Consider the following 140,931-nt stretch of genomic DNA (forward strand, 5'->3'; position numbering starts at 1 on the left):
AAGTAAGGGGAAATTTTTAAAATAGTCCAATGTTGAACTTGGGATATTGTAATAGACTACGGAAATTCATCAGGCATCTAGCCAATCAACTGACATGGAACACTCATAAGGTGTTTAAATCCTTAATTCAGACAGATAATAAGAATGAGAATGATGATTAAAAAACAATGATAAGCAGAGAATAATAATAGTGTACTTTCTCAGGGCACAGAGGATGTGCCTGGCTTTGTTTAAGCAGATTATAGAAACAGAGGGATTGTTAAACCTTCCCCAAACAGTTACTTCTCACTTCAAACAATGAGTAATGGAATCTCTGGATAACACGAGGAGACTCAGCAAAGGACATCAGTCCCAGGCACCGTGGCTCTGTATGGTTGCATGGGTAAGTTTGGACAATGAAACTGAAATCAAATGATGTAGATGCTTCTGTGCAATCTTTTTGATCATACGCTTTACTTGCTTTTCAGCCCTTCCTGTCAGAGCATCTTCAGAACCAGATGAAAGACACATGTTTAGGACACAAAGTTGACCTTCCTCCCTAGGCTCAAAGTAACTTGGTGGAGAAGAGTCTTCTTTCTAACCATAATGGTCAACTTACCTGTTTTTTGGATTTTTCCCTAAAAGAAAAATAAACTATTGTTTCATTTATTCTCTTTTTAAATGTCTTTGTTAAAATAAGTTTGCCTCTTATTAACATAACAAGTATCCTAGTCTTTCAAACAATCCTATTATAATTATTATTACCCCTTCTAGAAAGGAGACTGAAGCACAATGGTTTACACAAAGTAGAAGGATTAGACCTGAGATCCAACTTCAGGTGTTTTGGTATAAAAAAAATCTGTGTTCATCACTTCTTCTACTGATCATTGAACTCAATTACAGCTCTGAGATGCTGCGTGGTTGTGGTGATTGTGGCGCTCCTACTTGGAGCCCACACTACGTTTGTTGTTAGGATTCAAATATACCTGAGCTGAGTTTGGGAACAAGGAGCCCTTAATGAATCAGAGACTTGTTGAATGGGAATGGAGAAGATGGCTTAAAATGTGTTTCTCTACCTGGATCCATTGTCTGACCTCCAGGAAACGGCTGCAGCAGAAACCAAGTAACTGACCTGATAAATGAGACTTTGAAATGTAAGGGCATGATTTTACACCTGTTTTCAAAAGTGCAAGGTGAAGAACACTTTCCAAGCAGGCCCTTCTGATGCCAGAGTTCGAACCACAGTTCTACTTCCATGGCTTTTATATTTTGTATCATTTATGGCACTTAATGAGAACTATTTTGTGTTATAGTTTTTATGAATCTTCCCATCTCACCCATTCACTTATTTGTATATTTGAAATTTATCAAATACCTATTTACTATTCTGGGGAACCTATTTTTTACCATCACAGAAATAATAAAATAATAAACTTCAAGTAAATTAAGCATCAAGATCATACTCTGATTACACTTTTTTACCTCCATTTTATGTACTTTTTCTTTAGTGCCCAAACCATTGCTTATTAAGTGTTACATGTATTGGTTTGGTAGGCCTATTGAGGCCTGATTGTGTAATAAGTAAGTGCAGAAATTCAGAAATCATGAAGTAGTGAAGTGCTTCATAATACATGAGGAACCCCCACTAGTAATGACTTAATAACAGAAGTATAGTTGAGAAGGGAGGGATATAAAAGGTTCTTGGTGGGAGCGATGGCACCTGAGTGTCTCAGTTGGGCATCAGACTCTTAATTTTGTCCCAGGCCTTGATCTCAGGTCATGGGATTAAGCACCACCTCAGGCTCTGCGTTCACTGGGGTGTCTGATTGAGATTGTCTCTCTCCCTCTGCCCCTCTTCAGCTCTCTCTCTCTCTCTCTCTCTCTAAAATAAATAAATATTTTTAAAATGTCTTAGGGATAGAGTCTTCGCAGTACTGAGCAGAAAGAGACCGTTTCAAAGCTCTCAAAGATATAAAAGCAAAGCAATCAAGATGTTAGTTGTTTAAATGACATAATTTTCTATTAGTATGTGAGAACTAGAAAGAAATTCTAAGTAATCTAAGATTAGGAGATTTGGACCAACTAATAAAACATAAAAATAGGAAAAAAAAACATAAAGACGATACTAAGAATCTCTTAACATAAGTTTTGTTTCAAATAGGCTATAAAAGCTATACTTGTCTAACTTAACAAGTGTGCTTGAAATTTGCCTCTGAAATTTTCTCTCATTTTAGAGCTATCGCTTTGGCACACGCTGAAGCTGTGTGGACGATTACAGAAGATGGAAAGAGCTAAATGTAAAGAGAAGTTTGAATCCTTGGTGGAGCTTTGGGGGAAATTAACCAGACACCCTTCTGGGTGGAGATAGTCCAGCTCAGTAGTTTTGTGTTTAAGCTCAAGAAAAGATTTCTAGTAACTGCTTTGTGCTGGGATATTTTTAGAATGCAGGGATGAGTCATGCACTTTTCGAAAACCTGAACTTTCTTCTCAATGCACAGATTGCCACCCTTACATCTATTAGGATTTCCCTCTTACCTGAGAAAATGTGAGCAAGGACAATGAGAGCAGCAGAAACTAAGAAAAAAATTCTCATGGCACCAGACATCAGTAGAGAGAGGATAAAGGAGGTATAGTTGCTTGAATCCAGCACTTTTATCAAGGGAAGTTGATTAAAACAAGTTCTACAGCTCCGAAAGGGTTGGAAATCAACTTCAGTTTGAAATGTCCATTAAAAAGAAGCTATTTTTCATGCTCCTCTGAGTAACCTGTGGGCTGCTGGATCAGGAGTTACCTCAATGATGTCTACCAGAGAGTAAGGCAGACAGCTAATCCTCCTGCCTGGATTCCTACATTCTATGTCTCTGCCTAGACATCTATTCCCTGAAACCCCATCTCAGGTGCCTGCACTTCCAGAAGATCTATAACCCCCACTCCTTTTCTTCTTTAAGAAGTTACTTGCAACTTGGTCTAAGATTATCTTGGCAGTTACTAATGGGTACCTGTTATAATTGCTTTTCAAAAATTTTGGTATGTGAAGAATTTTTATCCATCCATTTTGACTATCTACTCAACAGAAAAACCAATTCTCCTTCCATCCTTTTCTCTCCACTGATTCCTCGAAACAGTGCTTTGCAGCAGTAGCCATTCAAAATATCTGGGTTCTTAGACTTAATTGATAGCTGTCTAATTAGGGAAACACATGAATAGTCAAACAATTAATTCAGAAATCTTAGTACATTTGTAAATATTATTATTAAGGATAATGGTATTATGACAAAATATGACCATACCTCTTATGTTATGGGAATAGCTTTCATTCAACAATATATTCATGATTGTTAGGTCCTCTTGTTGGATAGATCCTTTAATTATAATATAGTGTCCCTCTACATCTCTCACTACAGTCTTCGGGATAAACTTTAGTTTCTCTGATATAAGGATGGCTACCCCTGTTTTCTTTTGAGGACCATTCGAATGGTCCATGGTTCTCCAAACTTTTATTTTCAGGCTGTAGGTGTCCTTTTGTCCAAAATGAGTCTCTTGGAGACAGCAAATAGAGGGGTCTTGCTTTTTTATCCAGTCTGAAACCTTGCGCCTTTTGATGGGTTCATTAAGCCCATTCACGTTCACAGTAACTATTGAAAGATATGGATTTAGTGTCATCATGATACCTGTTCAGTCCCTGTGTTTGTGGATTGTTCCCTTGGACATCCTCTTTCTTTTACAGGGTCCCCCTTAATATTTCTGGCAGAGCCGGCTTGGTGGTCACATATTCTTTCAGTTTCTGCCAGTCTTGGAAGCTCTTTATCTCTCTTTCTATTGTGAATGAGAGCCTTGCTGGATAAAGTATTCTGGGCTGCAGGTTCTTCTCATTTAGGACCCTGAGTATATCCTGCTGGCGCTTTCTCGCCTGCCAGGTCTCTGTGGCGAGGTCTGCTCTTGTCCTAATGCTACTCCCCATAAAAGTTAGTGATTTCTTGCCTCTTGCTGCTTTAAGGATCTTCTCTTTATCTTTGAAATTTGCAAGCCTCACTATTAAATGTTGAGGTGTTGACGATTTTTATTGATTTTAGGGGGGATCTCTCTATCTCCTGGATCTGAATGCCTGTTTCCCTTCCCAAGTTAGGGAAGTTCTCAGCTCTGATTTGTTCAAATACAGTTTCTGGACCTCTGTCCCTTTCGGCACCCTCGGGAACCCCAATTAAGCATAGACTTTTCCTTTTGAGGCTGTCATTTATTCCCTTAACCTATCCTGATGGTCTTTTATTTATTTATTTTTTTTTACTTTTTAAAAATTTTACTTATTTATTTATTTATGATAGTCACAGAGGGAGAGAGAGGGGCAGAGACATAGGCAGAGGGAGAAGCAGGCTCCATGCACCGGGAGCCCGATGTTGGATTTGATCCCGGGTCTCCAGGATCGCGCCCTGGGCCAAAGGCAGGCGCCAAACCACTGCGCCACCCAGGGATCCCCCTCATGGTCTTTTAATTGTCTTTCTCTTTTTTCCTCAGTTTCTATCCTTCCCATCAACCTGTCTTCTATGTCACTCGCTCATTATTCTACCTCATTAACTCTCGTCGTTAGGACCTCCAGTTTGGAGTGCATCGAATTGTAATCCAAATTTTGTCACTTTGTGGGAGAGAGGACTGTTTCTGATTCTTTGTTTGGAGGTGAGTTTTTCCTTCTAGTCAGTTTGCTCAGTGCAGAGTGGCCAACAGCATGTGGTACTGAAAAAAGGAGAAAAAAAAAAAGAAGAAGAAAGAATAAAAAAGGGGGTAGGGAAACAACAGAAACAAACAGAAAAATAAAAAGAAGGGGGAGTACCCTTGATTCCATATACTGTAAATCCCTCGACTTCCCCTGGAACTTTCCAGTGCTGCTTGGTCAATAACTTGCTTTTTCTCTGACGTTCTAGCTGGTCTTCTGGGGGAGGGGTCTGCTGTGCTGATTCTCAGGTGTGTGCACCTGGGGGAGCTGCCGAGCCCTCAGCCAGGTGTACAGTTCAGTGGGATTCTTTATGCTGTGAGGCCCCTGCTCAGGCCCAGGTACAGGGTGACACCAGGAAGGACAACCACAGTGGCGGCGGGCAGTTGTCCAGCCCTAGAGTCACCTGCCACACTCACTACCCCAGCTCCCAGTGCACAGGGGTCTGGGTGCTCTGGGTTTGGGGCGCGATCTGCACAGGTCAGGGCTCAGCCGCAGTAGTGACCTGGCTGTCCTGTGTCCTCCTGGCCTCAGCCTGTGCCGGGGGGCGCCGGATCATGGGCTGTGTCCCCCAGTGTCCTGGACTATGGGTCTGCCACACTATGGATGGACTTAAAGTCTCACAAGGTAGCATTAAAAAAATCAGAGTAAATTTTGTGTGAAGTTAACTTATCGTTTGTTATGATAAAACTCGTAAGCCATTATATAGGTTAAAAAAAAACCTCAAAATATAGAAAGAGTAAAATGTCAGGGGAGGGCAAACCTCTGGTGGGCTGCAGCCAAAAACGAGCCCCCTGGTGGGAGCTGGGGCAGGCTCCCGTGGTGGTCTGGGTGCTGCTTAAGGGTCAAAGCCAGTTGTTCTGGAGGCAGGTGGTGGCTCTGGTACTTTGGGGACCCCGACTGCAGGCGCCGGGGCCTACTCCTCCGGGGTGGCTGCGGGTGCAGGTGGCTCCTCCAGGACGGAGCAGTGAACTAGAGCAGTGACCACTATCTGCAGGGGCGTCACCTCCCCAGCGGGCACCTCAGCGCGGGCCAAGCCCTCAGCCCCAGCAGCCAGGACGGCCTCGATCCCCTCAGGCCATGACAGGGCAGCAGGCCCCACTGTCGGAGCTGGGGCATGCTCCTGAGCTCATTCAGGGTGTATTCCTTGGGCCAAACTGTAGCTCCAAGAAGACAAAGTATCATCACCGGGAAGGACTGTCCATGTTCCTCCCAAGTCAAGGCCACTCTTCCCATGGTTCAACGTGTGTGAGGGCAAGAGCCCAGAGAGGTGTCCCCAGCCTGCAGCCTGTGGGGTGGTGTGTGAGCCCACCCCCTGCTCCCGGCCAAGCTGCACGGAGGCTGGATCCGCGGGCCCCGCTGTCCCCAGCTCGGCCACCCCCAGGCCTCCTCACCCCCAGCCTCTGGCTCTGCTGCATGGAGGCCTCTGAATTGTTGGAGGTAATGCCGGGCACAGAGTTCCACGTCTGAGCCTGGCTTGTGCTACCTCATGAATTCAAGAATCATCCTCAGGGAGCAAAATTCTGGGAGCTGACAAAAGTTGTCCCGATAATAATCCAGCCATATTTCCAGCATGCAGGAGATGGCCCTGGGGAGCACAGGCGGGCACAGGCGTCAGAAGACAGGGCACCCTCACTCACAAGTGTCCCAGGGAAGCCCTGCAGGACCCGGGGCCCCGGCCTCCTGCGCAGGGTGTCGGGGGCCGGTCCTGCTCCTCGTCCCCCTGCCACCTGGTGGTACTGCCTGCCACAGGCCTGCTCCCCGAGGAGGGGCTGGCACACAGCCTCTGCGGGGAGCCCACGCCCAGCGGAGTGACCATCATCATCTCTCCTGGGGAAGCAGGGCTCCCTCCTGAGCCTGTTCCCTGTACACCTGCCCCTTGAATCTACCGGCAGACGTCCGGGGCGGGGGGCGTTTGACCTGTCATTGCCCTCACTGCACACACTGTCCCTCCCGGAAGGTCCAAGCCAGGAGGGCTCGGGCTCTGTGTCCTGCCAGGCCTTGCCAGGAGCTGCCCAGGACTGCCACCTTCCCTCCTGTGGCTCTGGGCTGCCTCCTTCACAAGGGGCCCCCGGGGTGGCTTCCACTGACTCTAATCTCCCATCTCCACTGGGGCAGGGGCCACCTGGTCTGGGAACCCTCTCGGCCCTCCTGAGCACCTGCTGTGCCCCTGGGTCCAGGTGTCACCAGATTGGGGAGTGCGACGCTCCCCACCCCCTCTGCTCTGGGTCCCAGGTGTGGGGCAGAGAGAGGGTTGGGGGGACATGGAGAAGGTCTCGTTAGGGGTCCCAGTGCCTCCCACCAAGCCCACACCCCATCCAAGGCTCTCCCTTGCTCTTTTCTTGAAGGGCCCTTAGACTTTTACCCTCCCACGGGAATTGCAGATGTGTAGGGTGAGGGTGCAGCTTCCCCCTGCCCCACAGCCCCCTCGCTGTGCTCCTGGAGAGGGAAGGCCCTCCTGCAGGAGCCAGAGTCGCTCACAGTTTCCAGCACTATAGGACCGTGACGTTGTCACCACATGCAGCTACGATGCACCCATAACTAGAGGAGGGTGGGGCATCCCATGAATCGTTCTGTGGACATGACCTCTCATCATGTGGGCTGTCACCCTCTGACCCCGACTAGGCCAGAGTCCCGGGGGCCGTCAGCTCTGTGTGTGGGGGCACGGGCAGCTCCCAGAGAAGCGCCCCCACCTGCTGGGGCCTCCTGAAGGCTTGAGCATGAAAGGGCTCCGGCCAGGCCCATGGCCCATATCCACGTGGGCCCAGGGTGTCACGGGGCCCAGCCCCTGCACTCACCTTGAGCCTGCACTGGCCTCTGTTAGCTGCGCAGGGCACCTCCCTGCTCCTGGAGGCTGTGGGGCAGATGATCACTTCCTTCCGCTCGTGCCCCATGTCCCGGGTGGAGCTCTGTGGAGACAGTGCCAGCAGCCAGGCAGGAGGCCTCAGTGCCGGTTTGCCCCCTCGGCTGGGCGCCACCCCCTGCTGCCTCCACCCAGACACACCAGAGCCCAAGCGGCACCTACCTCCCCTGGGGAGAGCAAAGGGATGCGGCTGCAGGGCCTCAGGGTAACTCCAGGGCAGGTAAGTGGACCTCAGGAGCCCTGTTTCCCCCCCTGCCCACCGTGACATCAGGGTGACCCTGAAGGAATCCCCGGGGAACCTGCTGTCCTGCAGCATCCCAAGCCTGGCCCGACCCCCCCCCCCCATCCCTGGTTCCCTGAAACTGAAGAGGAGGGGATGGGGCTCCCAGGATGGCTGGCACAGGGGGCCTAGCCTGGCCTGCGCTGTGTTACCTGACGGCGCCTCCTGATAACATCCCTGAGGCATTGGTATCTATGCAGGAGCCAAAGCCTACAGCATTGGAACAAGCGGCCCCCCCGGGGTTCCTGGGAGCCAGAGCCCCCAGAGGTGGGAAGGCAGCAAGAGAACATCCTCCAGGAGCGGATGTCTCCAGCCAAGTGAGCCTGAGCTGGGGCTGCACTGGATGCGGGTGCCTGGTTACGGGGGTTCCAAGTTCCATTGGGCTCTGTGACACGGAAGTGTCCTCACTTCCTGGGAACCCCTCCCTGACCCCCTCCTGGAGGAAGCTGCAGGGTCGGCGCTCGGGGAGACCGACGCCCCCCCCTCCCTGCAGGCGATGGCCTGTGCACACAGGGACACAACCGCACCCCGGTCCACAGGCCTCAGGGAAGGACTGTGTGCAGCAGGGCCCCAGCCTGGACACACGCCTGGGTTCAGACACGACTCTCCATTCTTCCCTGGTTTGACCCCGGAGAAGCCGTTGTCCCCGTTGGGGATATTCTGCGTCTTGTCTGTGGGACAGGGAGTGTCCTCACGGGTGCTTCACCCTGACGTCCTCAGGCCATTGTGGCCTCATATATATGACGTTAGAGGCAGGTGTTCCATGGACATACCTCCACCCACATGCCCTTCTTTGGTGTGTACATGGGTCCAGGTCCACGACGTCCTGTGTGCACACACCTGGGCAGCGGTACCGTCATTCTGGAGGCCCAGAAGATGACAGTCCCCCTTGGGGCAGGGATGGGCAACTGCTTCCCAGGATCCTAGGCTCCTGAATCCAAGGCAAACCCTACAGAAGGTGTCGGGTCTTGGCCTAGAAGGTGTGAGGCCGTCCTCATCCTGAACCCCTGCCTGCCGTGTGTTACGGGCCCTTCCCTCGTTTCCACTGGGTGAGCTGTGGACAGCGGTGCACCCAGTGGGTAGCCCTGACCTGGGATCTTAGCCTGGAACGTGCTGGAATGCCTCCCGCCTGGGCTGTCGATGCCCACCTCCACCCCGGTCATCTCCAGGTCTGTAGCCAGTTCTATCCACACAACCTTTTCCCAGCCCCTCGGGAAGGGAGGGGCAGCCTCCCCCCCCCCCACGGAGGACACAGAGCTGGCTTCATGCCCCCTTCTGCCTCCTTCCCAGGCTGTGCTCCTGGCGAGGCAGTGGCCCTGCTGGGGTCTTCACCTCCTCCCCTCAGTGGCCCCCGGAGCCCCAGCTGCTGCATTTGTTAAAGCCCCACAGTTGGTCACAGCCTCACCTGCGGAGCTCAGGACCCAGAGGTAGCACCAGGCTCTCTTTCTAGGGAGCAATTGCTCTTCTCATTCCTGATGATGTTCCGATTTGGTCCATCTTCCCCCCTGGAGCATGAGCTTCGAGAGGGAGGATCGGGCCTGCTGATCAGCTCCGGCACTATCTGTGCTCAGGGGCTGAAGGAGCAGGTGGGAAGACCCATCCCTCCACGGGTCAGCTCAGCAGTGGGAGCCTTATTGATGTGGGGCATTTTTAAATACTTGTGCTTTTCTTTTTCTAAAGGAAACTCTGTGCCCGATGGGGGACTCAAGCATCCACTGGTCATTTTAAAACTAGTGGACTGATAACTATTTCAGTTAATTTGGTGTCCACATTTGTAGGTCCATCCCAATGGAGTAGGTGGGAAGACCTTTTCCTCCATGGGCCAGCTGAGTGGTGGGAGCCTTATTGATGTGGGGCATTTTAAAATACCTGTTCTTTTATGTTTTTTAAAGGAAACTCTAGGCCCATTGTGGGACTCGAACTCAAGACCCCGAGATAAATAGCCACACGCCCTTCAGACTGAGCCAGGCAGGCGTCCACTGCTCATTTTAAAACTAGTAGACTGATAACTCTTTCAGTTAATTTGGTGTCCACATTTGTAGGTCTATCCCAATGTTATTTGCTCTAAATTGAGCAGAATCGTGATAACGTAAAAAAAAAAAAAAATCAGGAGACATGAGGCCTGAGGTAAAACCCACAGTAAAATCTACCAATATAGGACTGTTTGTAGGAACTGTGGTATTCACCAAACTACACAGGCACTTACATCTCTGGTCACAGAGACACACACACATGCCCACGCTCAGAGTGACTGAAATGGTCTCATGAGGACGTTCATTAGCATCCTCGCAGCTCCCTGCATGATTGCTGCTCCCAGCTCCCACGGGAGTTTCTGCAGTACGCTCCACCCACACCTAAGGAAGTCCACGCTCTTGGCCTCATGCTGTCCAGGGAGGTCACCACAGGGCATCATACAAGGAGCCCTTGGAGCAGCAGGGGCGACGTCGGCCACCAGAGCCATTTCGTAAGCTTCCAAGAGGCTTTGACACTGTGCAGGTGCCCAGGGAGGGAGGTCTGCACCTCCATGGCTTGGGCTGCAGTGTGAGCATTTCCTAGGGCCCTAAGGGGACAGCGGGTAATTGCAGAGTATCTGGGGACCTCGAATTCCCCCCCTGGGGACGCTACTTTGGAAACTGCTGGACCCTGGGCTCTGAGCTCAGGTGAAAGATTTGGAGGAAGCTCAGGCAATGGTATTACGTTCTCGAGGCTTTCCAGGAAATTTTCTTCCAGAATGTATATGCAGCTCAGTCAAGGCTTTGGACAATAACGATGCAATGACTGGCAGGGTGACACTGGTTGTGGGCACACCAGAGGGTGCCCTCACATGGACGTATATTTGAGCAATTATTGATGCCAGGTCAGTGGATTTGGTCTTGCCCCTTGCAGTCATCCTAAACCTCCACATTTCTAAAGGAAATATTCATTCACAGAAATAACACTTCTTTTTATAAGAGCATTGATGTGACTATGGTCAGACAATGTAATATCTCATTTAATATGAGTAGAAAAGATGCATTTAGGGAAGGCAAGTATCTCCTTGTCCTTCCGGTTTCCATCAAACTCATGGAGTCATGTTTGGAAGGATTAAAGTTAAAATAGATCGCTGTTCTTGCCGAACTTGTTAAGAGAAAATGATGAGTTATCAGATGAGTGTTAATTTTGCTTCTGGAAAAAAATAAAAAGATGTACTAATGTGCCGCATCATTTCTCTTTCGGGGTAATCCACAGACACATCCAAGTAACAAACAACTTGTCTTCTTCTTTCAATTTGTGTTCGATATGAGTTGTTTGCTCCAACATGTGGAAATACATTGAAGCAAAAAGTGATGGGTTAGGAAAATATCTGGAAAACCATTTGTCTTTCCAATTAAACAAAATTATTTAACTTGTGTGTATGTGTGTGTGTGTGTGTCTCTGTGTGTGTTTTACTGTGAGTGTTTCCCAGGAAGGAAGGTCTGCATGGAAGAAGGTCGGAGGCAGAAGGTCTACGTCTGGACTCCTGTTGTGATTCTGAGTCTGGGGTTGTGGATTTGCTCCCGAATGGGACCCTCTGTGCCCTGTGACCCTGGGTCAGGTGTTCAAAACTGCAGCTATTTCAGAAAACCGTTCTTTTCCTCACCCTTCGATTCATGAGATACACATCCAAGAAGACTGACTCCACACAGATTATCCAAATTAAATGATATCTATGTTGACACGCATGTTCACTATCTCATGTGCTATTTAGAAGAGTCCAGAAGAGGCTGGTTGTTTCCTAGTCTCCTGGAACACTTCCTTTCACAGAACTGAAGCTTCAGTGCAGCTCGTGTGTGCTGACTGTGTCACAGCGATGGGGAAGGCTATGGGCCATGGGGCAAGCGCTCAGGAGGACAAAGGATCAGGCTCTGGGCCAGGCCATGTGCAGACATGTTCATGACCAGGTTAATGGAGACTTTTGTGGTATTTGTCCAAACTGGGGCTCCTGTACTTTCTCTTCTGCTGCACATGAAGTTATTCACCAGGAAGTAGCAGCCTTGCAGGCAGGACTTTCTAGGAGAGATAGGAGTCAACATGCCTGTGCCAATGTCATTTTTGATGGGTTTATTCACAGGCTAAGTCATTTGAAAACACAAGACAGTTACGTTTAAAAACTACCATGTACTGGGCCAAGACAGTCCTGCCTTAGTAGTTTCTGTGAAATCAGGTGCACAGCGGCAGGAAAATCATCTCATCTCCTGTTATGTGAAAGTGAATATGTGCATTGTGAGGAATGAGAAATTTCTAGGTGTATGATGGAGAGATAATGGAGGAGAGATGGATTACAGGGAGGCTCTTCAGTGATAGATGGGCACAACAGCCGATCAAGAAATAGATAGGGGGTAACATTGTTCTTGAGAGCTATTCCTCAGCCCTCTACCCTGCTTGGAAGGTCCTGGCCAGGGGTGAAGCATGAGGACCCATTACTAGCAGGGCAATGTTATCAGAAACTTCCTGGCACTCACGGGGTCACAATCTTATCTCCTCTTTTCCAAACCAATACTGACCTCCCAGTAGGGCCTCCAGGCTTCCAATGAAAGCCATGGTTTCCACAGGTGCAGGGGCTGCAAAGGGGATGAGCACGGACTGCGGAGCATTGGAAGCACAGCACAGGAAGGGGTTTTCACCTTTCCTCAGCAGGCAGAGTCCAGCTGTGGCAACATTAGAGTTGCAAGGTGGGAATACCACGTCCCCAGGCCTTCTGTCAATATTCATCGTGCCTCTGCAGCTCTAGCAAATGCACACCCTGCAGCCCAAAGTGTGGAGCTGCACACCTGCCAGCCTGAGCAACTGCACAAAGTGGGGTCCTCCTGGAAGCCTAGGAAAAACTTGGCCTGGCCAGCGTCCCCCTCTGGTGGTCTGAGCTCACCATGCAAGGCTCCTTCCTGTGACCTCCCCTATGGAATGGAAACAGGTTGGTGCACTTGCTCAGGTGTGTGTTGCTCCATAACCTATGCCAGTTTGTCCAGATAACTCTGTCTTCCTCCATATCTGGATGAGAGTGGATTTTCCATTGGGAAGATAGATTTGGTCTGGTTTGCTTTGGTTTGGTGTTTTGATGTTAGGGATGCAAAAGACACATGAGGTGACTAGAGGGGAGAGCACCGGCCTGCTCAGGACTTCTTCTGCTAGCCTTTCTCCCTGATCTCCCTGGGCACATGGACGGAATCACCTCCAATGCACATGAAGTGCCAGTTCTGCTGGAGAGCCCAGCATTAGGCCCTTTTCTCAAGCAGCCTGCCCCCTCACCCCAGTGCCCTATATACCTGCAGGTCCAAGAATCCTTAGGCTACTTCACTAGCTCCAATCCCGACATCCCCTGTGGGGTTAGGCCTTCCCCCCAATGGACATCCAGGATCTTCATAGGCTTCCAGAAAGTAGGGATTATTTCTATTTCTGCACGCATCCCTTGAGTGCCCAGGAAGCTGCATTTTCCTCAGAAGCCATGAGATAGCAATAGGGCAGCGTTCATGGGATGAGACCCAGGCCTGAGGCTCCAGGGATCAGACTCTGACCCGGGTAACATAATGATTGCATGAATTGGAGTTACTTAGAGCTTGGGGGCGTGAGAAGGTTCCCATACCGTAGCTTCTCTTCTGCCTTCTGACTTTTAAAAGCCCAGTGTGCACATCGAGGAGCTCCTCTACCCTCCATGTGCACAGAGAGAGGGAACACCCTCAAACAGGAGCTCTGGAGTAAGGAGAGAGCAGTCATTTGTTTTTCCTAAAAAGGAAATCCTCTCGACACAACTATGGATGTGCTTTGGTTTGGTTTTGTTTCGGTTGGTTTGGATTCCCTGGGATTCATTTGGTTTGGTATCACATGGTGTTGTACTGTTTTGTTTCCATTGGCCCCCTTCAGAGATATGCCTGAGAATGAGGGACAGAGAGAGAAAGAGAGACAGTCTGAGGGAAGTACCCAGTCCTGGATCTCATGCTATTTAGACCATTACATGCCCACTAGTCAAACTTTGCCTTCTTAGGAAATCATCTGGAGGGTGATGAATCTCCATACTCAGGCCTCTGAAAGGAGGCATCATGATCCGACATTGAAGTGGGTTTCATGATATATAAAGAGTGAAACCATCAACTCATCCCATTACAGACCACGTGAGACCGAGGCCCCATGTGGTGCACATGGCACCCACACTGGATGCACAGGGATCGATGTTGCCTGTGTAGTACTTCACGCAGAATACTGGGTGTGCAGGAGACCCTCAAAGTCCACGTAACCCCTGAACCTATCAAGCTGCTGTCTCCTCTCAAGTAATTATGGCTGGAGGAAATAATATAACTATGGAGAGGTTCAGAAATGCTGAGCAATAAAAACCCCACAAAATGAGATCAAAAGAGAGACATGCACGCTATTCATAGGGGCTAATATTTACGAAGGGAAAAACACTACACATAATTATAAATTAACAGTAAAGAATAAACGAACTGCCTGGGTTAAATATCGACAATCACAGTTACCGCAAAGCTACCACCACGGAGTCAAGAAAAACTCATCTCAGGAGAAAACACAGTGTCCAGAAAACACAGTGCCCAGAAAACACAGTGTCCATTTGGAAAGTCCAGAGCAGGTGCTTGATGCTGAAAACCCAAATGCAGACACGTGTACGCCAATGAGAGCTTAAAGTCTGAGTTTCTATTTCCATTGGAGTGACAAGTGCTCATTCGAAATTCCATCCATTTTTTTAATAAATTAATTTTTATTGGTGTTCAATTTACCAACATACAGAATAACACCCAGTGCTCATCCCGTCAAGTGTCCCCCTGAGTGCCCGTCACCCATTAATCCCCACCCCCCGCCCTCCTCCCCTCCCACCACCCCCAGTTCGTTTCCCAGAGTCAGGAGTCTTTATGTTCTGTCTCCCTTCCTGATATTTCCCACACATTTCTTCTCCCTTCCTTTATATTCCCTTTCACTATTATTTATATTCCCCAAATGAATGAGAACATACACTGTTTGTCCTTCTCCCATTGACTTACTTCACTCAGCATAATACCCTCCAGTTCCATCCAGGTTGAAGCATATGGTGGGTATTTGTCGTTTCTAATTGCTGAGGAATATTCCATTGTATACATAGACCACAGCTTCTTTATCCATCATCTTTCGATGGACACCGAGGCTCCTTCCACAGTTTGGCTATTGTGGACATTGCTGCTAGAAACATCGGGGTGCAGGTGTCCCGGCGTTTCATTGCATCTGAATCTTTGGGGTAAATCCCCAACAGTGCAATTGCTGGGTCGTAGGGCAGGTCTATTTTTAACTCTTTGAGGAACCTCCACACAGTTTTCCAGAGTGGCTGCACCAGTTCACATTCCCACCAAGAGTGCAGGAGGGATCCCTTTTCTCCGCATCCTCTCCAACATTTGTTGTTTCCTGCCTTGTTAATTTTCCCCATTCTCACTGGTGTGAGGTGGTATCTCACTGTGGTTTTGATTTGTACTTCCCTGATGGCAAGTGATGCGGAGCATTTTCTCATGTGCATGTTGGCCATGTCCATCCATTTTTTGGAGAATCTATTTGCAGAAGAGAAAATTGACATTCCCCAGGGAAGAGTAGCCTTTGCCACAGCACACGGATTTCCCTAAAGAAAAGTGCATTGTGTGTCTTTGGGGTTCGGTGTCTGTGCACGGCCCCAGGAGCATGAGAGGCAGTACGCTGTGGACCCGGGAATTTCCATACAATGGAGCTGAGCAAGCGCTGATTCCCCACATGAGTCCAGGTGGGGCCACATCCTCAGGTCTGCAGTCACCCCGTCAGGGTGCAGTGGGGTGGAGGACAAGGGTCTGAGGCCAGGAGCTGGCTCATTCACTCTCACTGTCTTCTGAGGATGAAGACACCTGTAGGTCACCGTGGAGGACACTCCAGAGGCCAGACACAGGCTCTGTCTGACAGGTGGGGGCAGGAGTGCCCTGAGCAGGGCCTGGCTTCTCGGGAGGAAGGAATGAGGGAGCTGCTAGGAACAGGGAGCTCCAGCAGCTTCATTACAATCTGGTGAAGACCATTCTCAGGGGCTGAGTGGGGCCCGCACAGAGGGCGGCCGTGGGGGATCCGTGCAGGGCTGCAGCATCTCCAGGTGAGGTGTGGCAGGTCTGGGCTGGGGGCCCTTGCTAGGCTGGAGGGCAAGTGTCTTCCTGGTCTGGGCAGCCCCAGCTGTGCATCCACCAACACGTCTGCTTCCTGGAGGACACAGACTCCCCAATATCCTAACAGGGGCTCCCTGGATGCTCCTGGGGGTGTGCTGGTTGGGGCTGCACCATGCTTTCTTTTCGGTGTCCTTGGACCAGTCTAGAGGCATCTTGGCACATTTCTTGCACGGAGTCTGGAAGGGCATTTGAGCATTCTCCTCCAATGCATTGCTGACAGCGGGACGGGTGTTCTCCTCAGGATACTTGGGTGGTGCCTGGGTGTGTCCCAGCCCATGGCCCTTGGAGCCAGCTTGGGGACCGTCGATGGAGACTCTTCAGGGCCTCTTGGCTCTCTGCTGCACAACCAGCCTATCAGCCCTGACACAGGGTTGGCGAGCCTGCTGAGGGCTGTCAGCGATTGGCATTTCCTGGACACCAGGTGGTCCACTAGGTGGGCTGCGGCTAACTTTAGGGCTTCTGAGACGAGATGTGGAATGGGACCGGACATTCACAACTCGGTTGTCAGTATGTGGTTCCATCAGCAGGGCAGGCTCAGGGAAAGAAGGCCTCCTGGTGGTGTAGACGGGCATCAGCATGTGTGGGAAAAGAGAACACACGGGACTCCATGAGTTTGGCCTCGGCACCAAGGCAAAATGAACACTCAGGAAAGAAAGAAAGAAACCAATAAACGCCCAAGACCTTAGGAACCACCCCCTCCCCCGGAACAGGGAAAGAAAGAGAAGGGATCTGTTGACTTAGGAGTAGGGAATGTGGCTGCAGGGCTGGTCTGGAACAAAGGCATGACAGGATGCTGCTGCTGCACTTGTGACATGGGGAGGACACGCAAAGGTCCTGCCTCACAGCGATGCTTCCTCCATTGGACCAGCTCTTCCATCCGCTCTGCTCATGAGGCGAAAGGACTCCTGCTGCTAGAGAGTCACGGTGTCAGCTTCTGAGAGGGGATGGGCAGGGGGTAACCTGTCATGAAGGACAGAGGCCTGTTGTCTGAGGTTGGTATGTGCTCCAGGAGTGCCCGCCAATGACCTTCACACGACAACCAGCCACTGTTCACACACATACCAGGCATAAGGCAACATCATGGGCACCAAGGGAAAACTGCGTGCAAATCCACGCTACTCAATTGCCACTGGTCAGAGAGGAAGTGGAGCCCTGTCTCCCCCAGGAGGCCCATGGAGCCCAGGGAGTCCCCAAGGGCACCGCCCGGGAAGCAGCGCACACTCACCCTCACATAGTCACAAGATTCCGTGTCTTCCTTCCAGGTGCGCTTCTGCCCGTCCCGGGGTCTCCTGGGGAACCTGTGGAGCAAGGCCTTCCTCTGCTCGGCTTCTTGCCTGCACGAGAAATCAAAGCATGGAAAGGAGAAGGAACTCCATTCCCTGACTTCCAGCAAGACACCTGCTCGGGGCTTGGGCCAACCTGGTCCTTTCTGTCCTCAGCCACTCTACGCCCACCTCTGCCCCTCATCCTAACTATAGGGAGCTGACACATCATCCAGGCAGTTTCTTACATGCAGAGTCTGAAAGGGTCTGCCTTGGCATGTGCCAAGCTCCATACATTCCCTGGTGCAGGGACACTTGTCCAGCCACAAACCCCACACCGAATCAGCAGGGACAGCTCCATCACCCAAATGTGGACCCTGTTAGCCTGGGAGCTCCTCAGCCTGCCTCACCCAGCCTGGCTCTGCCCGCAGCTGCCCTGCACACTGTGCATGGACACGGACTCGGGGTCTGTCATATCAGCCCTGGCGTTCGGGTCACAAGCCCCATTCCTCACCTTCATCTCCCTGCCTTCTCCCTCTCAGCCTGGTTCAATAGCCCAGCTGGGTGCCGCTGGTCCCGCTGGCTCCATGGGCCTCCTGGGGGAGACAGGGCTCCACTTCCTCTCTGACCAGTGGCAGTTGAGTAGCGTGGTCTTTGAACCCTTTTTTCCCTTGATGCCCATGATGTTGCCTTATGCCTTGTATGTGTGAGAACAGTGGCTGGTTGGCATGTGAAAGTCATTGGCGGGCACTCCTGGAGTACATACCAACCTCAGAGAAGATCAGGTGTGTCCTTCTTGACACATCATCCTACACTGGCCATCCCCACCAGGAGCTGCCGCTGTGAGTCTCCAGCAGCAGGACTGTATCGCCTCCAGAGTAGAGCGGATGGAAGAGCTGGTCCAAGGGAGGAAGCATAGATGTGGGGCCGGACCTTCGATGTCAACAGTGCGTCAACAGCATCCTGTCATGCATTTGTTCCAGACCAGCCAGATTCCCTACTCTTAGGACAACAGTTGCCATTTCTGTCTTTCCCTCATCTGGGGAGTTTCTGGAGGTCTTGGGAATTAGTTGATCTCTTTCTTGCACAAATGTTCATTTTGCTTTGGTGCCGAGGCCAAACTCATGGTGTCCTGTGTCTTTTCTTTTCCCACAGCGTCCACACATGCCGATGCCTGTCTACACCACCAGGAGGCCTTCTATCCCTGAGCCTGCCCTGCTGATGCAGCCACGTACTGAGACCCCTGACAGGAGACTCCAGTCTCATTCCACATCTCCTCCCAGAAGCCCTAAAGTTAGCCTCAGGCCACCTGGTGGTCTTCCTGGTGCCCAGGAAGTGCCAACCGCTGACCCCCCTCAGCCGGCTCGCCAACCCTGTGTCAGGGCTCATAGCCTGGTTGTGTAGCAGAGAGCCGAGAGGCCCTGCATAGTCTCCCTCGAAGGTCCCCAGGCTGGCTCCAAGGGCCATGGGCTGGGACACACCCAGGCACCACCCAAGTGTCCTGAGGAGAACACCCATCCCGCTGTCAGCAACACATTGGCAGACAATTCCCAAATGCACCTCCAGACTCCAGGCAAGAAATGTGCCCAGATGGCCCTAGATAGGTCCCTGACCCCCAAAAGAAAGCATAATGGAGGCCCTCCCAGCACACCTACGGGATCATCGAGGAAGCCCCTGTGTGGATTTGGGGAGTCTTGTCCTCCAGGAAGCAGAAGTGCCCGTGGATGCACAGCCATGCCCCCACAGACCAGGAAGACACCTCCCCTCCAGCCAATTTTTCCCTAAATATAGTCAGTTTATAAAGGGAAGAAAATATGCCACTATCTACAGTCATTGGGTAAAATAGATATGGTAGACTTTTATATTCCTACAATTAGGATAAGTTATTTTTGCTTCAACCATATCTATTCGGAGGGGTTTGTACTTTGTGGTTGTTCAAAAAATTTAGTTGTGACGGAAATGATATTGAAAAGATTGATAAAAATCCATTTTGACTCAGAGAGTTTAAAACTACCATATATTTGTGTACGATAAAATGTATTGGCACTCAAAATAACTTGTCTGGGAGAAAAATGGTGGTTGCCCACAAAATCAATCTCTAGTGCAATCATTTTTTTTTTTACTATTATGATTTATTGAAAGCATAGTGTCCCAACTTCAATACCTACAGCAACTTAGATTCTTAGAAACTTATAAGAGAAATTCAGCTAAACTTAAAGGAAACAACCCAACTCTACTTATCACTAAATGCTTGCTCTGATAAGGGACATTGGAATGACCTAATGCAATTTAGTATCAAGCAGGACAATTACACTATGGAGTGTGTGTGAGTGAGTGTGTGTGTGTGTGTGTGTGTGTGTGTGTGTTGTGTATAGAAATACATGTTTTCTTTCAATGCTATGTTATCATAAGTATCTAGTCTCATGATGCTAAGAAATTATTTTAAGGAATAAATATTGTTTCTGGAAATGCCTTTGTGTTCACAGTTCATATCTTTGGTACTTTTAAAGCTGATGATATAGAATTCCATTGTGTTTTTTTCCTTTTTTAAGTCTGGGTATTATCTACCATGTGAGTGTTCTGTCTTTAGAGATTCCTATTCTCGTCCACCGGGAGACTGTGGTTACTTAAGAGAAAAAAATTTACTTCCTTCCTCTCTATATATCCGGAGCCTGTCACCATGGCTGGTTTATAGCAGCAGTTCACTTACCTATTAACCAAGGCATTGATTCACACTTCCGTGTTATTTTTTATCTTAATTTTGGTTCTTTTTCATTGGTGGCATGACAATTACATTCTTTAAGTATAATCCAATCTTATCTTTCAAAGTGTTTTTAGTGTTAGGATGACTACTGTTATTCTTCACTAAATCAAGAAAAGTCAGACACAGTGTTTATATTTTAACAGATGAGAGAACTATAATTCTAATTCAGGTAAAGAAGGGTGTAGGTCATGCATTCAGGCTTCTGATGGACCCGGGTCACATACGGACCTGGGAAACCAGCCTGTGGTGGAGACCAGGAGTGTTTGTGGGCAGTTACCAAATCAAAGTCCTGCATCAGTCTCAAAGTAACTCTATCCAAGGTTCCTCATCCATGTTATGGAACAGGAAGGTGAGCCAAGATGTGAAGCCTGCTGTGCTAGTGATCAGAGTAAACGGATGATTGGATTTGTTAAATTGTAAAATTCTAAATGGTGGCAAGAACAGGTCTAGGGGAATTCCTGAGCCAGAGCGCAGTAGCAGATGGAACTTGTGCCCAAGTCTTCTCAGCCTCCAATACTGCGTGTGTTTATGTGGGGGGATCATGTGGTAGGGACAAGCATCCACCGTGGAGTTGGGAATGAAATGGACAAAACGTTGTCAAACTGACATGAGGGAAATCCAGTGGCGTATCTAAAATCCCAGGAGACAAAGGTTCAGGAGAAGCCAGCGACTGAACGGGCTAAGTGTGTAGTCAGTCATTTTTCAAGTTTTCACTTGGATAGTTTGGAGAACAAACCATGTACATGTTTATGAATCCCACTGGAAGATGAACTCGAAAACTGGGGACGACATTTTTTTTATTGTTCTATATGATAAAAGAACAATGTGTGACAGAGATCATCAGTGAAGGGGTGAAGGCCATGAAACCCTCACGAGGATCCTGAGACCCATGTCACATAAGAGTCATGGATGAACACCCATAACTATTAAACAGCAGGGACCAGGCTCTCAACAGGAGATATTATTCTGATGCCCTGAACACCAGAATAGGTTATGAGCTAAAAAGAGGATAATGTAATTTACTGGAACGATAACTCTAAGTACCGACCACGACCACAAAAACGCTGAGCATATAAACCCTGGACAGGTCTGGAAACAAAACAGCTCTGGGAATCCAGAGAGGAGTATGTAATGAACGTCCTTGTGAAACAGAACAGTGGAATAAATCGAGGACACACAGTTTTAGTCAAGAATGACTTCATTCTGGAGTTCAATGTCAGGGGGAGATGGGCTGATCATTTGAGCCGGGGCCAACCCCTTTCCAGGTAAAGGAGGGGTATCTACCGTGGCTACTCCATCAGGATTGGGTGGCATGGGGTAGGGATGACTCCCTCAAGGCAAACTAAATCACCAGAATAGAAGGATTGAGACCTGTACATGCCAGGAAATAAAAATGAAATGACAACCATTAAAATATCATTATTCCTAACGACTGGCACAGTCTTTCTCTAAAGCTTGGAAAGTATCAAAGTCCCCATCAAAAACAAAACAAAAAAGCAACAGCCATTACTTTGCTAATTCTTGGCATTATTTGGTCGCTCTGGAAATCTGCATTCAGATGATAAATCATATTAAATTGCAAAACACAGACAAGAATCTCCTAGAAGCAATCAGAGAAAAATAATTGAAGAAGACTTTTTGTAAGGAGATATGTACCACTGGTCTCACAGGAGGCAACGAGACGGAGTCAAGACAAATGCCCAGGGATCAGTATTTTGCAGAAAGCATTTTTTTGATCAAAAGCAGTAAAGGACTTGCAGATTCAGCTCATGAGTGTTAAGAGCTTGGAAGTTTGTCACCCACATCCTTGTAACAAGAAAAAAAAAAGGTCAAACTAAGACTCAGTATCTCTCCTTACCCATCCAAGAACCGGGATGACAAAGGACAGTGGCACCCTGAATTCTGGAAAGACCGGCACATCCAGGGTCTGCTTCTGTGGGACAGAAGCTGCAGTGCGTCCACTGCTGGAACACGCAGGTGCAATTCAGCGTTCTGACCGAAGGAACGCAGAGGATTCCAGGCCTGCGCAGGCTCCCAACGCGTGGCTCCCTGCTCACCTCCGTGCTCCCACGTGGAGGTCAGTCTGCGAGGGAGCATCTTCACACTCAGCAAACACCCCGGGAGCCCCAGATGCAGATTGCTGGACCTTCCCACCCCCTCACTCCGGAACTCCACGCTGCACCCTAACATCAGTTAGCCCCCGTTCCTCCGATGGTAGCTTGGAACGTGCCCCCGCAGAGAGCCGGGGGCCTGGGGGCTCCTATCCTTCTCGTCTCCTCTTCAAAGGACCGCCGAGCCGAGTTGTCTGTGGTCCATGGCTGGGAAAGGCCATCCCCCACGTGTACCACTCACCTTTCTAGTCGTTTATGGTGGTCCCTTTACCAGGATTACCTGTAATCGGAAGTTCTGCTCTAGTATATTTCTTAATGTGAGAATCTTCTAAATATCAAGGTTTAAGGATATTTAAAATTTTTTTCCTTAAAAATTTTTTTTTGTCCTTTATCAATGGATCTTTGAGTCTTTTTTTCCCCAAAATTCATTGGGATATTTTGTCTTTTTTTTTTTTTTTTTTAATTCTTTGGGATGGTACTGACATAAGACACTGTGTAAGTTCAAGGTGTGTGGTGGGGTGATTCGATCCACATCATCTGTGCTCTCTATTCACCCTTCCCTCTCCGTGGCTCCCCACAACCACGGATCCTTTTCCTGTCTCCATATTTTTACTTTTTCCAGAATGCCATAGAAGTGGAATCATAAAGCATGTAGGCTTTTCAGATGGGCTTCGTTCACTTAGTGATGTGCATTTAACATTCTTCATGTCTTCTCATGGCTTCGGAGCCCATTTCTCTTCAGTGATGGGTCATATCCCATTGTGCAGTTGGACCACAGCTTATTTATCCATTTACCTCCTGATTGGCATGTTGGTTATTTGTAGATTTTGGCGATTGTGAATAAAGCTGCTATAAACATCTTCGTGCAGGTTTTTGCATTGACAGCTTTTCATTCATTTCGCTAAATACTAATGAGCATGATTGTTGGATCATATTGTAAAAGGATGTTTAGTTTTCTCCTCAACCTTCATAGAATCCTCTTTTTAAAGTTCTTGTGGAAGCATGATATGATTTTCTGGGGTTTTTTTTTTTTTGAGGTTTCAGGGAGCATGTGTATTCACAATTCAGTTAAATAAATATGGCTTGTGGAAAGGGGTTGGAAGGCCAGGGAGGGGTGTCTGCATTGCAGCCGCACCCCTGGGGTCAGAGTTCCGGAGTTTCCAGCATTTAGGGGAAATTCTCAGAGGCAGACACCCCTTCCAAGTCCTAACCCCTTCTATGAACTACTGCAAATGTGGCCTGAAGAAACAGTACACCCCGCCTTCCAGGAATAACCCAACGTTTAGCCTCTTGATTGGGTGTCGCATACAGTTGATCATCTGTCTGGGCTGTGTTCTCGATACACAGTGAGTTGTATCACCAGCACGGGTCTTGCACAGATCTGCAGGCAGCCAGGCTGCTGAGAAACAGAACACAGACTTTGAGTCAAATGCCCTAGGTTTTTAGCGTATCTCAGCCACCTTGTATCTCTATGATTTCATGCAAATTACTTGCCATTGGCAATTAGCTTCTTCATCTGTAAAATGGGGATCATGGTAACATAAGTCTCAAAGCAAAGAGTAGATGGGCTCCCAGACGAGGTGCTGCCCTCATGCGCAGCATACGGACCACTCAGGCCCGGTTTGTCAGCATCCATCCCGATCATGCTACCTCTGTGGCCGCACCAGTGCAGGGCTGGGAATACCTGGCCGGCTCCACAAGTGGGACAGTGGGGAGGATCTGAGGTCTCATGACATCACAGTCATAATTTTTTTTTCCTTTTCTTCAACTGTATCTCAGAATTGCTTGAGTTTAAATGAGTATGATGCTGCTACTAAGTGGGAAGAATTATCTTAATAAATCTTTGCTTTCCCTCATGCTGTATCTCTGTAAACCAACTGTTGTCACTCTTATTAACCAGACATAATGACAATTTTTTAATAGTTTTTTAATAGTTAGCCTTGCTCTAGGCTAAAGTAATGCAGCTTTTGCCTCTTAATCCAACCAAAACTGCAGACAATTCAAAACAGACATCCAAAGTAACATGTTTTCGTTTTTAATAATTTTCAATGCTCAACGATTATCGATACTTATGTACTTAAGTTCTCAGGTCGGATAGTGTTGCGGCCATGTACTGAGACCAGAGATTTGACGAAAATAAGAAATTTTACTTGAATGTTGTTAAAATAATTGGTAAGCCAACTTTCTGCCAGTTGCCATTACTATTTTTTGATGCAGCACTTTTAGCTTGTGAGCTTGAGGTGTGTAGTAAAATACTAGATTGCATGTAACATGATATGGGGCACACGTTCATTTATGCTGAGAGGAGCAGCCCATAGCACTTCTGTTGCTATTGCTCAGACAGAACAGTGAGGGAAGGAGGAAAGCCAACAACTGTGAGATGTAGGTGCCTTATTTCCAAGAAAGTGTGCGTGTGGGTGTTAAAGGAGCCATCAGCATCTGCAGCCCCTTTGTCTCCTCCTCTAACCACACGAATCAGGCAGATAAGGCATTAACTTCGATTTCCCTTCTAAAATCCGCTGCAGGAGGCACCTTCAGTAGGCGAAGCATCTGCCTTTGGCTCAGGTCATGATCTCAGGGTCCTGGGATCGGCCCCCACATTGGGCTCCCTGCTCAGCAAGGACTCTACTTCTCCCTCTCCCTCTGCTGTTCCTCGTGCTTTCTCTGTCTCTGAAATAAATAAATAAAATATTTAAAATTTAAGTCCACTACAGGATATGAAGAGCGCAGCTACTCATGTTCTAAGTTCCTTTAGATGAGTGACGGTGGAAGGGGTCTTCCAGAGAAATGTCGGTTTGAGAATTAGATGTACCACCCCTGGGGACATCACAGGCTGGCCACGAACACCATGCTGCTTATTTGGGGAAAGATTTCAACCACTTGAAATCCAGAGGTCAATTAAAATTCAGACTGTTAATATGATTTTAATACTATCAAGATGATCAGGCTTTATTTGTTGCTGTGTCACCGATTGTAGAAGATGGCAGGATATGAGTTACCGGCCACATGGAGAGCCGAGCTGCCCTGCACAGCACATAGGACACGTTACATACACATATAAACATAGACCTGCTTCTCAGCTTACTTTAACTTAAATGCAATCCACCTGGACATGATGTGGTTTTTTGATGTTTGTGAATTTAATGTTTTTGCATTTTTGATTGAGCATTTACAAAATTCATGTTATAGAGAAAGATGATAAAAGGGTTCCAAGCTCAGATTATGTCCAATATGACAGCTCATTTAGTCAATTGATTCCATATTTAGTCATAGGTCTCAAAAAAGTAAATACAACTAAACCTAGAGGTAATAACATTTTGTTTTCTATTACTCATAGTATGCCATTCCTTTCAATTAATTAAAAAAAAAAAACACCAAGACAGAGCTTACTGTGTGAAGTAAGGATGAGATGTTGTATGTGCATATGCACCTGCACATATGTGTGACTAGGGGGACACACAGGTGAATGGCTTACAGGGTTCAGGGAGTTCTGGAAGTCCAACTCATGGTGAGAGAATAAGATTCATATATAAGCAAATACTTGTTAGAAACAACTATATGCAGGAATTAGTTAGACTATAGTGGGAAAAAAATTAAGATTTGTGCACTTAAGGAGCTTCTAGGATAGTGAGGGAGGTAGACAAGATCCAGGTAAATGTGCTCATGATATTATAACTTCAAGTCTTTTATTTTTTTATTTTTTATTTTATTTAATTTTTATAAGATGTTTTAAAATTTATTTATTCATAGAGACAGAGAGAGAGAGAGAGAGAGAGAGAGAGAGGCAGAGACACAGGAAGAGGGAGAAGCAGGGTCCATGAAGGGAGCCTGACGTGGGACTCGATCCGGGGTCTCCAGGATCACGCCCTGGGCTGCAGGCGGTGCTAAATTACTGCGCCACCGGGGCTGCCGTCTTGAAGTCTAATAAATTCTAAGGACACATAGAATACAGCTGTAAGAGGTCATCACAGTGGGGGTAAATGAAGGCAAAGGGACTTGTGTGCCAATCAGGAAAGAATTTTTTTTAAGTAGGCCCCATGTACAGCGTGGAGCCCAAAGTGGGACTTGAACTCACTACCCTGAGATCTAGACCTGAGCTGAGATCTAGAGTTAGTTAACTAGATCTAGTCTTCAGTTATCTAGATCTTAACTGACTGAGACACTAAGGTGCTCCCAGGAAAGATCTTTCTGTGGACAAAGCATTTAAGCTGAGCCCCCAGGAGGGAGTAGGTGAAGGAAACGCTGTGTTCAAGGAATGGGAGGAGAAATGTCTTGGCAGACGCAAGGGCCAAGGGCCTTCAGCAGTGGGGGCATGAGCCAGTGAAGACAGTAGAGGCATGGCACCCACAGAGCGGTTGTGGGGAATCGATATGGCAGGCCTTTGAGGATGCTTAAGACACATGCTGCCCGTCACTCTCTCCCTTTGACTCTGGACGCCGTGTGACCTTGCTGTGGTTGATGGAACCCTCTTTGGGAAGACCTGAGCTGCCATGTAGGAAATGTGACTGTGCTCTGAGGTTGCCGAGGTCACCTTTGAGAGGCCATCGTGCTCCCCAGTTAACAACCCCAGACAAGTGCCCCACACTAGACAGGTGTTGAACGTCACCCCCAGCTGCTGGGCCTCCCTACAGCCAGGTGTTCTCTCCTCTCTGGTCCTCAAATTTCTGCTCTGCATTGCATATACTCACTCTCTAATGTTTTGTCCCACCTTCCCAACCTCTGAAAGATTTCTACCCAAATTAGAGAGCTGCTAAGAAGCTTGCATGTGTAATTAAGATCCTAATCACAAAAGAAAATTTTTCTTAGTTCCAGAAGGCTTCAGCAGTAAAGTTTCAAAACATTTAAGAAAGGAACAATAACAATCTCATGCAAGTTTTCCAGAAAACAGAAAGGGAGAACATTTTTCTGACTCATTATATGTAATCAGGATAATTTTGAAACCCAAATCTGACAAAATCTTTATAAGAAATCAAAATTGCAAGTGAATCCCTCTGATAGACACAGATTCAGAAATCCCAAACAAAGCATTAACAAACCCACTCAATAAATACAGAAAAATAATCTTAGATTCCGACAAATTGAGTTTATCCCAGGAATGCAAGTTTACTTGTCCATTTGAAAACCAATAATGTAACACGGTACAGCTACTTTGGGAAAGAAAATAATCGAGAAACGGTTGAAATGGGTATTTGTTATTGCCGCTTCTCATGACCATTAGCCTGGAAGGCCTAAGCTGTTAAAATAAGACAAAAATGAGACATAAAATTCTAAGACTGAAAGGAAGAAAGAAAATAATGCCCCACCCCCTGCAAATACGTGAAATTTATATGGGGAAACTCTGAAGAATCTACAATTAAACAATTACTTGTTAACTCATTGGTTCAAAAAGTGAACTAGATACGAGCTTGATGCACAGAAGGCTATTCTTTTGAATATAGCAGAAAACAGGAAAAAGAAAATATACTTAATTTAAAAAAGAGTCTTAGAACTCTTCATTTAAAAAACATAGAATTTATTCCTGGACTTAAAGATGGTATAATGTTGTGAAAATTACTAGTGTAACACGTTGTCATCAGTGGGTTAGAGAGGAATCAATACCTGGCAAACTCGATAGATTTTGGTGCCCTTTTGCGATGGCATTTAATGCCGTCTCATTACTACAGACCAACCAACCAACAAACTCTTAGACGAAGCAGGAATACTTAGCGTCATAGAAATTATCTTAAATTAACAGGCAGATCCATACCTGAGGTGACCTGAGACAACCGTTCCCCGAATTGTCGTTCCTTTGTATGCTAGTCTTGTACGTCGTTTCCTTACACAAAGGAGGTTACACGATCAATGCTTTGAGGAAAGTCAGACATTTCTTGGTGATACACAGTTTATTGTGTTTTAAAGACTTCAGGAAGTCCATCACGGAATACATCAGACCATCTTGTTTAAATCAGCCTTTTTCAAACTAATGGACCATAGGTTCCATTTTCCTCAACCGCTTATTAGAATTCCATTAATTATATTCTGCAGAACATGCTTTGGGAAATACTGGGCCAGATACATACTCTTTGGTGCTTCAGTGAGGAACGAAGTTCTGTCGAATTTCAAATAAATAAACTAAAAAATAAAAATGAATAAAAATCACTTTTTAGAATTCTAAGGTAAAATTAAAGGTTTCATTTTTAATAGTTTTTAATAAAGGTTTAATAAAGATTTAATTTTTAACCTTTTAAATAAGGTTTTGAATAAAAAAAAATTTATTTTAAAATAGAATAACACTAACAAAGTACGTAAAAGACCTCTACACAGAAAGCGATAAATCATAGCAAGAAAAATTGTAGGACTGAATCGAATGTAGTGAGAGAGAATGTCACGTTAATGGGCTGAAAGATTAGATGTGATCTAATATCCAATATATTCACTGGCTCCCTGTGGTACATTAGTGGTCACAGCAGGGTGCTTTTGCAGGGATTTAGAGAATTTGGCCTTAGGTCGGGAGCACCCAAGATTGTTTTTTTTTTAATTAGGAAACAATAAGGCAATAATGTGGGGTGTGACATACAAATGTCCCCACACCCCAGGAGCTTAAGAAGCAGCAGGAAGGGTCCCGCTGGGCCCGCTTAGAGGCCTGCGCCCTTGCTCCACTCTAGCACTGTCTGCGGGGCAGAGAGTTGGAGCAGGAGGAGCTGGGATGGTGCTGCAGACGGGACATCCGCAGGCGGTGGCAGTGAGCCCGCGACAGGCTCCCTCCAAGGACCCCGTGGCCGTCCCACGATGCTGGTCTCTTGGGAAGATGCTGGACCGGGACTTTCTCTGGGCTCCGTCCCACCTAGGTTCAACCAGGGACTCCGGTGCTTGGCCGCCGCTGAGACGAGCTCAGCTTTACCTTGTCTAAGACGATCCGCCTTGGGAAATCCCTGCGAGGATGGCAGAGGATGATGAGTATAAAGCATTGGACACTTATTTACTCCACTTCTGCGTGTGTTCTCCTGCTGTAGCTCACCGCCCTCGTGGCTCCTCGCTGACTTGGGAGCTGATATGTTGGCGTTTGACGGGAGGACAGACCGAACGTGGGCAGGAAGCGCAGGCCGTGCTTCCCCGATCGTGCACACGCTTCTTCCCTCCAATGGCAAAGGGTGACGTTTGCAACAAGAAACACATCCCCTCCTCGGTACTGGCCACTGTCCTTCACGTTAGTTTAAGAGTGATTTAGAAGTATGTCCAGGGTCTTATCCTTGCACGAAAAGTGGTTTTCAAACTAAGAATTACTCGATGTTTCAGGGAATAAAGAGGCGTTTTTTGTTGTTGTTGTTGTTCTTTTTGCTTTGTTGTTATTTTTGTTTTTGTTGTTGTTGTGTGTCTTTTACCTCTTCGTCTGATAATAAAGGCAAAGATGGGTTGAGAGGGATTTTTTTCAGACTTTTTTTATATAAATTTTTTTTTTATTGGTGTTCAATTTGCCAACATATAGAATAACACCCAGTTCTCATGCCATCAAGTGCCCCCATCAGTGCCCGTCACCCATTCACCCCCACCCCCTGCCCACCTCCCCTTCCACCACCCCTAGTTCATTTTCCAGAGTTAGGAGCCTCTCATGTTCTGTCTCCATCCCTGATATTTTCCACTCATTTTCTCTCCTTTCCCCTTTATTCCCTTCCACGATTTTTTTTTATGTTCCCCAAATGAATGAGACCACATGCTGTTTGTCCTCTGACTTATTTCACTAAGCATAATACGCTCCAGGTACATTCACATCCAGGCAAACGGTGGGTATTTGTCGTTTCTAATGGCTGAGGAATATCCCAGTGTATACATAGACCACAGCTTCTCTAACCATCATCTGTCGATGGACACCGAGGCTCCTTCCACAGTGTGGCTATTGTGGACATTGCTGCTAGAAACATCGGGGTGCAGCTGTCCAGGCATTTCACTGCATCTTTATCTTGGGACAAATCCCCAGCAGTGCAATTGCTGGGTCATAGGGCAGGTCTATTTTTAACTCTTTGAGGAACCTCCACACAGTTTTCCAGAGTGGCTGCACCAGTTCACATTCCCACCAACAGTGTAAGAGGGTTCCCATTTCTCCGCATCCTCTCCAACATTTGTGGTTTCCTGCCTTGTGAATTTTCCCCATTCTCACTGGTGTGAGGTGGGATCTCATTGTGGTTTTGATTTTTATTTCCCTGATGGCCAGTGATGCAGAGCATTTTCTCATGTGCATGTTGGCCATGTCCATGTCTTCCTCTGTGAGATTTCTCTTCATGTCTTTTGCCCATTTCATGATGGATTGTTTGTTTCTTAATGTTGAGTTTACTAAGTCCTTTATAGATCTTGGATACTAGCCCTTTATCTGATGTGTCATTTGCAAATATCTTCTCCCATTCTGCAGGTTGTCTTTTAGTTAAGTTGACTCTATCCTTTGCTGTGCAGAAGCCTCTTATCTTGATGAAGTCCCAATAGTTCATTTTTCCTTTTGTTTCTCTTGCCTTCGTGGGTGTATCTTGCAAAAATTTGCTGTGGCCAAGTTCGAAAAGGGTGTTGCCTGTGTTCTCCTCTAGGATTTTGATGGAATCTTGTCTCACATTGAGATCTTTCATCCATTTTGAGTTCATCTTTGAGTATGGTGCAAGAGAGTGGATGTCCAATTTTCCCAGCACCATTCATTGAAGACACTGTCTTTTTTCCAGTAGATAGTCTTTCCTCCTTTGTCGAATATTAGTTTACCATAAATTTGAGGGTCCACTTCTGGATTCTCTATTGTGTTCAGACTTTTGGTAAAACTAGAATCTGCATTCAAAGCTTTCATATTTGTATCTTTACCTAAATTCACTAGAAATGGGTTCCTTCTGCAAACACTTGCTTCTCCTATTATATAAAGAAAGGGAGGTGTAGCAGCCTCGAGAGAAATGCCACTGTTAACTCATCACCAAGGAAGAGGACCTTTATCACATAAGCAAAATAAAAGCCCCAGAATGGTCTAGAACAAATCTATGCACAGAGGAAAATAAATTCTTAAATGGGAAGTCAGGAAAGTTTGGGGGAACACTCATGGATGGGTCTTTTCTCCCCTCTTTTTTATAACCTTTATCAAATGGGAGACAAAGCACCTTTGGAGGTCCCTAATTTTATCCCGGTGTCTATCAACCAGCACATTTGAGGAGGTAGGAGAAGAATAACTACCTTGTTGTCCATGTTAAACATTGCATCAATGGAGGGGGGGAGATTTTTTAATATGGCAAAATATAAACAACACCAAATAGACCATTTTATCCAATTCTAGCTGTCCGAGTTTCCATGGTAGGGATAGACCATGTTTTGTTTATCCATTCACCTGTGGGCGGACACTTGAGGTGCTTCCACCTTCTTGTGAATGGCACACGGTTACTTTTAAATGTTGCTCGACAGTCGAAGTCCCGACAAACTAAGGGATTGAAAACAATGTATTATATTAATTTGATTAAAATCTGAAAAAGAGGGCAGCCCGGGTGGCTCAGCAGTTAGCTCTGCCTTCAGCCCAGGGCCTGATCCTGGACACCCGGGATTGAGTCCCACGTGGGGCTCCCTGCATGGAGCCTGCTTCTCCCTCTGCCTGTGTCTCTGTCTCTCTCTGTCTCTCTCTCTCTCTCTCTGTCTCCCATGAATAAATAAATAAAATCTTAAAGAAAAAAAATGAGAAAGAGACAGACCCTGTGATGCACGTGAGACCTTGGCCCCCAGTCTACCGCTTAGGAACATGCTCCTCTTGCTGGATGCGGGGCACAACCTGGGGTTCTCCACTGGCTCACCCAGGAATCACCTCTCATCCCCGTCGGGAGCACCCTGCTTCCTCCAAGCACATTTCCTTTGATCTCACAGTGACAGCACTAGGCACTATTTGGATTCTCTTTCATTTCCCCGGCACTTCTGGGAACTGTTGTGTCCAGGGGCTCATGTCTACACATGGAGACGTGGAGAGATAAGTGGCTGGTTTGGGGCTTGGATGGATGGGAGGCCTCCTTCTCTCTCTGTTTCCCGGGCCAAAAGCCCATTCAGATTGTGCTTCCTCCAGGATCTCCTCCTGATCCCAGCCCGTGACCCCCCAAGAAGTGTGGCTCTCACCTCTCCTGCCCGTGGGCAAGACACCTTTAAGCTCTTTCAAGGAGAAACCGTCTTTCATCCACGTTTAAACCCGACTTGGAAAAAAGGAGACATGTGTATTGCAAACAAAGGACATCAAAACATACACGTTTCTACTCAGAAAAAGCAAGTGCATGGAAGGGTGACAGATTGCCGATTGCCCTCTGACCCACCGCGGCATTTAGCAAAAAGCCTTTCACACACACACAATGATAAAAATCGGGTAAATTAAGATGTTGAATGAGACAGTAACTACATACACACAGGTCCCATCTCTGTGTCTAACCCGAAGGATTGATGCGTTACACAGTGCTCAGGCTAGGTCAAGCATCCCAAAAGTCACCCAGACGAGGTGAAATTCTGTGCCCTAGGATGGTCTGCATCCTGCTTGTATGTAAAGAGAGTGCATTTGAGTTCCCAGAGAGGTCAAGCTTGCCTTTCTATGTTCCTGTGGACCACCAGAAAGGGAATCCGTGTAAGGTTACGGTGGGCAACACTGGATTTAAGGAGGTGTGCCCTGTGGGCGGGACCATCCTGTGAGAACACCATGACTCTCTCTCAGGGAAATCACACAAAATCACAGAATGTGGGTTCTGGAGCACTGAGGGCGCTCTCCCATGATTCTGGTTAAACAGCAGTGCTACCGGGATTGTCGGGGAGGTGGCCACACGCAGGCAGGGGAAGGAGCCAGGCACGCCTGGTGTTTGTGCAATGCTATCTCGTCACGTTTCTTACCTCATTTGGATGGAAAACATCACAGAGTTGAAAAAGACACCCAGAGTTTAAACAAATGTGAAAAACTAAACAAAGATGTGACATCCATGTTTCTTTCTTTGGGTGATAAATAAGACAAGCAGTCAAGATACTTTTGTACTTCAGGGAAGCAAAAAAAATAGTAATAATACAGTAAAAAAAAAAATACCTGCCACTCATGACTGTGAACAGAAATTCAGAAACTGTTCTGCATGTCACCACCAGGGTTCCAGATCAAGGGAGTGCCCACTCTGGGGCGGACCCAGACAGAACAAGAGATACACGAGGCAAGGGCAACAAGGACCCGGGACCAGAGAGCGTCCTCCAGCACCACCGATGAAGTAATCTACTAGTTAAAATCATATCATCCTTTAAGATTTTCATATTTATGTCCTTTGACATATCAATTGATACTAGAAACCTCTTAAACCACATGTAACGATGTCTCCTTCAGATCCCTATATTTAAGCACCTAGCAGGCTCATCTTAAAGGATATTCTTAATTGTTCTTGTTGGGTTGTTGTAAATTCAGTGAAGGAATCACGTGCACCCTTCTGTCTCCGGCGCTTTACGTGAACACGAGGGCCGGTTGATAAGCACTTGCCGAATAACAGTATGGATCCGAGTGGCTCTCATGCATAAGGTCCATGTCCCCTTTCCCCCAGATTTTTGCAATGATTAAATGATATATATGAAAATGCAAACCCCGAATTGGGCACACGAAAGGTCATTTTGCCACACGAATGCTCAGGATCTAGACTAAATGTCAGGTACCCTGGTCCTGAAGTTGTAGCCCAATGGCACTGAGTCTCCTGCTCGCTGTGGTGGCAGGTAGCCCGGCAGCCCAGGAGAGCTGCCCACCTGTCATCTCCTGGTGCAGAGGAACAAGATGGCAGGCGTTAGCGCCCGCGGCGGAAGTAGGACAGCGTCCACACGGCAAGGCGCTGTCGCAACTGAGTGCCACAGGAGATTTGCATATGTTCCTATTTCTACTTTAGGAGTTTCATCCAAACAACGTCTATCAGCAGCATATTTCAGATTCAAAGAAAACGTGGTCTGGTCCACGTGGGCTATTAAGTATTGATGAAAGACATTCCTCCTCTTGCAAGCCAATCAAAATCCGGCTGCTTATTTTCTCTCTGACTTCAAAATAACTGCATTCCTTTGTGGGTTAACGTATATGTCAGTGCACTTTTGCTTTTTCCTAAGAAAAGCCTTCTTTCGTAAAATAAGGTCTATTTCTCCTGTTACAGTAAGTTTTGTCTTCGGTGAATAAAATATTACTTTGTTCTTCTTTAAACTCAGGGAGATGGTTTTGGGGAAGTCTCCAAGCAAATAGCAGAAGCTGAGACTTGAAAGATTACTTCTAGGTAACCAGGTCAAAGAGCCCATTATGGGAAGGGGCAAGGGAGCACGCCAGAGGGAGCAGCATGCACACAGACCCCATGGTAGGAAACGGTGTAACTCATTCAAGAAATAGAAGGGCCTTGGGACTGTCCCATGAGAGCAAAGCCAGCACCAAGAGTAGGCTGAGACAAGGCTGAACAGATGGCTCGATTCCATTTAGGGCATGTGAGTCCTGCCAAGGATGTCAGTACCCATGCAGGGATGGAGCGGGGCGACTGAGGAGTAGGAGGAAATGCAAGATGATGAGATCTTCATCGTGATGAGGACTATGGCAAGCGTGGCGAGGAAGCCAAGACAGGGGTGGCAGAGTAGACGCATCCAGGGATGAAGGTCATTAAGAGTCTGTTGACTGTATGTCGAAACGGAGAGAATAGAATCCGGTGGAAAGTCAGAATGCAAAATGGAAAGTCATTTGTAATGAACCGGATGCTGCGGTGGGCACGAGGGAGAACAGTTCTTCACATCTGAGGTACAGAAGTGACTCAATAAAACAGAAAGCCCTAAGAGGACCCGAGGTGCGAGGGAATTGGAGGCATTTGGCTGTGGAGAGGGTGCACCGGAAGGAAGCTTCAGGATAAGTGACTGAGATCAATCAATGAATTCCTTTTTCCTTAATCCAGCTTGACTTACGTCCTCGGGGTGTATTTCTGTGTGATGCGCCACCCCGGAGTCGGGACAATGGAACAGCAACACTGGTCGTGCTCACAGACTCCGTGTCAGGAAGCCAGGGGGCTGCAGCAGGGTGGCTTGCTTCAAACACACAATGCCTAGGGTCTCGGGCCCAAAGAACGCCCAGAAGTTGGGGTCCCGGACGCCTCCAGGGGCACGTGTGCTGGAGGGACTCAAGAATGGCTTTCCGGCCTTTATAGACCCTTGCTCTCTTCACACGGGGGTGGCCTCGGGACACTGGGACATCTTTTCTCTGACTTTCAGGCCAAGTGCTAGGATCCCAGGGACCAGGTGCCACCCGCATCACCGTCTCTGTAGTAGGCCCAGGAACCAGACAGCATCTCATAACATTTGTTTTCCAGAGAATCACGAGCCCTCTGTCCCAGCAACGCTGCAGGAGGTACAGCCCTCACTTCTTGGTTGAGGAGGATCCAGGTCACGTCGCCGAGGACCAGGAGAGATGGAAGGTGCTGCAGGCATCTGTGGGAACCACCAGGGGCCACTTTGCGTCTGTGCCTCTTGCAGCCAGAGCCCAGGCGGCCGGAAGGGCAGTATCTCCTCTTGCCCATCTTTTGTTTGGCGCCGTCCGAAACGCTCTTTCATACCGACTAAGCAGGTGTTTGCAGAAATGCCTCACCTGTCCTCTCTTCCCTTTCTGGTTTGTTTCTTGTTCTTTTCAACTGTGTATCACATTGTGCAATTTATAGGAAAGAAGCATAGGACAGAACATCAGCAAAGAAGTAAACATGCATAGAACTCATGTAAAATATTTCAATCTAGAGCGAATCACTGCGGACAATTTGATGGGCATTGGACGTTTGAGAGATCCCTTCTCGGGCTTCATTCTGAAGTCAAATTCGGTTTCCTGCAGTGGTTACATCCTCCTCCTCTCCTTCAGGGGTAGGTGAATAGTCATGCATGTCACTAAAATGGCTTCATGAATACGATTTTTAAATAACATTTGGTCAGAGACCTAAAACAAGAAGAGTTCTTTACATACAGCATTAAAACCATAAAGAGGCAATCGGTCAAATGCAGAGAGAAATACCTCTTGCACGCAACCCATGAAAGGAGAGGGATGTCCAAGCACGACGGATGGCGACCGTATCATGGGGAGGATGAGAACTGAACTTGCTTCCTTTCCTGCAGGTGTCAGAAGGGGTCACGCTGCGTCCGAATGCTGGTGGTTGATTTTGGAGACACAGGGGATCATCCCTTCTGTTTCTTTATTTCAGCCATCAGAAATACACACATTTAGTACCTTTGTTTTCTGAAAGAAGCCATATAGTGAATATACATTTTTTTTCTAAAAATCATCCATAATAATGAAACGGTTGCATGAGCCAATCTATGCTGCTGATGTGCTTTTGTTACATCTGATTTCTCTCCCAAGATTTCCTTCTGAGCGATATGCAGAAACAATGCCTCAGCCCCAACGTCCTTAAAGCCCAGATGGCCTCAAGGTGAAATCTGTTGCAATCTGTCAGAGGCGTAATTTCATCTTGCTGTAAAAAAAAATGCAAACATTACATTTTTCAAATGTTTAGAAAATACATTAAATAATAATAAATAACACTCTAAATATGAATTGGGGAAGAAAAAAGTTCTTGATCATCCACAGAAAGCTGCTCTAGAGAAATATGGGAAATTCATTTTAACTAGAAGAATATTAATTTATTTTCATTAGAAGAAAAAAGCGAAAAAAAAAGAAAAGAAAAGAAAAGAAAAGAAAAGAAAAGAAAAGAAGAAAAGAAAAGAAAATAGCGGGCTCCTTCCTTGGGTCCTCTGACCCTTCTAATGACCTTCTAGCTGACACACGCCGCACACTGCGGGGCGCCCGGACCCAGCGGTCCTTAGCACGGTTACCCATCTTGCTATTTGTCCAATATTTGTTGAGATATCTGTTCTGCACTGTAGAGTAGATGCATTTTCCGAATCCGGGACGAGAGCAGTAAAGGAAACGGACACTTTGTTCTCTTTGGGGAGACAAGTAGCAGATTGTAAAATTGTAGTTTATAGAACGTTGCAGGGCAATGACTACTACGTGCAAAAATAAAGGAAACGGAAAGAAAAGGATAGAAGGGAAATGGTAGCAATGGGCCTCTGCGCTGATGAGAGTGCCTAGACCCTCCCTGTGCGGCAGGGAGTCGCAGGTCGAGGGCCACCCCAGGCCCTGGCCCAGAGGAGCCACCTGCGTGAAGCCCCGGGGAGGGGACCTGCCTCCTGGGGGCAGCCGAGCGGAGGGGGGACCTCCGTGGATGCCGTGAAGAAGCCACTTTTGTTGTGAGGGATGGAGGCCAGTGCAGAGTTCTTAATGGACAAGCCGGAGGTTTCCGTCACGCTCAAATAACGATGGTGACCTGTGGCGTCCCTTGGGAAGTTTTATGAATATCCGTCGGGACCTTAGTTCTAGGCCACCAACACGACCTGAGATATTACGTGGAAGTAAACTGAATGATCCCGGCCCCGGGAAGCTGTCTATCTGTTGGGGAGCCCATATGTGTGTCAACCAGGAGCACTTCTCGAGGGACCGCTGCGTGTTGGGCATCCTGGGGAGCACGTGTGCTGAAGCCCGGGCGTGTCACCTCCGTGCACAGTCACGGGACCTGTGTATGATCCGCATAGACTCAGGCATCTAGAGGGATGACTCACATCCCGCTGCGGTCTGGTTTCTGGTTGTGTGTGTGAGCATCGTTATGGTCTCATCCCCACGTCATGCGCACACCCACACACACCGCACAGTCGTACAGACCCAGCGCGTTCCTATCTGTGAAATAGGACCTCGTGCAAGGCGACGGGAAAGAGCTCGCTCAAAGCACCAGCACTTACCTGCTCGGGGAGGCGGGGCTGAGGCCGCGTTCACAGGAGTCGGGACACGTTTCTTGGGGACCTTGGCTCCCGTGCAGGACGGAGGGAGGGTAACCAAGGTGAAGCTAGTGAGGGGGTGCAGGTCTTTACCTCGAGGCTGGAGGGGGGCACAGAACCCGCCACCCTGTTCACGGAGGCGACAGCAGACAGGTGGCACCAGACAGCCCGGACCTTGCCAGTGGGCGCCCACAGGAGAGGCGGGCAGCGGCCTCGGAGGATGCCGTCCTGGAGGCTCTCCTGCTCGCGCTGCTGCTGCTCAGAGAGCTGGACAGCCCTGCCCGCCCTCGAGGCTGTGCTCCCCCCATGGCAGCAGGAGGAAACCCTTGGGGCCACGGGGCTGCTCTTTCCCTTGATGGTGCTGTTGCTTTGTCTCGCGTAGTCACCCACCCAAGCTCACCCACCACGCACGTTAAAAATGGGCTGTGTTTCTCTCTCGATCACATCTTAATAAAGATGTTAATTAAAATAAGAAGCATGTCCGAGCCCAGCATCCGACGTGCACAAATAACGACGAGCTCAAAACCGGCCACCACTGTCAACGTGCGTGAACGCGTGCGAAGCACAAATTCCTCGGTGCAGTGACTATGGATCTGACCTGAGCAAACTCACTTGGTTGGTGTTTAAAGGGGAAATGCCTTATTTCTGGTGTATTTCTGATTTAAAAAAATAACTGTTTTACATTTAATTATAGTAAATAAGGCATTAGGAAATAATCACACTGGGCATATGTATAGGATTTACAGCAAATGGTTCAATAGGTCTGTTTCACTGGAAAAAAAAGAATCTCTGCCTCCAAACAATGAACAAAGTCTGCAAAATAGTACAGAGTATTTGCTGGGAACACTGAAATCTCTATTTCTTATAGAAATATCTCAATGTCATGAATGTCTTCCTGATTTTTATTTGTGTTAAATGGGCAGAATCAGTAATTATTGCTTCCTTTCTAAGTCACATAACAATAATCAAATTGCTAGATGTTTCTCGTCATCCCAGTTCTCTCTCCCGGCTTTCATGTAACAGGAAGCCTTTATCCAACACATTTTCCTTATTGATGTACCAGGATTCTTATATTCTGTGGCATAAAATGACCATTCTCAATTAGCAAAAAGTGAAATAAGACAGCTTAAACAAAGATGGGTATTCGAATAAGAAAAGGCCCACCACAGCTTTCTGCCATCACATTAATTAAAAACCTCTTTCTATCCTCTTCAACACTGCTCTACGGCCTTAGAGCTACGCATAGTCTCTCCTAGGCTTTTCCACAAGGACCGTATTATGGCAAAATTACCGTTGAAACGGCTTGCTCGGCTAGCATGAGGTCCCTTCTTGTCTGTGTGCAAGGCTCTCTCCAGGCTTAGGATCCAATTCTGCGGAGCTCTGTGCTTTAAAAAACTATATTTATACCCTCAAGGTTATTAAGGCTGACTTTGTGCTGCCTCGTTTAAGTGGACTTTCCCAAACATCCTGGAGGCAAACGTTCTCCAGAGAATGAGTCACCTCCAGACACCTGTCGGGCACACAGGTGTGGACGGAGGCGTGCGCCTGGGACGGTAGTGCTGGAGTGTTGGAGGGGTGGCAGGGAGAAGGTGTCTGCCCCCAGCAACGGCGTCCTCAGGACCTCACGGGAGATGCTTCCATGCAGAAGGGTGGCCTTAGAAATCCTACAGCTCTAGGGGTGCGGAGGGTAAAATCCTACTCCAGGTAGCTGATGCAAACCCAGGAAATCCAGGAATGCTTGTGGCTGCAGGGAGATAGTCAGGTGCCTCGTAGACGGCACTGCATTTGGAGGTTGAAAGGCCCTGCCTGTGGCCTACATCGTTGTGATGGACATTCTCAGGCTCTTCTCCCTCTAGCTCTTCGACGACATCACGTCATCGCACTAATGCATCATGAGCCGGCGATACCGGAGTAGTGAGATACAGGTGCAGTTCTCTTATCAAAAGGTGTTCTGCAAAGGGAGCTAAGAAAATCCCCAGTGCTGAAATGGGGCAAGTGTCTGCAGGTCTGTGGGTGTCATTCAGGGCTGGTTGTCAACTGGCACTTCTCACAACACCTCAAGTCTGCTGAACATCTCGAGCGTGGCCCACCACACTCCTTCCCCCACTAACAACTGCCTCAAAACCAGGAGTTGAAAACATGCACATTAAACACCTCAAAAAATAATACGATGACATAGACCCATGCAAGCATAAGCCCTGACACCCACCGGCTATACAACTTTTGGTTAATTATTATATATGTATTTTTTTCCCTATAAAACAGAGATTATTTATGCAAACTTTGTTTTTACACCTTAAGAATGGCTTCAGCATAAAAGTTTAGTTTACTTAAGAATAGTTCATAAAAAATTTTATTCAAATAAACCAATGTTACTGAATTTGTCTATGTTTTTTCAAGAATAGTAGTTTTTCTTCTCCTTTGTAGTACGAGATACGATTAATTAAGGCATTAGGACTTGAAGAAACTGACCTTACCCAACAGTCCCTGGTGCATATTGATTACCTCCTCATTTTTTTTTAATAGCTAATTTATCAGTGACAAGAATGACCTGCACGTCCAGTCCGTTTTGGAGAAAGTTTGTGTTTACCAGAGCGGGGCCGTCCAGGAGCAGGGGGGCATTTATCCATTGCACCTTCTCATTGTTAGGGTGTCAGGCAGGCTGCATAGGGGTTAGGATCATTGATGTGTGATTTCAGTAGGTGACGGGCAGAAAGATAGGCCGTCTGCCAACTGGAAAAAGTAAAAGTTAGTTGTAAGATCTTAACGCCTTCAAGAGAGATCATTAGGTTCCTGTAGGAGTTCAAGACTGATCTCAGGGATGCTCATACCCGCTCTCTCCTTTTTAAACTCTGGACTCTGATCAGCACTCATAGCCCACAGGGTGAAGCTCGTCCTTGTTGGCATTCACCCAAGGTCCTTTCCAACTAGATTTAAAAATGTATTGGATTCAAGAACAAAAGCATGGACCTTCTGTGGATCCTCCCTCTGCCCCCCACGCCCTGCTCTAAGGCCTCCTAGAAGCCTTCATTATCTGAGAGCTCATCCTTTCTCTTCAAGTTTGAGAAACTTCAACGTTACTTCTAGTGCCCAAGATTTTTTAAACCAAGACTTCTTCTGTCTCTCCGGCTCCCAAATTCTTCAATAATCTCCACAAAGGCGAGATATACAGGCAAACATCCATAATGAAACGCGGTCAACTTTTTTAGAGTACTAAGCCGTAAAGTACATGTCAGAGAACCCTCTGTCGGTGTTTTCCTAGGAGTCTGTGATCCTTGGGCACTTGGTCTTGGTAACTAGTTATCTGACCTTCCAGGCCACCTGCTCAGTTAACCTCCGAGTTCCAGAAAGCAGTCTTCATATTAGCCCTCAAAAGTGACTTAGCTCTAGCAGATAGCCGTGGCGATCTGGTAGATACATTCTGTTAAAAAATATTCTAAGTCTCAGTCTGATAAAGTGTGATATACAATTCAGGTCACAGAGTTGAATATTGAGAGCCAATAGTAGCGTGAATAATGCTTGAAGATAAATACAATTTCTTTAGCATGACTATGTACCCAGTGCTACCTAGGGTAATTTACACATTCAATACAATCCCTATCAAAATTCCATGGACTTTCTTCAGAGAGTTGGAACAAATCATCTTAAGATTTGTGTGGAATCAGAAAAGACCCCGAATAGCCAGGGGGATATTAAAAAAGAAAACCATAGCTGGGGGCATCACAATGCCAGATTTCAGGTTGTACTACAAAGCTGTGGTCATCAAGACAGTGTGGTCCTGGCACAAAGACAGACACATAGATCAATGGAACAGAATAGAAAATGCAGAAGTGGACCCTCAGCTCTATGTTCAACTAATATTTGACAAAGCAGGAAAGACTATCCACTGGAAGAAAGACATTCTCTTCAATAAATGGTGTTGGGAAAATTGGACATCCACATGCAGACGAATTAAACTGGACCACTCTCTTTCACCATACACAAAGATAAACTCAAAATGGGTGAGAGATCTCAATGTGAGACAAGATTCCATCATAATCCTAGAGGAGAACACAGGCAACACCCTTTTTAAACTTGGCCACAGCAACTACTTGCGAGATACATCCATGAAGGCAAGAGAAACAAAAGCAAAAATGTACTATTGGGACTTCATCAAGATAAGAAGCTTCTGCACAGCAAAACTGAAAGACAACCTACAGAACGGGAGAAGATATTTGCAAATGACACGCCAGATAAAGGGCTAGAAACCAAGATCTATAAAGAACTTATTAAACTCAACACCAAGGAAGCAAACAGTCCAACCATGAAATGGGCAAAAGACATGAACAGAAATCTCACAGAGGAAGACATACACATGGCCAAGAAGCACATGAGAAAATGCTCCGCATCACTGGCCATCGGGGAAATACAAATCAAAACCACCATGAGATCCCACCTCACACCAGTGAGAATGGGGAACGTTAACAAGGCAGGAAACAACAAATTTTTTTTTGTCTGCTTTTTTTTAATTTAAAAAAAGACCATGATTCTTTGAGAGGTGATACAAGATTGCTTTCCAGTCAGATCATAATTTCCACAATTTCTCTAATAACTATAAATTTGAAAGTTTCCCACTCTCCCCACCCCAATTCACTTTTGGCATTGTGTGTGAAATGTCACTTCCAAAAAATGGCGGAAAATATGCTGAATACTGGGTTTTCATCACACAGGACTCCTTTCCTAGGAAAAATTTTCTGGTGCTAAATTGAGAATATTCATACAACAATGCTTAACAATATCTCATCAGTAAAAGCCATTTTCTAACCAACTCTATGGCTGTCTGAGAAGAAAATTACATAGAATAGCAGCCAATTCTCAGAGATAAAAAGGCAATGGCTTATCTTATCCTTTTCCACTTCTCCTAATTTTACATTCAGAATTAGAGCAAATCTATGAGAGGTAGCAGAAGGTCTGACACAGGCTCTGGCTTCATGATTTGAAAATACAATTTCAACTCATCACATTCTTCAGAAGAACTCATTATACTTAAAAGAAACACACAAAGAGGCTCTCTTAACCTCTGCATGCAGAGGTTGGCCAGATGGACATACATTGGTTACCAGCAGAGAAGGATGGGCCTAACCATCTGGCAATTAGGAGATGGTGTATCCAAAGATATAGTCTTGATCAGGTTAGAAAACTGTGTCATTTGTAAAGTATATTACTCTCGAGTCTTCACTTACTCTGCTAAAAAGAAACTTCTACACAAAATCAGGATGCTACAGGAGAGAAATAGCTAACACAGGCTATCGTTGGCTAATATTTAAATGCAAAGAATTCAACTTTCATTTTCAATATGTGGGAAGGGTTTGTGAGCTTGTTACTGACATATTTGGCCCAATTCATATTTATTTTTATTTTTTCACTGTGCTTCAGATCTTTGGGGTATTGCCAAAAAAACTTATCCCAAAAATCTCTGAATTTTTATTAGAGCTTAATGGATTTATTTGAATACTTCTGTTAAGCTGATAAGAGTTAGGGAGAGTCTTATCCTACTCCCTTCCCCAGACCTAATTAGACGTTTTTATTTCAAAACAAAAGATGGTGATATTATAAAACTAGGGAGGGAAATAAGATGCTATGACAGTACACTTCTTTTTAGTTAACACTTATTTCTTACCTATAGCACTACGTATGTGATAAAACTTTTGGGAAGGAGAAGGGAAGAAGGAAATTCCAAAACCTCCCAACAAAGTAGCCATTCCAATGCATGGACAAGGGCTTATTTCGTCTGCCAGCCACTGATTCACAAATATTTTCCCCATTTAAAGTAGTATGTGTGAATGAGGTTGGGGAGAGCAAGGAATACATCAAGGAGTCAACTCTACTCTTCTCTTAATGAGCCCGCCCTATGTCCTTAGTGGCGACTGACTTCACCCGCCATCTTGGCTTTCAGATTAAGCAACATCTTTCTTTAAAACTTTTCTTGTTCTTGCTGCTTTTCTTACCATTCTTGTCTTTGTTCTCGGACATTTTTTTTGGCTCTGATTTCTTTCCTTAGGTCAAAGAACACCTTGTCCACATTGGCTCGTGTTTTAGCCGATGTCTCCACGTACTGCACGCCCCACTCCTCTGCTTTAGTCCTCGCCTCTTCGATGGGCACCTGCCTCTCTCCTCTAGGTCGGACTTGTTTCCCACGACAAGCAATGGACTTGCCATTTTTTTTTTCTGGCCCACATATCCATAATGGACATACAGTGCCCAAGGCCCTCAGATGCAAGAAAATATCCTCCTTGTCTACACTATACACCAACCAAGTAACAAATGCTGCCCACATCCTGGGCTCTCCTGGAAAGAGAGGTTCCTATAGACACTGGCGTGTGACCCTCCACATCCAGCTGTGCATTGAGCCTTGGGAGGCATAGCTACTGAGGTCTCCTCAATGCAGGAGAGACTCAAGCTTGAGGCCACTGGCTTATTCCACCTGCAGGGGGAGGTCTCCCCTGTTCTTCCTCAGTCCCTTGCTGGATGCCACCATACCAGAGGAGGTCACCCCTCCCCAGTCCCCTTGGCTATGTAGGGAGCCCCAATGACATCAACTGAGTGAACTGCAATGGAGTTTGTCTACTTTATGGATGGTATGAGCACCATGCTACAGGGGGGAGCTCATGTGGAATATTTACGTCCCTAATAAAGGACACAACCCACCCAACAGTCAGCAAAAGAAGCCAAGCTTTAGGCTGCCATTTAGCACTGGATGCCCTGGTCAGCAAATGGCTCCATCAGCACCTCTTACAAACTCTTGGGCCACTGTCTAAGAGTTGTTCCTTTTAGGGTAAGGAACTCAGGGCACTCTTGCCTCAGAGACACCCCAAATATAAACCAAAATCACAGATGGTCCCCACATGCAGTAAGGCCACAATGCAAGGCCTCCCTGGGACACCACTTGTCCTCCTTGGTGTTCCAACATTACAAATCATGGCCAGACCCTCATTTTGCTTCTCAGGATACATAGTGCTGGCCTTACAGGAAGGACTCAATAAATAAAATCCCACCTCCCCTGGAGACCACAAGCAGCCAGGGGAACTGAGGCACACACTGTCTCCTCAAACCACTCCTATTTAAGCTACAAGGTGTCAAATGAGCCTCCAGTGCAGTTATCCACAAGCCGAGTTCGGACTGCCCCTGGGATGGGAGACCAGAGTGGCTGCTATCACACCGATGGGAAAGAGGGGCACTGGTCAAAAGAGTGTCCAGTAGATTGTACAGGTCATGTGGCGGACTTTACCGAGCAGTATAACGGACAGTATGGAGCAGTGCGCACGCCTTCCCCATGGGCTGCGGGGAATCCATGTGTTACAACGATGCATATGGAGCACTTGACTCCTAGAAGCGTTACCGGGTCCGCTCTTATGAGGCAGTGGCAGCGGCAGCAGCAGCCTCTGCGTACAACTAGGCGGAGCAGTCCATGTCCCATCTGCCTCAAGTCCAGAGCACAGCTGTGACCAGTCACCTCAACCCCACTTCTGTTATCCCTACGACAGACACCTGTTGCCGAGCTCAGGGGCTGCTGCCACTTGGGCTCTATGGCTGCTGCCGCTGCCAACACCTCGTCCTATTATGGAAGGGACAGGAGCCCCCTGTGTCGTGCTGCAGCTGTGCTCCCCACGGTTGGAGAGGGCTACGGTTATGGGCCAGAGAGTGAGCTGTCGCAGGCTTCAGCAGCTGCACAGAATTCTCTGTATGACATGGCCCGGTGTGAGCGGGAGCATATGTGGACCGAGCGCGGTGCTCAGCCTTTTAAAAACTGGAGGTAGGGGGATCCCTGGGTGGTTCTGATGTTTGGCGCCTGCCTTTGGCCCAGGGCTCGATCCTGGAGACCCGGGATCGAATCCCACATCAGGCTCCCAGTGCATGGAGCCTGCTTCTCCCTCTGCCTGTGTCTGTGCCTCTCTCTCTCTCTCTCTCTCTCTCTCTGACTGTCATAAATAAATTAAAAAAAAAAAACTGGAGGTAGGATCATTGCGGACTGAACCCTCGGGCTGCGGTCATATATGAGAACTTGCTCCGCGCATCCCCCTTGCCGGGATGTTTCCATTGCTTCATGTTTCAGTAAACAAAGGAGTTTCTGACCAACTGTGTTTTCTTTCTTAATTTAATTCTTCTAAGTTGACTTTTCTTTCCTCTTGATACTAGTCCCTGTAGCCTTTCATTCCATTCCTTATATTCTCAGCCTCTGAGCAGCCCTAGGTAAGGATTATGCTGGCATCCCCTTTTTCCTGTACAGTGGAACCCCCTCTTATCTTGCTTTCCTTAGGAATTGAACCCTTCTCCCTGTCTACCTGCAACATCTCCTTTCCCTTTAAAATGACCATGTAGTGGCAAGAGACCTTTTACTCTTCTGTTAGCTCTGGACTCTAACATTGAAGCTAATCTTCTGAAACTGCTAGGACCATTGGGGTTTGGGGTGGAGGTTGTTGTTTTGTTTGTTTGTTTTCTTTTATGTCTGACCTGTGATCGTGGTGCAGCATTAGCTGAAATTTAGCCTTGTTTTACTTCACCCCTCCCACTTTTCTTTAATATTTTGACAAATAAACGTTTCTAACACTTAAAAAAAAAGTGAGAGAAAGAGGGAGAGTACGAGCAGGGGGAAAGACAGAAGGAGAGACAAAGCGTTCCAAGCAGACTTCTTGCCAAACATGCAAAGCTTGGCATCTGGCTTTATCCGACAACCAAGAGATCATGACCTGAGCCAAGGTCAAGGTGGATGCGTAACCGACTGAGCAACTCAGATTTTATTGATTTATCCATGAGAGACACAGAGAGAGAGACAGAGACACAAGCAGAGGGAGAAGCAGGCTCCATGCAGGAAGCCCGAAGTGGGACTCGATCCCGTGTCTCCAGGATCATGCCCTGGGCCGAAGGCAGGTGTTCAACCACTGAGCTACCCAGGAGAGGAAAAAAGGGGTTTCTGAGGCAGAGCAGCATAAAGAGAAACAAGGAGACATGAAATTATATGGCTTTCTCACACAACACTGGTAGTGAACTATGGCTGAAATCTCAAAGGCTGCAGGTGGAGTGTTAATATGTTTTCAATGATGCATTTACAAGTTTTGACTTATTCTATAGTCAAAGAGTGAGTTATGAGCAGAAGACATGATTCTTTCTGTATTTGTATTCAAATTAAAATGGAGTGGAAGCAAAAAAAAAAAAAACAGGGAGATTACTGTCTCTCTAATTTATTTGTTACTCCTTGCTGTTTCTTAAACTTCAGAATACAATTACTACTATCATTTTTTTTACAGTTTTTTTAATGTCTTTTATTTTTTAGTTTATTTTTAAGTTTTTTTAAGTAATCTCTCTGCCCAACATAGGGCTTGAATTCATGACCCTGAGATAGATAAAGAGTTGCATGCCCTACCAACTGAGCCAGCCAGGAGCTCCATCATTTCTTGATCATCTTCATAACTACAAATTTTTATATTCTTTGTTTTCCTCATCATCACTTAGCTGCTTTGTTTTCTTTGCAGCCTGTTCCACTAAGGAGCAGTTGGTGGTCTCTCTTATTCTTTAACTTGAACAAAGAGAAGGAGTAGCAATGTAAAAGGGTCCAGGGCCAACTTGACTTCAAATTCTTCCTCATTTCCAATTTGTTTTACAAGACCTCTCTTTTTGTTTCATCCTCTAGGATTAGAAGAAAGCCTTTGTTGTAATTTTAGTTAGCCTTATTAATGACACCTTTCCTTTATTTCAAATATTTGAGAATGTTTATATTATATGTAGGGATGAAGTTGAAGCCCACTGTTTGGGAGCCAAGACTGTATAGGAGAGACAGTATATAATACTCTGTGATATAAATGATTCATCTACCTCAGATTTCAGGTTACTGTTAACACTATTCTAAGAAGACAGTATCCATATATAGAAACATTTCTTATTGATAATGTTTTATGTAACTAAGTATTAGTAAGATGAGTCCTTTTGGGTTTGATCTATTTTTCCCAAATTAGGAACGAGTATTAAGACTTAGCATGAAGTTTATGATATATTTGAATTTTTGCTCCATGAATGCAACTTAATTTTTGTAGGTTAATACTGAGTTTTATAATATTAAAAACGGGTGTCAGCCTCACATGCCCGGCTGGTGACAATGTGGGAAGCTAGTAGGGATGGGTCAGCTTAGAGCAAGTTACGTACTGCATGAAGGTATTCCAATTCAAAAGAAGAAAAACCATTCTGTCTGCCAAACAAAATATATTCTGAAGGCTGACTGTTTTGTAATACTTGATCTGAAATTTTTGGGGTCTGAAATTTATAAAAGAATTAAATTATAAAATGCTAAATGGCTTGCCTTTATTATGAAGTAATCTGTTAGTTTAAAATCAAAAGAGAAGCATTAAGGAGTAAAGCAAATATCATGAAGCCTAGTTATTACAAATTGCCATCTATATTTACAATAACATTCGTAGCTATTTTTTTTCTAATAAGATGAGTGGAATTTCCTTGATTATAGGTTTATTTTTATTATTTTTTATTTTGAAACGGCCAATATGCTTATGAGTAAGATTTGTGTGGTCAGCTTCTGTTCTTTCATAAACTTCAGATAAAAATCATTTTAGCTGTAACCAAAAACTGAAGTCTTTAAAAAATGGCAGATGTTAATTTAAAAACAGCAGAGACTAATTTAGTTTGCTGTGTGATTATGGTCTAATGGAAGTTTCATAAGCTTTCTTTTCTCCTAACTCAGAAAAGTATATGTCAGAGTATGTCCTTAGCCAAGAATTTTATCCACTCAACATATGTTTACAAACTTATATAAAGCAAAAAAGAATGTATGTAACTCTAGTGAGCAAGAAATATGGTTTTGCTCATATTATCTGATGTTTGCCAAAAGAAGAATAAAAGATGTATGAATTCAATCATCCAGAGAAAAATACACATTTGAGGAAATTCAACAAGAAACAGATATCCCTGAAAGAGACCTTGCTAGAGCCCTGCAGTCCCTCGCCTGTGGTAAACCAACACAGCGGGTTCTTACAAAAGAACCCAAGTCCAAGGAAATAGAAAATGGCCACATATTCACAGTTAATGATCAGTTCACATCCAAACTACACAGAGTCATGATTCAAACAGTTGCTGCCAAACAAGGTGAATCTGACCCAGAAAGGAAAGAAACGAGGCAGAAAGTAGATGACGACAGAAAACATGAGATCAAAGCTGCTATCGTGCGGACAATGAAATACAGAAAGAAGATGCAGCACAGCGTGTTAGTAGCAGAGGTAACTCAGCAGGTGAAGGCTCGATTCTTACCAAGTCCAGTTGTTATTAAGAAACGTATTGAAGGACTTATTGAAAGAGAATATTTGGCATGAACACCTGAGGATCGCAAAGTATACACATATGTAGCATAAAATGCGTTCAGAAATTTGATTTATCCTTGGACTGTACTCTTCGCATGGACTGAGAAGTTCTTTTAAATCATTAAATATTAAGACGACCATCTCTTCTATTAAATTACAGTACATGGGATCCCTGGGTGGCGCAGCAGTTTAGCGCCTGCCTTTGGCCCAGGGCGTGATCCTGGAGACCCGGGATCGAATCCCACGTCGGGCTCCTGGTGCATGGAGCCTGCTTCTCCCTCTGCCTATGTCTCTGCCTCTCTCTCTCTCTCTCTCTCTGTGTGACTATCATAAAAATTAAAAAAAATAAATTATAGTACATGTTCTAGACCATTCAGATCAAGCCTTTACTCCCTTTAAGAGTTTTCAACATCAATTGATTGAGCTTCAGGCTTTACAGCATTTATCCCTGTAGAGATCATCTTTTTTTTTTTTTTTTCTGGTTCTTCAAAATTTTATTAACAAAACCAGGGAGAGGGGAGGCAACAGTGAGCAAACTGCACAGTCCCACCCAGGCACAAGAGAATGGAGAGACAGAGGGACAGAGAAGGACAGAAGAATATCCAGAGAACCTCTGATAAGGGCAGCTGGGTAGTCAAATGGTGGATGAGCACAGGGAGAAACTCAGGGACCATTGGAGAAACAGATGAATGGCAGAGCAGACAAACGGGGGATTCGGGGGGGCTCCCGAGCCTGGAATGCAGGGCCTGGGGACTTCGGGGCCAGTGAGGCTCAGTGGTCAGCACTGGAGCGTGGGGCGGTAGTGAGCGGATCATGCTGGATCGTGTGGTGCAGCATCAGGCCAGTAATCCTGCCCGGTCAGTCATGGCCGTGCGAACGGTGCATTCCTGCTCAAACAGCTCATCCAGCTTGTGCCACACGCGCACACGCTCCAGGTCCACTCCAGCAGCCGCAACTTTTCCCAGCAGTAATGCGGGTACACTGGCGTTTGGGCAGGCGGCAGAAGTCACCCGTGAGCTCAGACATCACGTACAAGAGGGCACCCACATATCTCATCAGCTGGCACTTTGGGGTCCCGGGAGTGCTTGGGCACAGCGCCTGGAGCCGTTACCAGGATGTCTTGCTCTGAGGGTTGTAGACATCACAGAAGAGTCGTGTAGCTCCCTCAATGCTTGTGGGGTACATGGACCCAAAGGACGTCTGGCTCTCATCCTTGGCGTAGCAGCGCTCCATGTGGCGCAAGGCAACACGTGGGTTGATAGGGTGCCCGTGGAGACGCAGAAGATCTGCAGGTCCGTGTCACCACTGTCACCCTCATTGCTTTTCCAAACAAGGGGCCATTCTGGGATTGTGGGTGCACATGAAGTTGGGGACACTTGTCGGCCCATTTCACAGAAGCCTCCAGGGCTCCACTTCTGTTGGCGGCTCCACACCCCAGGCTTCCCTGGCCTCCTACCTTCTCCTCCAGCCTTGTCACACTTTCAGTGTGGGCTGCAGGGGTTGTTTCCATACCCCTGTGGAGGCAGTGGGGTGAGCAGGGTCACCGTGGATCCACGGCTGTTCTGAGGGATGGATACCTGGTGTGGGAACGCTTCCCTGATGCCACATCTTCCAACCTCCCCCAGCCCGTGAGGCGGCTTGTGGATTTGACTGGCCTTGCCATCTGCCCCGGGGGGAGGCCAGGCTTGCCTTTGCTCCAGCCCCAAGTGGCCAGGACAGAGGCAGCCTTGGCTGCCCCACTTTGTCACGGACAGGCCTCTGACCTATTTACATCCACTCTCTCCAGGGAAGCTGAGGGGAGCCGTATAGAATCCTTGTTCCATTTCATCATTACTGGAGTCTTGGGGCAGCTGCTAAAACCACTCGGTTTTAGTCTTCCGTGCAGTGAGTGGGGCAGTTTCCCATGGTGGGCTGGCCTGGGACCTTGTGTTGTGCTCCGTTCTGTCACCCAGTCACTGTAGATATTTTCTACCTTCCTGCATAACCCAGGTTCCAGGGTACGTGATCTGTCCTTGGTTCCCTAATAAATAAAGTCAGTCCTCCAAAAAAAAAAAAAAATAAAATAAATAAAAAATAAAGAAAGATGATCATCTCCCTTTTTTTTTTTTCCCACAATACCACCCATTGGCTTCTTTATTGAGCACCACATTTTCAGCATGCGTCACTATAGGAGGGAGGCTTCAGATTCAACCAGACTCTGGCCCGTAGTCAGGAGAGATGTGGTGTGCCCAGGTATTCCTGTGTAGAGAAAGGCACATGGCTTCAAGAGCAGCAGAAGTTGACTATGGTCATCATCGTCCTCCTTGAAAGAGTAAAGGTGAGTGCCGTTCAACCCCAGAGAACTGAGGCTCCGTCCCCAGGGGGAGGGCTTGGAGAGGTGGCCATATGTCTGCAGGGATGCTGCAGCATCCAAAGATAGCATCCCATAGGCTTTAGAGAGCAGATCAAGAAGCTGCTTCTTTTCATCTTCTGGGAGGAAACTAAACTTTGCCACATTGATGTTCAGTCTCTTCAACTCCTCCTTGGTAAAGTCCATCCCTGTTTGGTCATCTGATAATCCGTGTCCAGAGTGGACTTGAAGATGAGTGGGTCATCCGTGTTGAGGGAGTAGTTAGCCTGGTCATTTTTGAGCCGAACCACCGTGTGCTCCGTGTCCGACTTCCAGGCGCCTGTGAGGTAGCTGGACCAGGGGCAGATCTCGAAGTGCATGTTTTCCTGCCGCAGCCTGGCATAAAGGGCCTCGTCCTCCAGCGTGTGGTAGCCGTGGCCCAGCCTCTCCGTCTTGAGCGCGTCCACAGCCTCTTGGACCACCTCCGCCAAGCCCACCTCCCCTGCGTGCACAGTGCGGTGGATGCCTCTCCTCACAGCCTCCTCGTCGGCCTTCACGTGTCCCGGGAAGACACTGCTCCCTTTAATGGTCTCATCTCCTGCCAGGTCGATGGCCACCACAGTCTGCTGGTACTTCGGACACAGCTCCACCACCTCCAGGGACCAGTTGGGCTGGTGGTGCAGGCAGCACAGGATGGACCTCACTTTCACCTTGAAGTCCCGTTCTCCCTCCTACAGGCTCTGGCTCACCAGGGCCACCACCTCCCCTAGGATTTGCAGAATCTCTACATTAAAATTGATGTGGCAGTTTTAACACAATGTATATGAAATAGTCTAAAATTTACAATACAGGAAAATATGATTTTTTTTTCTCCTAAAGTTGAAAAGCTTGGCATGTATGTCCAACAGTGAGGTAAAACATTTTGTCTCTCAATATAAAGAACTGTGCAAGGATAACATTCAAACACATTCAATTAGGGCACTTTTCAATTTTGACAGGAATACTGAATTACTGTAGCCAACAAAACACAGTTAGAAAATGCCAACATTTCAAGTTGATAAGAACGAGGCTGATAACATCAAACAAATCTTTTAAAAAAACTTTTCTTTTGAAACAATTTCTTTCAAGACAAAGGGCAGTTTGCTTCACGTGACTGTAATTTCTTGTGCGGGGGAGGAGTCTGACCTAGAGAGCATCGGACGCCAGCCACTCACTCATTCCTGCACATTGCAAAAGGGCAAGGGAATAAGGTTCGTGGAAGGCACTACTTGCACGTGGAGGATGAAAGGCACTACTTTAAGATTTTTCTTGTTTGAGGTTTTTAAAATCACGCCACCAGCATTTGTTAATCCCACTCTCGTGCACGGCCACAGTGGCCCCTCGGCCTCCTGAGGTGCACAGCCAAGCCGTCTCCCCTCAAGGACTTGTCTGTCCCATGTGCCTGGGCCAGTGTGGCTGCGTGCAGGACGCAACAGGGAGGCCGCGCTCCACAGGGTCCTGGGGCCATTCAGGTTGTGCCAGGTTCTCTCAATGGGCTGAGTGTGGACATAAAAGCAAACCTGTATGAAAACAACAACAACAAAAAACCAAACAAACAAACTTCCAAACAAAAAAGCAACAGCGTCAGGAGTCTCTAGAGAGAAGAACTTCAGGCACAGGACACATCCTCTCACCGGGTCACCCCTCATCTGCAGCCAGCGCCCCCTTTCATGTAGCGGACCCCACCCGCCCATCCCCTGTTCCGCCTCCACCTCCGGGGCCACCCCCCGCCCCCACCCCCACCGCCAGCCAGAGGAGAACAGGGTGTTATTTTATATGTTGGCAAATTGAACATCGTTAAAAAATAAATTTAAAAAAGAATTTATTAATAATCCAAAGAAAATGGAGAAAACAATCTTATATTTTATTTCTTGGTTAGAGGAGAAATGAAAACAGTATCATATGATAAAATATGGTCAATAACTTTGTTTCCAGGCCATTCACAGTCAATTTACACATTTGAGTGGGATTCTTAACAGCTGTAGAGATAGGCTCTTCTGGCTTAAAATTCCTTAAAATTTCCAAGAGGAAATAACTACACCAGAGGACATAGTAAATATCCCATTGTATGTGATGTCATTTTATTTCTTTCTCCAAAAATGCTTGGCAGGCCTAGTAAGCCACGCATTCCAGTTCCTTTTCTGCTCGTCAAAGAGTACGTCAGACCTTTGCCATTGTCATGTAGTCCCCGTGGATGCTACTTTCACCTTCATCAGATGGTGTATAAATTATTTCATAAATGAAGTAGATAATTTGGGATGTAGATGCTTTCAACCACTAGATTTAACATTTTTCACACTTTCAGTCATCTCCCTCAGAACAGGAAAGGAATTACCTTTCATCTCAGGCAATTTATTTCTACATTTGTGTTGGGTTCCTATTCTTTCTGTATCATGAATTTTAGATATATTTTCTGTATACTTACATATATCTGTATAATTTAAAACATATACACTTTATTTGAAAGTACTCCTCCCCAATCCGATTCTCCCTCCTAATATTGCAACAAGTGATGGCATCACCCAGACTGAAATTTGCATTGAAAAACAAAAATGCTTCAATCTCCATATATTTCCACCTACTTCTCTCTTATCTTCTTTGCAATCCAAGAAGAGGTAAGGTCCCCTAATCAACTTGTCTCCTCCGCCCACACCCATCTGATTTTTTGGTCCCCATTAATTCGTGGACCTCTTCCTTGTTCACAATTCAAATGCTTCAATCAACAAAACACTGTCACACACAGTGTCATCAGTCTTTATGTTAGTTTCAGCCTCAGTAGAATTTGATTCCTCTTGGGTGCAGGCCCTGTCTTCCCTGGAGTCTTTCCTCTGTTGTCCCCGACTGCAGATGAGATGGAGTTCAGGGAGCTGGGTGTTTCCTAGGCAGTGACATCAAGGCGAACATGGTTGGAAAGGGTGGGGAGGAAGAAACACAGGCAGAGGGAGAAGTCTGACCACTGGGCAACCTCACAGCATCAGCCCACCCCACAGGGTGCTGAGGAACAAGCAGGACCCATACACTTATCCTAAATGGAAGCCGAGTGGCCTCTGTGAATAATCATTGCCTGTCACTCACTCTGGGGAGCAGTTGCCTTGAGGCAGGTGGCTCTTTGCAGCTGAGTCAAACTCTGCCTCTGTTGACAAAGTCCTCCGGGAAGCTTATGCATGGATCCTACCATTTCCTGTCCCACCCTGCAGGTCAGAAGGGAATAAGTTCTGTAATAACTGGCCCATACAGGGACCTCGAGATGTCTGAAGCTGATGGGCCTGGCAAAGAAAAAACAGGTGGCAGAGAGGCAGCTAGCATACAAAGGGTAACAGAACACTAGGAGCTCAATGTTGGTTCTAGTGGGGCTTCTGCATACCGGGTGTGGATTGGGTCCCGTGTCTGTCCTTACATGGAGCCACACCCTGTCAACCAGCTGTCCTTGCTCCTGGAAGGTGGGAGGGGTCTTCAGGGCCCCGGACCAAGGTCCTTCTACCTTTGCCCACAGGCCCTTCTTCCATGGTTGGCACACTAGACCTAATGCCCACCACTGGGTTGGGCTTCTTTTTTTTATTTGCTAACAGGCTTTGCCCACATGGCACATATTTCACTGTTGAATCTAGAACAGTGACTCCAACTACCTCATGAAAAATGATATTCCTGGGCAGCCCCGGTGGTGCAGCTGTTTAGCGCTGCCTGCGGCCCAGGGCCTGATCATGGAGACCCGGGATTGAGTCCCACGTTGGGCTCCCTGCATGGAGCCTGGGACTCCCTCTGCCTGTGTCTCTGCCTCTCTCTCTCTCTGTCTCTCTCTCTCTGTCTCTCTCTGGGTCTCTGTGAATAAATACATTCTTTTAAAAAAGAAAAAAAAAAGAAAAATGATATTCCTGTGCCCCTCACTTAGGGAAACCTGTCTTCTGATCCCCCATCTCGTTAGGTTATGATTATCATTAGCAATGACAATTCCCTAACTATGATCATTTCTGTGATCTTGTTATTCATCATTATTTTCATTATGTTCTTGCCATGAATTGTTTTTGCAGTTGTTTGATATACAACCTTCAGTAGAGTTTCTCCACAGGAAAGCAACCCCTTCTGCACTACATGATATTTATTTTGCTCAGGAGCAGCATCTTGAAATATTCCAAGTCAGCCTCCAGAAGCAGGACCAGCCCTCGATACCACAGGAGCATCCTGAAGGACATCCTTTACACATATGCCTCTGTTAAAATTCAAAATTCCCTCTAGGGCCCACTGGCTGCTTGTGCCAGCCTAGAAGTCCTGGAAAGTTGTCCTTGGATGAACAGAACTGCCACAACAGTAGTCACATCAGGGGTCCCCATAATCACTCTTGCCTTCTTGGAAAGGTGGGACCTGGTGTCTCTGTCCATATGAACATCCACATGAGGTTATCTGATCTGGAATCCTAGAGCCACTGTAGCTAACATCGTAGGTACAGAAAAGGCTCCCTAGGCCAGCCCGAAACTCTGGAGATCTAAGTCCTCTCAGGTACACAGGAGAGGCTGCTGGTGCAGTACCGGAAGGCACAGAGATTGTGAACGCCCATCCTGTCCATCCCACGACTACTCTCCGTCTTCCAAGGGAGCTTGGCAACCACTCGGAAGGCAATGTCCTCCCTGCTAGTATGGGAGTATCGTGGGTGACACCCTCCTCCAGCCCACGCCCATCTGATCCTCTGCAAATACTTTAAGTGACCTCGGAGATGTGAACTTAGAGTCCTGGAGCTCCAGGGTCTAAGGGGAAAAGAAACAGAAGGGATGTTGGGCAGAGAGGGTGGGAATAGAAAAGGCAGCTTGAATGTCCACTTGACGCTGGGCTCTTCTGTGCAGGTGTGGACGTGGGGTCCTGCCTGGCCTGCCACAGACCAAGCTCCTGAAATCTGGTGGCTGTCCTGCTGCACCCCCTCTGCCCCATGGGCTTTCCCTCAAGGGGTCTGCATGCAATTTCCCAAGTTGGCCTAGACCCTCATTCTGGCTGGCTTTTTCCCTCCTGTTGCTCATCTCTGCCTCCTGTTACAGATGTCATGTGCACACGCAGGGCTTTAAACTCTCCACCCTGTAAGGCCCAGCACAGTCACGTTATCATTCACTTAGAGGATTCTATACCCAACCTCCTTATTTATCATTATGTCCCATATTAATAGCAGTGGAATTACTATTATTCATGATGACTATTATAATTGATTATTTTTATCAATAAATTTTTATCATGGATTATTTTTGTTGTTGATGCCATATGACATTGTATAGTCTCTCTTTTCATGAAAGAGGTCAGATTTTTTGGAAGATGATTATGGAGGGTTCTCCAACAGACCTATAATTCATAATTTACACACTGCTTCATGTCCCCAGTGTATGAGTTTGAGTGTGTTCCTCCAATGAGCCCCTTGAAATATTGCATGTCCCCCTCTAGAGACAGTGACGGGGTCTGTGATGAAGGGGAGCCCTGAGGAAGATTTCCTTTGCCAGCGTGATCCTCTAGAGAAATACCTGATTATGTTTTTTTGCTTTGTTTTGGTTTTGTTTTTGTTTTTACAAAGTGATATATTTCCATAGAGATGGTAGACTTATATCCTCCTCGCCTCTCCGGATCCCTCTCCATCTCACCTAGGCTAACAATTTGTCATCATTCACAGGGGTAGGACCAACGCATTTAAGAAACCTCCACATTTTTAGAAACATCCATTCATATTATGTGTTTAAGCTAAACCATAGGCTACCGATAAATTGATAAGCAAGATGAGATATATCCATATAATAGCGTATTGCTCAGGCTTACAAAGGAAGGAGATTATGATGTACAGATTCCAGAACATCGGTGAACCTGCAGGGCATTATGCTAAGCGTAATAAGCCATTCACAAAAGAAAAATACTGTGTGATTCTTCTTATACACGTCAGGTTCACAGAGGCAGGGTGGTGTATGGTGGTCCTCAGGGGATGGGGTGCAGAGAGGCAATGGGGTGTGTTCAATGGGGACAGTTCTAGTTCAGCAAATGAAAAGAGCTCGGGGCCCGCACGCCCCGCCCCGCCCCGTGAGGCCGCACGTCCCCGGCGGCGGCCTCGGGCTGTCCAGGCTCCGGGAGGTAATGCCCCGAAGGCGGGGACCGTGGAGGAGCCGGCGGCCGCGGCCGGTGCTGCGCTCGGGGAGCCCGGGGAGCCCGGGGAGCCGGCCCAGGTCGTCTTCTGCATCCGCTGCCCACGCCTCGTGCTGCGCGTGTGGCTCAGCTCCACGGCGACCCGCAGCCCTACCCCACGCTGCCGCCGGGCACGGGCCGCATCCACAGCTACCGCGGTCACCTTTGGCTCTTCCGAGATGCCGGGACATATGATGGGCTCCTGGTTCACCCAGCTGAGCTATGTGTGCCACCTCTCAATGTTGAAGGGCAGCCAATTCTTGGCGACACCACCCTGCCAGGGGATACTCTGAAGGAGCGGTGCCTCCAGGTTGTCCGAAGCCCAGTCAAGGCTGAGAACCACAGGAGCCTGGACCTCGTGAGATCCCTCTAGGACGATTTGGAAGACCACCCGAATGTAAGGAAAGACCTGGAGCGGCTGGCACAGGAGCACATTGAAAATCAGCAGATGGAAGGGGAGACTGAGTACTTTAATTGAAATCTGCACTCCTGAGTCTCAGCCTTTGATGGTACTGACTAGTCTTGATCTATATTTAGGACTGGTCACTCATTCTCAGATTCAAGGGGTCTCATTCTCAGAGTAAAAAATCCTCCATCGCTTAAAGGAAAGTGAACTGACTGCACTAGGCATTATGATGTTTCGGGGCAAATATCACAAGACGTAACTTAATGCCTGTCCCTTCTAGAAGTATTCTTCAAATAGTTGCGTTTTTGCCTCCTAGTAAGTCAGGAAAGTTTCTATGTGAGGACTTCTGTGTAAGTAATTCAATAAGAATTGCAGCATATTCTTTGATTGTAAGAAAGCAGTGGCATCTGCTTTCAATTGCTGTATTGTGGTAGGTGATGTGTCTGCCTCCTGCTTTCAGAAGACAGAGATGTCCTTAAGGCAGGGACAAGTCTGTCTCCTCCTTTGAGACCCCAGTGCCTCACACATTATGAGCCTTCAGTCAGTGTTTGTTGAATGAACAAACCAGCAGATACTTTGGTAGAAAGTGTTTGAAGGTTTTGCCCTTTTTGGGGGGTGGGGAGGTGGGTACCTTACAACGTATACAGTAAACAAATGTTTTAAAGGGAATCTCTTTTATAGGAAGAACTTTTTATAAATTTCTAAACTTTGTGCTTTTCTCTGCCCACTGTTATTGTAGTTTATTTTGTTTCTAAACCAGGATTACCTTTCTGCAGTTATTGTGGTGATTGCTTTTTTTGAAACTTGACATATGCACAGAAGATAGGAGAAAATAATTGTCCTCTTAGATGTAGTATTAAGGAGCTACTACTATATTGTAAATAAGTTATTGCTAAGTGTGAGTATTTCTGTTACTTTTGGTAAATCTGCTACCTTTCTGTTTGGCTTAGCATTGTTTTGTTTTGTTTCCTTAAATGCTGGCAGTGTTTTAACCAGGGGCCAGCAGTGTTGGGGCAGCAGGGACCACTAAGGGGAGCCACTCACTGGCTCATCTGGACTTGCAGGGCTGCCTGGTTCGGCATTTTTCATCAGGCAGGAGGATCTGGAGACACTTTACACCTGGGTGGGGAGAGGCGGTAGCCCTCTACCTTTTGGAAGTTACTCATTATACACAGTGGATTCAGGGAGTAGCCTGGAATGTTTCATAGTTTTATAAATGTACAAATCCTTTCTTATAGGCCCCGACTTAAATTGATTAACTGAAATTCAAAAGTTCTATCAGGCTTTCTTTTTTTGGTAACTAATAGTTAAAAAAAAAAATTGCCCCCAATCGAGAAAATTTTGGTAAAGACAGTTAAGTAAAAGAAAAGAAAAATCATTGCAGATACACTACTTGAATACAGCCCCTAACATTTTGACTTTTGGCCTTCTTAGGGCATCTTTTGGTTAGTTTGGTTTTACATAGTTGGGATCATATAGAATATAACAGTTTTGTATTCTACCTTCTAAGTCATGTCTTTATAACTGAATGTTTTCCCATGGTAATGTAGACATTAGTGCAGTCTTCCTTTCATAAACAATTCGATATTTCTTGGTATGCCCCGAATGTGGGAGCTGCCAAATATTTAAATCAATTAATAACCAAAGTGAAGAAATACTTAGATAATAATACACTTATACTTGGTGACTTCAATCTAGCTCTTTCTATACTCGATAGGTCCTCTAAGCACAACATCTCCAAAGAAATGAGAGCTTTAAATGATACACTGGACCAGATGGATTTCACAGATATCTACAGAACTTTACCTCCAAACTCAACTGAATACACATTCTTCTCAAGTGCACATGGAGCTTTCTCCAGAATAGACCACATACTGGGACACACATCGGGTCTGAACTGATACCAAAAGATTGGAATCATCCCCTGCATGCTCTCAGACCATAATGCCTTGAAATTAGAACTAAATCACAACAAGAAGTTTGGAAGGACCTCAAACACGTGGAGGTTAAGGACCATCCTGCTAAAAGATGAAAGGGTCAACCAGGAATTTAAGGAAGAATTAAAAAGATTCATGGAAACTAATGAGAATGAAGATACAACCGTTCAAAATCTTTGGGATGCAGCAAAAGCAGTCCTGAGGGGGAAATACATCGCAATACAAGCATCCATTCAAAAACTGGAAAGAACTCAAATACAAAAGCTCACCTTACACATAAAGGAGCTAGAGAAAAAACAGCTAATAGGTCCTACACCCAGCAGAAAAAGAGAGTTAATACAGATTCGAGCAGAACTCAATGAAATCGAGACCAGAAGAACTGTGGAACAGATCCACAAAACCAGGAGTTGGTTCTTTGAAAGAATTAATAAGATAGATAAACCATTAGCCAGCCTTATTAAAAAGAAGAGAGAGAAGACTCAAATTAATAAAATCATGAATGAGAAAGGAGAGATCACTACCAACACCAAGGAAATACAAATGATTTTAAAAACATATTATGAACAGCTGTACGCCAATAAACTAGGCAATCTAGAAGAAATGGACACATTCCTGGAAAGCCACAAACTACCAAAACTGGAACAGGAAGAAATAGAAAACCTGACAGGCCAATAACTAGGGAGGAAATTGAAGCAGTCATCAAAAACCTCCCAAGACACAAAAGTCCAGGGCCAGATGGCTTCCCAGGGGAATTCTATCAAACGTTTAAAGAAGAAACCATACCTATTCTACTAAAGCTGTTTGGAAAGATAGAAAGAGATGGAGTACTTCCAAATTCGTTCTATGAGGCCAGCATCACCTTAATTCTGAAACCAGACAAAGACCCCACCAAAAAGGAGAATTATAGACCAATATCCCTGATGAACATGGATGCAAGAATTCTCAACAAGATACTAGCCAATAGGATCCAACAACACAATAAGAAAATTATTCACCATGACCAAGTAGGATTTATCCCCGGGACACAAGGCTGGTTCAACACTCGTAAAACAATCAATGTGATTCATCATATCAGCAAGAGAAAAACCAAGAACCATATGATCCTCTCATTAGATGCAGAGAAAGCATTTGACAAAATACAGCATCCATTCCTGATCAAAACTCTTCAGAGTGTAGGCATAGAGGGAACATTCCTCAACATCTTAAAAGCCATCTACGTAAAGCCCACAGCAGATATCATTCTCAATGGGGAAGCACTGGGAGCCTTTCCCCTAAGATCAGGAACAAGTTAAGGATGTCCACTCCCACCACTGCTATTCAACATAGTACTAGATGTCCTAGCCTCAGCAATCAGACAACAAAAAGACATTAAAAGCATTCAAATTGGCAAAGAAGAAGTCAAACACTCCCTCTTCACAAATGACATGATACTCTACATAGAAAACCCAAAAGCCTCCACCCCAAGATTGCTAGAACTCATACAGCAATTTGGTAGCGTGGCAGGATACAAAATCAATGCCCGGAAACCAGTAGCATTTCTATACACTAACAATGAGACTGAAGAAAGAGAAAGTAAGGAGTCAATCCCATTTACAATTGCACCCAAAAGCATAAGATACCTAGGAATAAACCTAACCAAAGAGGTAAAGGATCTATACCCTAAAAACTATAGAACACTTCTGAAAGAAATGGAGCAAGACACAAAGAGATGGAAAAATATTCCATGCTCATGGACTGGCAGAATTAATATTGTGAAAATGTCAATGTTACCCAGGGCAATTTACACGTTTAATGCAATCCCTATCAAAATACCATGGACTTTCTTCAGAGAGTTGGAAGAAATTATTTTAAGATTTGTGTGGAATCAGAAAAGACCCCGAATAGCCAGGGGAATTTTAAAAAAGAAAACCATATCCGGGGACATCACAATGCCAGATTTCAGGTTGTACTACAAAGCTGTGGTCATCAAGACAGTGCGGTCGTGGCACAAAAACAGACACATAGATCAATGGAACAGAATAGAGAACCCGGAAGTGGACCCTGAACTTTATGGTGAACTAATATTCAATAAAGGAGGAAAGACTATTCATTGGAAGAAAGACAGTCTCTTCAATAAATGGTGCTGGGAAAATTGGACATCCACATGCAGAAGAATGAAACTAGACCACTCTTTTCACGTTTTCACTCTTTAAACTCTTTTGAGTTTATGCGAAGATAAACTCAAAATGGATTAAAGATCTAAATGTGAGACAAGATTCCATCATAATCCTAGAGGAGAACAAAGGCAACACCCTTTTTGAACTCGCCACAGTAACTTCTTGCAAGATACATCCACAAAGGCAAAAGAAACAAAAGCAAAAATGAACTATTGGGACTTCATCAAGATAAGAAGCTTTTGCACAGCAAAGGATACAGTCAACAAAACTACAAGACAACCTACAGAATGGGAGAAGATATTTGCAAATGACATGTCAGATAAAGGGCTAGTATCCAAGATCTATAAAGAACTTCTTAAACTCAACACCAAAGAAACAAACAATCCAATCATGAAATGGGCAAAAGACATGAAGAGAAATCTCACAGAGGAAGACATGGACATGGCCAACATGCACATGAGAAAATGCTCTGCATCACTTGCCATCAGGGTAATACAAATCAAAACCACAATGAAAAAAAAAACCACATTGAGATCTCATGTCACCCCAATGAGAATAGGGAAAATTAACAAGGCAGGAAACCACAAATGTTGGAGAGGATGCAGAGAAAAGGGAACCCTCTTACACTGTTGGTGGGAATGTGAACTGGTGCAGCCACCCTGGAAAACTGTGTGGAGGTTCCTCAAAGAGGTAAAAATAGACCTGCCCTATGATGGAGCTATTGCACTGTTGGGGATTTACCCCAAGATACAGATGCAATGAAACGCCAGGACACCTGCACCCCGGTGTTTATAGCAGCAATGTCCACAATAGCCAAACTGTGGATGGAGCCTCGGTGTCCATCGAAAGATAATGGATAAAGATGTGGTTTATGTATACAATGGAATATTCCTCAGCCAGTAGAAATGACGAATACCCACCATTTGCTTCAGAGTGGATGGAACTGGAGGATATTTTTTTAATTTATTTTTTTAATTTTTATTTATTTACGAGAGTTACAGAGAGAGAGAGAGAGGCAGAGACACAGGCAGAGGGAGAAGCAGACTCCATGCACCGGGAGCCCAACGTGGGATTCGATCCCGGGCCTCCAAGATCGTGCCCTGAGCCAAAGGCAGGCACTAAACCGCTGCACCACCCAGGGATCCCCGGAACTGGAGGGTATTATGCTGAGTGAAGTGAGTCAATCGGAGAAGGACAAACATTATATGTTCTCATTCATTTGGGGAATATAAATAATAGTGAAGGGACTATAAGGGAAGGGTGAAGAAATGTGTGGGAAATATCAGACACAACAGTATGAATGTACTTGATACCACTGAACTCTACACCTCCAAATCGTTAAGATTGTTAATTTCATGATACATAATCTTATGAAAATAATGAAAAGAATCACAGGCTGAAATGCTGAAATGTTCTTTGGGTCCTCTGCCTGTGACATAATTCTTTTTTTTTTTTTTTTTTTTTTTTTTTTTTTTTAGCATCAGCGATAGGGTTTTCTTTTTGTTTTTAAAATTTTTTGTATATTTTTTATTGACATAACTCACTGAATTGACTGTCACCCTGCAAAATGACCCTCACATTGTTACACCACCTGCTCTGCTCGGCTAATATGCTTGTATCCTTTCTCTGCCTCTGGCAGTGATGTCAACATGAGTATCTTCCTTTACTTAATAAGAGGTTTGTTACTTTGAGGGACGGTCTACGGGCGGTGTTTTTAACGGTGGGCTTGCTTGTATTTTCAACATGAATAGGTTTTCCTGGTTGCAAAACCCAACATAGCACCCTCATGCTCCTATCTGCAGTGCAAGACACTGTCTCTTTTTTGTGCCATTCTATTAAGTAGTTTTACTGTGGTTAACGCTGGTAGGCCTGAGCCTCTGGGAAATATTATGAGTCACCTCTGGTTCCAGCAACCATTTGTGACTGCCTGCAAGACCCAGGGAAGGCATCCATGGCCCACCAGGCTCAATAAAATTGTTCTAAGACCCCCCTAAGGACCCAGGAGTAGATGCAGCAAGCACAGGAGGCCAGAGAGGAGGTTCTTACCCTCTGGAGCCTTTGCGGTATTTCTGGATATGCTCCAGAACCAGAGAACTGCTGCTCCCGCCTTCTCGTGTAGCCCCATACCCGATTGGAAGCACCATCCCCAGCAAGGAGGAACCAATTCAGGTGCCAAATAACAGCCCCAGGCCCCAAAGTAAAATCTCTTAAATCCTGACCTGAGGCATCCCCACATGCCTGCACATGCCTGCACATGCCTCACCTCATCAATACCTGAGTCTCAGGATCACCACAACCGAAAACACCCCTGACTCAATCCCAGTGGCACTCGGATGGGGTGTCAGGAAGGAGGCAGGTCCTCAGACCTAGACCAGGTAGGAGCCACCCTTGTTGTCTGAGAAACTACGAAGGCCTGGTGTATCCTGCCACCCCCATTCTCACCCTGGGTAATCCAGAAGACTTTTCAACTTGAACTTGGAGATCCCAGGTCGCCTTGGCCCATCCATCCGAACACCCCTATGACCAGTCCCTCTTTCATTATGATTCCTTTAATAAGGGGCACACATGTGAAGGAAAACATTCTAAAAAAAAGGGGGGGGGGAGACGCTCCATACATAGTCAAGGGAGAGCCACCCCCCAAAATGAGGCAAGAGCTTCCATTAATTTGCACGGAGGCTGTAGGGAGAATGGAGGTTTGGGATGCCGGATGTAGGACTTCGATTTGGGTTTCTTTGGGAGAAGGGATCCCCGTGGCTCCTAGTCCTCTAAGAGGATGGCAAGGTTGACAGCGATCCCCTGGAGTCAGGTTCCTGATCCTGTTCAGCCCTAGTGCTGATTGACCGCCCAGGATGAGCGTGGATCAGCGATGAACCAGGGGGTTGCGAGTGTCTGCGAGGGGAGGACAGTTTCTTTTTTTATGGGGGAATATGATGAACCACAACTCTGAGCGCACTCACTGCCCCAGGGGAGGCTGTTTGGCCTCCGGGCTGACAGGTGCAGGAGCGCGGGCCCTCACCTGAGCCTGCACACGGGGGAGTGTCCCGCCACCCGCTCATCACTACGGGGCACAGGCCTGCATGTCGGTAGGGAACCGTCCTCATCCCTGTTAGGGCAGGAGTTCCTACGAGGCCTCCATCTGTGACGCGCTACACATGGCCCCTTGTCGCCGCCTCCTCCTTGGGCTCTCGCCTCCCAGTCCCCCTGCAAGGACACCTGCCAGCATCTCAACCAGGACCCTGCGACTTGGATCCTGTTCCTGCCAAGTTGCCCACTTACACCATGGCACGCTTATCCCAGGGAGGGGTGAATGGTATGCTAGGCCCTGAGACACCCCAACCCCAGATCTAGGTACATCTGCACTGAGTCCAAGTGAACAGTCGGTAGCCACTTTATAATCATTTCAGTGAGACCTTTTAAATATCCTATAAAGTCCATACTTTATTACATCCCCATTTAAAGATTTAGAAACAAGTTCAACAAACTACACAACCGAGGTCACATACTTGCTAAACCAATCTGACTTTAGTCTACGTGGTTCAGTGCCCCCATCTTGCCTTCCCAAAATGAAGAGCAGAGCCTTGAATAAGCAGAGGCAATAGGACGGGACTCATTTGAGGGTACCGGGATATAAATGTTAATTTTGATACCCAGATTCTTGGAGAACGAAAAGGATGTGGTAATTATGCCTTCGTGCTGCCAGGTGACATTGGTACAGGCTCAGGGATTCAGAGCTCCTTTGGTGAAATGACTGCCACCCCTTTCCCTTTGCTCCTGGGGACATTCACAGGTAGCACAAAGGAAAGCCAGAGATGGAACAGTGCCTGCTTCTGGGCTCTTCTTACAGGGCAATCCCCGTGTTCCAAGCATGTCCCAATCATCATCACTCGAACTGGACACAGACCCTGAGGCTGGCAGAAGGAACTGTGTTGTCTCTCAGTAACCATAGTTGCTCCTTATTCTTTGGAGGAGAAAACTGAATTGTGAGAGAGAGAAGGGGAGTAGCAGGCTCCTACTTGCTGGGCCAGGAGGATCAGTGAGAGGCTCCTGCTTTTCCAGCTCCTGCCTCGTGTTCCTTGCACTCCCCCAGCCAGAACTCTCCGAAGATAAGGCTTTATGGAGACCATCACATCGGGCCTTGATCCTGGGAAATGGAGCATATAAATGTGCTTTCTTCATTGATTCACTTCACTGACCAAGAACGTTCCCCACTTCTTGCAAATATAAGTGAGTCTTCTGTCCTCCCAGAGGCCCCAAACCTCTGCTCTGAAGAGGCTTCCCTCAGAGGTGACCCTGAGCAGAACGATGTCTTGTGTGGTCTTTGCCTTTCTCTTCATTTTGGCTCAGTTTCTACCAGGTAAACGCAAATGGATGGAATGGTGAAGAGGCAGGTGATAAAGCCGCCGGCTCTTCTGTGGACCATCCTAAGACTGACGGGAATGGTCGGCTCCCCATTGAGCTTCTCATGGGATTTTCTTGAATCTGTGGTGGCATTTTCTAAGCAAACTGCTATTCCCACCCCTCCTGTCTTTTGTAAACCTCCCCCCTGGTTCCTGGGAGTGCTGGCCTTCAGAAATAGAATAGAGAAGCAGCCTGTGCTCTGCTGTCCTTCCACAGCAGATGGGTGGAGCTGGGAATACTGTTTTACACAGCGTTATTTCCTGCACTAATTTTAAAATCCAAAATGTGATGATTTGAATTTAGGGTGCCAAGCAGGACTTGAATATTCCCAGCCATTTCCAGGAGTTTAGTTGAATCCCTCACATATAATTTCTACTTTTAGGACCTGTAGCCGGTCAGCTTCCTCTGACTTCTGGAGACAAGGAATGATGGCAATGACAGTGAGAATAGAGTTGTCTGAAATCCCAGATTTCTGCCTCTGCCTTCTCTTCCTCTGGTAGCCAGCATCATACCTGCTTTGCCATTTCATAGAGAAATCTCTTTGTTACTGGAATGGAATTTTGGCCATAGAGATTTGGACCTGGTGGCTGGTCTCAGGGTGCTAACTAAAGCAGGTTTAGAGGATCAAGCTTGTACCAGCCAATAAGCAATGTTTGGGGAACATGCTCATCCATCTCTTACCGGATCTGCTCCCAAACCCAGTAAAATGCATCCCAATCTCTGCTATTGGTCTAGGAAGGATCAAATAAAGGAGATCTCATTACCATTATGGAAGATCTGTCCAAGATGAAGAGCCCCCAATCCCTCTCTGTGCTCTCATCTTCTACAGGAAGAACATTAACAACAGAAATAACTAATGGGCTACATAGTGTTTGGTGAAATGGTCTTACCTAAATTACTCCATGTGACCACTAGAATAGTTTACAGTGTAGACAAGCATTTCTAGAATGTCTATATGACAAATAAGAAAGCAGAGATCGAGCAGTTACTGAGGACACACTACCACTGCCAGGCCCAAACCAAACTAAACCTAACTTCACTTCTACTTTCAAGGATCTTTTACAACCAAAAGGTCGCCCTTCCACCTTCATCTTATAACATTTGCAGAACTATCAGGTTCAGGGAGCCTGCTTCTCCCTCTGCCTGTTTCTCTGCCTCTCTCTCTCTTTCTGTCTCTCATGATTGAATACAAAAAATTAAAAAAAAAAAAAAAGACCGCTGGGCTGAAACCATCCTAAAGGGAATATTCCCAAATAATGTGACCTCCTAAATCAAAGGGGCTCAGTAGTAAGTCATTTTTGGATACATTGCTGGGGTGGAGGAAAATTCATATGATCAACCAGAAAGAACATCAACCATTCACGAAACTGTGCAATGCCATGAACCAACAGGAGCCTTGCAAGAACACATTAATGTGCTCCCCCAAAGAGATCTACCTTGGAAGACTGCTGGACTCATTTATTTCACTGTGTCACAAAGTACCACAGAAGTTAGCTGCTTAAAACAGCACACCCTCTCTAAGAGTGCTGTGGGTCCAAAGTCCAGGCATGGTGTATCTGGACCCCTGCTCAGGGTTTCAGGAGACTGACAGCATTGGGTCAGCTGGGACTTTGATGTAATCTGAGGCAACAGATCCCCTTGCATCCCCCTGGGGCTGTCAGGAAAAATTGTGTCACTTGTGGTTGTTGGGCTGCAGTGGGTTGCTGTCTTCTTGCAGGATGTAGGCCGGGCATTGTGCTGAGCACACAGAAGCTGCCTGGCATTCCCTGACCTGTGGCTCTTTCCATAAAATGGCAGGTTTCTCCTTCAGGGCCACCCAGAGTGTGTCTTGTACTTTAAAACTCCTACTTCTATCTGACAGCACAAAAGAAAGGGGAGAAAACCCAGCTAAACAGAATAATGCTTTTGTTCACCATTGGAATCTAGTTGTTTAAAATTAATTGCAAATTCATTTACAACATAAACATACATAGTGCCATAATTAATTAAACAAGGGAAATATCACTAGAGAACAGAAAATAGAAAGAAATGTTGATACTGAAAGTTTTAATACCTGAAAAAGATTCACTGAATAGATTCGAGAGCATAGAAAATATGACAGGATCAAGAGTCACTGATATTTGACAAGGAAATTCAAATGGTACCTCAGGAAATATCTCTTTAACACAAAAGAAGTCAGTAATGCAGGAAAGGGGGGTGGAGGAGAAATTTGGAAAACAAAGAGCGGGGACACCTGGTGGCTTAGCTGGTTAAGCTTCTGACTGTTGATTTTGGCTCAGGTCATGATCTCAGGATTGTGAATCTGAGCCCAACACAGAGCCTTACTGGAATTCTCTCTCTCCCACTGTCCCTGCCCACCCTCCACTTTAGCTCTCCCTCTCTCTCCTGCCCAGCCATAGATAAATAAATGCATAATAATAAAAAAGAAAATTACAATAGCAAATGGCAGATATAAATCCTACCTCATCAATTATGGTATTAAATGCAAATGAATTAAATACTCCAGTTAGAGCCTAGCAGAAAGGTTTTTTAAAAATCTTTTTAAAGATCCAACTATATGCTGTGTGCCTGTGTGAAAGGGATACACTGGATTCAATGAATGAAGAGGTCAAAAGTAGAAGGATGGAAAAAGATGGAGCTAGAGACAAGAGAACTGCGTACCGTGGTAGACAGGTCAACCCCTTAAGAAGACATGACCATTATAAGCGTGTATAAAGCTAACAAGAGCCACGAAATACATGAAGTGGGAACTGACACATTGAAGAGAGAAATCAATAGTTCAACAAAGGTATATGTGTTTTATAGCCTAGCATGTGATCTGTGTTGATGAATGTGTCATATGTACTTGAAAAAGGTGTGTGTGTTTTGCAGTCATTTTGTGTTTTATTCCATAAATACCAACTCAGTCAACGTGGTGGTAGTGCTGTTTACATAAAACCTGTGTTTGTTAATTTTGGGTCTACCCTATGCTGGAAAGAATGACATCACAATCTTCTCTCTCATTGTAGAACTGTGTTTCCCGATTTTAGTCCATCCAGTTATTGTGTAAAAGTGTACGGCAGTATCCCACTCTCCATTTGATGATATTCTTTTTTATCTGAAATGAATATTGGCACTCCAGCTTCCTTACTCTAGATATTTTCATAGTTTATGTTTTTCCATTCATGTGTTTTCAGCCTGTCTTTATCTTTTGATATTTAATGCTTTCCTTATAATTTGTGATCTGAGGTTACTCTGCCACTTTATTTCCTGGCTTTGACAATTCACAATTATGGACAATGTCCCCATTGGAGTAGGCTGGGTGATGGGTGCCTAAGACCTCTCTGTACCATTTTTGGAACTTATTGTGAGTCTATAATTTTCTCAAAGGAAAAACATGTTTGGAGAGAAGATTCCATTATGGAAAATAACATGTAGCTTTGTCTTCCTATTTAATCCATATGATTATCTCTGCTGTTTAAGGAGAATATTCAGTCCCTTAACATTTTTACATAATTAATGATAGATTAGTAAGATGTTGGTCTATCAATTGACTATTTTTGACATGTGTGTTCTCCTTGATTTTGTTCCTCTGTTCTCTCTCTCTTATCTTCTTCAGATTACTGGGATATTTGTGTCAACATTTGCATTATAATATATGTATTATAATTAATGGCTTCACTGCTATTATCAATACACATCCAACTTAGGGTTGATGTTAATCCACTCCCTTTAAAATTTGGAAGGCTTGTAATCATATAGGCAGACCTATTTCTTCCTATTCTCATAGTCTTTTTGCTATATTTTTTGTATGTATCACATCCACATACAGTATAAACTCACAAGGCAATACAGATTTTGCTTTAAGAAGTCACATAAATTTCAAATAAATTAAAAGACAATGTATTTTTTAAGTACTTACACTGATATTATTTCTGATGTTTTTCATTTTCCTGAAAACCACATTTCCTTGTGGTATTTCCCTTCAGACTGAAGAATTTCCTTTTATAGTAACTTTAGGGAATCTCTCCTAGAGAAAAACTCTTTCAATTTTCTTTGCCCTGAATACATGTTTATTTTATCGTCCCTTTTTAAGGGAATCTTTCCTGCAGATGGAGTTTGGGGCTGTGGCAGTGTTGTGCTTGTTTTCCTTCAGCTGCTGCAAGGTGTGTGCACAGTCACCTGACCTCTTTCAATTCTGAGGAGAAGCCAATTGCTATTTCCCTGAACTGGATGTGTTTTTTTTTTCCTTTGGGCACTTTCACAATTTTCTCCCTTTTCTGGACTTTAGAAGTTTGACTGTGATGTGCCTGAGCATAGTATTTATATTCTTTGTGATTCAAGTAGCTTCCTGGTTTTGTCAGCTTGTGCCTTTCACCAAATTTACGAGTTTTCAGACATTATTTCCTTGAACTACTTTTTAATGCATTCGGTTTCTCTCCTCATTCTCAGACTCCAATGACCTGTGTGCTCTAGCTTTTGATAATTATCCCTCAGACACTCAAAGGTCTATTTTTCTCAATCTTTTTTCTCTCTGATCTAGAAGTTGCATAATTTTTATTGATTCAGTGACTCTTGATCCTGTCATATTTTCTATGCTATCAAATTTATTCAGTTAATCTTTTTAAGGTATTATATCTTTTAGTACCAACATTTCTTTTTATTTTCTGTTCTCTAATGACATTTCCCATGTTTAATACTCATTGCAAGTGCATTTTCTTTACTTTTGGAGCATGTTAAAATGAATATATTAAAGACATTTGTCTGATTATTTCAACATCATTGAAGTCCTGGACACTGTGAATGTTGTGCTGAAGAGGATATGAATATGCTACATCCTCTGAAGAAGGCTGAATTTTTTGTTTGAACAGGAAAGTAATTCTATTAAACTCAATTGACAAGTATTGCCTAGTCTGTAATGAGCAGCAGCTCAAATCTCAGAGGTATTTGTGTGTTTATCTTGTTTTGTTTTACCTTAATCAGATGCATGCACGGTTCTCCCCAGAAGTCATGGGGAGAGTTCATAGAAAGAACCTAAGCTCCCTTCTCTGAGACTTCATTTCCAGCAACCATGGTCTTCCTTGACTCTGCCTTTATAAGTTCAGAAAGAGGATAGATATTTTTGTTTGTTTTGAGTTAGCCTCTCCATGCCACATTGCAATCAGAAAGAATGTACTCTTTGCTGTTTAATTTTTCCAAGTTCTAACTTTTTTTTCCAAAAAGTTAAATACGCCTGTATTTATTTCAAATTTCATATTCTTCAGGTAATTTTTTCCCCACAGTTTCACTTGTTATTAGTGGGAGGGTCTACTTGTCAGGAGTTCACTTTTCTTTATTTAAAATGGAACTCCTCATTTGAGTTTTAATCTTTCAAATAACCCCCCCTGCTTAAAAATCCTTCAATAGTTTCCCTTTGATTTTAGGATAAAATTCAAATTTCTTAGTAAAATGTGCATAAACATCTACATAGTTCTCCAACCCATATTTGTTGAATGAAAGCTATTCCCATAACATATGAGGTATGATCATATTTTGTCATAATACCATTATCCTTAATAATAATATTTACAAATGTAAAAACTTTAAACGTTTGGTAAGATTTGTGAATTAACTGTTTGACTATTCAAGAGTTTCCCTAATTAGACAGCTATCAATTAAGTCTAAGAACCTGTATATTTTGAATGGCTATTGCTGCAAAGCACTTTATGAGGAATCAATGGAAAGAGAAGGATGGAAGGAGAATTGGTTTCTTTTGTTGAGCTGATAGTCAAACTGGATGGATAAAAATTCTTCACATACTATAATTTTTGAAAAGCAATTATAACAGGTACCCATTAGTAACCACCAAGTTAATCTTATAAGAGACCAAGTTGCAAGTAACATCTTAAAGAAGAAAAGCAGTGGGGGTTATAGATCTTCTGGAAGTGTAGGCACCTGAGATGGGGCTTCAGGGAATAGATGTCTAGGCAGAGACATAGAATGTAGGAATCCAGGCAGAGGGACTAGCTGTCTGCCTTACTCTCTGATAGACATCATTGAGGTAACTCCTGATCCGGCAGCCCACACGTTACTCAGTGGAGCATGAGAAATAGCTTCTTTTTAATGGACATTTCAAACTGAAGTTGACTTCCAGCCCTTTCATAGCTGTAGAACTTGTTTTAATCAACTTCCCTTGATAAAAGAGCTGGATTCTAGCAACTATACCTCCTTTATCCTCTCTCTACTGATGTCTGGAGCCATGAGAATTTTTTTCTTTGTTTCTGCTGCTCTCATTCTCCTTGCTCACATTTTCTCAGGTAAGAGGGAAATCCTAATAGATGTAAGGGTGGCAATCTGTCTTTTGAGAAGAAAGTTCAGACTTTAGAAAAGTGCATGACTAATCCCTGTATTCTAAAAATGTCCCAGCACAAAGCAGTTACTAGAAATCTTTTCTTGAGCTTAAACACAAAACTACTGAGCTGGACTATCTCCACACAGAAGGGTGTCTGGTTAATTTACCCCAAAGATCCACCAAGGGATTCAGACTTCTCTTTACAGTTAGCTCTTTCCATCTTCTGTAATCGTCCACACAGCTTCAGCGTGTGCCCAAGTGATAGCTCTAAAATGAGAGAAAATTTCAGAGGCAAATTTCAATCACACGTGTTAATTTAGAGAAGTATAGCTTTTGTAGCCTAAATGAGAAAAAAAAAAAAAAACGATAAGAGATTCTTAGTGTCGTTTTTTGTATTTTTTTTCCTATTTTTATGTTTTATTAGTTGGTCCAAATCTCCTAATCTTAGATTAGTTAGAATTTCTTTCTAGTTCTCACACACTTATAGAAAATTATATCATTTAAACAACTTACATCTTGATTGGTTTGCTTTTACATCTTTGAGAGCTTTGAAATGGTCTCTTTTTGCTCAGTACTGCCAAGACTCTATCCCTATGAAATTTTAAAAGATGTATTTATTTTAGAGAGAGAGAGAGATAGCTGGAAGAGGGGAAGAGGGAGAGAGAGAATCTCAAGCAGTCTCCCCAGTGAACGCAGAGCCTGATATGGCGCTTGATCCTATGACCTGAGATCACGGCCTGGGCCAAAATTAAGAGTCTGATGCCCAGCTGAGACACTCAGGTGCCATCGCCCCCCACCAAGAAACTTTTATATCCATCCCTTCTCCACTATACTTCTGTTATTAAGTCATTACTAGTGGGGTTCCTCATGTATTATGAAGCATTTTACTACTTCATGATTTCCTGGTTTTTGCACTTGCTTATTACACAATCAGGCCTCAATAGGCCTACCAAACCAATACATATAACACTTAATAAGCAATTGTTTGGGCACTATAGAAAAAGTACGTAAAGTGGAGGTAAAAAAATATAATTAGAGTATGATCTTCTTGCTTAATTTACTTGAAGTTTATTATTTTATTATTTCTGTGTTGGTAAAAAATAGGTTCCCCAGAATAGTAAATAGGTATTTGATAAATTTCAAATATACAAATAAGTGAATGGGTGAGATGGGAAGATTCATTAAAACTATAACACAAAACAGTTCTCATAAGTGCCATAAATGAGGCAGACTATAAAAAAAAGCGATGGAAGTAGAACCGTGGTTCTAACCGTGGGATCAGAAGGGCCATCTTGGGAAATGTTCTTCACCTTGAACTTTTGAAAACAGGTATAAAAACATGCCCTTACATTTCAAAGTCTCATTTATCAGGTCAGTTACTTGGTTTCTGCTCCAGTCTTCTCTTGAAGGTCAGACAATGGATCCAGGTAGAGAAACACATTTTAAGCCATCTTCTCCATTCCTATTCAAAAGTCTCTGACTCATTAAGGGCTTCTTGTTCCCAAATTCAGCTCAGGTACATTTGAATCCTAACAACAAGCCTAGTGTGGGCTCAAATTAGGAGCGCCACAATCACAACAACCACACAGAATCACAGAGCTGGAAGTGAGTTCAATGATCAGTAGAAGAGGAAATGAACACAGATATTTTTACACCAAAACACCTGAAGTTGGATCTCAGGTCTAATCCTTCTAAGTTGTGTGAACCATTGTGCTTCAGTCTCCTTTCTAGAAGGGGTTATAATAATAATAATAATAATAATAGGATTGTTTGAAAGATTAAGATACATGTTATGTTAATTAGAGGCAAACTTATTTTAACAAACACATTTAAAAAGAGAGTAAATGAAAAAATAGTTAATTTTTCTTTTAGGGAAAAATCCAAAAAACAGGTAAGTTGACTATTATGGTAAGAAAGAACACTCTTCTCCACCAAGTTACTTTGAGCCTAGGGAGGAAGGTCAACTTTGTGTCCTAAACATGTGTCTTTCATCTGGTTCTAAAGATGCTCTGACAGGAAGGGCTGAAAAGTAAGTAAAGCTCATGATCAAAAAGATTGCACAGAAGCATCTACATCATTTGATTTCTCTTTCATTGGTCCAAACTTACCCATGCAACCATACAGAGAACGGGGCCTGGGACTGATGTCTTTTGCTGAGTCTCCTCTTGTTATCCAGAGATTCCATTACTCATTGTTTGAAGTGAGAAGTAACTGCTTGGGGAAGGTTTAACAATCCCTCTGTTTCTATAATCTGCTTAAACAAAGCCAGGCACATCCTCTGTGCCCCGAGAAAGTACACTATTATTATTGTCTGCTTATCATTGTTCTTAAATCATCTTTCTCATTCTTATTACCTGCCTCAATTAAGTATTTAAACGCCTTATGAGTATTCCATGTCATTGATTGGCTAAATGCCTGATGAATTTCCGTAGTCTATTACAATATCCAAAGTTCAACTTTGGACTATTTTAAAAATTTCCTCTTACTTTGAGAAGAAATCTAAGGCTGTGCAATTCCTTTCTGTTGGTCTGAGTCCTAACTGGGGTATGAACAGGTTCAGTGTTTCCTCAGCATGGCATTATCTCAGGTACGACAGCAATATGTGTTCTTTCTCCTCCTCAAAACTGTATTTTCCCAGAACAAGTTCCCTTTGGGAGTGACTGCCAGTTCTTTGTATTACTTCTCCTGAGAACATCTATCACCAAAAACTTTTTTCAATCATTTCTCTCAAAATACCTTACTCACTTCAGCTTAATCTTTGTTTAGAAGTAAAACTCGTTGTCCATATCACTCTGAATTCCAGAATTAAACCCATTTTTCATTGACATTTCTTACAGAATGGATCAGCCTCAGGTTTCTTTTATCTTTGCACCTAAAATCTTGAAACTCCAGAGCCACATGGCTGTGGTCTATCGTTGCATGTGGTCTCTCGTTGACCGGCCTACAGTATAAACAGCACCATCTTTCCCTTTTGTTATATGTCTGAGACTATTAATATGGAGACATGAAAACAATCACACATTGGGAAGGAATGTTATTGAAATTAGAAAGTAGACTGCCTCCATCCCAGGAAGACATGCTCTGCTTCTAGATATCCTAGAAATGACTATGGCAGAGGGAATTGAATACCCAGTAGGGACACTGTGTAAGTTGTGCGGGGAATCTGAGCTCCCATACAGCTGCTCAGGTGACATGTGCTTTTTCTGATCGCTAGGTGTGTACTCTGTGTCTGCAGGACACTCAGTAAGAGGGAATTGTGATTTTGGCCCCAGTGATGTTATGTTGTTTTCTGGTCACCAATTACTGGATAACTGAGGCCTTGCTTTCTTCCCTCAGCCCATGGAGCTATACGCAGAAGGATGCAGTGCCAGAAGATGGATGGTCGCTGTGAAGTTGAGTGCCTTTCCTTTGAAGATAAGGTTGGGGGCTGTAGAGCTGAACTGACACCACTTTGCTGCAAAAAAAGGAAGAATAATTAAAAGCCAAGCAGGAGCTACAGAAAGTGAGAAGCAAAGATCCTCTGGCTGTGAGCTCCATGTGGCAAACATCCCTGGATTTTTTCTCTTGACCTCCAACATGGGCATTCTATGAATGAAGCTGTCAATCCAGCTTCTGACACTGCAGAGAAATACCCTCTGTAGGCCTGAGGGGCCTGGGGGAAGGCACTGTGTTATGTTGGCCTTTGGAATCCCCACTTGCTGGCAGAGGCCCATTAATTATTTTATGGATTGATAAAGTGAGTGAGCAGATTAACAGATGAAACAGGTAGAATGGAAAGGTGGGACCATGGTTGAAATGTTCTAAAACCCTGGCTTCAGACAGAGGTGTGACCCTGGGTCTTTGTCTTTCAGACTCTGGTGTCTGTAATATGAGACGACTCAACCACATAGTAAATGGCCCACCTGATAGACACAAATTGTGGCCGCCTTAGTGGTACTGCTGGCTCATGCTTCTCCAGCTCCTTCACAGATCGCTGTTAGCATGGCTTCCCCTCCCTCCTCAATTAGGGACATCAAGTGCCATAATGAAAAGGGCCTGTGTCAAAGGTTAAACTGGCCAAAGATTGTGTAGCATCTTCATGCTGGCCACTTGTAGTGAGAATGTAGCAGTCATGGCCTCTTCAAGAGCAGGGTTCCTAGAGATAGTCTAATTCAACACCTTCATTACAGCGGAGGAGATAGAGACCCAAGAAGAAGCCACTGTTGCTGGCTTAGGCACAGCAACACTTCAGGCTTTTGGTCTTATGTTCTTAGCATGTCCACAAAACAGGGCCCTGGCTGCGAGCAGAAGCCTGAGCACGGAATACTTTTTAGCAGCTCCAGTGAGCAGCTGGGTGGAATAAGAAGTGGAAACAGCTGCAGAAGAATTGGACTCTTTCCAAGATCCCTCCTGTGACCTTGTGATCCTTGCTTGTCCGGGATGATAGTAACGGCATACAGGTTTGCTTTTGCCCTGATTTGCCAAAATTCAGACTCCCAGGTTTCAGGGCTAGCAAGATATATGTCATAGGCCACTGTCATCCTAGACTGACAGCACACTGCTCCAGAACAGAAGAAACACAGCCCCTTGGCTCTGCTCTGGAGAATTTCCTTACCTATTTGATTAGCCTGCTTTCTGCAGAGATGTAAATAAGGGAGAGCAGAATAAAACACAACTTCCAAGGATGAGCCAATTTGTAAAGGCTGGAAAATAAGAAATAAAAACATGTTTTTAAAAAATGTTCTGTCGCAGCTACATATCTTCATGGCTAATGGGCTGATTTTTTTATTCTGAAACCTACGCAAGAGCCGAGTGGGGGGAAAAAGCTCTCTTTTTGCAGGTATCGCAGGTCCTGGGGTCTTCCCAGAAGTTGTTTACCCAGGCCTCAGATAAAACTAACTGCCTTTGAGAATCTAAAGGTATTTAGGTCTCATCCCCTGTTCTTTCTGTTTTGTTTTTTTTTTTCTCTCCCCTTTCCTTCCAAAATTAACAGTGGTGTGTATAATGTCTTCCTCTGCTTCTCGTCTCACAGAAATATCCTCTACCACCATCATGCTGCTGGGATTTCTCTTAATGAGGAGACCATGACCTCTTAGACATGTGTCGGTCACCATGCGCTTTGTAAAGACTCCAGGGGCACCCTCAGCAATCGATGGTTGGTATTTTTTGTTACCTTGGTACTTTCGTGAGCATTTCACAATGTGGTCTGTCTCCTCCTTCATTCCTCTCTTTCTGCCCTCGAGCATAGAAGTCTTCCAGCTCCTTTCTTCCTCTCCTTCCCTGTTCTCCTATGTTCTCCCTTTCCTGGGTTTGCACACACCCTGGTTTCATCCATCCTCATATTACACATGTCTCTAAGCAATTCCACGAGCTCCCGTGGTTTCAGCCTCTCCTGTTGATGTGGCATTACCTACTCACCAGCCCTTCCAGGCTCCAAGCCTCCGTTCTCTACTTCACTCCACGGCAGTGCATGGATGCCCTGCACACTGCATCCACCAGACCTGGAGGCCAGTTGCTCCCCATTAGCCCCTTTAATGCAAGACATTGGCAGTAGGCAGGAAATTAAGATGAAGGGTGAGACTCTCCCTTCCATTTCCAGCTCTGGCCAGCAGCACCCCAACAGCAACAGATGGTTGGCTCCAGGCTCCAACTCCTTTTGGCTTTCTCAGCAGCCTTGCAAGATCCCTTGAAGGAACTAGCAGCACCCAGGGGGTGCAGCCATTAAGAGGCCCAGCTGGGCCACAACCTGTTTTGCTGTGTACCCTGGTTCTCCATGGCCCCTGTTTGGTCGTATCTTCTCCTCAAAAGTCTGAACATTGTCTGCAGGATGTCCCCACCCCACTTGTCTGGGCCCCAGTCATGGAGCGCACTTTCCTTAAAGTCTTAAGCATCATTCATGAGCTGTTCTTGACTTAGAGGTCTGAGCACCAGCTGTGCTGTGTCCCATACTCATACATCCAGCCCCAGCTGTAGGTAGCTAACACCAGGATTTCAGACCCCTGCCACTGAGAGCGTCTTTCCCATTTGCTCCTCTGGGCCCGTAGTTAATAATCTCTGTGGACGTTTGACCATCTGCTACTGTGTAAGCAATCCTTTGCATTAATTTCATGTTCGGAATACTCAGCATGATTTCTGTTGACCTAAATGAGCTTTGTCTGATAAAATCCTACACTGTATTTCCAACTTTAACTTCATGCTAAAGTTTTACAGGGCATTGGTCTTCCCTAACTGGATCTCTGATGGGCACCCATAAATAACTACTTTTTATTGCAGTTTATCCCTTCCTTTCCAAAACTGATCTTCATTTCCTATTCCAGATCTTAGTAAATATTTTTACCACTTACTCAGGCACTCAAGTTAAAAATGACTTCTTCAGGCTTATTGTCCCTTACAAATCACACAATTCCCTCACAGCATAAATGTACATATTATTCCCCAGTATGTGCTAATTGTGCCATAACTTTTCCTCCCTTCTCTCTCCTCACTAACATTGTTCTCATTTACCTAGAATTGGGGATTGGATATCGTTCTACACTTCCTGCTACATATTATGGATATATGCACACACACATACACACACACACACACACACACCGTGTTTGTTGTTCAACCATAAAAACTAATAAGTGTCACACTCAGATTTATAAGAATTCTTAGAATGTTAAAATGTTAGAGCTAGAAGTGGCCTTGGAGGTAATATAAATCAGGGTTTCCAGAGCCAAATTGATTCTAGTCACCTAGGGATGCCTGGGTGGCTCAATGGTTGAGCATCTGCCTTTGACTCAGATCATGATCCCAGGGTCCTGGGATCGAGTTCCACATCGGGCTCCCCATAGGAAGCCTGCTTCCACCTCTGCCTGTGTCTCTGCCTCTCTCTCAGTGTCTATCATGAATAAATAAATGTTTTTTAGAAAGTTGATTCTAAAAAAAAAAAAAAAAAAAAAAAAAAAAGAAAGTTGATTCTAGTCACCTAGAATATTTTTGAAAAATAGAGCTCTGTTCCTGACTCTAACACTTTCATATTCGGAATTCTTAAATAAAGAATCTGAATTTTTAAAACCACATGTCCAGTCAAATCTCCTGCATAGTGATGTTTGGCAACTATAGATCACCGACCAGAGGAGCATCTAAGATTTGAAAGTGCCCTGGTTCTGTGTCCCACACTTCCAGTTAGAAGCCAGAGTGGAGCTTCAGAACTCAAATCTAGAAGTCTGTCTTTGAGCCCAGTGGTATTTCACCGTCCTGCACTTATTGAAAAGGAGATATTGAGAGGAAATTAACAAATGGCTCACTTCCTTGCTTGGGGAACAGAAGTTCAGACTTTATAGATAGATTTACTTATTTATTTATTTATTTATTTATTTATTTATTTATTTATTTATAAAATGAGAGAGAGCTGGCATGCACAAGTGGGAAGGCAGGGGCAGAGGGAGAAGCAGACTCCATGCTGAGCAAAGCGGGGCTGGATCCCTGGACTCCAGGATCATGACCTGAGCCAAACGCACATGCTTAACAAGTTGAGCCACCCAGGTGCCCTTTAAGCTCAGACTTTCATTGGAAGTTACATGTCCAGCAAACTAACATAGAACATGGCAGTTTCCACAGCCTGATGGGAAGCCTGTGGGAGCTCAGAACAGAATGACTGAGTTTCACGGCAGTTAGCAGAGTCTGAAACAAGTTCTCAGACAAAATACCCTGCCCTCGTTCAGACCAACTTCTTGTCAACCTAGTCAAAATCACTTTAACTGACCTGAAAGATTGCTGTTCCATTCTATTGCCAAAGTGTCCGTAGCTCACGTTCCCATTTGACAATTACTTCCATTCAAAACTGCCCACTTCCATGAACATCCAAACTAACAAGGACTCTCTGTCCTCCCTTGAAGGCCGTTCTGCTATCATAGGACACCCCTGAACCCAGATACCTGTAGGGAGGTATTGAAATGTCCTCATTATGCAAACAGAGATATTCTATAGTCTGGTGAGGTGCGGACTGAAATGAAGTCATTTTCCAACTGTCTGTATAGACGCCTTCACCCATGAGAACCATGATCATCACCTTTGCCAATCTATTCTTTTTTGAACCAAGTCTCCTCAGGTCACAAAACAAATTTATAAAAGACTTATTCAGTTTGAGAAGCTGAGCACTTTAGACAATCCTACACATAGGCCAAAGTCTCCACTACATACACTACCTACATCCCACTACGTCCTATGGGATAGTCAGTGTTGGAGAGAACCATAGTTCCCTGGTACCTGAATGCTCCCTTCGGATTGTGTGCATCACACCCTAGTTCTGGTGGGATGGACTTGGATGAACTGCAGTCAGGGGCTTTCCAGGTGTTTAGAACCATCTGTGCTTCATCACTGAAACAGAACAGGATATGGGTAACAGAAAATGGGGCATTTTCCTAATAGTGTTATTTGTCTCCAAACCTCCTCTGCTTATATTCTCCAAGAGTTAGTGTCTTTCAGATAATAGCATGACAGAGCCATGATACCGCTCTTGGGCCCAGGCAGAGGGAAATGATAAGGATCTACTTATAAGGAAAAATGAGTCTAAGAAAATAAGCTCCGTACAACTGATCTTTGGGGCTTAACTCTTTTTTTTTATGGCTTTATTCCACCGTTGGCTCCCCCTGTTTCCTTTCAACTCTGGTCTTCTCAAATGGATTCCTCCTGAGATTCCAGCTGACTCCCAAACCGAATGTGCCCTCTACATTAAGGGTAGAAACAGGAACTAGAGGTCTTAACCATCCTGTCCAGCCATGCCTTACCATAGCCTGCATCAGACTCCCTGCTTTTGACCAAGGAAATAACTGGAAGTATAAAAGAGAACAGCCAGTATCTAAACGTCCTGGCCAAGTATATTCAAGGAGAAATAGGCGATATTATTACACTTGAGGTAGGATATTTATTCATTTGTTTTGATGAACAAAAAACTAGGGTTTGCTGAAATGTAAGAAGTAAACACAGAGGTAACAACAGCGCTTAATTACCAATGGCAGTAACTCAAAATGGGGGAAGAGTAATGATGAAGGTGGTCCTGGAGTTTTTTATTAACACACATTGCAGGCATATGGACAAATGAGGCACACTCTCTATTCTCAAGGAACCTACTAGATCTTCACTGAAACAATTCCGTATACATCACTTCTATATTTTCTCCATATATAATTTTGCTCGGCAAAGTTACTTGATTTTAAAGAACCAAGGCCAATTGTGAAAATTGCAGCAAAATATTTCCATCAAATGAGACAATGAAATATGTAAGAAACAAAGAGAATCCACAGGGGTTTCTCCAGTGAGATACCACCACACGACTATTAAAATGACTCATTGTAGGTTTTAAGCCTGCAAACCTGTAAAAAAAAAAAAAAAAAGGAATTATTTTCTGTTGTTTTTAATTACTAAGTGTATGGTAATTCACTACAGTGACAATAGGAAACTAGTGGAAAACTCAACAGAACACTCTCCTGGGAATCCCAGGATGAGAGCCAAGAGACATCTCCACGTGCCAGTGAGCAACATGCACAGCTGGCAACAATATTGGTTGTGACACCTCAGAAATCTCTGAGACAGAGTTCTACAAGATGAAGAGATTGATAGACATACCTGATCAGACTGGACTTTTTAAGAGGGTCGAACAATAGGCAGAGAGGTTGGGATTGAAACACAGAAAAAGGGGAAACAAAATCAGATATATTAAAAATGAGAAAAGAATGAGCCCTGGGGAGAATGTCACGTTGAGCAGGACAGGAACTCTGTAGCGCTCTCTAAACAGCAGCACTTCCAAAGCAAGCACTGACCTCGGCTGTGCCTGAACACCCAGGGGAAAAGGACTGGGGGTAGGGGGGAGGGGTGGGGAGATGTGCTTGTCTACTCCGACAGTTGGGGTTGACAGTTGGTCCCTATTCATGGAGCTCAGGTTCCCTCCCCAAGTATCTCTACCTTCTCTTTTTATCTCCTCCATCTCTACTGCATCGTCATTTCAGTGTGTTAACCGGGGTATGCTTGGTTTTCCCTCTAAACCCCTCCCAGAAACCCTCTCTACATTGCAATCTGCAGCCATTTAGGGGCATCCTTGATCCACCAGAACCTCCCCAAAGTTTTTAAAAAACACTTGGGAGCCCAGGGATCACTCGCCTCCGTGAAGATGATGGAGAAAGTTATCCTGAACTGAAGCATCCTCAGAATTATCTGCTTCAGCTCAGACCCTGAGAACCGATCATGTGAAAACTTGATTACAACCAGGCTTCCCATGACCTAACTGAATCTCTAATAAAACTTTATGAGGGCTCCTGTAGGTCCAGATAACTCCTGTGATGAGCGGGAAGACATAGGGATTTTGTTCTTGGATGGCCAGAGTCGTCAAATGTTTTTGAGTCTACTTGGGAACCAAGGAGCAGCTCTTGTCTTTCTTCCTGGAGAGGTTTCAGCTGACACCTGCCCAATTATCCTTAGAATTTTGTACTTCAGCTCAGCGTCAGGGAACCACCATTGGGCTATCTCAGCCAAACTGAGTCCCTGGAAATGTTTAAAGTCCTCTCCTTGTTCCAAAAAAGGGGAACTTGCCTATGAAGGCACTGGGTGGTGACTGCCCACCTACTCCAGCAACTTCAGTACTTTCTAGGTTCACTCAAAAGCAGTATGAAACTCCTCTGCTGGCCTTTGTCACCCCTGCTGGTCTGGTTGACAGAGGCTCACCCTCCAACAGCCCAGAGCCTCTATACGCAAATATGGTTACCTGGACCTCCAGTAGTTGGATGGAAGAGGTGGAAGAAAGGCAATGGGATGCTAAGGCTAAGAAAATGCTGGGGTTTACTGGAGTCATAGCATGGTTCATGGACACTGGCTGTGGGTCTGGCTCCTGCCTTCTTTGCATGCACCCAGGGCTGGCCAAATACTTGAAATCTGATGGGTATCATGTGGCTGGCCAGCCCCAGACAGCCCTCCTTCCACCTCCATTCTTTGAAGCCCCCCCACTGGGATATGCACACAAGTTCCCAACATCCCCAATGACCTGGACCTAGTTGGTTTGACTTTCTATGCCACAGGCTGCCTGTTTTTGCCTTACCAAAAAATTTTCTTGGTGAGAACATAGGGCTCAGAGCCTGAGATACCCCAGGAAGGAGGTCCTGATACCTTGTCATTTGACAAGGAATTTGAGAAATATGTACCGGAATCTCCCAACTTCTTGGGTCTGTGGTAGTAGAACTGGCAGTATTAATTGTTTTAATAGCGTTAAAGTCATTGTGATCATCCTCCTATCATTACATTGCTCTTGATTATTACTTTTACTGTTATGTCTATTATTATGGATTGTTCATGGGTTGTTGTTATAAAACACTGACTACATTTTCTATTCAAGAGGAGTGTCCGATATGTGGAGACCATTTCTAATTGTTCCCCAGAAGATTTCACACAACGAGGCTACAGTTCTCCCACTCCACTGCTTGGTTTCCTTTCATGCGGAAACCCTCTCAGCATGTTCCACATTTCTCTCCTGAGGCATATACCCTCCATGAGGGCAGGGAAGCCAAGTGGATAATGTCCCCAGGTTGGCAGATCCTAGAAAAATGTACACGTTCCGTCCACAGATCAGCACCATACCCTGTAGACCTGGGAGACTCACACAACCCTCCTTGTCTCACTAGAGCCAGCATAAAATTGCTAATGCCATTTGGGTGCCCTGGAAGTGCTCTTGCAATCCAAAAATACTGGAAAACAAATTAGCAGGGGCCTGAGCACCCTCAAAATTTTGTAACTTAGCTCAGAGCTCAGGGCCCAGCAACGCCAAAACTGGAGTCAAAGAAGGGAATCCTAAGCCCGTCACATCCTCTGCAAGTATTCATGTTCCCTCGGGGCCCCGGGAAATGCCCACGCCGCAGCCCAAGCATGGAGAGGCAGACTTACCAGCCTGAGCAACTGCACAATGTCCAGTCCTCCTGGAAAACTAGGGAATGCTTCTGCTGGCCAGTGGCGCTCCCTGCTGGTCTGAGAACTCCGTGCAAGACTCCCTCTTGTGATTTCTGGGGATCCTGAAGGCAGGTGTATGGACTTCATCAGGTGTGGGTGGAACACAGAGCAGAAGGTCATGCAGGAGGTGCCAGCCGCAATCATGCAGGGAGCGGAAGGGTTGCTAATGGATGTCCCCATGAGGTCCATGTTAAACACTACGTGTGTGTGTGTGTGTGTGTGCACGGGCTTGTGTGAATGCAGATGTAATTCCAGGAGGAAAATGTTAGATAACAAAATTTCCACAAGTTGATATTTGTTGATTTTTCTGTGGAGTTTTCCTTCATGGCTCACGTGCAGTGCACCGATTTCCATTTTACCAAAGTCTGCTCAATTAAGATCAAGTCAACAATAATAATTCCGATATCATTGGATGACTTCAATCCAGACTTGAAATCCATATGTCAATTTAAATTCTTCGAGTTACAAAATGAAATGTCATAAAGGCCATCTTGGTTACGACTCGTTTTTGTTTCTGCGGATGCATAATCAATTACCAAAAACCTGGTGGCTTAATAATAGACACATTTATTTTCTCACATTCTAGGGGATAGACTGAACACCAAGAGACCAGCACGGCCCTTTGAAGCCAAGTCAGTGATCGAGGGCAGGAAAAATGCTCATGTATTGCTTGGCCTCTGTTTAGCAAAGAAGAGAAATAGACTGTGGTTCCCCCTTTTCTAAGATTTATGCATTTTCAGAAACCTCTCTTCCATTACAGTTTCTACAGTACACCACGATACCTCCTTGTCCAAGGGAACTGATCATGGTCACAAGTAAGAAATAACTGTCTCATCCATTCAAAAATGTTTCAGCAGACACTGCCCATCATGTAAGCTGAACAAGACATACTGACACATTCAGACCACAAGCTCAGCGCAGTGCATTCCTTCCTGCACGTTCAAACACAAAAGCCATGATGTTTACAAACAGCACAAGCCGACAACAAACACCAACTGAAACAAGAGGACATAAAGCATATGGCTGTGGCATTTCCAGAGGGAACAGTGAAAATTAGGCAAATACACAGTGGATTAGGATATATACTCATGTAGGAAGGAGAGATTCACAAGAAATGTCTTCCCAAGAAGTATGAAACCAGCCACTGGATTTCTATTGTTGTAGATTCCAGCCCACAACTAGGGAGAAAATCACATTCATCAAAACTTTCATAATCTTTGTAGATAGGAATCATATTAGCGAGAGATGGAAGTGTAGAAACAGAGTTAGGGATGCCATATTCTTAAATTGTGATTCTGAATTCGCTTTCTGACACTGAATTGTAAATCCAAATTTTGTAACTGTGGGAGAGAGGACTGTTTTTGATTCTTTGTTTTGAGGTGAGTTTTTCATTCTAGTCATTTTGCTCACTCTGGAGTGGCCAAAAACAAGTTGTACTGGAAAAAGGAGAAAAAGAAAAAAAAAAAGGAGAAATAATAAAAAAGGGTGGTGGGGAAACAACAGAAAGAAACAGAAAAAAAAAAAAAAAGAAGGGGGAGTATCCTTGATTCTATACACTGTAAATCCCTCCACTTCCCCTGGAACTTTCCAGTGTTGCTTGGTCAATAACTGGGTTTTCCCTGAACGTCTAGCTGGTCTTCTGGGGGAGGGGTCTGCTCTGCCCGTTCTCAGGTGTGTGTACCTGGGGAGCTGCCCCGCCCCTTGTCAGGTGTATGGCTCAGTGGGAGTTGTTTATCCTTTGAGGCCCCTGCTCAGGCCCAGGTACAGGGTGACACCAGGAGGGACAAGCACAGTGGTGGCGGCCAGCTGTGCAGCCCTGGAGTCAGCTCCTGCAGTAACTACCACAGCTCCCAGTGCGCAGGGGCCTCAGTATTCTGGGGTCGGAGCGTGATCTGCACAGCTCTGGGCCCAGCGGCAGGAGTGACCTGGCTGTACTGTGTCCTACCAGCCCCTGCGTGTCCCAGGGGAGCACCGGATCCTGGGCTGTGTCCCCCGGTGCCCTGGGCTCCGGGCCTGGCACAGTGTGACAAGACCTAAAGTACAACGATGTATCATTTAAAAGCATCAGAATCAAATTTGTGTAAAGTTAAATTATCCTTTATTACAATAAAACTCATACGCCATTATACAGGTTAAAGAAAAACTCAAAATATAGAAACAGTGAAATGTCAGGGGAGGGCAAGCCTCCATTGGGCTGCAGCCATCACGAGCCCTGTGGTGGGAGCTGGGGCGGGCTCCCGAGGTGGTCAGGGGGCTGTTCAGGGGTCGATGCCAGTTGTTCCGCGGCAGGTGGTGGCTCTGGCACCCTGAGGACCCCGATGGCAGGCACCGGGGCCTGCTCCTCCTCTGGGGTGGCCGCGGGTGCAGGGGGCTCCTCCAGAGCGGAGCAGTGAACTAGAGCAGTGACCACTATCTGCAGGGGCTTCGCCTCCCCAACGGGCGCCTCAGTGTGGGCCGAGCCCTCAGCCCCAGCTGCCAGGACGGCCTCGATCCCTTCAGGCCCCAACGGGGCAGCAGGCTCCACGGTCACAGCTGGGGCGCACTCCTGAGCTTCAGGGTGTTTTCCTTGGGCCGAAGCTGTAGCTCCAAGAAGACAAAGTATCACCATCAGGACTTTCCACGTCCCTCCCAAGTCAAGGCCACTCTTCCCACCGCTCAACGTGTGTGAGGGCAAGAGCCCTGGGAGGTGTCCCCAGCCTGCAGCCCGTGGGGTGAGGTGTGAGCCCACCCCCTGCTCCTGGCCAAGCTGCATGGAGTCTGGATCCTCGGCTCCCCCCCCCATCCCCAGCTCAGCCACCCCTAGGCGTCCTCACCCCCAGCCTCTGGCTCCGCTGCATGGAGGCATCTGAATTGCTCGAGGTAATGCTGGGCCCGGAGTTCCACGTCTGAGCCTGGCATGTGCTGTCTTAGGAATTGCAGAAGTTTCATAAGCGAGGGAAATTCTGGGAGCTGACAAAAGTCGTCCCGATAATAATCCAGCCATATTTCCAGCATGCAGGAGATGGCCCTGGGGAGGGACAGGCGGACACAGGCGTCAGAAGCCAGGGTTCCATCACATGCAGGTATCCTGGGGAAGCCCTGCAGGACCTGGGGCCCCGGCCTCCCACGTGGTGCTGTCGGGGCCAGTCATGCTCCTCGTCCCCCTGCCCCCTGGTGGTCCTGCCTGCCACTGGCCTGCTCCCCGAGGAGGGGCTGGCACGCAGCCTCTGTGCGGGGGCCAACACCAAGCGGGGTGACCATCACCATCTCTCCTGGGGAAGCGGGGCTCCCTCCTCAGCCTAGAACCTGCCAACCTGCCCCTAGAGTCTAGCGGCAGACGTCCGGGGACGGGGGGGCGTCTGGCCTGTCATTGCCCTCACTGCACACACTGTGCCTCTGGGAGGCTCCAAGCCAGGAGGGCTCGGGCTCTGTGTCCTGCCAGGCCTTGCCAGGAGCCGCCCAGAACCGCCACCTTCCCTTCTGTGGCTCTGTGCTGCCTCCCTCGCGAGGGGCCCCCGGGTTGTCCTTCCCCTGACTCTAATCTCCCTTCTCCCACGGGGTAGGGGCCGCCTGGTCCACGAACCCTCACAGACCCTCCTGAGCACCTGCTGTGCCCCCGGGTCCAGGTGCCACCAGATAGGGGAGTGTGAAGCTCCCCACCCCCTCTGTTCTGGGTCCCAGGTGTGGGGCAGAGAGAAGGTTGGGGGGCTAATGGAGAAGGTCTCCTTAGGGGTGCCAGTGCCTCCCAGCAAGCCCGCACCCCATCCTGGATCTCCTTTGCTGTTTTCCAGAAGGGGCTTAGACCTTTACCCTGTCACGGGAATTGCAGATATATGGGGTGAGGGTGCAGCCCCCCCGCCCCACAGCCCCCTCACTGCCCTCCTGGAGAAGGAAGGCCCTCCTGCAGGAGACGGAGTCACTCACAGTTTCCAGCGCTGCAGGACTGCATCATTGTCACCACACGCAGCTACGATGCACCCATACCTAGAGGAGGGCAGGGGAACCCATGAGTCGTCCTGTGGACACCACCTCTCATCATGGGGGCTGTCACTCTCTGACCTTCAAGTAGGCCGGAGCCCCGGGGGCCGTCAGCTCTGTGCATGGGGCCGCGGGCAGCTCCTGGAGAAGCCCCCGCACCTGCAGAGACTCCTGAAGGCTTGAGCATGAAAGGGCTCCGGCTTGGCCCATGGCCTATTTCCAAGTGGGCCCGGGGCATCCCGGGATCCCCCGGTCTGGTTGCCCCAGGACACAGACCCCCGATGGACTCTCAAACCTCACTTTCAATGGGGAAACAGGCCAGCTCAGGTTCCTGGTGACGGGGGGGAGGGGTGCGGTGGAGGAGGAGGCACAGGCCTGGACACGGTGGAGGAGGACGGCTACTGAGCACAGGCACAGCCCCTCTGGCCGACCCGCCACAGGCCAGGCCTCGGGGCTGCCCTCCAGGACCCCGCTAGGCCCTGGGTGACCCTGCTCCAGGTGGGGTAGCAGCCTGAGGCCGGGAAGCTCACACCATCCCCAGCCTCCCCACCAGCAGGTGGCCCAGCCCTGGGCTGCAGAGGGGCAGGTGCTCACTCGGTGAACAGCAGGTCCAGCACCTCGTCCGTGGTGGCAAATCCACGATAGTCGTCTAAGAAGCTGCAAATGGAGATGACGTCCCTGCGCTGCAAGGCGAGCTGCAGTTGTCGGTCTTCGTGCTCCAGCAGCTCCGTCCGGCTGGGCTTGGTCGGGCAGATCGGATGCCCCTTCTCAGCCAAGGCACCTGCACCCTGAGGTGGGACAGAGGGGACGTGCAGGCTGCAGGGAGCCGCCGGGAGGCCTGGGATCCCGCCCTGGCAGGCCCTGCGCTGGGGGCCCAGTGGGCTTGAGGAGCTGGGGCTCCCTCTCCCGCTCAAGCTCCCTGCCTGTCTCTTACACAAACAGGACAAACTATCTAATAAAGAAACAATCTTAGAGGATAAATGTTCAGAATATTTGGATCAATACAAGGACCTCAAGAGACACAGAGACACAGAGACCGAGAGAGGCAGCCACACAGACAGAGAAAGAAGCAGCCCCATGCAGAGAGCCCAAGCGGGGCTCGATCCCTGGCCTCCAGGATCAGGGCCTGGGGGACGGCAGGCGCTAAACCCCAGGTGACCAGGCCTCCCCTGAAGGCTCTATTCTGATGTTCCTACACATCTGTGCGCAGGGACTCTGCATCTGGCCCAGGCAGGGGCAGGGACATGGGGGCAGGTGTGGGGAGGAGGGGATGATCCAGACTCATGTGGGAGCAGGAGTGTAGGGGAGCCCAGGGGGTAGCAGGCTGGCTTCTGGGACCCGGGGTTATTCCTGCTGCATCGGGGCCCCGGGTGTCGGGGGGCCCAGCCCCTGCACTCACCTTGAGCCCGCGCTGGCCTCTGTTAGCTGCACAGGGCACCTCCCTGCTCTTCGAGGCAGTGGGACAGACGACCCCTTCCTCCAGCTCGCGCCCCATGTCCCGGGTGGAGCTCTGTGGAGACAGTGCCCAGCAGTCAGGCAGGAGGTCTCAGCACCCAGTCTGGTCCCCTCGGCTGGGCCGCACCCCCAGCTGCCTCCACCCAAACACACCACAGCGCAGGCGGCACCCAACTCCCCCAGGGAGAGCAAAGGGATGCGGCTGCAGGGCCTCGGGGTGACTCGGGGGTGGGTTAGAGGACCCCAGGAGCCCTGTTTCCCCCCTGCCCACCGTGACATCAGGGTGACCCTGAAGGGATCCCCGGGGAACCTGCCACCATGCAGAGTCCCCCAGCCTGGCTGCGACCCGCCCACACATCCCTGGTTCCCTGAAACTGTGGGTGAGGGGATGGGGCTCCCAGGAGGGCTGGCACAGTGAGCCCAGCCTGTGCTGCGCTGTGTTACCTGACGGCGTCTCCTGATAACCGCCCTGAGGCGTTGGTTTTTATTCTGGAGCCAAAGCCTACAGCATTGGAACAAGCGGCCCCCCCGGGGTTCCTGGGAGCCAGAGCCCCCAGAGGTGGGAAGGCAGCAAGAGAACATCCTCCACTAGTGGATGACTCCAGCCAAGTGAGCCTGAGCTGGGGCTGCACTGGATGCGGGTGCCTGGTTACGGGGGTTCCAAGTTCCATTGGGCTCTGTGACATGGAAGTGACCTCACTTCCTGGGACCCCCTCCCTGACCCACTCCTGGAGGAAGCTGCAGGGGCAGCGCTCGGCTGCCGACGGCTCCCCCCCCTTCCCTGTAGGCAATGGCCTGTGCACACAGGGACACAACCGCACCCCTGTCCACAGGCCCCAGGGAAGGACTGTGTGCAGCAAGGCCCCAGCCTGGACACACGCCTGGGTTCAGACACGACTCTCCAGTCTTCCCCAGTTTGACCCAGGAGAAGCCGTTGTGCCCATCGTATATGGTCTGTGTCTTGCCTGTGGGACAGGGATTATGCTATTGGGTGCTTCCTCCAGACGTCCCCAGGCCACTGTGGCCTCATATCTATGACCTTGGAGGCAGGTGTCACACACAGGACATACCTCCAACCACACGTTCTTCCTTGGTGTGTATATGCGTCCAGGCCCATGAGGTCCTGTGTGCACACACGTGGGCACCGGTACTCTCCTTTGCCAATTTGAATGCCTTTTATTTCTTTTTGTTGCCTGATTGCTGAGGCTCGTACTATGTATATATATATTTCATCTTGATCTTCTCAGGCAAAGGGTAGAAGACTGATAAATTTGTGTCATTGACTTGATTGTATCTTCTGACATTTTTTTTTTAAGAAAGGAAGAGACAGGGGTGTGTGCAGAGGGCGAGAAGGAGAAAGAATCTCAAGCAGATTCTGCACTGAATGCAACATGAAGCTCAATCCCACGACCCTGAGATCATGACCTGAGTCAAAATCAAGAATCAGACATTCATTCGGCTGAGCCACCTGGGTGCCCATCTTCTGACATTCTTAATTGCCTTTTGGAAAGTCAGATTGCATGTTGTTGAGATAATGTAAATTTTATTCAGAATGTTGTAAGATTTGGAGTTCAAAAGTAAATCTCTCTTAATAGAAGACAAACATTATTTGTGCTCAATATAAAGACAAGTTAAATTTTTAAGAAATAAAGAAAAAAAGTGGAAGCTTCCATCCATCTGTAATCTGTTTTATCCCCTTCTGTCCACTAATTGCTTAAAATTCAATCTGACACACATATCCTATGTTTTGTGTCCATGTTTCTTTGTTGTGTCCTCAGAGGGGCATGAAATCTTTTACCCTTTCCAGGTCACTGGAGTCTCAGTCATTCGGATGAAGTGTGTTGTTAGACATGAAAACTGGGAAATAATTTAAGATGTTTGAGCCAAAGGTAAAAAATGGCAAAAAACAAAACAAAAAAACCCTAGAAACTTGCAACTTGATGCAGGGCATGCAACTTGGAATTTAAAACCATATGACATATATTCCACCTCTAGAAGAGTGCATACACATGGAGCATAATGAATAATTATAAACACTTGTGTATTCACACAAAATAATGTGAATATCCTTTGAGATTCCCGAAAAGGGCCTGTTATGCTGAATTTTAACTTAGTTCCTTGTTAATAAAAGGTACTTTTTTGTTTAATAAAGATCCTTTTACCACCTCTATGGTTATCCCTAAAATCTACAGCTTTATTGTGTCTGTTTTAGATCCACAGGCAAAGTGAACACCGCAAGAAGTATGACACTCCGTTTTTCCTCAAAATTTTCTGTGACACCTTTTCATCCCGTTACGTGTAGCTGTGTTTCTTCTGTTTGTCTTAATGTGTGCGATTCCTTTGCGTGAATATAGCACAGCACATTCTTGTGATCATCCTCTCTAGGGATTTGGGTCATTTTTAGCATAGTTATCCTGTAAGTCAGCCCGTCCACTCCTCACTCCGCCCTCAGAGTGAGACACACATGTGCATCCGTGAGCCCCAGTGTGCACGGCACCATCACTCACAGCCCAACGCTGAGAACAGCCCCAGAGTCTCTGAACCGATGAACGGAGCAGCCACAGAGTGGAGCACGTTCGCTGTAGGCACAGAGGGGGTCCTGGGGTGTGGACAGTGTGCAGTCCCCGTGCGCAGGACACCGAGGGGACGGAGGCGCGGGAGCACGTACTGTGGGACCCCGGGTGCAACACCACTCCAGGGGGAGCGGGGCCTGTGCTTGGCAGGCCCAAGAGGGAGGGCGGGACAGGCCCTAAGGGGGACGCGGGGATTGGTGCTGCAGGTGCTGCTCTGCACAGTCTACACGGGCTGGCGGGTGTGGCAGAGGCAGGTGGAGACCACAGCCCCCACGCCGGCACCGCCTTCCTTGTCCCACGGTGTGTCCCCGGCTGATCTGGCCAGCCACCGGCTCAGGAAAGGGGGCACAATGCAAGCCTGGCAAAACTATCACTACATAATACAGAATTTGATGATATTTGTATTTTCAGTAAGTGTAGATTACTTTTACAAACATTCAAAACTAGACAGATTGTCATGATAGACACCAGACAGGTATTCTCTACGGTTTTGACTATTGCACTGGTTTTATTAATGTTTTACTAAAGTGTATTCCTTGGGTATAAAACTGAAGTAGCCTCTATAATTGACACCTACCCATGGGAGAAAGTTGGACGGTGAAGAAAAAAATCAGGAATCTGTTTCCTACTTACAGATTTTCCTGGGTTGCAGCAAAGTCCACTGTGTTGCAGTTAAAATTGTTCTTATTTGCTTCCCTCTCTTTGATTAACTTTTTTTTTTCTCATTCACTTAAATTGTTATTTTTCCCTTCATGGCTGAAAATCTTTTGAAAGACTCGAGAATCCGCCCCCCGGTTTGTCCATTGTGACTACAACATGTAGTTATCTTATCCAGACAATAATTTTAAGTGCAGCAGAATATATGGCATTCAATGGTTAGAGGCTCCAGATATTGACTCGTTAACACAATATAGTTCATAACAATTACCCCAAGTATTTGAAAAGAAGTTACTGTAAAGAATCACCCATTCCGTTTACAACATGAATTTTTTAGCATTCATAGCTTCAGTTAGAAGTTAAAAACAGAAACAAAAAGCTTAGTCGAAATGTTTTGATCTCTCATTTTTACAGCAATAAAACGTTGAAATTTAATCAATTTTATCAATTATAATAGTGATCAATAATAATACACATGTGAATTAAAACTCTTTTCTAACTGACGCTAAGGCTGTTATATTATGTGTTTTTTTCTAGACTTTTCTAAGGGAATGATAATGTATTTGCATATCAAAAGTGTATTTCCCTCATTCTAGTTACTATACTAGGTGATTAGATTAAGTGAATAAACATGAATGAGCAAACCAGTGTGATCTAATTTGTTTTAAAACTTAAAATAGGGGTGCCCGGGTGGCTCAGCAGTTGAGCATCTGCCTGGGCTCAGGGTGTGACCCCAGTGTCCTGGGATGCAGTCCAGCATCGGGCTCCCTGCATGGAGCCTGCGTCTCCCTCTGCCTGTGTCTCTGCCTCTCTCTGTGTGTCTCTCATGAATAAATAAATAAATATTTTTAAAAAATTAAAACAAATGTGTTGCTCAACAATTAGTTTTGGATGCAGAAGTCAACAGAAACACAATATGCTAACTACAGGGTTTTTAAAGGGTTGAAAGGGCAACCAAATAGGTACCCTCCTTGCTACTTCTGCAGTGGAGGATCAAATTTCTCTTCCTTTGAAACCAGTCTTGTTTTCTGTTCTGAGCTACTGGACCAAGTACAGTGGTATTCTGGGTTTTCCGAGGCTACACGATACAAAATCCCACATCATTTGTCCGTGAGCCTTTAGGAAGCCTCTCTTGTAAGCGCTTCCAGATGAGCGCAGGTGCCCGTCCATTTGAACCAAGGCATCAGAAGCAAGTGGAGTCATCGGGCCCTACGGATCCCCTGTGCTGTCGGAACGCCACCGTGAGGTTTCATTCAGTGCCAAGGGCTACAGAGGCCCCTGGCTGAGCTCTGCCCAAACTGGTCACCCACAAAATTGTGAGGCATCAAAGAAATGGTTGTTGTTTTAATCTCCAAAATGTGTGCATTTAAGAAGCACTAGGTATGCAAGTTATGCATCTCCTCTTTAAACTTCTCCTAAATCACGTGTTAATAACGTCTGATAGATGACTTGAAGCTGTATTTTGCAGAAAGAGCAATTTTTCATCTGATTCCTCACCAGTCTGCTATGACCCCACCAGCTATCCTAACTGTGCATCCCAATGACTTCTTGCTAATCCCATGTCATATGGATGCCTTCCAAATTTCAGCCCTACTCTGCTGTATTCAGGTTTTCAGCATGTTATGTTGTCCGAATGGTCCATGACAACCCTACCATAAATGCACATAGAGACACACACAGGCCCTGGAGGAAATGTGGTCAAGGACTTTCACTAGTTACGGCCAATGCTCATTATTCACAGATTCCCTATTTGTGAATAGGCCTAATCTGACATGGATTTGTAATCCTAATTCCAACACTGCAGCACCTTTGCAGCCATCCCTGGACACGTGCTGACTGAGGAAAAACTTGAGTCCCCAGATGTACATGTTTCCAGCTGAGGTTAAAAAGGCGACAATGGAGGCAGTCCTGGTGGCACAGCGGTTTAGTGCCGCCTGTAGCCCTGGGTGTGATCCTGGAGACCCAGGATTGAGTCCCGCTTCGGGCTTCCTGCATGGAGCCTGATTCCCCCTCTGCCCTGTGTCTCTGCCTCTGTCTTGCTCTCTCTGAATAAATAAATAAATATTTAAAAAATAAAATAAAATCCAGATTTTAAAAAAAACGCGACAAGGCTTTGCCTTCTTGGTTCTCATTCTGTAAAGAAGTGGTTTTGGTGGTCTATGTGGTCTCATATTTTTTTTTCATTTTTTTTCTTTAAAATGTCCCCCAAACAGGGCACCTGCAGGGCTCAGGTGGTTCAGCTCAGATCACGATCCTGGTGCCTGGGATGGAACCCCACATCGGCGTCCTCCTCAGCAGGCAGTTTGCTTATGGGATGAGCACTGGGTGCTATGCTATATGTTGGCAAATCGAACTCCAATAAAAATATACAAACAAAAAAAAAAAACATGACCGATGCTAATTGTGAAGTATGCATGAAACCCACAAATACGTATATTGTGCTTCAGCAGATACCTGGTGGTTTTCACCGGGATGACTTGACAAAAGTATGGGCTTTTCTTATTGTTGACAAGACAGGTTGGATTCAGATTAAACAACAGCCACATAATCTTTGGCCCTGAGACATAATTAAAGGCGTTGAAACTCTCCAATGTGACAAATTGCAATGTCATGGGAGACAACACATGGCAAAAACAGCACATGACGGTTGTTTCTGATCGTACGCTGCTGGGCTGGCAGCGTCTGTGGACCCTCACTGCTGCAATCACCAGTTACCCAGGGAGATTTCAGTGTTCCCAGCAAATACTCTGTACTATTTTTGCAGACTTTGTTCATTGTTCGGGGGCATCGATTCTTTTTTTTCCAGTGAAACAGACCTATTGAACCATTGCTGTAAATCCTATACATATGCCCAGTGTGATTATTTCCTAATGCCTTATTTACTATAAATCAATGTAAAACAGTTATTTTTTTTTAAATCAGAAATACACCAGAAATAAGGCAATTCCCCTTTAAACACCAACCAAGTGACTTTGCTCAGGTCAGATCTATAGTCACTGCACCAAGGAATTTGTGCTTCGCACCCGTTCACGCACGTTGACAGTGGTGGCTGGTTTTGAGCTCGTCGTTATTTGTGCACGTCGGATGCTGGGCTCGGACATGCTTCTTATTTTAATTAACATCTTTATTAAGATGTGATCAAGAGAGAACAGTGTAGCCCATTTTTGACGTGCGCGGTGGGTGAGCTTGGGTGGGTGACTACGCGGGACAAAGCACCAGCACCATCAAGGGAAAGAGCAGCCCCGTGGCCCCAAGGGTTTCCTCCTGCTGCCATGGGGGGAGCACAGCCTCGAGGGCGGGCAGGGCTGTCCAGGTCTCTGAGCAGCAGCAGCGCGAGCAGGAGAGCCTCCAGGACGGCGTCCTCCGAGGCCGCTGCCCGCCTCTCCTGTGGGCGCCCACTGGCAAGGTCCGGGCTGTCTGGTGCCACCTGTCTGCTGTCGCCTCCGTGAACAGGGCTCCAGGTTCTGTGCCCCCCTCCAGCCTCGAGGTAAAGACCTGCACCCCGTCACTAGCTTCACCTTGGTTACCCTCCCTCCGTCCTGCATGGGAGCCACGGTCTCCAAGAAACGTGTCCTGACTCCTGTAAACGTGGCCTCAGCCCCGCCTCCCCGAGCAGGTAAGTGCTGGTGCTTTGAGCGAGCTCTTTCCCGTCGCCTTGCACGAGGCCCTATTTCACAGATAGGAACGCGCTGGGTCTGTGCAAGTGTGCGGTGTGTGCGGGTGTGCGTGTGACGTGGGGGGGAGACCGTAACGATGCTCACACACACAACCAGAAACCAGACCACAGCGGGATGTCAGTCATCGCTCTAGATGCCTGAGTCTATACGGATCATACATGGGTCCCTTGACTGTGCACGGAGGTGACACGCCCGGGCTTCAGCATACGTGCTCCCCAGGATGCCCAACACGCAGCGGTCCCTTGAGAAGTGCTCCTGGTTGACACACATATGGGCTTGTCCACCAGATAGACAGCTTCCCGGGGCTGGGATCATTCAGTTTACTTCCACGTAGTATCTCAGGTCGCATTGGTGGCCTAGAACTAAGGTCCCGATGGATGTTCATAAAACTTCCCAAGGGACGCCACGGGTCACCATCGTTTTTTGAGAGTGACGGAAACCTCTGGCTTGTCCATTAAGAACTCTGCACTGGCCTCCGTCTCTCACAACAAAAGTGGCTTCTTCACGGTGTCCACGGAGGTCCCCCCTCCGCTCGGCTGCCCCCAGGAGGCAGGTCCCCTCCCCGGGGCTTCACGCAGGTGGCTCCTCTGGGCCAGGGCCTGGGGTGGCCCTCGACCTGCGACTCCCTGCCGCACAGAGAGGGTCTGAGCACTCCGATCAGCGCAGAGGCCCATTGCTACCATTTCCCGTCTTTCCTTTTCTTTCCGTTTCCTTTATTTTTGCACATCTTAGTCATTGCCCTGCAGGGCAGGTTCTATAAACTACAATTTTACGATCTGCTACTTGTCTCCCCAAAGAGAACAAAGTGTCCGTTTCCTTTACTGCTCTCGTCCCGGATTCGGAAAATTCATCTACTCTACAGTGCAGACCAGATATCTCAACAAATATAGGACAAATAGCAAGATGGGTAACCGTGCTAAGGACCCTAGGGGCCGGTCGCCCCGCAGTGTGCGGCCTGCGTCAGCTAGAAGGTACAGGCTGCCTGTGCTGTGAAAGAAAAGTCACAGCAGGACTGAGATTCTCCAACTGCAGTGTAATAATGGATGAGGATCCCAGAGAGGTGGAAAACATCTACTATTCAGTTTTTCCACAGATGGACCCGACGACGGTCATTTTGTGCGTAAGGCACGTCATACACAGTTGGCGTCTTTAGAGACTTTCCTGTGCTTTGTGTCTATCGCAGTGAGACTGGATTCCGGCTCATGTTGAAGTGATTTTGCTATTCACAGAATAAAAAAAAAAATCGATAGAAATGAAAGACTGTTAATAAAAATGGGAGACTATTAGCTCTCCCCCTAACCCTGACAGTTCTCTGCTACAGCACCACGGCTGGCAATCGGCGCCCGGTGCCGTGTGAGTCTCCGCGGGGACAAAGAACCGGAGACAGTCCCCACCCGGGCCATGCAGGGAGCGGGGGTGCGGATCACGCTGCTTTGGGCATTGTCGACCCAGAGGAGTTTGGCGGCACGACACACACAGATGCTCAGCAAAGGGATGAGGGGGCCAAAGCCCCCGACAGGTGTCCTCGGGGGAGCTGGGGCCCCGGGTGGTGCGTGAGGCGGGGACAGCTGCTCAAAACCCAGAGCCGATGCTGAGCAAGCGGCGGGCAGCATGGCCTCGTGTCCCAGGAAAGGAGGAGGGGTCGTGGGGGCAGCAGGCCTGGAGCCGGGGCCTCTCTGGGCCTGCGGAGGGGATTGCTCCCGAGGACACACCTCCTTGCTCTAGGATCTTTCTGCGATCAAGCGATGCTTCTTTTTGTCCAGACAACACCTGCTGATTAGTCCGTTCACCCAGTGGGTAAAGGGCACGGTATCGCGGCCGTCACTGCGCTACATTCGCATACCCACATGCACGCGCGTGTGCCTTGGACACACACACACACTTGGAGACACATACAAACCGTAGAAAGTGTCACCATTACGCACCTAAAATTTATTCCGTTGAAAACGATATTGCTACAGGTTCCTTTTCAGCTTTGCTAAAATTAGGTAAAGGGGGCCTGGTGGGCAGAAGCAGAAGTTTAAGAAACATTTCCAGAAAAAAAACAAAATCGGGAGCTGCTGCTTGCACAGGTCAACAGCGCAGGGAGGAAGAGATCGGAGCTGAGTTCATGTTCAAGTGCAGGATGGTGCGGCCCCCTCCGGGCTGCCTGTCGGAGCCCGGGGCTGGTGGGGGGCAGGTCACCCAAGCTGCTGCAGCCCGAGGACGGGGGCCCCGCAGGGACTAGGCCAAGGAACGGCCTCCGGGGACGTGGAGGCGGGTCCCGCGGGCCTCACAGCACACAGGTGCTCCCGAGAGGACCCGGGAACCTCGTGCAGCCTCCATGCCAGGGCCAAGAAGCATTGTGCTCAGTGCAGCTGGTGCAAGACACATGTCGCGGCCCTGAGAGCGGCGCTTGCCCCTGCCCCAGCCTCCCCTGAGCGTCCTCTTGTTTGGGGGTGCCCACCTGCTGTCTCAGTCCCGGTCCCACCTGGGGCCTGGGCCTGCACTGGCAGGGGGCCCTCCTTGGTTGACGAGCAGGCCCGGGGCCAGAAGCAGGTCTCACGCCAAGGCAGATGCTGTCAGGGAGGCTGTGGCGGGGGAGGGAGGGTTCAGGCAGAGGAGTGTCCTCTGAGCAGGAGCAGCTGCACAGAGGCCACCGTGTGTCCGGGTATGATGGCAGCCCGTGGGCACTGGATCCTCAGTCCCCCGGGGCTCACCCCGCAGTCACGGCATCTGGGTGATGCGCCGCCCTCCTGCGCCAGGGCCTGACCTCATGCACCTGCTGCCTGTCCTTGGCTCCCGTCCACACACACATGAGCAGGGGGATGGACACAGCCGGGCAGTGACCTGGGAATGGGGACAGCCCCAGGGGCCGAGGGACAACCTGCCCAAAGGGTTCAGCCTCACCCAAACCCAGACAGCCCGCTGGCCCCTGTGCCCCGCGCCCCCAGGAGAAGCCCAGGGACCTCGCAGGCCTTTTGGGCCAGCCGGGCCCTCTCCCTGGCAGGCGTGGAAGCGGCCCCACAGCAGCACTGGGGCCCATCGTGTCTCTGTCCTCCCTGCTCTAGCCCGTTGCTCCCTCGGAAGAGGGTCTGGTGGTTAGAAGGGTCAGAGGACCCAAGGATGGAGCCCGCACCCCAGGTGACTGTGCAGGTGCAGGCGGGGGCCACGGTTCCAGGGGTCGCTTGGGGCGGACCAGGCACGCCTCCATCCTCCTGGGTGGCCGTGGCCCGGCCTAGTCCCCCAAGTTCCTTCCAGCACTCGGCTCTGGTGGGGGTCGGCTGATCCTGCATCTGTCCTGCCGCTGTGGGTGCTGCGCTGGGTGCGGGAAAGGTCGGTCATCCTGCAGGCTCCGCGCCAGACCCAGCGTGGTCCCGTCTCGTCAGCTTTCCGTCACTAATGACCTTACTTTCCCCTTGATTTGCTCACTTCTTGGGGTCTGGCTGGACCCTGCAGGGTCTCTGATTCTGACCAAGGGAAGCCCCTTTCGAAAGATGTAAAATTGGGACGCCCAGGTGGCTCTGTGCTTGAGCAGATGCCTGCCTTTGGCTCAGGGAGTGACCCCGGGGTCCCGGGATCGAGTCCCGCGTCGGGCTCCCTGCATGGAGCCTGCTTCTCCCTCTGCCTGGGTCTCCACCTGCCATGACCCTGTTTCCACACAAGTTTATCTCTGAGCTCTCGGGGGTTGGAACTCCTGTATAAGGATTGTGGGGGACGCCACTCAACCCCTAACAACCCCAATACGTTAAAATCTTAAGCGATTCCCTTTCTGTGATTGGTAAATTCTTTGTAAGTTACTTTCTTAAATAAAATGAATGCTTGTTTCTTTTCTTTTCTTTTCTTTTCTTTTCTTTTCTTTTCTTTTCTTTCCTTTTCTTTTCTTTTCTTTTTTTTGTGTTTTTTTTTTCTAATGAAAATAAATTAACATTCTTCTAGTTAAAATAAATTTCCCATATTTCTCAAGAGCAGCTTTCTGTGGATGATCAAGAACTTTTTTCTTCCCCAATTCATATTTAGAGGGTTTTTTATTATTATTATTATTTAATGTATTTTCTAAACATTTGAAAAATTTAATGTTTGGAGTTTTTTTTACAGCAAGATGAAAAATAAGCCTCTGACAGATTGCAACAGATGTCACCCTGAGGCCATGTGGGCTTTAAGGACTTTGGGGCTGAGGCATTGTTTCTGCACTTCGCTCAGAGGGAAATCTTGGGAGAGAAATCAGATGTAACAAAAGCACATCAGCGGCATAGATTGGCTCATGCAACCGTTTCATTATTATGGATGATTTTTAGAAAAAAGTGTATATTCACTTTATGGCTTCAGAAAACAAAGGTACTAAATGTGTGTATTTCTGATGGTTGAAATAAAGAAACAGAAGGGATGATCCCTTGTGTCTCCAAAATCAACCACCAGCATTCGGACGCAGCGTGACCCCTTCTTACACCTGCAGGAAAGGAAGCAAGTTCAGTTCTCATCCTCCCCATGATACGGTCGCCATCCGTCGTGCTTGGACATCCCTCTCCTTTCATGGGTTGCGCGCAAGAGGTATTTCTCTCTGCATTTGACCGATCCCCTCTTTATGGTTTTAATGCTGTATGTAAAGAACTCTTCTTGTTTTAGGTCTCTGACCAAATGTTATTTAAAAATCGTATTCATGAAGCCATTTTAGTGACATGCATGACTATTCACCTACCCCTGAAGGAGAGGAGGAGGATGTAACCACTGCAGGAAACCGAATTTGACTTCAGTAGGAAGCCCGAGAAGGGATCTCTCAAACGTCCAATGTCCATCAAATTATCCGCAGCGATTCGCTCTAGATTGAAATATTTTACATGAGTTCTTTGCATGCTTACTTCTTTGCCGATGTTCTGTCCTATGCTTCTTTCCAATAAATTGCACCGTGTGATACACAGTTGATAAAGAACAAGAAACAAACTAGAAAGGGAAGAGAGGACAGGTGAGGCATTTCTGCAAACACCTGCTTAGTCGGTATGAAAGAGCGTTTCGGACGGCGCCAAAGAAAAGATGAGCAAGAGGAGACACTGCCCTTCCGGCCGCCCGGGCTCTGGCTGCAAGAGGCACAGATGCAAAGTGGCCCCTGGTGGTTCCCACAGATGCCTGCAGCACCTTCCATCTCTCCTGGTCCTCGGCGACGTGACCGGGATGCTCCTCAACCAAGAAGTGAAGGCTGTACATCCTGCAGCGTTGCTGGGACAGTGGGCTCGTGAATCTCTGGAAAAGAAATGTTATGAGATGCTGTCTGGTTCCTGGGCCTACTACAGAGACGGTGATGCGGGTGGCACCTGGTCCCTGGGATCCTAGCACTTGGCCTGAAAGCTAGAAAAAAGATGTCCCAGTGTCCCGAGGCCAACCCGTGTGAGGAGAGCAAGGGTCTATAAAGGCAGGAAGGCCATTCTTGAGTCCCTCCAGCCCACGTGCCCCTGGAGGGGTCCGGGACCCCAACTTCTGGGCTTTCTTTGGGCCCGAGACCCTAGGCATTCTGGGTTTGAAGCAAGCCACCCTGCTGCAGCCCCCTGGCTTCCTGACACGGAGTCTGTGAGCACGACTAGTGTTGCTGTTCCATTGTCCCGACCCCGGGGTGGTGCGTCACACAGAAATACACCCTGAGCACGTAAGTCAAGCTGGATTAAGGAAAAAGGAATTCATTGATTGATCTCAGTCACTTATCCTGAAGCTTCCTTCCGGTGCACCCTCTCCACAGCCAAATGCCTCATCTTCCCTCCCAACTCAGGTCCTCTTGAGAGCTTTCTGTTTTATTGAGTCACTTCTGTACCTCAGATGTGAAGAACTGTTCTCCCTCGTGCCCACCGCAGCATCCGGTTCATTACAAATGACTTTCCATTTTGCATTCTGACTTTCCACCGGATTCTATTCTCTCCGTTTCGACACACCGTCAACAGACTCTTAACGACCTTCATCCCTGGATGCGTCTACTGTGCAACCCCTGCTTAGCTCCCTCGCCACGCTTGCCATAGTCCTCATCACCATGAAGACCTCATCATCTTGCATTTCCTCGTACTCCTCAGTCGCCCCGCTCCATCCCTGCATGGGTACTGAGTCCTTCGCAGGACTCACATGCCCTAAATGGAATCTAGCCATCTGTTCAGCCTTGTGTCAGCCTACTCTTGGTGCTGGCTTTGCTCTCATGGGACAGTCCCAAGGCCCTTCTATTTCTTGAATGTGTTACACCGTTTCCTACCATGGGGTCTGCGTGCATGCTGCTCCCTCTGGAGCACTCCCTCGCCCCTTCCCATAATGGGCTCTTTGACCTGGTTACCTAGAAGTAATCTTTCAAGTCTCAGCTTCTGCTATTTGCTTGGAGACTCCCCCAAAACCAGCTCCCTGAGTTTAAAGGAGAACAAAGTAATGTTTTATTCACCGAAGACAAAATTTACTGAAACAGGAAAAATAGACCTTATTTTATGAAAGAAGGCTTTTCTTAGGAAAAAGCAAAAGTGCACTGACATATACATTAACCCACAAAGGAATGCAGTTATTTTGAAGTCGGAGAGAAAATAAGCAGCCGGATTTTGATTGGCTTGCAAGAGGAGGAATGTCTTTCATCAATCCTTAACAGCCCACGTGCACCAGACCTCTTTTCTTTGAATCTGATAAATGCTGCTGATAGACGTCGTTTGGATGAGACTCCTAAAGTAGAAATAAGAACATATGCAAATCTCCTGTGGCACTCAGTTGCGACAGCGCCTTGCCGTGTGGACGCTGTCCTACTTCCGCGCGGGCGCTGACGCCTGCCATCTTGTTCCTCTGCACCAGGAGATGACAGGTGGGCAGCTCTCCTGGGCTGCCGGGCTACCTGCTGCCACAGCAAGCAGGAGACTCAGCGCCATTGGGCTACAACTTCAGGACCAGGGTACCTGACATTTAGTCTAGATCCTGAGCATTCGTGTGGCAAAATGACCTTTCGTGTGCCCAATTCGGGGTTTGCATTTTCATATATATCATTTAATCATTGCAAAAATCTGGGAGAAAGGGGATATGGACCTTATGCATGAGAGCCACTCAGATCCATACTGTTATTCGGCAAGTGCTTATCAACCGGCCCTCGTGTTCACGTAAAGCGCAGGAGACAGAAGGGTGCACGTGATTCCTTCACTGAATTTACAACAACCCAACAAGAACAATTAAGAATATCCATTAAGATGAGCCTGCTAGGTGCGTAAATATAGGGATTTGGAGGAGACATCGTTACATGTGGTTTAAGAGGTTTCTAGTATCAATTGATATGTCAAAGGACATAAATATGAAAATCTTAAAGGATGATATGATTTTAACTAGTAGATTACTTCATCGGTGGTGCTGGAGGACGCTCTCTGGTCCCGGGTCCTTGTTGCCCTTGCCTCGTGTATCTCTTGTTCTGTCTGGGTCCGCCCCAGAGTGGGCACTCCCTTGATTTGGAACCCTGGTGGTGACATGCAGAACAGTTTCTGAATTTCTGTTTACGGTCATGAGTGGCAGGTATTTTTTTTTTTACTATATTATTAGTATTTTTTTGCTTCCCTTAAGTACAAAAGTATCTTGACTACTTGTCTTATTTATCACCCAAAGAAAGCAACATGGATGTCACATCTTTGTTTTGTTTTTCACATTTGTTTAAACACTGGGTGTCTTTTTCAACTCTGTGATGTTTTCCATCCAAATGAGGTAAGAAAGGTAACGAGATAGCATTGCATGAACACAAGGCGTGCCTGGCTCCTTCCCCTGCCTGCGTGTGGCCACCTCCCCGACAATCCCGGGAGCGCTGCTGTTTAACCAGAATCATGGGAGAGCGCCCTCAGTGCTCCAGAACCCACATTCTGTGATTTTGTGTGATTTCCCTCGGAGAGGGTCATGGTGTTCTCACAGGATGGTCCCGCCCACAGGGCACACCTCCTTAAATCCAGTGTTGCCCACCGTAACCTTACACGGATTCCCTTTCTGGTGGTCCACAGGAACATAGAAAGGCAAGCTTGACCTCTCTGGGAACTCAAATGCACTCTCTTTACATGCAAGCAGGATGCAGACCATCCTAGGGCACAGAATTTCACCTCGTCTGGGTGACTTTTGGGATGCTTGACCTAGCCTGAGCACTGTGTAACGCATCAATCCTTTGGGTTAGACACAGAGATGGGACCTGTGTGTATGTAGTTACTGTCTCATTCAACATCTTAATTTACCAGATTTTTATCAGTGTGTGTGTGTGAAAGGCTTTTTCCTAAATGCCGCGGTGGGTCATAGGGCAACCGGCAATCTGTCACCCTTCTGTGCACTCGCACTTTTCTGAGTAGAAACGTGCATATTTTGATGTACTATGTTTGAAATACACACGTCTCTCTTTTTCCAAGTCGGGTTTAAACGTGGATGAAAGATGGTTTCTCCTTGAAAGAGCTTAAAGGTGTCTTGCCCACGGGCAGGAGAGGTGAGAGCCACACTTCTTGGGGGGTCACGGGCTGGGATCAGGAGGACATCCTGGAGGAAGCACAATCTGAATGGGCTCTTGGCCCGGGAAACAGAGAGAGAAGGAGGCCTCCCATCCATCCAAGCCCCAAACCAGCCACTTATCTCTCCACGTCTCCATGTGTAGACATGAGCCCCTGGACACAACAGTTCCCAGAAGTGCCGGGGAAACAGAAGAGAATCCAAATAGTGCCGAGTGCTGTCGCTGTGAGATCAAAGTAAATGTGGCTGGAGGAAGAAGGGTGCTCCCAATGGGGATGAGAGGTGCTTCCTGGGTGAGCCAGTGGAGAACCCAAGGTTGTGCATGTTCCTAAGCGGTAGACTGGGGCCAAGGTCTCACATGCATCACAGGGTCTGTCTCTTTCTCATTTTTTTTTCTTTTAGATTTTATTTATTTATTCATGGGAGACAGAGAGATAGAGAGAGAGGCAGAGACACAGGCAGAGGGAGAAGCAGGCTCCATGCAGGGAGCCCCACGTGGGACTCAATCCCGGGTGTCCAGGATCAGGCCCTGGGCTGAAGGCAGAGCTAACTGCTGAGCCACCCGGGCTGCCCTCTTTTTCAGATTTTAATCAAATTAATATAATACATTGTTTTCAATCCCTTAGTTTGTCGGGACTTGGACTGTCGAGCAACATTTAAAAGTAACTGTGTGCCATTCACAAGAAGGTGGAAGCACCTCAAGTGTCCGCCCACAGGTGAATGGATAAACAAAACATGGTCTATCCCTACCATGGAAGCTCGGACAGCTAGAATTGGATAAAATGGTCTATTTGGTGTTGTTTATATTTTGCCATATTAAAAAATCTCCCCCCCCCATGATGCAATGTTTAACATGAACAACAAGGTAGTTATTCTTCTCCTACCTCCTCAAAATGTGCTGGTTGATAGACACCGGGATAAAATTAGGGACCTCCAAAGGTGCTTTGTCTCCCATTTGATAAAGGTTATAAAAAAGAGGGGAGAAAAGACCCATCCATGAGTGTTCCCCCAAACTTTCCTGACTTACCATTTGACAATTTATTTTCCTCTGTGCATAGATTTGTTCTAGGCCATTCTGGGGCTATTATTTTGCTTAGGTGATAAAGGTCCTCTTCTTTGGTGATGAGTTAACAGTGGCATTTCTCTCGAGGCTGCTACACCTCCCTTTCTTTATATAATAAGAGAAGCAAGTGTTTGCACAAGGAACCCATTTCTAGTGAATTTAGGTAAAGATACAAATATGAAAGCTTTGAATGCAGATTCTAGTTTTACCAAAAAGTCTGAACACAATAGAGAATCCAGAAGTGGACCCTCAACTTTGTGGTAAACTAATATTCGACAAAGGAGGAAAGACTATCCACTGGAAAAAAGACAGTCTCTTCAATAAATGGTGCTGAGAAAATTGGACATCCACTCTCTTGCACCATACACAAAGATGAACACAAAATGGATGAAAGATCTCAATGTGAGACAAGATTCCATCAAAATCCTAGAGGAGAACCCAGGCAACACCCTTTTTGAACTTGGCCACAGCAAATTTTTGCAAGATACATCCATGAGGGCAAGAGAAACAAAAGCAAAAATGAACTATTGGGACTTCATCAAGATAAGAAGCTTCTGCACAGCAAAGGATAGAGTCAACAGAACTAAAAGACAACCTGCAGAATGGGAGAAGATTTTTGCAAATGACACATCAGATAAAGGGCTAGTATCAAAGATATAAAGAACTTATTAAACTCAACATCAAGAAACAAACAACCCAATCATGAAATGGGCAAAAGACATGAAGAGAAATCTCACAGAGGAAGACATAGACATGGCCAAAAGGCATATGCGAAAATGCTCACCACCACTGGCCATCAGGGAAATACAAATGCAAACCACCATGAGATACCACCTCACACCAGTGTGAATGGGGAAAATTAATAAGACAGAAGGGGATCCCTCTTACACAGTTGGAGGGAATGTGAACTGGTGCAGCCACTCTGGAAAACTGCCTGGAGGTTCGTCAAAGGGTTAAAAATAGATCTGCCCTATGTCCCAGAAATTGCACTGTTGGGGATTTACCCCAAAGATTCAGATGCAATGAAATGCCGGGACACGTGCACCCCGATGTTTCTAGCAGCAATGTCCACAATAGCCACACTGTGGAAGGAGCCTCGGTGTCCATAGAAAGATGCTGGATAAAGGAGCTGTGGTCTATGTATACAGTGGAAAATTCCTCATCCATTAGAAACGGCAAATACCCACCATTTGCCTCAATATGGATGGACCTGGAGCGTATTATGCTCAGTAAAAAAATTCAATCATAGGACAAACAGCATGTGGTCTCATTCATTTGGGGAACATAAAAACATCGTGAAAGGGAATAAAGGGAAAGGAGAGAAAATGAGGGGCTAAATATCAGGGAGGGAGACAGAACATGAGAGGCTCCTAACTCTGGGCAATGAACTAGGCGTGGTGGAAGGGGAGGTGGGCAGGGGGTGGGGGTGAATGGGTGACGGGCACTGATGGGGGCACTTGATGGCATGAGCACTGGGTCTTATTCTATGTGTTGGCAAATTGAACACCAATAAAAAATAAATTTATATAAAAAAAGTCTGAAAAAAAAACACTCTCTACCATCATCTTTGCCTTAATTACCAGACGAAGATGTAAAACACACAAGAACAACAACAACAACAACAAAACGCCTCTTTATTCCCTGAAACATCGAGTAATTCTTAGTTTGAAAACCACTTTTCATGCAAGGATAAGACCCTGGACATACTTCTAAATCACTCTTAAAGTAACGTGAAGGACGGTGGCCAGTACCGAGGAGGGGGATGTGTTTCTTGTTGCAAACGTCACCCTTTCCCATTGGAGGGAAGAAGCGTGTGTGCACGATCGGGGACCCACGGCCTGCGCTTCCTGCCCACGTTCGGTCTGTCCTCCCGTCAAACGCCTACATGTCAGCTCCCAAGTCAGCGAGGAGCCACGAGGGCGGTCAGCCACAGCAGGAGAACACACGCAGAAGTTGAGTAAATAAGTGTCCAATGCTTTATACTCATCATCCTCTGCCATCCTCGCAGGCATTTCCCAAGGCAGATCGTCTTAGACAAGGTAAAGCTGAGCTCGTCTCACGGGCGTCCAAAGCACCGAGCCCCTGGTTGAACCTAGGTGGGACGGAGCCCAGAGAAAGTCCCGGTCCAGCATCTTCCCAAGAGACCAGCATCGTGGGACGGCCACGGGGTCCTTGGAGGGATCCTGCGCTCGCGCTCCTGATCTCCTACACCCTCGTGCCGAGGTGCGGGCGTGCGCGACAGCTGCCCTGGGCCAGAGACCAGCCTCGAGCCGTGATCTCTTGCTGCCTCCGCCGGGACTAATACAGCATCGGTGAACAATACAAAGATGGGGACATTTTATCCCTAAAGAGAACTTCTCAAAATTCGTATTTGTAATATCTGTCCTCTTGTGGTGTTGTCATTCCAATTCCATGCTGACTCCTGGGAGTGGTGTGACCTGGGGCTTGTATCCACACACCCCTGCCACCATGTCTGAGTAGCTGCTGGTAGGCTTCGGGGGGCGTTGGGTTCTCCCACGATGTCCTCTTTATAAGGTTGATGTGCGTGGAGAAGCTCGATGTTTGGAAAGGTTACACATCCCATCCTGAGTGTGCATTTGACTCCCAGGGGCACGAGTGAGAGTCGGGCCTTCCTCTCTGGGTTCATCTGAACCGAGGAGGGAAGCGGGGGGCTTTCCTGGGAAGAAGCTGGGCTGACCACCAGAAATCAGTGGGTCCACAGAACACTCCTCGGGCGGGAAGTCCATTAAAACGGGGTCTTGTGGAAACATCACCTCTCTCTTTCCGGAAGACTTCCCGGCCTGGACCTTGCTGCCCTCCTGTTCACTGTTCTCCCATCACCGAGGCTCCCGTGGGAGTGGGCTTCCTCTTGCACTGCAGTCCCCTTGGGACGGACGTACTGAACGCCAAGATGCCTACAACTAAAGACAGGACTTTCCATCTGTCATCCCCGTCCGTCCACCGCCGGAAATGGACCCCTCATCAGGCGCTATGAATGCTCAGAGCGCAAAACTCACGACCCGGCTGTGGTCCCACAGTCATGGAAAATGTGCACTGAGCTGTGAGAATTGCCAGAAGGCTTGTGTTTCTGTTTTCTTTCATTGTGTATTTTGTTTTGCTCTTCTCTGAACCCAGACATTGGGGACATTGTGGCACTTTATCAAACGTGCTATCACTAAATTTAACATTTCAACATTCTTATATTCTCGAACCTTCCAATAAGATGAGGAAAGATCTCTCAAAGTATGGATTTTCAGATGGTAAATACACGGAATCTCCAAGACTCAAAGAGAAATGCATGTATACAATTTGCGGTTTTGATGGGAAGTGGTGTTTTCTCATTTGCTTCTCATCATGCCGTCACATTGCAAATGACATAATGATACTGAATCCCAGCACTGGCGCTGTACTGATAGGATGCGATGGAATCATAGAAAGAAGGTCCCCTGTTGCAAGAAAGTGTCACGGCTCCGCTGCAGGGGAAGATGACAGTTGACAATTTGCAACCTCTTCGTGGGCTGAAGATGTTTAACAGATAAGACGGGATCGCTTCCCTCAGCATAATACCCTCCAGGTCCATCCATGTTGAAGCAAATGGTGGGTATTTGTCATTTCTAATGGCTGAGGAATATTCCATTGTATACATATGCTGAGTGAAGTAAGTCAATTGGAGAAGGGCAAACTGTATGTTCTCATTCATTTGGGGAATATAAATAATAGTGAAAGGGAATATAAAGGAAGGGAGAAGAAAAGTGTGGGAAATATCAGGAAGGGAGACAGAACATAAAGACTCTTAACTCTGGGAAATGAACTAGGGGTGGTGGAAGGGGAGGAGGGCTGGGGGTGGGGGTGAATGGGTGACGGGCACTGAGGGGGACACTTGATGGGAGGAGCACTGGGTGTTATTCTGTGTGTTGGTAAATTGAACACCAATAAAAATTATTAAAAAAAAAAAAAAAAAGACGGGATCACTTCCCGAGGTGAGCTCCCAGGTGGAGAAAATACTTGGCTTCCCATTCTTTCGAGAGGGAGGAAATGGCAAGTAAAGAAAACTCAGAGAGAGAGAGAGAGAGAGAGAGAGAATAAATCAAAAGCTAAATGACACCCGAGAATGGATGTTGAGTCCTTAGGAGCCCAAATATCAGCATTGCCTCATTACCCATATGAAAGGGGACATGCAGCGGAATTATCGCAGCCGCACAGGCTCTTCCAGGCAGCATCCTGGGCTGGTGGTGCGTTCATTCAGCCGAGGAAGGAGCTGCCGTCCCGAGCAGGAGCTGTGCCCGCCACTGGGAGGACGGGGATGTGGGGACAAGGCGTCACCCTCAAGGGCTCACCCGGGAGAAGAGCGAGAGCACAGAGGATCCCCTCAGCTGGGGGGATGAGCGCTGAGGAAGGTGCTGCAGGAGCTCCTGCGGTTGAGGAGGCTCCTGGGGGCCCCGGGTGTGAGCACCAAGGGTCCGCACAAGTGACACGGAGAGGAGCAGAGGGGGTGAGGCGCAGAGAGCAGTTGCAATAGGCTCGGAGGGGGACTGCAGGCCAGGCCCGTGGCCGGGACGCCGTGGTGGGGAGGTAGCTGGTGGGGGCCGCGGGGATCCACAGGGCGCCGCTGGGGCTTGAACCAGCTTCTGAGAACCAGGGGAGCCGGAGGGGCAGCAGAACCAGCACATCCTGGTCCTCGGGGGCAATCCCGGCGAGTGGCCTTCGAGACGGCCTTCCTTTAACATCCCTCGGTTAATGACATCGCAGCAAAGAACCGTGGATAATCCGCCGAGGAGAAATGAGCGTGACATGGGTCCAGCCTTGGATCTCCAGGGTCGGTCGGCAGGGACTAGGGGTGGACTCGAGGCAGCCGCCCAGGGAGGCGCGGGCGTGGGAGCTCCCCGGGGCGAGGAGGGGCCCAACACCTCTGAGCTCAGGGGCCGGCCGAGCTCAGCCTGGGGACGTGCCTGGGCCACTTGGGAGAGGAGCGCGTTGGGCTGGGACTCCTGGAGGTGTCAGGCCGCTCTCTGCAGGTGTGTCCACCTGGGTCTGCTGCACCTGCCGGGGCCCATGATGCCGGGTGACCCTGTGACCAGCACGGCCTCCCGCCATCCGGAAATGTTGCCGCAGCTCAAAAAGCCGCTGTGGGATGAAGGACATGGAGGCATAGACGGTGCAGTATTCCATGTTGACACCAGGCACCTGCCGGCGCGGCTGAAAAGGGTCCTTTCCCGGGACGTTGGGCCCCTCAGCACCAGGAGCTGGGGTCCCAGGGGCTCAGTGCGAGAAGCGTCCGCCTTGGGTCAGGCCGTGACCTCAGGGTCTGGGGTTCGAGCCCCGCGTCCTGCTCAGCGGACGGTCTGCTTATCCCTCTGCCCTCCCCGCCCCCTGCTCATACTTGGTCTCTGCCAAGTAAATATATAAAATCTTAAAAGAAGCTTTTTATTCCTTTTAAGCAAGTTTTAACTGCGCGGATAGCCCCAAAGCCTTCCCGCAGGGTTGTGCCCTCAGCGCACATCAGCCTGTCGCGGGCTCACTGCCACCGCCTGCGGATGTCCCGACTGCAGCACTGTCCCCGCTCCTCCCGCCCAACTCTCTGCCCGCAGACAGTGCTAGAGCGGAGCAAGGGCGCAGGCCTCTAAGCGGGCCCAGCGGGGACCCTTCCTGCTGCTTCTCTGCTCCAGGGGGGTGGGAACATTTGTATGTCACACCCCACATTAGTGCCTTATTGTTTCCTAATTAAAAAAAAAAAATCTTGGGTGCTCGCGACCTACGGCCAAATTCTCTAACTCCTGTTGCCGCCTGCGACTCCATATATGGCTCGTGTCTAGCGTTGGTCCAGCATGCACGATGCAACAAAAACATAGTTTATTTATTTTTTTGATCGAGTCTTAGACGAGACATTTCATCTAAATTATGGCACTTCTAGAACGTTAGAAGAGCGCATAATAAACGTGCATTATTTTTCCAGCTTTACCGCAACACGATTGACATGGAATGTGCACGTTTCGGTCGGTGGGTGGTGCAAAGGTCCGAGATATGTGTACATGGGGGAGTTTGCCCTGAGAGACTGCGTAGCACAACCTCCACCTCCCGTAGATAGCGGTTCGCTGTCGTTGTCGTGGTTGTGGTGGTGACAACGTCCAGGTGCCACTCTCAGCCCCACCCGGGGCCTGACCACCAGGCGTCCCAGCCCGGATCCTTCGTGCATTCGCCCATCGGGGGCACCGGGGCGGCTTTCCTGTGCTGACGGCCGTTACCAGCTTGGCGGGGATCACGGAACCGACTTCCCTGGGAGCTACTTTGCACAGAGCGTGGCAGGCGCCCCTCCGGGCCTCCCCGGGCGTGAGCTGAACACAAGAGCCTGTGAGAGGAGGAGAAACAGGGAGTCTCTTCAAGACGACGATACTTTCAGGAAACATCCAAACGAAGTTGCCGTACACTGAGAAAATGGGACATTTCAAAAATCAAAGGCTACGTCAAATGGAGGCTGAGATCCTAGAAAAGACAACGTAACTCTAAGCTTAGAAGGAGGAGTGAACGCTTTGATTTTGAAATATGAAACCAACTCAAAGGATGGAGATTACTTTGTGGGTGCTCGGGGTCTGAAACAGCTTGAAACTACAGGAAGTGCCTACTTCCCAGGGGCTCGGGGTCTCGGTGGTTGAGCATCTGCCTTTGGCTTAGGTCGTAACCCCGGGTCCTGGGATCGAGTCCCCACATCGGGCTCCCCACAGGGACCCTGCTTCTCCCTCTGCCTGGGTCTCTGCCTCTCTCTGTCTCTGTGTCTCTCATGAATAAATAAATACAACCTTAAAAAAATAATAAAAGAAAAAGAAACCCCCTTCATGGAAGGATCATTCTTGCCTAACCCTTTGCAGTGTGCATGGAGCCAGGAGCAGGTGTTGCTCTTTTCCTCTCTCCTGACAAAGCAGGAGGAGCTCTTTGGTATCTGGAGCCATTATTGTCAGTAATAAATTGGAGATTAATCTAAAACATGACTCTGCCTCAATTTACAATGGCCACAAGCAGCTCGTGTGTTTATCTGGGACACAACCACGTAGATCTCCAGATACCTAGTGCTTTAATCTCGTCCCACATCAAGCCTCAATGACATAATTTAGAAAGTTGCTGAAGAAGAAAAAAAAATGATTAGCTAAGTTTTACATTCTATCTTCAGTTATGTAAAAAAAAAAAAAAATGATGCCCAGCGTCCTTTGAGATCTTCTTGAATGTTTAATGAACAGTAAGTTTGTTTTCATAAGACAGAAAGCATATCACTCTAAAAATGAAAATTCATGATTTGGACAGACTGGAGTGAGGAAAGCATGTCATCAATATTTACTGGAACATTAATATTTGCAAAAAGTATTCATAAACTGGAAAGTGGCCATAATTCTAAATCCAAGTGATGGGTTGCAGGGGAAGATGTACGGTGAAACCTACGACCCCGAACTCAGACTTTACCCGAGTCATGCAAGTTGAGTTTTTGTGTGTATCTGGATCATCGAGGCTCATTTTTTAAAGCCACATAAGCTGCAGCCCTCACATCCCCCCAAACCCATCCCCATCGGGACGCCTTCTTTTTTTTTAAACCAAAACTCAAGCAGATTTACTAATCTGCGATGTGTTACAACCAGGGTATATATTTATAGCGCTTCTAAAATCATTTCAAAATATATCGTACAAAATAAATAAGTGAAGAGCCACGGAGAACGACAGCGCGCTTGTGCGTACCTATGTCCTGTTTCAAGTTTTGCCCCATCTGGAGCGGCCGGCCTCGCCCGGAGGAAAGGGCCTTGGACCGCAGTGGGGGGCACGATGGCAAGAGTGGCCGTGGCCACGTGCAGGCCCGTGTGGCCCCAGGGCATGGGCTACCCCAGGAGGAGGTGCCCAGGATGACCGGGGGACCCACTGCGCATGGCCATGGGCTGCCGTTGCCCTGGGTGGCAGTTGTCAGATGAGCACATGCAAGTCACGAGGGGCGACCATGAGCTGGAAGGGCTGGGTGCACAAGGGAAGGGGAGCCAGAGGCTGAGCCCAATCCTACAGCTGATGGGGTTAAATGACACGGGACTCCACGCCTGCACAGGCACAGGCCCACGTCAGGGTGCGTGCTCAGGTTCCCACAAGCCGCAGGCCACCAGGGGAACTGTGGGTGATGGTTCTCCAGGCCGCTCTCCAGGGCGTCAGCCTTCATCTGCACCGTAACTGAGTTGCATACCCGGCCCTGTTCCTCGGTCCCACGTGATCGCTGCAGTCACTTTTTCTTCATTGATTCAAGAGCCGAGGAGCTCTTCCCTGGCCTGCACATGTGCCTGGGCCGTTGGTTCACCCCGGCTCCTGCCTCTGACTTGCCACGCTCTTCAGTGAGTCTTGATAAGTGTGATTAATAAGACCAGATTCACCGATACTTTCTTCTGTGGTTAGTACTTTCCAACCCTTCTGTAGGATGTCTCCGTATCTCAGCTAATGGGCATATTTGCTGTGCAAAAATCTAGACCTTTCTTGTTTCGTCTCCACGTTTAGACCTACAGACTAGTTGCAGGGAATCTCTATGTGCGGTGAGAGAGGTCGTGATGATCTTGTTCCTTGGTGTTGGCGATGACGTCGTACTGCTTTAATCAAACAGCACCTTTCCCCCGTTGCGGCGCTGGGTCACCTTGTGATAAGGGGAGGGTCCATACGCAGGCACGTTCTCTGATTGTGTTTCCATTGGCCTATGTCAGGATCTTCAAACTTGAGGAACACCTGGAGGGCTTGTTACAACCGTTTCTGACTTGGGGTCTTGGGGGATCCAGGAGGCGGGGATGCTAACCACCTTCTTGGCCAGGGGGCAGGCTCACTTGGGGAACCACGGACCAATGTGTCTATTCTTGCTCAAATCACTCTCTTAATGTCTTTACATTTATAAATCTGGATATCCGGTGCTTACATCCCACGTGTTTTGTCCTTGTAGATCACCTTGGCTATTCTCAGCCCTAATAATTTTCATATAAATTTTAAAATCAGATCGTCAATCCCTGCAAAAAGTGCCCTGCTGTGACCACTAATGTACCACAGGGAGCCAGTGAATATATTGGATATTAGATCACATCTAATCTTTCAGCCCATTAACATGACATTCTGTCTCACTACATTCAATTCAGTCCTACAATTTTTCTTGCTATGATTTGTTCTCCCTTTCTGTTTTCTGGAAAACTTGCTTGAGATTGTTATTGTTCCTTTCTTAAAAGTTTTGAAACTTTACTGCTGAAGCCTTCTGGAACTAAGAAAAATTTTCTTTTGTGATTAGGATCTTAATTACACATGCAAGCTTCTTAGCAGCTCTCTAATTTGGGTAGAAATCTTTCAGAGGTTGGGAAGGTGGGACAAAACATTAGAGAGTGAGGTTATGCAATGCAGAGCAGAAATTTGAGGACCAGAGAGGAGAGAACACCTGGCTGTAGGGAGGCCCAGCAGCTGGGGGTGACGTTCAAGCACCTGTCTAGTGTGGGGCACTTGTCTGGGGATGTTAACTGGGGAGCACGATAGCCTCTCAAACGTGACATTGCCATCCTCAGAGCACAGTCACATTTCCTACATGGCAGCTCAGGTCTTCCCAAAGAGGGTTCCATCAACCACAGCAAGGTCACACGGCGTCCAGAGTCAAAGGGAGAGAGGGACGGGCAGCATGTGTCTTAAGCATCCTCAAAGGCTTGCCATATCCGTTACCCACAACCGCTCTGTAGGTGCCATGCCTCTACTGTCTTCACTGGCTCATGCCCCCACTGCTGAAGGCCCTTGTCCCTTGCGTCTGCCAAGACATTTCTCCTCCCATTCCTTGAACACAGCGTTTCCTTCACCTACTCCCTCCTGGGGGCTCAGCTTAAATGCTTTGTCCACAGAAAGATCTTTCCTGGGAGCACCTGAGTGTCTCAGTCAGTAAGATCTAGATAACTGAAGACTAGATCTAGTTAACTGACTCTGGATCTCAGCTCAGGTATAGATCTCAGGGTAGTGAGTTCTAGTCCCACTTTGGGCTCCACGTTGTACATGGGGCCTACTTAAAAAAAATTCTTTCCTGATTGGCACACAAGTCCCTTTGCCTTCATTTACCCCCACTGTGATGGCCTCTTACAGCTGTATTCTATGTGTCCCTAGAATTTATTAGACTTGAAGAAGGCAGCTCCGGTGGCGCAGGGGTTTAGCAGCACCTGCAGCCCAGGGCGTGATCCTGGAGACCCCAGATCGAGTCCCACGTCGGGCTTCCTGCATGGAACCTGCTTCTCCCTCTTCCTGTGTCTCTGCCTCTCATTCTCTCTGTCTCTCTGTCTCTCTCTCTCTGAATAAATAAATTTTAAAAAAATCTTTAAAAAATTAAATAAAATAAAAAAATAAAAGACTTGAAGTTATAATATCATGAGCACATTTACTTGGATCTTGTCTACCTCCCTCACTGTCCTAGAAGCTCCTTAAGTGCACAAATCTTATTTTTTTTCCTACTATAGTCTAACTAATTCCTGCATATAGTTGTTTCTGACAAGTATATGCTCATATATGAATCTTATTCTCTCACCATGACTTGGACTTCCAGAACTCTGTGAACCCTGTAAGCCATTCACCTGTGTGGCCTCCTAGTCACACATATGTGCAGGTGCACATACAACATACAACATACAACATCTTATCCTAACTTCACACAGTAAGCTCTGTCTTTTTTTTTTTTAATTTAATGGAATGGCCAGCCGGCGAGAGGGTGCTGTGGGGCCCCCACATCAGCTCCCCCAGCAGCAGGTCTTCTGTGAGTTCTTTACGGCACAGGGTGGGGTGGGGGTACAGATCCCTTCTGTGTTGCTGGGCAGGAGTAGATCCACTGTTGTACAATCATTTTCTATTTCTCTAAGATGCCCATTTTTATTTTCTGTCCACTCGAGGAACCAGGCTTCGGTTGGAGCATTTGTATTCATCCTCACCGGCACGTCTGTGCTGCCGGCCATGCCAGCTCCAAGTCTTGGGTGGAAGGGACAGAGAGGAGAACTGCCGAGCTCACTGCCATCTGTTCCTTGGGTCCTGAGTGTCCCCGGGCCACCCTCCGCCTGTCTTAGCGTTCCTTTGTTCGTTTGCAGGTACCATGCGCGAGTTGCAGCAATACTTTGTGGGAGTAAATGAGACAAGTACATCGACTCTGTGTCCCCGGGAGTGAGAACAGAGAGAACTTCTTTACAAACAGAAGTATCCAATGATTTTTGACACCACAACCCCATTTCCTGAAATCTAGTGTAAGAAAAAAAAAATCTGATGCTTACAGATATTTTATGATTTTTATAACAGGAAAAGTCAGAAATAAAGAGATGACCAATAGTAAGACGTCGGCTGCACGCGGATCACAGAATACTATGCGACTGTGCGGAGTAGGGCTGTAGCTCACTTCTTCACATCACGCGGAAATACATTCAAGATCCATGTCTGAGTGACTCCAAAGTGGGTTGCAAACCGGATGCATAGAAGAAACTCCTTTGTAGAAAATACTGTGGCACGTGTGTATAGACATGCGCATGATTTTGCATTTATTGAGGAAAGGAGACCCCCCCCCCCCTTAAGCCCGTTCCCTTTCCTACAGCTGCATCTGAGCAGAAGCTAAATTTGGAAGCAGGAAAAAAAAAGGCATACATGGGTCTCTAAGCAAGTACATTGAGCATACCTGCCGAGCCCCACAGAAGCCTGCACGCCCCGTGTGGGTTCCTAGCACTGCCTGCAACCCCCTTACTTTCACCCCATCCATTTCCCGGCCCCTCGTGTTAACCGTTAACCCACGTGTTGTTTATAGCGAAGACATTTCACTCTGACTCCTCCTGTTCACTCTCAGAAGTTGACGTTGCTTCTGAATTTACTAGAAAAGGACATTTCTTAAGTTCTCCATCTACATTAAATCTACCAGTCTACCCCTGGGATCTTCCCCTTCCTCATGATACTTTTCCCTCCAGTTAGTTTTTTCCCCCCCCACAGGATCCAATGGTCTTTCCTGCAGATTGTTCCAGAAATTGCTCATGTTTCTCACCTTCAGTTTCCCCACCTCTAGATCTGAGTGGCTGGTCTCCAAGCATCTACGTTCTGGAAAAATCCTCAAGGGTCATTAGGCGCGGCTCCAATCCCACTTCCATCCCCAGCACGCCAACCGACACACCAGGGGCATGAGGCCCCCCTAGGCTTCGTGTCGCCCATTTGCAAAGCTCGGCTGTCCTTTCTCCTACGGGCCTGGCCTGCATATTACAGCAGCACGTGGCCACCTCCGAAGATCCCTTTCCTCATTCGCTTTCTAAACTGAGCTTTCCAGAAAGTACACCGACACCTGGTTTGCTTCCTTCTGCCCAGGGTCTTCCTCTTCAGTGGGTTTTCATGCCCCTAACTCAGGTTCTCACTTTCGAGATGGTGACATATCCCATCTCGGGGTGGTCAGAAAGACAGAGCCTTTCTGTCTTGTCTCTGCTCAGTTTCTAGAAGATCTTATCTGGACCCAGAGTCTTTCTTCTGGATCCATGATCTCAGAGGATTAGTGGATGCAGTTATCCAGCTGTGTAAGGTTTACCCTACTGGGGTACCCATGAAGCTCAGAGTTATATTGTGTGACCTCCTGGCCACTGGTCTGTGACATCAGTGTCAAGTGAGGCAAGCAGAGTGAAACACATTTCTTCTCTCCACACTCCTGTTTGTGATGCTCCTCCATTCACCCCCGGAGGGCCAGCGACCATTGGAACACCACATGTGTACCAGATTCCTAAACAAACCCTATTTGCAATCAGAAGTTAGAATTTTTTTCATAAACTCTGGAACTAGAAATCCCACGCACGGCGTACAGTTTTATTTCAGACAATAATGTTTGCTGCAATAAAAATCTACTTATCAGTAAATAGAACTTCTCTCTTTTTCATTTCACATCTTTAATCATTGTGAGTCAAACTGAATTATTCATAATTCTTAAAACAACATAATGTTTGGACATGTTTGCTATAATTTAAAGCAGCAATTTAGATGGAAAGAAAAACTTGTCTTTATTCTGCGTTTTAGCATAGAAGTAAGCAATTAATCTCGGTTTGAGTTTATATGACTGTTTAGGAGTAATGCCTTCCTATCCATTTATGCATTTAACTCAACATGCATTCCGTAATTTTTATTTCTTATTTTGTTGTTGTTAGAAATTTAGCCCTTGGGCAAAGTAAAGGAAGTAATTACTTTTTGTCAAAACGTTGCAAGACTGTAGCTCAAGGGTTATAAAGGAGACTTCATCAAGCCTGTGTGTCTTCTATGCCTACCGTTATTTTACTTTCCTGAGAGCCCTCAGAAGACAAAGCTCTTCATTAATGGACTCAAATATTATACTTCTAATTTTAACAGAAGGTTTTAGATATGTGGTGGTGTAAATGGGATATTATTTGAAAAAAAAAAGCATGAGTGAAAACCTTTATAAATGTGCTCCCTTGATATATTTCCATTTAAATGGCCAATTTTATTAAAGTGCAAAGGGACCCTAGCCATGCACATCTCGTCATGAGTAGCCATGTCTCCTAACTCAACACAAGAGAAATCTTAGATCTAATGAGAAAACAGCCTTTTAAGGACAGCTCTTCAGAAAGCGGCTGAGAGTCTACTCATGCATTTAGATTTATTTGTGGGTATAAACATGCATATTATAGAGCATCGGGTTTTTACCTTTTCATAGTTTATCATCATTGAAAACTGCTGAATATGTTACTCCTTGGACAAGTGATTTTGTCATGACTTTTTCATGGAGTGTCTTAGCATAGAAGAGTGAAAATTACGCCATCCTCATACAAGTGATTCGGAACACGAATGAAAGATGATGCTTTTATATTAAGAGGGATGCGACAACAATGTAAAATAATAGATTATCGCTTTTAATATTGATAAACTCAGGATCTACCTTGGTAAAGATCTTGCATGGACCTACTTGGAGCAAGAATGAATTGGAATAGGCCAAAATGTGGAATTAAGAAAAAGACATTAAACTATTTGTTTTCTTTTTTACTAGACTCTTTCTACTTTATTTTGATACTTATCATTTACCCTAGGTATTAAAAAGCAAACCAACCAACCAACCAACAAACAAAAGAAAACCCATACATTAAAAAAAGAAAATCAGAATTTGAAATCGTAGCCTCTGATGTAGGGACGACTGTACAAACATTGCCTAGTGTGCATTCAGGTCAGTACACGTGGAGACAGAGATGACCCAGGAACCGGGCCAGCAGAGGTCGGGGCGGTGGCATGCTGACAATGCCCTAGGGGTCTGGGCGGCACCCCTTCAGTGGCGGCCCAGGCTGGGTCAGGTCAGCCAGTTTCTTCAGATCTCTACCCTCTAGGTATATCCCATATGACCGCCACCACGTCTACACCAAGACTTCCTGTCCCCACCCTCCTGACCATTCTCCTTCTCATTCCAGGATATGTTAGCCAAGCCCCTCAACGTGGATCACGTCTCTCTATACAGTCCAACCTCAGGCTCCTTCTATTTCCACACGTGTGACCCACCAGGTGCACTGCTTGAAGCAAGGTAGCCTTACCACTCTCCGGTAGTACCTCCTCTGGGCTGGGCTGTCATTTGTGAACTGACATTCATTTCTAACTCACACCCAAATACTGAGCTGGCCCATCATGAGCCGAGCTCAAGCTTTTTCCTCCCATGTCAGCTCGTCACAAAGGATCACCCATACGGGTGTATGCTGACGGGTAGGCTGAGTGCAGTTAGTGATGGGTGACATGGGGCCACTCGTTACCTCTGTGTGAGACTTAACCTGTGATTTGCTTAAAGCTGGGTGCACCAACTTCCATCTTGTAATAGATTGTTTCTGGGCCTCCCACACTGATGGTTGAGTGGATACATGATAGCTTAGTTCACAGAGAGTAGTAGAGGCCATATGGTTATTAGTTGCCCACGGGACAGGTGCTCTGTCCCTATCAAGACTCAGCACATCGGGAGTTGTCCTACAAAAGACATACATGCTCAAAGAAGACAGCTTGTGCTTGATCCACAGCCCAAAGCATCCACGTTGTGGGCTTCTCAATGGGGCTCACACCAATTCATCACTGATATCTCCAGAACTAGAACGTGCCGGGTCCTATGGCCCACGTGTCACTGTACGTCAAACCTTCGCCTGGGACCACAGCAGGATCCTTCCTGCTTGGAGCCCCCTTAAAGCAACCACCTAGGGAGTCAACTGCTGTCTGAACTGAAGTGGTATTCTCAGGTGTAGAGCACACTGTGGCCACAGCCTGGCCTACGAGGCACCATATGAGTCTGGATTCTTTAGAAGGATGGAAATTGGGACAGAATTCCAGCTTCTTTGGGAAATCCAAAAAGATCTTACTTGTAAGACCTTAGACTGATTGGGTGGAGCTCACCCATATTTTGGAAGGTCCTCAAAGTTGACTGATTCTGAACATTAATTTATCTGAATTATACCCTCATTAGAGCATCTCATCTGGGGTTTGACCGGTCAGCTGGTCACTCTAGCCTACCCAGGTTGGCACATGGGATTGACCGTCCCAGGTAGTGTTGAGCCTTCTTTGTGATGGGAGCTGTGTGATTCAATGATTTCTTCCTTAATTTTGAAAATGTGTTTCAACACCTCCCCAGCCACATCTAAATATTTCACATAATGTGGCGGGACTCTGAACGTGCACGGAGGACATCCCCATCACACGGAACACATCTGTCTCCGCAAGGGTACATGATACATTAGCACGATGCCACTGATTTAGTGGATCAACGTGGTATCAGTAGGATGTTCAGATAATTCAGGCCTCTCTGGAGGATATTATGGCAGAGGGTTGGATATTTAACCTAGCCTTGGGGCCAGGCTCTAAATGTACACTGTTTTCGTGTGTGTGTGTGTGTGTGTGTGTGTGTGTGTGTGTGTGTTTTAATCCATGTGGATACGAACTTGTTCTGATCCCTTTTCTGATTGTAGCCAGCTAACCAGTGTTTACCCACTCTGCTAAGGCCACAGCCTCAGGCATGGACACCGATCTCTGATGAAGTAGAGAGAAGCCTCTTTTCACCCTCCACGGCCCACATGGGCTTTGCAAGACACTGACTGGCAACTGAAATGCTGAGATGACGGGCAACACCTCCAGACCCTTTATATTTGTAAGGGTGGCTCCTAATCTCCAAGAGATGGGGTATTGCCACTGATGTGAGGTCTTGGCCACATGGGGACGGGGGCAGTTTCAGAGGCTTCCACGTGACCATGTGTATATGACAGCTTCTCAGCCACTAGGTGAGGCCCCGGTATGGGACCGGTGACACATTCAGACATGCCCACTCTACTTACTCATTTAAGAACTGAAGACATAGCCATGGGGTGGGTCTGTGGACTGAGTGGGCCCGTTACAGACAGATTTAGTCAGGAATTCATTTGTCACCTGGTCCCCGTGTGCTCCCAAGTTAGTCAGGGAGCATGAAGATGCTTCGAGTCTCTGAACACGGGTGCTGACACAGACCAATGTACTGCCCTAACCAGACACCAAATATTGGGCACCCCCTCCCTAGTGTCAGTGACTATGTCTATATAAATTCTGGACTGTGTTTGTACTGTGAGCGAATTATGAAAGTTTGCAGTATACCCAAGCCCTGGTCTCATCATCAAGTAAAAGAAAATATTGGAGCAAGAAAATGGGAAGATTTCTGATCAGTGTAACCCTAAGTAATCCGATGATTACTGTCTGCTTTCTTGTAGCTAGATTAATATAAATCACAGAGAACGCATGTGATAAAGTGTAATATCCCAAGAATCAAGTTGTTATGAGTTGCATTTACTGGGTGATCCCCCGAAAGACACCGATATCCCTGAAAATATATAAAATGGATGCTTCACATCATCATGGAATGTTGAAGTATTTAAGATCATAGCGTTCATGTAAGACAAGATCGTTCTTGCTAGAAAAAAAAAAAGTGAAGTCTCAGTTCTCTGAATTTCCCCAAGATATGGGACAAATATTACCTCAGATATGCAATTCATTGGCATCAAGTCTCCAGGTAATTTCTCTGGGATGAAAAGCAAGCATTGTGATAGATGCCAGGGGGTCTGTTCACAAACATTTGTGTATCATCTTTTCCCCAGAAACTAGCAGTTATGTCCCCTAACAAAGAAAAGAAGAGAGATGTAAAATATATTCCTATTGGATAGGCACAGTGTGTGTTGGGAAGATGGGAGCGTAGAATGCTGAGTTCCAGAAAAAATGCCTTCACACTACATTACAAAAATCAAAATGAGTTTGTAAAGCTTGACAACCTTTTTCTGCTACGTTTGTGGGTAGAGAATTTACAGGTTTTATACAAAACCTCACAAACCGCTGTGTGCTGTCCTTCCAAAGTGCCTTATTTAACGGCAGATTCCAGGGAGCACTGGCGTGTACTCTAGACAGGACTTCCTGCTCTTTTTCTCCCTCGGATAGATCCAGAAACAAAACTAGTTTAAGGAATGAAGTCACAATTCCACAATATTTAGGAAAAATGGCTTACATAAAAGCATCCAAAATAATACTTCTTTTCTTCAAAATTTAAGAGGTAAATCATCAAGAACTAATATTAAAATAGTGTTATGTATGTTGTGAAATGTAAGGTTTTCTGGGAAACGGCACCTGCCATTTTGCCAGGCACCCCCAAGTGTTTCACTGGAAACAGATGAGGAATGGTTGGGTCATCCAGCTCCTTAGTGTGATGTGCGACTTGCAAACAGAAAAACACAGAGCATAGAGTCTTAGATGTGTGCCTCGGGGCTTTCTTTCAAGAACACCTGAGCCAATGACAAGCATTAAGGACTTTATAGATCTACCTTTGGATATAGAGTGAAAGGCAGACAGCATTGTACAGGGAACTTGAGGCAATATTTTTAAACCTAGGATTTTCTAGTTTTTCTTGAATATGGCTCCCAAAGGAAAATATACATTTCAAAACAAAGCAGGTGCAAGCAAAAGAATTCTCACAGAGAGAGATGCAATTGCAAGGGAATTCGACATTGCCTCCAGGCATGTTTGCAATAAGAGTATTAATGACCGGGTAAGAAACATGGCAAGAAATATTTGATGCTGCTCAAGGGACAATAAAAGACCTGGAAAATTGCCTTCATTCAGTGGAGGGGAGTGAAAAGTGGGCACATGTCTACTTGCTTGTATAAATCTTCGTACAGTGCTACGTAAATATTACACGATCCCAGAAAGAATACAGGTGGGCCATGTGGGAACATGCGTTCCCAGGGCCTGGGAAGGGCCAAGGTCCAGAAGCCCGCCGGTGCTGACGGTCATGCGACGGGGACTGTCAAGCAGCCGAGTCTTCAGCACTGATACACATGCCCATTTGTTCGGAATTGTATTTTCCAGATCTAAACCTTGAGAAATGCATTCACAGAAAAGTGCTATACATGAAGAAGTCAAGGAATATATATATATATATAATGATTTCCTTATCATACCCAGTGAGATTAAACATATCCTGCAGTCAGCTTGTCAATTATAATGATTGTATGTATTGGAAAATGAGAGACACTTCAAGGCATTTTTTTATGGTGTAAAAATTGAACTTTATTTTATTTGTTTATTATCTGACTCTCTGACTAGTATGTGAGATCCATGAGGCTGTGACCCTTATCTGTTTTGTTTGCTTGGCCACAGATCATGTAGTTCTGCACAACAATCCCTGGATTCAACAAATTCCAACTCATGAAACGCACTACCATATTTTTAAAAGAACACACTAAAGTTGATAATTCGTGCTCACATGGGATACAGATACCAATCCCAGGATGTGATATGCTCAAAAAAGGGGGGGGTATAGAAAGGGAGCATGAATTTCTGCCTCAAGCGCCCCGAGCCACATCACTTACTAGCAACACAGTCTTGAGAAAGCCATGTAGACTCTTTCTCTTCATCTATTAAATTGAGATATCACCACTTGCTTTACAGTGTTGTTGTAAGATTTCATGCAATCATGCCTGTAAATTGCACAGTGCTTGGTGCATGTGGGGAGATGGGCACAAAAATACATTTGTATTCCTCCTGTGTCAGGTTCTGTGGCCAACGTCAGAGTACCAACCCCTGGTTTGCTTAAAGTAAAATTCTCTGCAGTACCTAAGTCCTTTAATTTCTTCAAAAAACCATGATCAAATTCAAATGTGGATTTTTAGGCTACGAGTAGATTATCAATCCAATGCCTGAGAGAATGTAATTATTTCAGAAGAATAAGACACTGCATTACGAAAGCATTCTAAAAAGTGATCCAGACATGGAGGAAATTGCACTTAAAATGGATTCTTGTCCTTGTTATTTAATGCACTGGTGATGACAGGCGTCCTTTGGGAGTTAGATGTTTAATTGGGTCACCGATTCACACCATGGTAATAAAAAAAAAAGATCTTCTTAGTTTCATACTGAGAATAATGATTTCCTTAACGTACCCAATTAGATTAAACATATCCTGCAGTCAGCTTGTCAATTATAATGATTGTGTGTATCGGCAAATGAGAGACCCTTCAGCGCATTTTTTTATGGTGTAAAAATTGAACTTTATTTTATTTGCTTATTATCTGACCCTCTGACTAGTATGTGAGTTCCATGAGGCTGTGACCCTTATCTGTTTTGTTTGCTTAAACAGTGCTTGGTACATAATAAATATGCAATCAATTTATTTTAAAAGATTTGAATGAATGAAGGCTTTCACCTGGAAAGTGAATGGAATATTTGATCTTCAAGAGTGACTATCCCTGAGGCATGCATTATATAAAGGTTATAAAAAAAGAGGGGAGAAAAGACCCATCCATGAGTGTTCCCCCAAACTTTCCTGACTTACCATTTGACAATTTATTTTCCTCTGTGCATAGATTCGTTCTAGGCCATTCTGGGGCTATTATTTTGCTTATGTGATAAAGGTCCTCTTCTTTGGTGATGAGTTAACAGTAGCATTTTCCTCGAGGCTGCTACACATCCCTTTCTTTATATAATAGGAGAAGCAAGTGTTTGCACAAGGAACCCATTTCTGGTGAATTTAGGTAAAGATACAAATATGAAAGCTTTGAATGCAGGTTTTAGTTTTACCAAAAAGTCTGAACACAATAGAGAATCCAGAAGTGGACCCTCAACTTTATGGTAAACTAATATTCGACAAAGGAGGAAATACTATCCACTGGAAAAAAGACAGTCTCTTCAATAAATGGTGTTGGGAAAATTGGACATCCACTCTCTTGCACCATACACAAAGATGAACTCAAAATGGATGAAAAATCTCAATGTGAGACAAGATTCCATCAAAATCCTAGAGGAGAACCCAGGCAACACCCTTTTCGAACTTGCCCACAGCAATTTCTTGCAAGATACATCCATGAAGGCAAAAGAAACAAAAGCAAAAATAAACTGTTGGGACTTCATCAAGATAAGAAGCTTCTGCACAGCAAAGGATACAGTCAACAGAACTAAAAGACAACCTGCAGAATGGGAGAAGATTTTTGCAAATGACCTATCAGAGAAAGGGCTAGCATCCAAGATCTATAAAGAACTTATTAAACTCAACATCAAAAAACAAACAATCCAATCATGAAATGGGCAAAAGACATGAAGAGAAATCTCACAGAGGAAGACATAGACATGGACAACATGCACATGAGAAAATGCTCCACATCACTGGCCATCAGGGAAATACAAATCAAAACCACCATGAGATACCACCTCACACCAGTGAGAATGGGGAAAATTAACAAGGCTGGAAACCACAAATATTGATTCTATACACTGTAAATCCCTCCACCTCCCCTGGAACGTTCCAGTGCTGCTTTGTCAATAATGGCTTTTCCCCTGAACTTCTAGCTGGTCTTCTGGGAGAGGGGCCCGCTGTGCTGATTCTCAGGTGTGTGTACCTGGGGAGCTGCCCCGCCTCCTGCCAGGTGTACGGCTCAGTGGGAGTTGTTTATCCTGTGAGGCCCCTGCTCAGTCCCAGGTACAGGGTGACACCAGGAGGGACAACAACAGTGTGGGCAGCCAGCTGTGCAGCCCTGGAGTCAGCTTGCGCAGTAACTACAACAGCTCCCAGTGTGCGGGGGCCTGGGTGCTCCAGGGCGGGGCTGCTGACCTGCATAGCTCTAGGCCCAGCGGCAGGAGCGTCCTGGCTGTCCTGGGTCCTCCCGGCCTCTGCTTGTCCCAGGTGAGCACCGGATCCTCGGCTGTGTCCCTCGGCACCCTGGCCCCGGGGGCTTGCGACACTGTGAATGGACCTAGAGTACCACGATGTGAAATTCAGAAGCATCAGAGTAAATTTTGTGCCAAATTAACTTATCCTTTATTACAAATAAAATATATAAGCCCTTACAGAAGGTTTACGAATATCATAAAATCACCAGCACAATTACAGGGAGGAGAAGGCTCCATTGGGCTGCAGCCACCACGAGCCCCCCAGCAGGAGCTGGGGTGGGCTCCCGAGGTGGTCAGGGTGCTGCTCAGGGGTTGAAGCTGTTTGTTCCGGAGGCGGGTGGCAGCTCTGGCATTCTGGGGACCCCAATTGCAGTCGCCGGTGCCTACTCCCCCGGGGTGGCTGCGGGTGCAGGTGGCTCCTCCTCATCGGGGCAGGGAATTATAGGTTCGACCAGAGTCTGCACTACCTTAAACTCAGGAGACAGCATCTCGGTTTGACCAACTCTTCAGCTCCAGCAGCCAGGACCAACTCCATCACCTCACGCCCTGAAGCTTCAGCAGGCCCCACAGTCGGAGCTGGGGCGGGATCTTGAGGTGGTGCAAGGGGTTGCTCTGGCTCCGAGGCAAGTTGCTCCATCGAGTTAGGAGTCTGCCCAGGCACATCAACGGCCTCGAGAGCAGGGGTGGCACCTGCTCATCCTCCAGGGCTCCCAGGGGTGCAGGGGGCTCCTCCTAGGCGGAGCAGTGAACTAGAGCAGTGACCACTATCTGCAGGGGCTTCGCCTCCCCAGTGGATGCCTCAGTGTGGGCCGAGCCCTCAGCCCCAGCAGCCAGGACAGCCTCAATCCCCTCAGGCCCTGACGGGGCAGCAGGCCCCACGGTCACAGCTGGGGCGCGCTCCTGAGCTGGTTCAGGGTGTTTCCCTCGGGCCGAAGCTGTAGCTACAAGAAGGCAAAGTATCACCATCATGACTTTCCACGTCCCTCCCAATCAAGGCCACTCTTCCCACTGCTCAATGTGTGTGAGGGCAAGAGCCCTGGGAGGTGTCCCCAGCCTGCAGTCCGTGGGGTGGGTGTGAGCCAACCCCCTGTTCCCGACCCATATGCATGGAAGCTGGATTCTTGGGGCCAGCCCGTCTCCTGCTCGACCACCCCCAGCCTCTGGCTCCACTGCATGGAGGCGTCTTAATTGCTGGAGGTAACGCCGGACATGGAGTTCCACGTCTGAGCCTGGCATGTGCTGTCTTAGGAATTGCAGAAGTTTCATAAGCGAGGGAAATTCTGGGAGCTGACAAAAGTCATCCCGATAATAATCCAGCCATATTTCCAGCATGCAGGAGATGGCCCTGGGGATGGACAGGCGGGCACAGGCGTCAGAAGACAGGGCTCTATCACATGCAGGTGTCCCGAGGAAGCCCTGCAGGACCGGGGGCCCCGGCCTCCCGCGCGGGGCTGTCGGAGGCCAGTCCTGCTCTTCTCCCCCTGCCACCTGGCGGTCCTGCCTGCCACTGGCCTGCTCCCCAAGGAGGACCTTGCATGCAGCCTCTGTGTGGGGAGCCCACGCCCAGTGGGTTGACCATCACCGTCTTTCCTGGGGAAGGGGGGCTCCCTCCTTAGCTTGGTCCCTGCCCACCTGCCCCTTGAGTCTACCGGCAGGCGCTGGGGGACAGGGGGCATCTGGCCTGTCATTGCCCTCACTGCACACACTGTCACTCTGTGAAGCTCCAAGCCCGGAGGGCTCGGGCTCTGTGTCCTGCCAGGCCTTGCCAAGAGCCGCCCGGGACCGCCACCTTCCCTCCTGTGGCTCTGTGCTGCCTCCCTCACGAGGGGTCCCCAGGGTGTCCTTCCACTGACTCTAATCTCCCTTCTCTCCCGGGACAGGGGCCGTCTGGTCCGGGAGCCCTCACCCGCCCTCCTGAGCACCTGCTGTGCCCCCAGGTCCAGGTGCCACCATTTTGGGGAGTGTGATGCTCCACAACCCCTCTGTTTGGGTCCCAGGTGTGGGGCAGAGAGGGGATGGGGGCATGGAGAAGGTCTCCTTAGAGTCCCAGTGCCTCCCACCAAGCCTGCACCCCATCCTGGCTCTCCTTCCCTCTTTTCCAGAAGGGGCTTTAGACCTTTACCCTGTCACAGGAATTGCAGATGTGTGGGGTGAGGGTGCAGCCCCCCCCACCCCACAGCCCCCTCACTGCCCTCCTGGAGAGGGAAGGCCCTCCTGCAGGACCCAGAGTCACTCACAGTTTCCAGCACTGCAGGACGGCGTCGTTGTCACCACACGCAGCTGCGATGCACCCATACGTAGAGGAGGGCAGGGGCATCCCATGAATCATCCTGTGGAGGCGACCTCTCATCATGGGGGCTGTCACCCTCTGACCCCGACTAGACCAGAGCCCTATGCGTGGGGCCACGGGCAGCTCCCGGGGAAGCGCCCGCACCTGCTGTGCCTCCTGAAGGCTTGAGCAAGGAACGGGCTCTGGTCAGGCCCGTGGCCGATATCCGAGTAGGCCCGGGGCGCCCCGGGGTTCCTGCGGTCCCCCGGTCTGGTTACCCCAGGACACAGACCCTCGGTGGACTCTCAAACCTCCCTTTCAATGGGGAAACAGGCCAGCTCAGGACCCTGGTGACAGGGTGGGGGGGAGGGCTCTGTGACACGGAAGTGACCTCACTTCCTGGGACCCCCTCCCTGACCCACTCCTGGAGGAAGCTGCAGGGGCAGCGCTCGGGGCTGACGACGCCCGCCCCTCCCGGCAGGCAATGACCTGTGCACACAGGGACACGACCGCACCCCTGTCCACAGGCCCCAGGGAAGGACTGTGTGCAGCAGGGCCCCAGCCTGGACACACTGGTACCCCCATTCTGGAGGCCCAGAAGATGATAGTCCCACCGAGGCAGGGATGGGCAACAGATTCCCAGGATCCTAGGCTCCTGAATCCAAGGCAAACCCTACAGAAGGTGTCGGGTCTTGGCCTAGAAGGTGTGAGGCCGTCCTCATCCTGAACCCCTGCCTGCCGTGTGTTACGGGCCCTCCCCTCGTTTCCACTGGGTGAGCTGTGGACAGCGGTGCCCCCGTGGGTCACCCTGACCTGAGCTCTTCTCAGCCTGGAACGTGCTGGAATGCCTCCTCTATGGGCTGTCGATGCCCACACCCACCCCGGTCACATCTCCATGTCTGCAGCCAGTTCCATCCACACAACCTTTTCCCAGCTCCTCGGGAAGGGAGGGGCAGTCTTGGCCCCCTACGGAGGACACAGAGCTGGCTTCATGCCCCCTTCTGCCTCCTTCCCAGGCTGTGGTCCTGGCGAGGCAGTGGCCCTGCTGGGGTCTTCACCTCCTCCCCTCAGTGGCCCCAGGAGCCCCAGCTGCTGCATTTGTTAAAGCCCCACAGTTGGTCACAGCCTCACCTGCGGAGCTCAGGACCCAGAGGTAGCACCAGGTGCTCTATCTAGGGAGCAATTGCTCTTCTCATTCCTGATGATGTTCCGTATTTGTCCATCTTCCCCCCTGGAGCATGAGCTCCGAGAGGGAGGATCAGGCCTGCTGATCAGCTCCGGCACTATCTGTGCTCAGGGCTCAGGGGCTGAAGGAGCAGGTGGGAAGACCCATCCCGCCACGGGCCAGCTCAGCCGTGGGAGCCTTAGTGATGTGGGACATTTTTAAATACTTGTGCTTTTCTTTTCTTAATGGAAACTCTGTGCCCAATGGGGGACTCAAGCGTCCACTGGTCATTTTAAAACTAGTGGACTGATAACTATTTCAGTTAATTTGGTGTCCACATTTGTAGGTCTATCCATTGTTATTTCCTCTAAACTGAGCAGAATCATGATAACATAAAAAAAAAAAAATTCAGGAGACATGTGGCCTGAGGTTAAAACCCACAGTAAAATCTACCAATATAGGACTGTTGGTAGGAACTTGGTATTCACCAAACTACTCAGGCACTTACATCTCTGGTCACAGAGACACACACACGTGCCCACGCTCAGAGTGACTGAAATGGTCTCATGAGGACGTTCATTAGCATCCTCGCAGCTCCCTGCATGATTGCTGCTCCCAGCTCCCAGGGGAGTTTCTGCAGTGCGCCCCACCCACACCTAAGGAAGTCCACCCTCTTGGCCTCATGCTGTCCAGGGAGGTCACCACAGGGCGTCGTACAAGGAGCCCTTGGAGCAGCAGGGGCGACGTCGGCCACCAGAGCCGTTTCGTAAGCTTCCAGGAGGCTTTGACACTGCAGGTGCCCAGGGAGGGAGGTCTGCACCTCCATGGCTTGGGCTGCAGTGTGAGCATTTCCTAGGGCCCTAAGGGGACAGCGGGTAATTACAGAATATCTGGGGACCTCGAATTCCTCCCTGGGGACGCTACTTTGGAAACTGCTGGACCCTGGGCTCTGAGCTCAGGTGAAAGATTTGGAGGAAGCTCAGGCAATGGTATTACGTTCTCGAGGCTTTCCAGGAAATTTTCTTCCAGAATGTATATGCAGCTCAGTCAAGGCTTTGGACAATAACGATGCAATGACTGGCAGGGTGACACTGGTTGTGGGCACACCAAGGGTGCCCTCACATGGACGTATATTTGAGCAATTACTGATGCCAAGTCAGTGAATTTGGTCTTGCCCCTTGCAGTCATCCTAACACCCACATTTCTAAAGGAAATATTCACTCACAGAAATAACACTTCTTTTTATTAGAGCGTTGATGTGACTATAGTCAGACAATGTAACATCTCATTTAATATCATGAGTAGAAAAGATGCATTTAGGGAAGGCAAGTATCTCCTCCTTGTCCTTCCGGTTTCCATCAAACTCATGGAGTCATGTTTGGAAGGATTAAAGTTAAAATAGATCGCTGTTCTTGCCGAATTTGTTAAGAGAAAATGATGAGTTATCTGATGAGTGTTAATTTTGCTTCTCAAAAAAAAAAAAAAAAAAGATGTGTTAACATGTCACATCATTTCTCTTTCCAGAGTAATCCACAGACACATCCAAGTAACTAACCACTTGTCCTCTTCTTTCAATTTGAGTTGTTTGCTCCAACATGTGGAAATAGATTGAAGCAAAAAGTGATGGGTTAGGAAAATATCTGGAAAACCATTTTTTTTCCAATTCAACAAAATTATTTAACTTCTGTGAGTGTGTGTGTGTGTGTGTGTGTGTGTGTGTGTTTGACTGTGAGTGTTTCCCAGGAAGGAAGGTCTGCATGGAAGAAGGTCGGAGGCAGAAGGTCTACGTCTGGACTCCTGTTGTGATTCTGAGTCTGGGGTTGTGGATTTGCTCCCGAATGGGACCCTCTGTGCCCTGTGACCCTGGGTCAGGTGTTCAAAACTGCAGCTATTTCAGAAAACCGTTCTTTTCCTCACCCTTCGATTCATGAGTTACACATCCAAGAAGACTGACTCCACACAGATTATCCAAATTAAATGATATCTTGTTGACACGCATGTTCACTATCTCATGTGCTATTTAGAAGAGTCCAGAAGGGGCTGGTTGTTTCCTAGTCTCCTGGAACACTTGCTTTCACAGAACTGAAGCTCCAGTGCAGCTCGTGTGTGCTGACTGTGTCACAGCGATGGGAAGGCTATGGGCCATGGGGCAAGCGCTCAGGAGGACAAAGGATCAGGCTCTGGGCCAGGCCACGAGCAGACATGTTCATGACCAGGTTAATGGAGACCTTTGTGATATTTCTCCAAACTGGGGCTCCCGTACTTTCTCTTCTGTTGCACATGGAGTTATTCACCAGGAAGTAGCAGCCTTGCAGGCAGGACTTTCTAGGAGAGATAGGAGTCAACATGCCTGTGCCAATGTCATTTTTGATGGGTTTATTCACAGGCTAAGTCATTTGAAAACACAAGACAGTTACGTTTAAAAACTACCATGTACTGGGCCAAGACAGTCCTGCCTTAGTAGTTTCTGTGAAATCAGGTGCACAGCGGCAGGAAAATCATCTCATCTCCTGTTATGTGAAAGTGAATATGTGCATTGTGAGGAGTGAGAAATTTCTAGGTGTATGATAGAGAGATGATGGAGGAGAGATGGATTACAGGGAGGCTCTTCAGCGATAGATGGACACAACAGCCGATCAAGAAATAGATAGGGGGTAACATTGTTCTTGAGAGCTATTCCTCAGCCCTCCACCCTGCTTGGAAGGTCCTGGCCAGGGGTGAAGCATGAGGACCCATTACTAGCAGGGCAATGTTATCAGAAACTTCCTGGCACTCACGGGGTCACAATCTTATCTCCTCTTTTCCAAACCAACATTGACCTCCCAGAAGGGCCTCCAGGCTTCCAATGAAAGCCATGGTTTCCACAGGTGCAGGGGCTGCACGGGGGATGAGCACGGACTGCGGAGCATTGGAAGCACAGCACAGGAAGGGGTTTTCACCTTTCCTCAGCAGCTAGAGTCCAGCTGTGGCAACATTAGAGTTGCAAGGTGGGAATACCACGTCCCCAGACCTTCTGTCAATATTCATCGTGCCTCAGCAGCTCTAGCAAATGCACACCCTGCAGCCCAAAGTGTGGAGCTGCACACCTGCCAGCCTGAGCAACTGCACAAAGTGGTGCCCACCTGGAAGCCTAGGAAAAACTTGGCCTGGCCAGCGTCGCCCTCTGCTGATCTGAGCTCACCGGGTAAGGCTCCTTCCTGTGACCTCCCCTATGGAATGGGAAACAGGTGGGTGCACTTGCTCAGGTGTGGGTAGCACAGCTGGGAGAAGGTCATCCAGGAGACATGCCGGGTGAGGATTGGACTTCCCACCCTTGGACCTCTGGGATCTTTATAGGCTTCCAAGAAAGTAGGGAACATTTCTATTACTGCACACATCCGGTGAGTGCCCCGGAAGCTGCATTTTCCTCAGAGGCCATGACATAACAATAGGGCAGCAGCATGGGATGAGACAGGGCCTGAGGCTCAGGGACAAGGCTCTGATCTGGGTCACATAATGATTGCATGAAGGGGAGTTTCTTAGGCCTTGGGAGCAGGAGAAGGATCCCACATCGTGGCTTCTGTACTGCCCTCTGGCTTTTATTTTTTTTTAACTTTTTAATTTACTTATGATAGTCACAGAGAGAGAGAGGGAGAGAGAGAGAGAGAGGTAGAGACACAGGCAGAGGGAGAAGCAGGCTCCATGCACCAGGAGCCCGATGTGGGATTCGATCCCGGATCTCCAGGATCACGCCCTGGGCCAAAGGCAGGCGCCAATCCACTGTGCCACCCAGGGATCCCTGCCCTCTGACTTTAAAAGCCCAGTGTGCTCATGGAGGAGCTCCTCTACCCTCCACCTACAGGCATCTGCACAGAGGGAGGGAACACCCTTAAACAGGTGCTTTGGAATGAGGAAAGAGCAGTCAGTTGTTTCTCCTAAAAAAAGAAATCCTCTCATCATGACTATGGATGTGCTTTGGGTTGGTTTGGTTTGGTTTGGGGTCATTTCATTTGGTTCCATTTGGTTTGGTTTCACATGATGTTGTATGGTTTTGTTTCCATGAGCCCATGTCAGAGATATGCCTGAGCATGAGGGACAGAGAAAGAGAGAGTCAGAGGGAAGCAACCGGTCCTGGGTCTCGTGCTATTGGACCACTACGTGCCCACTTGCCAAACACTGCGTCCTTGGGAAATCATCTGGAGGGTGAAAAATCTCCATGCCCAGGCCTCAGAAAGGACATATCATGATCCAGCATTGAAGGGGGTTTCGGGATATGTATAAAGGGCAACCGTCAACTCATCCCATTACAGACCATGTGCGACCGCGGCCCCATGTGGAGCACAGGGCACCCACGCTGGATGCTCAAGGATCGATGTGGCCTGTGTAGTACTTCACGTAAAACACTGGGTGTGCAGGAGATCCTCATGTCTATGTATCCCCTGAACCCAACAAGCTGCTGTCTCCCATCAGGTAACTAAGGCTGGAGGAATTAATATAACTATGGAGAGGTTCAGAAATGCTGCACAATAGAAACCCCACAAAAAAAGAACAAAAGAGAGACATGCACGCTATTCATCCATGCTAATATTTTATTAAGGGAAAAACACTACACACAATTCTAAATTAACACTAAAGAGTAAACGGACTGCATGGGTTAACTATTGACAATCACAGTCCCTGCAAAGCTACCACCCCCGAGTCAAGAAAAACTAATCTCACGAGAAAACACAATGTCCATTTGCAGAGCCCACAGCGCGTGCTCGAAGCTGAAAACCCAAATGCAGTCATGTGTACGCCAATGAGAGCTTAAAGTCTGAGTTTCTATTTCCATTGGAGTGACAAGTGCTCATTTGAAATTCCTTATTTTTTGAAGAAACTATTTGCAGAAGAAAAATTGACATTCCAGAGAGAAGAGTAGCCTTTACCATACTGCATGGATTTCCCTAAGGAAAGTGCAAGGTGTTTCTGGGGGTGGGAGTCTGTGCACGGCCCCAGGAGCATGAGAGGCAGCACACTGTGGACCCGGGAATTCCCATGCAAAGCAGCTGAGCAAGGGCTGATTCCCCACATGAGTCCAGGAAAGGCCACTTCCTCAGGTCTGCAGTCACCCGTCAGGGTGCAGTGGGCTGGAGGACAATGTCCGAGGCCAGGAGCTGGCTCATTCGCTCTCACTGTCTTCTGAAGATGAGGACACCTGTAGGTCACTGTGGAGGACACTCCAGGGGCCACAGACACAGGCTCCGTCCGACAGGTGGGGGGCAGGAGGGCCCTGAGCAGGGCCTGGCTTCTCGGGAGGAAGGAATGATGGAGCTGCTAGGAACCAGGATCTCCAGCAGCTTCTGTCCAATCTGGTAAAGGCCATTCTCAGAGGCTGACTGGGGGCCGGCGCAGAAGGCAGCCATGGGGGATCGGTGCAGGGCTGCAGCGTCTCCAGGTGAGGTGTGGCAGGTGTCGCTGGGGGCCCTTGCTTGGCCAGAGGGCAGGTGTCTTCCTGGTCTGTGGGGGCCCGGCTGTGCATCCACGGGCACGTCTGCTTGCTGGAGGACACAGACTCCCCGAAATCTCCAGAGGGGTTTCCTCGATGCCTGGAGTTATGCGGGAGGGCCTCCATTGAGGTTTATTTCGGGGGCTCTGGCACATGTCTAGGGGCATCTCAGCACATTTCTTGCCTGGAGTCTGGAGGGGCATTTGGGAATTGTCTGCCAATGCGTTGCTGACAGCGGGACGGGTGTTCTCCTCAGGATACTTGGGTGGTGCCTGGGTGTGTCCCAGCTCATGGCCCTTGGAGCCAGCCTGGGGAACCTCGAGGGACACTCTGCAGGGCGTCTTGGCTCTCCTCTGTAAACCAGGCTATCAGGCCTGACACAGGGTTGGCGAGCTGGTTGAGGGGTGTCAGCGATCGGCATTTCCCTGGCACAAGGAGGTCCACCAGATGGGCTGAGACTAGCATTAGGGCTTCTGAGACAAAACGTGGAATGGGACCGGACACTCACGACTGGATTGTCAGTACGTGGTTCCATCAGCAGAGCCGGCTCAGGGACAGAAGGCCTCCTGGTGGTGTAGACGGGCATCGGCATGTGTGGACGCTGTGGGAAAAAAGAACACACTGGACTCCAAGAGTTTGGCCCCGGCATCAAGGCAAAATGAACATTCAGGAAAGAAAGAAAGAAACCAACCAATGGCCAAGACCTTAGTAACCACCCCCTGCCCCGGAACAGGGAAAGAACGATATGGAATCTGTTGACCTTGAGCAGGGAATGCGGCTGCAGGGCTGGACTGGAACAAAGGCATGACAGGATGCTGCTGATGCACTTGCGACATGGGGGGGGGTACACCCAGAGTCTTGCCTCACAGCGATGCTTCCTCCATTGGACCAGCTCTTCCACCTGCTCTGCTCATGAGGCTATAGGACTCCTGCTGCTGGAGAGTCATGGTGGCAGCTCCTGAGGGGGGATGGGCGGAGGGGGGGGTGTCTCATGAAGGACAGAGGCCTGTTCTCTGAGGTTGGTGTGTGCACCAGGAGTGCCCCCCAATGACCTTCACACATCAACCAGCTACTCTTCAGACACATACAAAGCATCAGAGGCACCAAGGAAAAGATTGGTACAAACACCGCACCACTCTACTGCCACTGGTCAGAGTGGAAGTGGGGCCCCGCCTCCCCCAGCAGGCCCATGGAGCCCAGCGAGTCCCCAAGGGCACAGCCCGGGAAGCAGCACACACTCACCCCCACATAGTCACAAGATTCCGTTTCTTCCTTCCAGGTGCGCTTCTGCCCCTCCTGGGGTCTCCTGGGGAACCTGTGGAGCAGGGCCTTCCTCTGCTCGGCTTCTTGCCTGCACAAGATCACAGCAGGGAAAGGAGAAGGAACTCCCTTCCCTGGCTTCCAGCCAGACACCTGCTCGGGCCTTGGCCCAAACTGGTCCTTTCCGTCCTCAGCCACTCTATGCCCACCTCTGCCCCCCCCCTGACTACAGTGACCCACCAGGTCGTCCAGGCAGTTTGTTTCATGCAGAGCCTATGAGAGAGTCTGCCTTGGCATGTGCCAAGCTCCATACATTCACTGGTGCAGGGACACTTGTCCAGCCACAAACCCCACACCAAATCAGCAGGGACAGCTCCATCACCCAGATGTGGGCCCTGTTACCCTGGGAGCTCCTCTGCCTGCCTCGCCCAGCCTGGCTCTGCCCCCAGGCCCCCTGCACACTGTGCATGCACCCGGACTCGGGGTCTGTTGTGTCAGCTCTGGTTTCGGTTCACAAGCCCCATTCCTCACCTTCGCCTCCCTGCCTTCTCCCTCTCAGCCTGGTTCAACAGCCCAGCCTTGTGTCTCAGGTCCCACTGACTCCACGGCTCCACATTCTCCTTCAGCCTCTTGGAACCAAAGGCCACAGGGAGGAGTATCACACCCCACTGTTTTATGGGGCATCTGATGCTTGATGCCTTGTGTCCAAAGACCCCGCAGTCCCTGCACTTTACCTGTGGAGGAAAGGGGAGTGGTCAGTGCATCCACTCAAATGCCAGTGAACCTGCCAAGCACATGAATGGGAGGCCATCCTCAGGGAGTGGCACATGGGATGAGGACAGAGGACATCCTATCTGGCTAGTGAGGTGCCAGCATAGTGAAGACCTCACGATGCATCCTCCCCCAGCCAATGGGAGGGAGGGGCAGGGAGCAGGGATTGCAGGAGTCAAGTTGAAGACAGGTGGAAACATCATTAAGATTTGGGACAAACACAAGCGTGGATCTGATCTTATGCTGCCCTGGGGCTAATGCTAAGAGCCTCTGAGTGTCCCAATGTGTAGACTGCTGGGATTCCAGCCCATGTCAGGAGGGATAACAGGGTCAGGTCAATGATCTTCCGGGAGCCTAGCCTGTCTCAAGACTCCTGGCAGAGCTCCTGCTTCAAAACCCATGCCAGCCTCCCGACTTACCCCGGCATCCTCCTGTCTTGTCTGAGAACTCTGAGGGCCAGTCCTGCTGTCTGTGGCCTCTTGCCTTTCTGGGTTTTCAAGGGTCTGTCGGGCCCAAGCTAGGAGTGATGGGCCACCACCTGTCCCACGTCCTGGAGGGACAAGTCAGTCTGCTTCAGGGATGGGTTTCCGATAGCCTGAGGGAAAAGAAACAAGAGAGTCCTATTCACCTGACCTAGGCGTCCTCCCTGTACCGTCTTCCCAAGGAGGCCTCAGTGAGCTTCAGCACAGTCGTGCCAAACACACATTTCCCCCTGTCACTTCTCTTTCCTCCTTCCTGTCTATGCCCTCCTGGCCAAGCCACATCCCTGCTCTGACGGATGCCACCAAGAAGGAAGGTTGTTGAGTCTGCCTTGAAGGACTCTTGCCGACACTATCACTAAGTTTCTCCAAAATCCCTTTGGAAGCAAAATCAGGGACAGCACCTCTCCCAGTTGAGGTCCAGAGGGATCCACCGTGGAGGACTCAAAGTGAACAGGCTTCAGGAAAGTGGACTTCCCTCTCTAATATCTGAATGCCCCACCGGGGCAAGCCATGATTAAGTCCAAAGTCACTTGGGAAACACATTCTCCTCTACTCCATGGAAAGCTGCCCATCTGAGCCTATGACCACTTCCATTTCATGTGTTCTTGGCAATGTCCCCAATACAGCCCCACGAAATCTGAGAAATATATATATTTTTACCTTGTGGGAACCAGGTAATTCTTATTTTGAAAAATGTAAGTTATTTACGAGAGATAGTGTGTGCGTGTGAAATGGAGAGTGAACACCTGACCTGTAGGAAGGACAGAGGGAGAAGCAGACACTCAGTTATCAGGAAAACCAGTGAGGGCCTGGATCCATCTCCAGACCCTGAGATCATGACCCAACCCAAGTCAGTCCTCGAAACAATGGAGCTGCCCAGGTGCTCTGATGCTGTGTGTTCTCTAGGCCTGCAGGGCCCACTGAGACATTTACGGGCCTTCTGTCCCTGCTCGTCCACCACCCATCACCAATGTGTCACCTGAGGCCCCATTCATTGGCATTGGAACCTCCGGGTGTCCTGGGCATCCACAGCCATGCCTTGGCTCAGTCTCTGTTCTCAGAACATGTTAGACCAGAAAGAGTCCTTAACCCGTGGAGGAAGGGCCAATCCCTCCATCATTTCTTCACTGTCCCATTGCTCCGTCAGGGAAGGTAGGACCAATGGCCCGAAACTCACCTGAAGTGCAATTGTGGTCCACACGCCCATCAGGAGAGGCTGAGAAAGGTCCTGGACAGACTCCACTGCAGGAGACTGTGTGTCCCGTGGGAGAGAGGGATGGTCAGGAATGGCCACTTCCGTGCTCCTGGACTTTTATACTGCCCCAAGGGCTTGTGACGTTTCAGCCACCTGAAAGACATCCCCCTAATCCTCTTAGCTGCAGCAGGGATTGAGCCAATCAGCAGCTGCAAGGAGGCTAGTGATGCCCTCATGAGAACGATTTCTATGACTCTGTTTGTGAGCCTGTGTGTGTGTGTCTCTGTGAATGGAGGTGTGAGTCCATGCGGATTTGGTGGAGATTGAAATTTCTGCAAGTGAAAAAATATTGGTACATTTCAGCGTGGAAATTAACCTCAGGACTCATGTTTCCTG

At 47.3% G+C, this 140,931-nt stretch overlaps 1 protein-coding gene and 3 pseudogenes across 1 annotated transcript; 2 read left to right on the forward strand and 2 right to left on the reverse strand.

Moving 5' to 3' along the window:
• The first annotated feature begins 44,823 nt into the window (after window positions 1-44,823).
• LOC140599557 (RNA-binding protein 4B-like) lies at window positions 44,824-45,730 on the forward strand (annotated as a pseudogene).
• Window positions 45,731-50,049: 4,319 nt separating this feature from the next.
• Window positions 50,050-50,666, reverse strand: LOC140599558 (CXXC-type zinc finger protein 1 pseudogene; annotated as a pseudogene).
• Window positions 50,667-51,442: 776 nt separating this feature from the next.
• LOC140599559 (adenosine deaminase pseudogene) lies at window positions 51,443-64,411 on the reverse strand (annotated as a pseudogene).
• An 8,478-nt stretch (window positions 64,412-72,889) lies between these two features.
• LOC140599510 (beta-defensin 107A-like) lies at window positions 72,890-76,473 on the forward strand. The gene is made up of 2 exons (XM_072762657.1): window positions 72,890-72,959; window positions 76,331-76,473. The coding sequence occupies exons 1-2, from the start codon at window positions 72,890-72,892 to the stop codon at window positions 76,471-76,473; spliced, it is 213 nt and encodes a 70-aa protein (XP_072618758.1).
• Window positions 76,474-140,931: the final 64,458 nt, after the last annotated feature.

This window comes from Vulpes vulpes, chromosome 7 (assembly GCF_048418805.1).
Source record: "Vulpes vulpes isolate BD-2025 chromosome 7, VulVul3, whole genome shotgun sequence".
Taxonomy (NCBI): domain Eukaryota; kingdom Metazoa; phylum Chordata; class Mammalia; order Carnivora; family Canidae; genus Vulpes; species Vulpes vulpes.

Bases quoted from the DNA above. Each gene is read 5' to 3' on its own strand.
- LOC140599510 (XM_072762657.1), top strand. From the start codon at position 72,890: ATGTCTGGAGCCATGAGAATTTTTTTCTTTGTTTCTGCTGCTCTCATT. The intron at 72,960-76,330 runs GTAAGAGGGAAA...TTCTTCCCTCAG, and splicing joins CCTTGCTCACATTTTCTCAG to CCCATGGAGCTATACGCAGA.